We start from the raw sequence: 144179 nt of genomic DNA on the forward strand, positions 1-144179 counted from the left end.
ACCTGAGTTTTGTTTCCCAATCATTGCCCTGTGTTGATGTACTCTTTTCTTTTCTTTTGTCCTCTGTTCCTTTGGTTTTTCCCTCAGTTAGCTCTAGTGTTAATATCCTACCTCAGCCTTTTCGCCTCTGCATAGTCCTGCATTTGTGCAAGTTTAAGAACCTTGGGTAAATCATAAAACCACTTCTGGGGCTTCGGATCTCAAACTCCAACTGTACCGACTGTATGTAAAAGGCCTTGGAAACAGGTCAAAAGAAACACACTTTCCAACTCCACAAACGAGACCCGATTACAGAAAGACTTTGTCTCACAGTTTATTTGTAATCAGTGAGCAATAGCAAGACTACTGAAGAGGCTACGAATGAAGTCAAAGTTGAAGTAATGGCTTAGAACAATCTTACTTGCAGGGCTTCACATAAGTGAGCCACTGGGAAATCAAATGAGACTACCACACTGCAGCTCTGTTTATTTTTCCAGCACCGTATTGCCTCTCCTGGGCAAAGTAAAAAAAAATAGACACCACCGGGACCTTCTCTTCCTCGGGGAGATCATACACCCACCGGAGGGAAACTGTTTTCCTCCCAGCTTTGGCCCTTCACAACAGAAAGACAAAACAACACGCTGGTGGGCTCCTGCCAACTCTTGCAGCTGTACCATCCTCCCAAAAGGCATAATTTCCTTCCAAAGGCCTTTCCTCTTCCCGTTTTGTGGAATTCCACCATGTTGTTTTCTTTTTTTTTTACCTCTTGTTTATTAGATGAGCAGCGATACAATCACAGGAGGCCTACGGAAAATATTTTTGGTTCCTAAATTGGAAGCAGACCTCAGTCACTTTTCCTCTCCTCTGTGACCGGGCATTGAGTCATAATTGAACCTGTGTTTATCATAGCCTATCACGCTGAGATCAGAACAACTCTGTTACAAGGGGCGGCTTCATCAAAGCAAGAAAAGCTCGCTTAGTCACTGATGAACAATCACAAAGAAAGTGGAAAGAGAAAACAAGACTTGTCTGACCATCTGCTACAGATAAACAAAAAAGATCTTTGTGTTTGCTTCAAAGGAAATATGGAGGTTGGCCTGTAAATAATCTATACATCACTGTGAGGTCACAGTTTCCAACTTTGTGTAGTTTGATAAACTCTGTGAAATGACCTGAATTATCTGTTGGCTTAGACATAAAAATGTCATAGGAAATACATGAATTTACAGCATTAATTGAAAGTTTCATATCATTTATCAAACTTTAGCTTTCTTGAACATTTTGCACATTTCCCATCAACCACTCTACAAGACGTGGTTAAATTTACCCCAGCTTTCCAAGGGAGGGTTCAGATCTCAGGTTGTCCCAGCTCTTAAATGCATTAGAAATTTATGTCTCAGTAACACAGTAGCAACAGCCTGACAACCACTTTTTGTTTTGGTGTTCCCTGTTTGGTTTTAGGAGATTGCTGATAGTCATTGTGAAGTTAGTTGCTAAGCCCCAGCCTTGCAGCCCTAAAAGCCATTCAGTGACTCCAGGTAATCATTAGTTATTAGGGAACAATGTCTATTCCCTGATTGGTTAGTGAGTGGTTGCTCGCTATTGCTAGATGAAATTGGTTGCAAAGAGGTGCTGCCCCAAAAAACTCCTTGTGGTCGCTTTGGTTGCTGGCAGATTTCTGTGGAAGATACCAACTTGTCTGCAAACACTTGCCAACTACTTCCTGAACAGTTGCGAAAATGTGAAGATTGTGCCACGAACTGGGAATGGAGACCGTTTGCTTACAAAGCCAAAGGTTGCACCTTTTCAAAACATGTTGGTTTCTGTGGTAAGGCACAACTTCTGTTCACTGTTTCCAGTTAGTGTCACACTTTTTCAGGTTTCACTGCTGCTTGGGGGTTAGTTAGCAAGCGTTTGCAAAATCATCATAATCTTTCATGCGAATCCAGAAGACTGCGGCAATCAAGCAACGACCAAAGCAATCATAACCACAATTTCTGTTGCAGCACCCTCTGTCTGACTTCCAGGAACCATACATATTTTTTCCCAGCGACCGGAGGCGTTACCTTCGTCACAAAAGTTTAGTGTGTTAGCATGCTAACATGCGTTTTTACCACATGGAAGTGTTAAAAACCGCAGTTTGTGTAGTTCCTAAAAATGTCCACAGCCAGGTAAAAAAAAAAAGGGTTTGGGGTAGTTTTTCCATTATAAAAACTGTACAGTGGGTGATTTTAAAAGATAACTCATCTGTTTGGATATAGATAAGGTTTAAAGTTGGCATTTTATTATAGTATTCTGTTACTCAGCACCAGTTAGCAGATGTGTGTGTCTTGCATTTGTTAGGCCTGCTGCTTGCAATTCAAACTTGCTAGTATTAGTGGATGACTTTCCAGCAAAGGCCGACTTAAACATCTATTCTATGTAGAAACAACCTCAGCATTCATCTGCCTGTGGCTCGGATTTTGTAGTCGTACCACCAGTTTCCAACTCAGAAATCAGGGCAAGTCCTCAACTTTTTACTGGGTTAGCTCTCTATCCTATTAAAATATGCTTACATCGGACCATGACTGGTCCAAACTCTAACAGTGAGGTGGCTGTGTTCCTATTTTTCTTTCTTATTGGTTCATCCTCAAGAGACTAACTCAGGAAATACTGTTTCAGTCTGAAGTGTCTGCCAGTAATGATGATTCACTCTCATTTCCATCTGTTTCACATCATAAAAACATCCCAGGGAGTATCTTTTTTTTAAAGGTGAATGCCTATGCTGCCCCTTTGCAGGGATTAGCTGTGCCTTGCTCCATAAGGTCGAGCCTCACCGATTGGTAAACTGAAAGAAGATAGCAACCTATTATTCATCCACAGTATTCGCACCCCTTGCTCCCTCGCACTGCTCACTGTCCTGATTTATCATCTACAGCCATGGGAAAGGTCAAAGGTGACTGTCTACTTCCTGTAGCTACATGAATTGATGAGATGCTTAAGTATGTCCTACATTAAACTTGTGCTGTGGTGTTGTAACATTGAGAAGGGCAGGAGACAAAATGGGAGCAGGAAGCACACCCCAGGACAATGGTATCATGCATCCTGCATCTGCTGTTTGAGCACATTAACTTACTTTGAGGCCCCTCCAAGAAGATTGTTTTTGAGAGTTCAGGTGGATTCAGTTTGGGGTTTGGATGTTTGTTTTACAAGCAGGACAAAATGTTGGGCTTTAGGCTGTGAGAGAAACAGGGAGTCGGGCCAAATTTCACATTTATTGTCCAGATGCTGACGAGTTCAGGCCTAAAGCTGGCTGGCACTACAATAGGATTATGTTTTTTTCTCTCAGAACATAACCTGGATCTGTTACTAATGGTCATTATGAGTGTGGTGTTTGCCCAAAAACAGCTGCATCCAAAGTTGCCAAAAAAAGCTGAGTTATAGCACCAAAACCAGAGGCAAAAAACAGGGAAACATCAGTAATTCATGAGTGGCAACATTAAATATGATTTTCTAATATGAGGTGTAAATAACTGTGTAAAGCCTTCCTATGTCGGCCCCGAGAAACATAATCTGCAGCTATGGTGAATAAATGGCAAGAAGTGCAGTCAAATAAACTCAAGCCTGAGGAATGCTGCTCGGGCCCCAGTGATAAATCACAGGCATTTTTAAGGAAACTCCTACCCAACCCTTTACGCCCATAATCTTTCCTACTGAGGTCTCCAACAATGAAAACAACAACTATTGTTGAGAACAATGCAATCAGACCACCAAGCACACTGCTGCATTTTGTGGTCTTAGTCATTTGCTCCGGGTCAGTGCATGTAATAAGGTCAGCCGTAGGGATTGTTTAGTTTCGCGGATGTTTCATCAGACATACTTTAGGTTTCATCAGCACTTTAAGATTAATGGGATTAATAGGAAAACCGTGTTTGTAACAATTCGCTCATTATGTGGAACAGTATCCAGGCCTTACATGATATAATCAAGACAAGTATACAAATGGAGGAACTGCAGGTTTCAACATTACTGATGGCTTTGTAACAGCTCACTTCTGTCTCCTAAAATTTATGTTTGCGTGGTGAAAATACTTTGCACATGACATTTGTTGGACACTGCAGAGGCGATGGACAGGCTGCCAGATAAGGTCAGGCAGTAGTCTCCGAGGACTGTGATGTTTACAGATGACGCTGCGATCTATAGTGAGAGTATAAAGGAAGTCGACGAGGGGTAGTGAAGCTGGATGAGGTTAAACGCCTGGGGTCAAATCTCGGGGATGATTTGTGACAGAAAGATAGTAGTAAAAGTGAAAAGGAATGTTTAAAAGTTGGTGGTGAGACCTGTTTTGTGTGTGGTTCGTAGACAGTGGCGCTGGAAAAAAAGCATCTGGAGGTGGCAGAGCTGAAGATGCTCGTTTCCTTGGGGATGGCCAGGATGGAGAGAGGATATGCTGGACAATGAGCAAAGAACGGCAGCCAAGAGGAAAAGAGGAAGATCACTAAAGGAGGTTCATGGATGTAGTAAAGGGGGACATGCAGAGGGTTGATGTGGGAGAGGAAGATGCTAGGGACAGAGTGAGATGGAGGCAGATGATCTACTGTGGCTGAAAGAGAAACTGAAAGAAGAAGAAGGAAGAAAGACTCTGGAGGAGGATGCTGGGGTGGATGGTGGGTGTACAAAGTTTGAGTCCCATTTGTGGTTAGAATTAAACAGCAAAAGCGTTACATATAAAAAAAAGTGGTGGTTTGAACACCATGTTAAGATGTCACATTCACATCAACAACCTGTAATTACTCAATTTTGCAAGAATATTTTTTAAAAATTCTCATTTTGAATTTCATGTCGAGCATAACGGTTTATGTACTTTTCTTATTTTTTTGCTTGAATAAAATTCCGCCTGCACAACAGTTTGAGGCCTCCATTGTCGTTGTTCTTGTTTCATAATGCAGGATTTTAAAAAATTGCAGACTGCAGGCAGGCTATCTGAGCACTCAGGCTCACAGATTTGCCGCTTGAAATAACCAATATCTAGATGACAAACTTAATAAATATCATCTAGGAAAACCTTGAGATCTTCCAGGTAATCAGCTCGAGGGACATATGGAGGATATGGACATCCAAGTTCAGAGAAGATGAATAAAAATGGATGTATTGAGGGATAGTTTATGGAAAAAAGGGCTGCTGTCATAAATAATAAGATACAAATCAATAAATTAGGATAACTACACTCTTAGGAGGTAGTTTTCCTATCAAACCTTTACTTTTACTGCCAGTGCTGTCTTGCTGAGATAAAATGTTCCATGTTACTTGGCCACGTGCACTAATCCTCCAACATATGGTAGAGATGATGGCTTTTCAGCTGTGCATTCATATCAAGCTGGATGACCTGCATGTATAATATTTATATTTATTATTGAGTATTTTGAGGCGGCACAGTGATCAGCACTGTTGCCTCACAGTACATTAATGAAATGAGGCATTTCCCTCTGGGTATTCCGACTTCCTCGATGGTCCAAAGGCATCAGGTGAACTGATGATGGTATGATAAATAGACTGACTCTGTGTTAGCCCAGCTCGAGGTGACACCACCTCAGCCATCTCTGAAATAGATGCACTTCCTCTGTTATCATCAGTTCATCTGAAACAAGCTCAGACCCGACCTCACTGGACGGTTTGTTTTTGGGTGCTGGGACACACAGACAGTCCACGCTGTGATTTCCACTACAAAGCCACGTCTGTTTTCAGTGTAATGTTGCCTCAGGGCCTGAAGATCACAACCTTTTCATACTGTTTTTCTGACCTTTTTCCTTGTGTACTGAGACTTCCCCGAGTCTTTTAATAATATTATGTTCCGTTATCAGTGAAATCCCCGAATCCTTTCTAATTTTTCTAAAAAATAACATTGTTCATAATTTGTTAAACTACCTGCCCACTCAGGCTTTCACAGTATGATGAACCTCTCACGTCTCTAATCTTCAGAAAGACTAAGCCTCTCTCCCACTTATGCTACTGGTCTGATGCCAATTAACCCAATCTGATGGGAGATCCTGTAATGAGTGTAGCCAATGTAGTAACTTAAAAAAAACAAAAAAAAAACGTGTTCCTGACATCAAGATAAAACTTCAAAGTATTTCAGGATTTCAAGTCTTATTTAAACCAAGAAGCTTAAAACAACTTTATGCTCATGTTTCTAAACACAGAGATGTTCCCTGAAGCAGTTTCTCAGTCAGGTGAGTAAGCAGAGCAGCGTAAACCGTTTTTTCCTGTGGGACTCTGGCACCACTCACCCAGCAGGGAGGCAGGATGGAGGGACGCTAAGTCAGCACGCTCCTAAACAGAGCCACATGTCTGCAGGTTGAGGCCAGCCAATCAGACACTGCAGGGTGGATCAGAGCCCTCGAGAACCCACTGGATCATTTACACCATGAGGAGGGAGAAAGCACCAGTGCAAGGCTGGGCTCTACAAGGGAGTGTGCGGTTAGGCTTTTACAAGTGACAAACTTAAATAAACAGGAAACCTGGCTCACATGGCCATCACGATGCAGTAAATAGGTTTTTATATTTGCCTGCAGGAGCAACTATAAATCCTGGAAACATTTTTGGGACTGCCGTAGCTGTTTACAGGCCAAAAGCGAGAGGATGCATGATGGTTATGTACGGCCAAACAGGGCTCGTGTCACTCTATAAAAACCGGTTTGCAAATGTGTTGCAGTTCAAGAGGTGGGGAATGTGTAAATGAAAAAAAGGACTCTTGTCAAACTGTCACTGTGTGCAAGAAAAAAGATGCGAATGTTCCCAATTTTAACGTCTGGCAGTCACACTGAGAATGACACAGCTGCCCGGTATAAAATGTGTACTGCTCCGTTTACTGAAACATCTGTAGAGGAAAAACTGGTTATTGCTAAGCAGCAGTCTGCAGCAGTCACTCAGCACATTCAGGTTACAGGTCAAAGGTAAGAAAGAAAAGTATGTGGAGGATATTTCTCTTTGCCTTTCCAAGCAAAGCAGTTCAACATGACAGAAAGTGCATGTGTAATTCTTTCGTTTTGTTTTGCCAAGCGGGGAAATCCCCAAATTACCGTTTCAATAAAGCCTTGTCACAAAAGCCGTCTGGTTCTGAAGAACTGGTGAACTAGTGTGTTTTTATTGGCCACCAATTCTTAGTCATTGCATGTAGAGGTCATCCAGCTGACTGCATGTCCTGATAACCTTCATTATACTTCCCTCAGAAGAGATCGGGTGGGGGTGGAGGGGTGGGCGTATTAGAGTCCTCCAGCTTTAACTGAAGAATTCTATTAAAAAGTAGAATATTTAGACAGAAAACTGCCTATAAAGAAACGTGCTTTCAAAGTGTGAATAAAAAGCAGTAGAAATCCTGATCTGTTAGAGCAGGGGTGTCCAACTCCAGGCCTCGAGGGCCGGTATCCTGCAGGTTTTAGATGTGTCCTCGATCCCACACAGCTGATTTAAATGGCTAAATTACCTCCTCAACATGTCTTGAAGTTCTCCAGAGGCCTGGTAATGAACTAATCATGTGATTCGGGTGTGTTGACCCAGGGTGAGATCTAAAACCTGCAGGACACCGGCCCTCGAGGCCTGGAGTTGGAGACCCCTGTGTTAGAGCATTAGACTGAGCAGTGTTTTTTTTCTATCCAGGTTTGCTTTTACTGCTACGGTAGTGCGTTTGGGATCATTGTCAGGCTGAAAAACGGCCAATCAGATACATTCCACATGGATTTGCAGGGAAAATCAAAATCTTATGGTAATTTTCAGCTGCCCCACACCATGACAGAGGCTCCACTGTGTTTTACAGACGGGTACTGTTGTAATACGGCTGCAGGTACCTCTCCTCTGACCCTCCTCTGTACATACTGACCATTTCAAATTTGGATTCATCGCTCCGCAAGAACTGTTTGCACTGATTTTTAGTCCAGTTCTTAGCAAATCAATGTAATTTGACATACCTCAACCTTTTCTCCCCATTTCCCTTCTTTAAGAATGGCTTTTCTTATACTGAGGCTATTTAAGGACATGATGCACACCATGCTTTTTGCCCTTTGGGAATCACCTTGTTGTTGCAAAAATACTTTAAAAATGTAAAACCCTGTCTGAAAAAAAAATAAAAATGGGAAATTGTGTTTTTTTTGAGTTCCTTGTGTGCCTTCCTGTGCTTTAATGACTCATAGATCAGTGATTAGAAAAAAAAAATTTCCTCTGAAAAAGGTCACAAACAAGGCCTGGACTAAAAATGAGTGAAAAGCAGCCAATGTCCAAAAAACCATTCAGGAAGTTTGGCTTGGACCCAGAATCTAAAGAAATGAGGGCTGTGAAGACTTTTGCACAGTACTGTATGGTAAAAAAATTAACAGTGTGTGAGTAGGTATGTAATAAGCTCCCTTTTTAAGTTCTTTTTCAGCTTTTTACCTGCTCAGCTCTCTAAAGATTCACTTTATTGCTCTTAAATGTGTGAAATAACAGAACAGAAATAACAGAAACCCTCATTCACCCCATCCTTGCAAGTTTGGGAAATTGTCTTCATTAAATAGCAGTAAAAACAGGCTTTTCTAAAACACACGGAGGCCTCCCGCCAGACACAGACGTGCGTTTGCAGCCTAATCGCATCTTGATCGCTTCGGGTCGTCTTCTGTTTTGCTGTCAAACACCTATTTATCCCTCACAAGCAGCGATGTGAAGATTATAGGCGTTTAACGTAAAAAGAAAGAAAGACCAAAAAAAAAAAAAAGAAAAGAAAAAAAAGCAGGTGTCTGTGCCGCTTTTTCATTACAGCAAAAGCTCCCTCTGAACAGGAATTTCACAAGAAACAGGGGGTAGCTTTTCTCTCAAAGCTTCACATATTCCAGTGTAGTAAGAAAAGAAACCTGAATGTGCAGGGTGCCGATGTGCTGGTGGTTTTGTGGCGTGAGGTCAAGTTCATCATCATGTTTTTCCAAAACGACTGAAGAGAAAATGAAAATGGATAAACCTCATCAGACAAACATTATTCAAAGCAGAGGATTTTCTCCCTGTCAAGGATGGACGGGGTTTTTGTTGTTTGAAACTCTTTGTTTTCAAACAATTGGACCGAGACAAACACAACCGGCTGTTCTCAGCTGATTTATTGTGCAGATTAAATGTTTTTTTGTTTTTTTCTCATCTAGTCAGACAGTTTGAAAAGGTAGAAAAGAAATGCATACTTATTGAAATTCTCACTGCAACTTTTCGGACTCTGGAATACATCTTACAAAAAAAGTACATTGCTCAATTTGCTTCTTTTCCTTTTTTTTTTTAAGCACCCCAAAATTACACTGAGCAGCAACTCTTATGTTGGACATTATTGGTCCTCCAGGACTCTTTTTGTGGTTCTGCTTCATGTTCCTCACAGAAGAAAAAAAATATATATATATCAATCTGCTCCAGCTCTGTTCCCTCCTCTGAAAACCCTGTAAAGTGTCGGAGAGTTACAAAATGAGTTGAGAGAAAATACAATCCGTCTGACGCCAAAAGCTGTCCGTTTATGAGTCGCCGCCCAGGAACGGCGTGAGCTGCTTTTTCCACTGCGAGGACGGCGTTCCTCGGAGAAGCCCCGGTCTAAATTAAGTTCCAAGAATTTTATATTTCTGAAAGCTTCCAAACGTCTGGGGCTGTTTGGGTCTGCAGATCTGATCGAGTTCCCTCTTTTGTGTGAATTATCAAAGCCCCTTTCAGACATGCGCTCCTTTCCAATCATCCGATTTCATGTCTAAAACAAAAAAAAGCACCCGGGCCACTTTTCTATAAAACACTACGTGAGATTATGACTGCAGGTTGTTAGGACTATGACAAACTTTTGGATTTTATATCGCCAACTATGCTCCTAATTTGAAATAAAACAAAGATGTTGTGATTTGTTTTCAACATTATGAGCAAAGGTTTTGGGAATTTCTGCAGAAGGAAAATCACCTCAAATAGAATTTCTTGGGGGGTGAAAACAAGTCAAACTGGTTCTTGATGAGACATCGAATTAGTGGTAAAGTTGTAATAGCTGCAAAAGAGGCCGTGAGGAACATAACAATAAAGGTTTCATTTAAAAAGATGGCTGGAGGCAGTGATGTCACACGCATCATGTCTAAAAAGGGCTTTTGCGTCTGGTGTTTAAGGCATTTTCAATATCTTTTCTGCTGCTACTCATCTCTGTGACCCCCTCAGAAGTTGCAGGTCCTTTGGGTTGACTTTAAATGCAGTGTACTTGCTCAGCTGTACGTTTATGAAATGATATTTAAATGTCTTAGAAAGTAATCACCATACTGTAACATCGTATGCTGGGAGAAACTGCTTTCCAGCTCTCTGAAGCCGGACTAGAACTAATCCTTTCACCTCGCCCAACTTCTGGTGATAAAAACCACGTGTGCCATCAGCTGCGTGGACGAAAAGAGCCTAACGAACTAATACTTTACACAAAATGAAACACTAACTAAAGTCCACTGCGTCCGAGGCCTCGAACAAATCGTGAGTCTGCTTTTCCCAAAGTGAAAATGTGCACTGCACCCGTCAGGGTCTCTTAGCATGGAGTGACTACGGCTGGTCGGGGGGGCTGGCGGCGGCGGCCTCATCGTTGCTGCTGTCCACCTCCTGCTCCATGGGGCTGTCCTCCTCCAGCTGCTGGCTGGTGTAGTTGGTGATCTCCAGGAAGCCGCTGGGCTCCACTACCACATTAGACTGGCTGGAGTCTGGCAGGATGGAATACTGAGGAATCACCTGCGTGTATGAGAAAGATCAGGCTCAGAGTAGGTGAAAATAGTCCCTATCTGACTTTTTTTCCCCCACTCTAGACTCTGTGTCCAATCAAATCAAAGAAAGAGGAGCTAAAGCTAAAGAAATGCGGAGCTGCAGTGGAGTATACGATAAATGAGTCCCAGAATAAACTATGGAGCTAGAAATAAGTAACCAAATGTAAATTACATCAATACTGGGCATATAGGTTTGCATATACAGTGGTCGTTTTCCCTTTTCCTGTTCTGGGGGAATCACTCTATTTTCCGACATTTGAGACCGTGAGTGCCTTCTTCTGGGCTTTATCATCAGGTAGTGATGCTTTAAGATGGTATTTTCCATCCTTGTTGACATTTTTTTTAGCTTTAACTTAAAGAAACAAAACAGGACTTTCAGGGAAATCCACCTGTTCACCTTTGTTTCTGAGAATTAGACGAGAAGATCGATACAACTCAGAGAAACTGTTTAGGCTTCAAAGACAAAAACCTTTTCTGTTTTACAGTTTCATACAAAGGATACACACATGGTGATAGTAAAGTTGGGGAACAGTGAATTACATATTCTTCAGTGGCCAGGTCAGTTACCTGATGGCAGCCTAACAGAGCTGAAGACAGCTGCAGTAAAAACCTGACAGAGCATTTCAAGATATAAAAAACAATCCTGGACGTTTTTCCATTTTTTGAGCCTCTGAAAATCAGAGACTGTGTCAGGGAAATCAGGGAAAATTGCAGTTAATGCAAAATCTTTTAAATTAAAGCTGAAAGTCTGCACTTCTGCTGCATATTGGTTTGTTTGTACATCACCTCAGCTGATTTTAAAATCACAGGCAAAACCACAAAACTGTCAGTCCAAATACTTATAGACCAAACTTCTTCACTCTTTCCCCCTTGGACGCTTCGGTAACCCTCGTTTCAGCCCTGCTTTTAGAACCAATTGACCGACTCTGCATGAGAGGTTAGTGAGGGTGTTCCACGTCTTCACTGACGTATACTGAGGCGTCAAAACTCGCCTTTGAGAGTACTGAGAGCTCGTCAAATGTTGCCCTTGTAGGGGAAAGTGTTAAGAAAAATGTTTGCTTAGCGTGAGATAAAAACACAGGACCAGCTGCTCCATTAGACGAGCATTTGCAAATAAAATCTGTTGGCATGAAAACCTGATTTAAATAAGACGTTTAGCATGGGTGTGTTTGTTTGTGATGAGTTCATCTAAACTAAATAAATAAATAAATAAAGCGCTGTCTTTTTTGAATCTCTTTAATAGTTGCACATGTTGCCTAAAGAAGGATCAGAGGATGGCGTTTATGGTTGTGGTGAAAAATGTTTCAGTTTTGGCTGAAAATCAGTTGTTTAGTTAACCAAGGACTTTTTAAAGTTTATAAAGTATCTGTGATTATCATTATGCACCGTCCATTAAAAAAAACACGTGTGCATAATGTGCATTATGCTTTGATAACGTGGCCATATCATGTGTTCTTTGTGCAAAAACGTTTATCTGCTGTGTGATTTATCTCCTCAGTAACATACAATACAAAACGTACCTCGATGACTTCCAGGTCTTCCTTGCTCCTCTGCGCTGCGAGGCCCTGCAGGCAGCTGAACTGCTGCGGCTTCGAGTGGGAGTGATGCATGGCGGCCCCGGAGCTGCTGATGAACTGGCCCGAGTCCAGTGTGCCGGACATGGCCTGGACCTCCAAAGCTTTCCCCAGAGGGCCGCAATCACTGGAGGAATCCACCACCATGGGCTCTGTGCTCGGATCGATCTCCGCCTCCATCATGGAGATCTTTAGGATGTCCGACACTGAGGGCTTGTCTCCAGAAGGCCCGGAGCTGGACTCTGGGATCAGTTTGGCGGCAGCCTCCCCGCTGCTGAAGACGGGCGACGAGTGGTGGGAACTGCCAAAGGTAATCTTGGTGACGGTGGCACTCTGCGTGATGATTGGCTGCTGCAGTGACAAATTAGAAGTACTCGTTATTACTGAAGTATTACAGCTGACCTGAGCAGGAGGAGAGACAGTAACCACAGCAGGTCCTGATAAGAAGATCATAATGAACTGAAATGATAATCAACGGCATGTTTGCAGGCTCTGTATGTGCTACAGCTCAGCCAAAGACAAGATAAGTGTTCATATTTAAAAGTCAGATAGTAGGAAAGCTTGCTGTGTGGCTCACAAGCTCCAAATATACAGACACCAAGCTCTTGCTTCAGTCCAACTGTGACAAATGAGCTGATTTGTTATTTGTTCTCGCCACCAATCGGCCTTTGGTTGCTGTGACAGATAACAGAGAGAAGCAGCAGCTGCAGCCAGCATTAGCACAGCCATAATTTAATTTCCCCTTGTTTATCGGTGTGTCACATGAGGGGAAAACAAACAAAACAAGACAAGAGGTTCATTCCATTTGGCATGAACGAAGGGAAATCCCAGCAATGAAACATGCACTGCTTTTATTAGATGCTGAGAATTACTTGGGAATGCTGTGGATTCCCTTCTGTAGACTCAGGGAAGCTTTTAAGAACAATAATCCAAGTTGGAATTTTGAACATGTCTAGAGGAACGGTGTCAAACTCATTTTAATTCACGGGCCAAAACCATGAGCCAAAAGTTAAATACACCCTTTACCACATTTAACTTCATAATGTGTCATTTTAATAACTACTTAGAAATGAACAGGAAGTTTACACATTATATAAACAGCACGTTCCCTTTCTTTACTATATTCACACCTCCACATTAACATCTCCTGATCAGAAAACCACACGTCGAGTTTTCATTAATAATGAAAGTATGTCACATTGTTTAGTGATGTTCAGCATTTAAATTACCTCAGTTTGAACTTTGAATCCACTTCTATTCTTGTGTTGGATTACAACCACAGCATGCAATTAAAAAAGAGAAAGGTGGCTTTGAGGGCTTCATTCTGGGCCCTGACCCACATGTTTGCCATCGGTGCTCTACAGTGATGTTATTAAAATACTGCTCACTGTATTTAATAGATGTACAGCAGTTATTTAATGCACTGAGCAGCAAAATGCAGCTGATCTCTTTTGATAAACATAAAGTGTCACTCAAATTGATATCGCCCCCCTGGGAGAGTGGGAGATAAAAAGGGGAGGCTGGGTGTAGGCCTCTCCCTTTTATCTCCTAGTCATGGGACTGGATGTATGTTTGTGGTCGTGGATCGGGACAGAAGTGAAAATCCAATCACGTGTCACCCTCGACAGGTTTTATCAGGTGACTTAACAGGAAGTCATCAAAAGACAGGAATTTCTGAGGAGGAGAAGCTGTGGGCATCAGCTGCCTCTGGAAATTTACTCCTGGTGAGCAGGTGTAAAATCCACTTACCTGGCTGGAGGCGGTTTTGTCGGTGCTGACGGGGTGGTGCGCCTGCAGCGGAGGAGGGTGGGACATTGAGGTGTGCAGGGGCCGGTGGTGGGACGTGGGGGCCTGCTGGAGCTTCGGGAGCTGTGGCGTCAACATGGGCTTGGTTGGCGTGCTCGGAGTGGTGGCCTTGGCCCCGGCTGGGGTCGGTGCGCTCACAGGTCTGTCTTTAGGACTCTGTGTTAAGGTTTGGGGTTTGGGCTGACTCTGCTCTCGTAGCTTGGGGATTTTCTTAGTCAGAGGAGGAGTAGAAGGGAAGGCGGTGGAGGAAGAGGAAGGCTGGCTGATCTGAGGTTTGCTCTGCAGCTGCGGCGGCGGTGGCGTCTGTTGGGTGGACGTGGAGGTGGAGGTGGAAGGGTGCCGGCTCTGCTCGGCCTCGGCCTGGCTCACAGGCGGCGGCTGAGCACTTGCAGAGTGGGCGGGTTGCTTGGTGGGTTCTGAAGCTGGTTGGGTGGAGCGGTAGAACAAGCCTGTCTGGGGGTCCAAAGTGTCTCCTTCCAACTCACCCGCCTCTAATACAGCCTCAGGTTTACCATGACTGTCAGAGGGCTGGAAAAAAGACACATACATGACGCTGTTAACTATCAGCAGGACAAAAATACGACAAAGAATTTTATGGAGAAAAGACTGTACAAAAACGATGGACGTAGCCATTGATCATCCAATTGATTTGTGAATTTTTTTTTTTTTTCCCATCTTGACTTTTTGAAACAAGATCCACCATTGAAGTGCGGCTCTGACTGAGAAACGAGGGGCACTGCGCACTGATCCGATAGTGACCTGTCAATCAAAAGGTAGACCCGCCCTAAAGCATTCCCCGTTGTATCATTCCTCTCGAGGCTAATGAGAACCATCATTTACGAAATTCATTCATGTTGCATTCAAAAAGCCTTGAAAGTATCGACTGAGCCCATAAACTAATCCGGAAAATGTTTTCCGAGGTCTTGGATGAAGTGACAAGTAGGGGTGTTATTTTCCACACACAAACCGGAGGAGTCGCCCCCTACTGGTCTTTAGAAAGAATATAAGTTTTCAGATGCACTTCTGCATTTACTTCGCTTTTAAAAACCGTTTACAGTCATGTGAAAAAGAGTTCTCACAGGAGTCTGTGCAGTTCTGTGAAAAAATTAAGAACAACTTAACCACGTCCAAAGGATTTCAGAGGTAGGGAGTTAGATGTCCAGCGACATCCAGCAGGAAAGATAGGATTTTTTTTATAAGATAAGATGAACAATTTTGGAATATGTCAATTGACTAACAGAGCATGTTTTTGGCTTACAGTGTTTTCTGAAAACCGTAAGTAATGACCAAAAGACGATACTAATATTAATGAGTGTTTTTAAATTTTAGGCACAAGAATATTGATAAAACATTAATTTGTGCGTGAAATGTTCATATACAAGGTTTATGCATAGATGGGTCAATGTCCTGTGGACAGACAAGAGTGATGTGGAGATGTTTGGCCATAATCCACAGCAACGTGTTTGGAGAAAACCAGACGCACATCAGCACAAACACAGCATACCAACTGTCAGCTAGGTGGAGGATGGGTTATTGATTTGGGTTTGTTTCGCAGCCACAGGACCGGGGCACCTTGCAGTCACTGAGTAAGGTATGCATGAAGCCATCTGTTTGACACTTCAAGCTTGGGCCACAATTAGATCATGTAACAGGACCGTGATTCCAAGCACAGCAGTAAATCTACAAGACAAAGTCCAGACCTCAATCTGATTGTAAAGCTGTGGCAGGACCTTAAGAGAGCTGTGCACAACTGAATGATCAATGAACTGAAGCAACTTTGTAAAGAAGAGTGGGCCAAATTTCTCCACAACAATGTGAGACAAAGTAACACACTGATAGAAGTCGTACAGAAAACAACAACTCATGTTATTGCTGCTAAAGGTGGACTTACAAGCTACTGAATCACATGGCTTAATTAGATTTTCACAGGAAGTCCATAAAGGGGATGTTTATTTAATTTAAAGGTTCTCTGTGCAACATAAAAAAAAACCCCCCCATCAAACGCAACGGTTTGTTTTTATACTTTTTCAAAGCTGAAGATGCTGCACTTTGTGGCAACTTGCTCTCAGTTTCTGTCCTCTGATATCAAACAATTGTTAAAAAAAACAAACAAACATGGAAACCAAGACAATAACTGCAATATAAATAAGAAAAAAAAACTGCACTGCCATGCTTTCACAAAGAACAAGAGAAAAATTCCCAGGAAGCATTTTGCCTCCGGTGGTAATCCACCAAACCAGATGAAAGGTTTGCATTGAAACTACTACTTTCACGCAGAGAAACTGTTCCTATGAAAGCAGTTTACACCAGTTTTCTGTGGATCACAGAGGAGCTCACATATATTTTTAGAACAAATGACACAAGGTTTGACCCGTTTCTCTGCAACACATTTATACATTTATGTTTATTTTGTACCCTTAAGACCAAAGTCCAACCCTCACCACGTGTGACGCTGGAGCCGCAGAGGAGACAGCAGCAGGTTTGGTTACCACAGCAACTGTGCTTGTTTTATATGGCTTCCCCAGCTGCTGACTGGAGGACATAACCACCTCTTCATCCTGCGAGGGCACTCCCACTCTGGTGGCTTTTCCTGCAGTGAAATTAGTCATGCTGTCAGATGATGAGGTATTAAAAGTAGTAGTAGGATTCACACACACACTTCAGCTTCCGTCACTAAATGACCTAAAAAGGAGAACCATGTTTCACAAGCTGCCCACTGCGAGGTTTTAGTTTGAACTGCATTTCATTCCACTGAAATCATGACTGGCACTGAAAACAGGAACTGCAAAGTGCTGAATATGAAGCATGATGGAGAGGACTACCTCCTGCGACGTATTCAGCGCTGGGTTCAGCCTCTGAGGTAGAGGGTTTGGGGGATTCAGGGCTGGGCTTCTTCTCCTGGGCCAACTGGATGGGCACAGCCATCTGGCTAAGGTCGATGGTGTGCTGCCTGGGTTTGGATTCTCCCTTTTCCTTCACTGTCAAGACGAACAACAGTAAAATTCAGCATCATTTACCAATTCAGTCATGTTTACAGCTCATATTCACTGTTAACTTCATCTGGTTATTTCCAACCTGTCCTCGACTTTAGGCCCGAGCGAGGGCTAGCAGACAGAAACTGTTCCTATAAATGTGCACTTAAAGTTTCAGGGTTTTTTGGTACCATGCCTGTACACGCCGGGTTTAGAGCACCAACTTTCTCTCTGAGCAATCACTTTAGTTTTAAATCCAGCTGAAATCTCAGCACAATTCTTGTTTTTGACACTTGAACGGGAAGTTCTGTTTGCCTGCATAATCCAGATTTCAGTGGTGCAGACCAGCTGCTTGACTTATTTGGCTCGAGCGTCTCAGTACATAGCATAGTTTAGTAGCACTAAAGCAGATAAAGCAAGTGTTAGCTTGACTAACTGTAGGCTACATTTAGACTTGCTGACAGAGCTGCTAAGGACCACAAAATACAGCCTACACTCAAACTGACACTTTTAAAATTGGTTAAAACACATTTTGCCGCATAACTTCATAACAGCAGCGTGTTTAACATCTGTGTCTGCAGCATGTGGTGATTCTCCCCTTCACTCTTAACCTGGAAGAAGTGAGCAGCGAGTGGGTGAAAGTTTCAGCGCACTGGTTACCTGTTTGCAATGTCACAGGTGGAGAAACTTATAACTGCTCATAAAGCTGGGAGGCGGTCTTGTTTCCGTAGAAATGCAAAAACCCCCCCAAAAAACCCCAAAAAACCCAATGATAACAATGTAAATAGCATGTTCATGATACGGTGCACCTTCGAGGTCTGGTGTACCATTTGCCACGAGAAGCTATTTGTTATCACAGATATAATTTGTGTTTTGATTGTTGAATCCAAGCTAGCACGGAGGCGTGGACAGGAAACAGGCTACAGAAAGTCGCTGAACCGCAAACAGGCAGCTTGTAAAACAGGTTAAGTTGACTGTGTGGAAACCCTGTTATAGAAGAGTAATCAAAACACAATAGTTTCTTTACTCAGTGGTGTGCAACTTTTTTTGCTGACTATCTCAAAACCGTGGAGGCTCCATGAATGTGCATTTCACTTAAAGCGTTTCAAAAGTAAGTAAAGGTTGACTGCCACATCGGTTTTGGAACAGCTGGAACAAATTAAAACCGTTTCTTATAATAAGGAAGATCTGCTTTCCTGGCAGAATCAGGGGAAAACAACAACAAAATAATTACGGTAAAAATCTGTTTTTGTAGCGAATCACTCGAGCTCTTTACTCCTCACGTCTCAGGTTTGTTTTGTAACAGGGAAGTTTTTTGTTTTTTTTTCAAACACACTTCTTAATTAAAAGTCCATAAAACACCTTTAATGTGCATACAGACAAAAAAGAAAAAAAAAAAAAAGGCAAATTGGGGGATTATACCCCTGAGCTGCTGGATGGATGGAAGGCTTTTAATTTGAAACACATGTGCAGGAAGTGTTGAGTTACACTGTCTGCTCTTAAAAAAAAAAAAAAAAATCCAAACAAACTGCAAAGTAAAACCAGAATTGGGATAAATGAATATGTGAGACCAATATTAACAATGAATTGAGCACCAGAGCGACGAGTACGGCAGTTTTTGGACCGCTGTGCTGCAGAAATATATTCTATAAACTCAGATATGATGCTATGACCTAAAACAGATGCCTTTTACCCTCCGAGGTCTAAAAGACACCCCATCCCCCCCCCAAAAAACAAAAGACATCATCCAAACACAGGGTTAGGTTAGATTAAGGTTACTTCTTTGCCGATAATTTGGACCTCATTTCGTTAATGTGATCTCATTTTAAAAACATAAAAAAAGCTCGTTGTCTCCAGTTCATGACAGCTTTATAAAAATTTATGTATTTTGAGTATTAACGCTCTAAAGAGTTTTACAGACAACACTGGGTATTACCTTCATTATGGATCAGGTTTTGCGCACTAAACAGCAATTAGCTCTTTGGGAATTTTCACTCACAGCCAGATAAATGCTATCGGCTGCTCCGCGGTGCCGCTCATGTGAGTATTTAAATATTTAAAAAAAAAAAATTCCCACCTTCAAATATTCCATGGGAAACCTTTACCTTTGCATTTGCTTACATCAGTCCTGTTCCACAGGTTTGCCATCTGATGAGCTCACTATCTAAGCAATGCCTCGAGCACGAAATGCATAATTACTGTCGGCCTGCAGCTCTTCGTGCTTCAGCAGTTTCAGGAATGTTGTGAAAATTTGTTTGACACTTGAGGCGAGCACCACCTGTGCTTGTATTTCTGATGAAGCTGAAGCATTCGAGCTGTTTTTTCGAGCTCCTTTCAACTCTGCTGAATCAGCATGTGCACGGGTGGTAAACCCCCACCTCTCCTCTCCTCTTCCTGTGACACCTGCAGCTTTTTCTGTGACGTGATGGCTCACCTGATGTCTGCTGAAGTTCAAGAAGAGCTTTTATGGTGGAAGTGGCCGACTGGGATTCCCCGCCAGATACCTCCTGGTAGATGATGGTGGGGCTGGACTCCACGGCTACTTCCTGCTCAGTCCAATCCTGCTCTCTGGAGGACACCACGTGCACTACAGGCTGCGCTTCTGAGGAGCGGACAGTTTTTGTTCTTTTAAACCAGCGATTACCACAGAATAAATACACATCACATTTCAGTCAACAATCCCGAGGCAAACACCACAGAAGCAGGAGTTTATCTCCTATCTTTGTGTCATGGGAAAAGTAAAGGGAGGCATACCTTGAGCGCTGCCCTGGGAAGCCTCGCTGACTAAGGCGCTGGCCTCCGCGAGGCTGGCAGCATCATCCTTTGCGGCCCCGTCCTGGCCCGGGGTCTGACCCTGACTCAGTTCGGCGGAGCGGGTCACCTGCTGCAGCGTCTCAGTGACCAGCTGCCGGGTCTGCTCGCTCACCACCGCCGTCTGGAAGACCGGCTTCGGTTTGATGAGAACCTGCAGGAAACCAGAGGAGCATACAGTGTCCTGAAAGCTGTTGACTGATGTGTGCTCCTCATTATACGTGATAAGGAATTATAGTCCTAATGAGTGGAAACACAAGCCTGAAAGCAAGCGCTGGCCTCCCGTAGCCTCTGACCTCCTGTTGTGGCAGGTCAGATGTTTCACTATCCATTCAGACTTCCACTACTTTACTTCTTTCTTCCCTTCTCTCTCTTCCTCCACGCAGCCGGTCACAACGAGTTTTTCAATGTTAAGATTTTATAATCTTTTCATTCACTTTTTTATATCAATAACACATCAAAGGTAAAACCAGAATGTCAACACACATCTGTATTCATCTGCACTAAACAGCCTCTTTATCACCTGGCTTGTTATCACTTCTTCTTTTCACTTTATTGTAACACAAGAGCACTTTCGATGCCCATTTTTGGCATCGTGACACCTGTGACTTCTTGGCCGCTGTTGTGTGGGATGTGTTCTGCTTTGCACTGAGCCTTACTGGGATGTAACTGCCTCCATCGCCCTAATCCAAAGCTTTTACGCAGTCCAACATGCGGCCCTGCTGCCTCTTGCTTTTTTTTTTTTTTTTTTTTTTTTTTTTTTTTTTAAGTAAGACAACATTCAATGAGACGGGATGTTTTGCTTCCACAAGCGTCTCTAGCTTGCTTGGCACCATCCTCGCACAACATCAGTGAGCTTCACCTGACCGAACCTTTTCTTTATATGTTACACTGTAATAACTTTCACTATTTGGCATCTGTTTGAACAGACTCACCTTCTGCTGAACTTTTATCAATGATTTATTATGATATAGAATTTGCCTCTCTATGGGAAATGGAAAATTAGCTTAAGTACACAGTGACTCAGTGGTTCCTCAATAGTGTGCCTAATCAGTAGGATTCAGGAACCACAGGCCTATGTTGCAAATCTGCTGCGTCACATTTGTGTAAAGAAACGCAAGATCTGACGTGTTAGGCGTTGTTCCTACGACGTCATTATTAACGCTTTTCGTGTATTCTTATTACAAAAGGCTCTGTTATGTCATAGCTTTGCATGTTCCAGGAAGAATACTACTTCCCTTTAATATGGCCTCAAAATAATGCACAACTAATGCGATAACGTACGCAAAGCAGTTGTGTCATGTAGGAGACCGCAGACGAGACAGCCTTGAGTTATTTTTGAAAAGGTAGATTCCTGAAAACTACAACTAGACTAATTGAAATAAAATAAGTCAAACCCTAGTTTCGGTTTTGCTTTTAGACGGGACATAAATTCCAATCTCCCAGGTGAAACGAACCCACTAATCCACCACAACCTGTTACACTGATTCTAATCTTTGCATCATGGCGTTTACATTTTCCCCTTAACGCTCGCCCTGGAACCACATCATCATACGTGAGCACCAGATGCATCACACGCGCACAACATCTACCAGGGATAGCGCTCCTGGAAGGATCCTGTCATTTATATTCTCTCATTAAAAGGGAGACTCCTTTGCAGTTTTATTATAAAACTAAACACAGAGGACAGGATTTCCTTGAACCGGTGAAGAGAACCAGAGACGGATTGGCGTGAGAATAAAACTGGCCACCTTTAACATAGTTTACTGTGTGCACAAATGGAGAAACACAACTGTGTGGGTGCAGCTCTCACTGCTTATGTGCAGACACACTGTTGCTGCTGCCAGGAAGTGCTTCCTTCCCTCTTAATGGTAACAAGATATGGCTACACCAGCGAGTGCACCATTGGTCAAGCCATCCTCATCTTTACAGTTCTTCTAAGGCTTCTCGGTTGTTGTTACTCGTGTAACCCTAGTTAAGGATAACAATAATGACATGTATAAAGATATCATTGATTCTTTTTTAAATTTTTTATACTTCAGATTTATTCGTGTTGTGTAGTCCAATGGCGAGTAAAATGTTGCAAAATATGTGCACCATCTAAAGAGTCTGTTCTGAATGACAATTAAGTGGCTATTTTATTGTAGTGGGCTAATAACAGCCTGCATTGCCAGCTTAATGTTTGTGGGATTCCCCTCAAGAAAAGAGAAATTATAAAAACTTTTTTCTTGCAAATAAACAATAACATAAAATATCTGATGGCGAGGCCTGATAAAAAAATTTAACAAAAAACCCAGAGAGCTCTTAAATGTCCCGTAAGGCTAATTTGTCATTAGTGACACAATAAAGTTCACTTCATAAATAAAGCACAGCTTTGCCTCGAGTCAGACGGCTTATCGGAGGCAGCAAGTTGCTTCTTATCAAACATGTTACAGCGGAGTTAGTCGGAAGACATTATTTAGACTACGAGTTTCTTACTCATGAACGCTGACATTAGCTGAGTCATTTTTCCGTCTGCTTCAGCGGCTGCTGAGTAACTAGGTCATAAACGTCGAAACTGACTGCTTGAGAAAAACACTTTAAATATTACAGAAACTGGAAACAAACTTTGGTAAACAGGTGTCATGTTCGTCACTGGAAAAGAGAAAAGAGAGGCTGGTATTTAAGCCAGTTAAGAAAATGTGGCAATTAGTGGTTTCACTCCAACTGCACAGCAGATTAGCACTGTGGGTGTTTAACTCGGTGACTACAGTACTCATTACTCACTGACCACAGTTTCCCCTTGATGACTAAAAACGAACCTTGAATTCTGAATTTAGACCTTTTTTTTGAGAAGTCTGATATTGAAACAATGACAAAGTATTTGTGAATCAACTTGAAAAAGAAAAAGAAAAAAAAATCTGCAGAACTTGTGATTTATGTTTTTGTTATTAGAGAGATATTTTTAGAGTTGGCTAAGACGGTGCGGCTGACAGCTCGTGTTTTCATTAACCCTTCACTTTAACTTTGTGTGTTTGCAGCACAAACCGACCTGGAAACTAGTATAGTGGGACTTACCCTCTCAGAATATTTCTGACAATTTTATCTTGAATTCAAATTCCCCCAAAAGGTTTAGAAATATCAGGCGGAGGCTGCAGGCTTTGGTCTGAACATCTTTTTTGTGGGCGTTTCTTCTTAAATTACTATATATGCTTTCGCTAGTCATTTAACATCTGTCAGAAATCTAAGAATTTCTCCAGAAGTTTGCAAAAATAGGCAAAATAAAACCCCCCCAGGAACTGAAAGAGGTCAACAGCAGTAGCTGATTTTAAAGCTGTGGACTTTGAACTGCAGCTTCTGCTAAGAGAGGACACAAAAAACAAATTAGAGCTCAGGGGATACTAATAGCGTGCAAAAAGTCCACTGACCACAATACCTGTATCACCTCACTCTGCAGTTCCCCTCTGGTGAGCTTTAGCCTCTTTCAGCTCACTGTTTTGGCTTTTACAACCTCCAGTTTGAATTCAGGCTCAGCTAAAGTCACATTACACACAGATTCAACAAGTTTCTTCACGGGACAGCATCACACGGTTTCTGCACATCCATGGTGCGAATCTCCTGCTGCACCAGATCCCAAAGGTTCTCTAGTGGAGTGAAATCTGGTTAGGGCTGGGTATCGTCACTGATTTCTAGAATCGATTCGTTTCCGATTCAATTCGATTCGATTCAATTAAATTCAATTTGAATCTGGGAAATTTTGACAGTCAGAAATATTATAATTCAGATCAGTACATTTACATATTTTTGTATCTATAAAAAGGAAGCTGACACACGCAAGACTTTATCAAAGGTGTGAGCGTCACAGCAGATGCCTTTGTGTCAAAGTAGCTGAAGATAAAACACAGAAAAACACGAAGGTGGTTTTCCTGGCCTGGGATTTTATAAAAATATTCTGCAGTAGATCAAAAACGAAAGAAAACCATTAATCAACATATGAACGTTACCTCTGACGTTACAGCGGTTTTATTAGAGACACGGCTAAGCGTTTTGCATTTTGCATAATTTTAAAAAGTTTAAATTTGTTCAGTATTGAACGGCAGAAATTAGGTTTTCTTTTCGGAAGTATGTAAAACGAAAAAAAAAAAAAAAAAAAAAACAGCGGCCGACAGCGCTGTAAACAAGACTTGTGCGTAACAAGCCAGCGAATAATGCAGAAAAAAGATTTTTAGACGGGAAACTGTTCTTGAAGTACAGAGAGAGAGAGAGAGAGAGAGAGAGAGAGCTGTGCATGAAGTGTGATTTTATCATGGTGGAAGCAAAACAGTAAAAGTCAGAGATAGATAGAAAGTGGGACTGATCCAGGCTTTCATGTTATTTGTGTATTGCCCAATAAATTCTGACCCTACAATCCAAATTGCAGCAGAAATTGAGACCAGGCAATGTTTTTCCAGTTGTGTACTGTCCAATTTTGTTGAGCCTGTGCAAACTGTAACCTGAGTTTTCTGTTCTCAGATGTCAGGTGATCTTCTGCTGCTATAGCCCATCTGCCCTTCTGCATACCTTGTTGGTATGCAATAACAAATGATTATTTGAGTGACTGTTGCCTTCCTATCACCCTGAAGCAGTCTGGCCATTCTACACAGATCTCTGACATCAACAAGGCACGGCCACCGACAAGATATTTTCTCCTTTTCCGTGAGAATCCAAGTAGATCAGGAGTTTATGGAATGCTCAGACGAGCCCATCTGGCACTGACAATCATGTCACTTAAAACACCTGTCTTCCTCAGTCTGATGCTCGATTTAAACCACATCCCTACATGCTGAGTTGCTGCCGTGTGACTGGCTGATTAGATATATCCATTAAAAAGCAGTAGCATAAGTGTACCTATTAAAGTGGCCCGTGAGTATGTTCTTGGGGGAAAAAAAAGTAATGCAACATCGAAAAGTTTTTAATTACTGGGGGGGAAAAAAACCCAATCAGTGGACACAATTTTTTGGTCGAATCTTTCAACTGATGCATCTACCTCCCTGTTTCTCTGTGTGTGCTTGATGTCCAGATAGCTGTCCCTTTTGATAACACAATCAACTTAAGGGCGATAATATGTCAGTGTTGTGGTTACAGCTCGTTGCTGTGCTCGGACAATTGGCTAATGCAGGTATAATACAGCAGGCCAGAAACATGATCATGTCACAATGCAGTCTGCAGCAGATCAAATAACTACCAGAGCATTCAGCTCTCTGTGATAAGGGGAAGTTGAGGGAGGAACAGGAAAGGTAAGTGTTAAAGCTCCTGCTATACATCTGCCTATAGAACAAGGGGACTTTTCCCCCTTCTGCTTAAGTAGCTGTACATTTATTTTAAATAACCACATCTCACTTCTCTGGAAACATCCAGTACAGGTGACTGACCTACTGAGCTCCATGAAAAGCACTCTTCTCCTTCTTGAGCAGATCTGTTCCCATTTTCAGAGGAAGAAACCCATACCCATTACTCTTAAGATAAACACGGCTCTTCCTGCACTTATATCACATGACCCTTGCGGTTACTTGTGAGTCAAAAGGTCACATGATTATCCACCCGATGTTTGTCATGTGATAACCGCAGTGGGTTGCGGTCAACCAGTTTGTAATGATGATATTTACATTTTATTAACCCTGTTGTAAAGACAAATACAGTGAAAAAAACAACGTGTCTCACCTGCGTCTTTCCCTGCTGGCCGTAAACGATCTTGGTCGGGATGATTTTGGTGGCGGTGGCCTGGGACCCGGCGCTCATGCCTTTGGGCTGGGTGACGATCATTTTGGTGATGGGTCTGGAGGCGGTGATGATTGCAGGTTTGGTCCCCTGAACTGCCTGAAGGCCCTTTTCCCCCTGCAGCATACGCAGCACGCTCATTAGAATTCTTTTTAGCCAACTTCGAATTTAAAAACAAAGCAAAACCAAAAAACGAATAAAACTGAATAAAAGGAAAAGAAGCACGAATTGCAAGAAACCTAATTTAAAACATAAATTTGTGGGAACCCATACTCACTGACCAAATCCGGTGGGAACTATAGACTTCCAACCTTTTTTTTCCCCCTGTTTCCACTTATTTCACCACTGAGTCAATCCCCATAGACTCCCACATTACAATTCCCAACTTTAAAGATCAAACTGTTTACAGTCACGCACAAAAATATGGTTTTTGGTCTCTATAGCTAGGTTCCCCCTTCATAATAACTGTACAGGGGTTGAAATTTCTTTTAGAACTCATGCACTTGGATAAGGTTTAGCGTTAGCAGCGCAGCCATAGGCAGCTCTTCAAACACTGAACTGAACCTCCCGACTGTTTGGTGCCTGTTGATTTTTTGCAGTTTTCTGAAAAACAACATGACCTGCTATGAGTACAGCCAATACAAAAAGTTTGTACTTCAGACTTGACGACTGAAATTCAAATTTTTCCCATGACAGATTTGTCCATCTATGTGTTGCAGCCATTCAACCATTGCTAGCGTTAGTTAACGTTACACATGGGTAACTTCAAAAGACCAACAAGGCAGCAGCCAAAAGGCGAGGAACCACCATCTTTCATATACAGTCTATATAAAACAGCGGTCCCCAACCTTTTCTACACCATGGACGGGTTTAATGTCAGACAATATTTTCACGGACCGGCTTTTAACGTGTTGCGGATAAATACAACAAAATAAAATGATATGAGCAAGACAAAAACTGTGGTATTTTGTAAATATAATAATAAACGCAAATTCACTGTGTAATTGTGTAACTTTATTAGCAGCGTCCTCCGGAAATGCCCCAACAACATTGAGAGTAACATCCTCCTCTCTAGCCCTTAATACTCTCTGGTCGCTATGGTAACACGTAAATATTTCTTTCAAAATAAGACACATAACTACAACACGGGAAAAGACCCAGGGAAATCAAGTTAACGATTAAAACCCTGAAAACCATAAACTTCACATCCAAGCCTCAACTCTCGTGGACCGGTACCGGCCCGTGGCCCGGGGTTTGGGGACCGCTGATATGAAACATCTGAAATAATTATAATGGTCATTACATTTTCAGAAATATTGACCTCTAACCTTCACCTTGAGGTTGAGGTCACAGAAATTCAAACTCATCAGCCATTTTTAGGCGATACACCTATGGTACTGTTTTGAAAATCCTACTTTGCCTTGTTCTCGAGTTATCCAGGACAATGACCAAAGTGGCAAAAGATGGTTTAGTTTCTGAAGATCCCCATTAGCTGCAGAAACGCAGCAGCTATTCTTCCCGTGGTTGCAGATCTTTGCATTTTGACAATGCATCATAAGACACACACATATACCATATAACTGACACGTTTACTCACATTCTTCATAAACTATTTAGGTAGAGCAAAAGCAAGCTAGCTTAGCTCCAATGTCTGAATCTGAAGTGGGAGTCTGGTGACTTAAAGCAAAGAACTGGGCTTGTAAATCTGAGAGGTGAAAGTGAAAGTAGCAGTGAGCTGGTGGGCCCTGGGATCAGACTGTGGTCAGCTGTCAGGTGTAAATATACGAATGTGATGAGGGATTTCCTGAAAATTCCCCTGAATTAATAAAGTTAAATGTGTCAAAGACGCTGTAAATAATGAGGTAAAAACACAGCAGGCTTAATATTTTGAAAGCAAACACAAACTAATTACAGCCGGGAAGTCCGCATGATTTCCCCAATAACCAGTTCTGCACTACACCTTATATGTTGGTTACACAAGCATTTTATATTATTGATATTAAAATTTATATTATGTTAAATTAAGCTCTAGACAGACAGTATAAAAAAAGGTTAACTGCTCCTATGAGTGTAGCGCACGTGTGAGAATGCTATCACGCTGATCAACTGACCCCAGCATTTAACAGCGTGGTGACCACATTCTTGCCGGGCAGTCCCTGGATGGTCGCTCCTTTGCCCGTGGTTTTCTGCACCACAATGACGTTGGGCTTGGAGGTCATGGGGATGGTGGTGATCTTAGTCGTCGTGCCTGCAGCGAACGAGAACTGATCAGAAACTTGCACTGAACGTAGATAGGCTCTGGACCTCAGTCTGACTCACCGGACACGATGTTGCTGCTGATGATCTTTCCCCCCAGAGTGGCCAGAGACTTGGGCACCACGGTGATGATGCTGCCGCTGGTGGTCTTGACGTAAGTGGTCCCGCCACTGGAGGCTGATATTCTGGCCCCGATGTTGGGACTAACAGTGGGTCTCGTGTAGGTGGTCTGGGTAGCTACACGAAGAAATACAGAATTACTGTTCTCCAACTTAAAGATATCGACAGGAGCGTCTCCATCAAGGATTAAATTAAGCTGCCACATTTCCGGTGAGATATTTAACTCCATTTAAATACTCTATGATTAAATCTGAATGAGAAAGAGTGACAGCTGTCATTACCAGCAACAGTTTTACTCTGGTCACAAAGACGACCTTTAAGTTACACGCAATCTCTCCCTTCCTGGAACAGATGTTGAGTTTTTGATCCCCTCGCCCCCACTCACCTGTGGGCTGAGTGACCAGCTTTGTGGTCATGATGGCTCCGTTGCTACTGACAACCATGATGGGAGAAGAGCTGCTGCTGGACAAAGCCGCCGAAGGCTTGGGCAGGATTTTGCTGGGCTGCACCTGCTGAGTGATGATCTTCACCCCTGCACACAAACCACACATTAACAAACGCGGCAGTGTGGTTGTATCACGATATTCACTTTCTAAACAGATTCACTGTCGTCCTTTGTTTCTTTTCAAACAGCTGTGCGTCATATGAAAGAAAATGGTTAACCACCAGCAAAAAAAAAAAAAAAAAAAAAAAGATATGAGCTTATTTTGTGAAATAGATATGACACAGGTATTGCAAACAGCACGTGGTTAAAATGAAATAAAATGACAGAACTGAAACACAAACAAACAATAAAGGCTCGTCATGGTTACCGGACTCTTGTTTGATCTGAATGGTGGGCTTGGCTCCCGGTGAGGAGGTGGTGGTCTGGGTGTGACCGATGCTGGACGCTCCTAAAGACGAGCTCTGCTGCAGCTGTTTGGGTGACTGTTGTTTGGGGAACTGGGCCAGGATCTGAGTGGGTGAGGCCACCAGTGTCTTAGGTGAAGGAAGTCTGGCTGTAGAGACCTTCACTCCAGCTGAAGCTCCACCTGCAACCGACAACATTGACGGTAAGATTCAAAACCTAACAGGTGACGTCCCAGAGGAGGTTCCTCCCCCTCTCCCTCATGTCTAATGTTATGTTTGCAAAACTAGAAGATTGAACATTTAAGAGAGATTATCTGGTTAAAATCATATTAAAACACACGACCTTAAATCTTTTTACACTAATGAGTCAAAATCATTTTAATCAGTAAAGTATCATTAATATTATTTTGATGTGTTTTCACAAAAAACTATTTTACAAAGGTTAACTTGATACTACTTTGTCATGTCTATCCACTAAAACTAATACTGCCTTTTTCCCTCTCTTGAGCAACTAAGCTGTTGATAACATGACAGTTTTGAGTCTTTATGGCATGACATTAACATTGACATTAAGCAATTAAGGCCAGAGACACCATGAAAGGTGGACGACACTCGAAGAATTCAATTGGAGAATTTGCCAACAGCGAGGATGGTGGTAAAAATAACTTTTGGTGCAAGGTCGAAACTTTTTAAGGAGTTTTTAAAATCAGATTTTGTAGATCTATATATGCAGTTTGAAAGTCCTGGTGACCGCTTTTAAATAATGTTTCTGAATGGCAAAACTTGCTTCTAGAAGATGATAGATCGCATCTTGGGGTGGCTGTAGCTCAGGTGGCAGAGCAGGTCAGCCACTAACCAGAAGGTTGGTGGTTCGATCCCAGGCTGCTCCAGTCTGCATGCCAAATATCCTTGGGCAAGATACTAACCCCATGTTGCTCTCCGATGCATCCATCAGAGTATGAATGTGTATGAATGTTAGACAATTAGCACTTAACCTTAGAAGTGATTGGGTGAATGAATTAGCTGTATAAAGCGCTTTGAGTGCTCGGACAGAGTAGAAAAGCGCTATATAAGAACCAGTCCATTTACCATTATATAACCAACTCCAGACCTCAAGGTCCGGTGTCCTGCAGGTTTTAGATATCACCCTGGGTCAGCACACCGAAATCCAATGATTAGTTCATTGCCAGGCCTCTGGAGAACTTCAAGACGTTGAGGAGGTAATTTAGCCATTTAAATCAGCTGTGATGGATCAAGGACACAACTAAAACCTGCAGGACACCGGCCGACACTGGTTTGGACACCACTGATATAACCGATCCAGTGATTTCAGCTCGTACTGGAAAGATAAGGTACGTCCCTAACAAGTAATAGTAGTACTCTACTGCGAGAGTAGTAAATGAACAGAAATGAAATTATAAAGTCATAAACTGAGTCATCAAGAAAAAAAAAAAAAAAAGCTCAGTCTCCCAAGTAGGAGTTTTACTGCTTTACCCTAATATTTGACATATTTATTCACTCAAATGTATTTTTATAAATTTAATTAGCTGAAATGTTAAGTTGTTATTCTCTGCTGCCCCCAAGTGGACAAAACAGTTAATAATATAGCTTTAAATTCATGTGTTGTATCATACAATCCAACCTACAAAGCGCTGGAGTTTAAAGGCACAGAGCCATGGAAAACTGCACAGTACAACCAAACTGAATAATTATCATTGAGAATAATTGGTGTTTTTTTTGATTCACTAACTAACTAATTTATTTTGAGCCCTGCTGTTGTCATGGCACCTTTGGGAGCACACATGTTTTTGTTTTGTCTGAAGATGGACCTGGCAGAAAAACTGAGCACAGAGGAGGAACCTACACGGTGTGACCGTCGACATGACCACTGACGGTGTGGAGGAGACCACTGTGGTCACAGCGATGGTGTTGGGGTTCGTGGAAGTGCTGGAGCTGGCAGGAAAAACCACCGTCTGCTTTTGTGTGGGTGTGGTCAGCACAGAGGTGGACCCCAGCTTGGACACAGCGGTGGCGTTGTTGTGGGCGTGGGACTTGGACAGGATGTTGGGCACGAAATTGGAACTCGGGGAAGTCGTCACGATGATCACCTGTTGAAACACGAGACGTTTAAACTCAGAAGCAGCGTCTAGAGAGACGAGCCGAGGTAGGGTTCCACTGTCACCTTCTGCGTGGTGTTGCTGGTTGTCTGGATGGTGGGCTTGGTGAAGGTGATCTTGACGGGGGACAGGTGAGGCGGTAAGGAGTTGGCGATGCTCTGCATGATGCTGCTCATCTTGGGGCTGCCGCTCACAGGCACCGTGATGTTCTTGGATACTGGCGGGGTCACCTTGGTAACTTCTTTCAGCATCACCGGAGACGAGCTGGATGAGTTTGTGCGCCTTCGCTTGCGAGGCTTCTCGTCCTCATCAGAACAACTAACACCTGAAAGGTGAAATCAGCGGGAAAAATTAAGGATAATTGAGATCACTGAGTAGGGATACACTTAATTGCTGATAATCAAGAAGTACTGACTACGATCAAGACGAGATGACTGAGATTAAACATCAATCAGTCAGCAGAATGGTATTCAATCTATTTCACTAACTGTACTTGGCTTGTGACAGAAAAGTAACATTAAGCCAAAAATAAAAGAAAGTTTATGAGGTAAAAATTATGAATTAACATCTACCTGTAAAAATACTAATCTGCAAATTTCTACACAGTTCTGTGACTCATTCATTCATAAATCATAACCTTTTAATTACATCTTTAGTTCTAATGATGTACAGATGCTCTGTCTTCCTGTGCCTCATTCCCTTGCTACGTTCTCCTGTCACACATTGTTTCTACCAGCTGTTTAATCGGCAGCAGATGCTGGTGGGATTGTCAAACCCGAGCCAACATGTCCTAACAGACACCATGTTTAGGAAACTCAGATCTCACATTCCCAGCCAGTTTAGTCTGGAGTGTGAGGAGAGTATGTGAATCACTGGTGCTAAGAAAGACTGAGCTTGTGTGATACAGCAGTTTAAAATCACCTTGTAACAAATAGACAAGCATCGCAGTGCCCCCTTTAGGTTGAGCAGTAGATTTTTAAAATATGCAAACAGAGTGATTTGTACAAAACACAGTCTCTCCTCCTTATCTTCAATTCTAAACTCTATTATAAAAACATAACATGAAAGCTGAAGAAGAGTAAATCCCACTCCAAGGTTAAAGAACGCATCAATAAAATGACATTTATTTCAAAGTTATTTACTCAAAGACATCGGCATTCATTTAAATGAGAAACTGTTTCTGGAGGGCTGGAAATTTCTTTCAAGTCTGAACACGTTCACAAGCAAAAGAAGTGATTTTCAGTGCAGCACCTCTCTGCCATCAGTTACAAAAAAAAAAAAAAAAAAAAAAAAAAAACACTAGAGAAAAAAGGTCATTATTTACATAGCACCAACTCACAACAACAGTTGTCTCATTTGGGTTTTATAGTGTAAGGTCAAGACTGTACAAAGGTAAAGAGAGAACACCAGTGAGCCAGCACTTGGCGACAGTGGGGAGGAAGAACTTTCTTTTTAAAAAGTGACTTTTGGTAGAAAGAGACTCGGGGAAGTTACGGGGAAACCGAGGAGAAGAAAAAGAGGCCAGATCACCAAAGAGGTGAGAAAAAAAAAAGTTCAGTGCATCATGGGAAATCCCCCAGCAGCCTGAGCCTACAGCAGCATAACTAAGGTTAACTAAGATTAAGCCCAATCTTAAAAGTAGAGAGACTGTCTGCCTACTGAATCCAAACTGGGATCTGCTTCCATGAGGTCTGCTCTCAAATATGTCAAACTAATCTTTTAAGGGACTATGTTTGTGAGTGTGAGGTTTGAAAGTTAATACCGAGTTAAAATTAGGCACAAAATCAGCAAAAATCTTCAGACTCATGTTACGGTTCAGTCTTCCCAACATCTCACACCCATCATTTGCCTCTTCCACTGAGCTCTTATAAACCGTCTAACAGAGAAGAAAAAAACAAACTTACACCCAGCAAGTCGGCATATGAATACAAACACAGACAAACCAGAAGGTTTAGGTGACGACTGTGACAGAGAAACTGAGGGATCGCTGGGATCCTGCTGATATGTTAGCCAGGCTTTCTTTAACTGAGCATCTGAGCTGGTTTAAATAACGCATAACGGTTTTATAATTGATACGTGCCAGGTCCTTTCTCTTTTCCCTCCCATCTCCTTTTTCCTATTTTATTTTTTTTGTCAAGCACCCTGGTATAACCTTGGTGTTTTAGTGTGCTTTATACATAAAGTTTATTATATGTAAATAAAGGATGAGAGTTTTGGTAAATTATGTTATTTAACGACATGATCATTAGCTGTGCAGTTGCTGCCTGGTTAGAGCAGGCTAGTCTGGTGAAAGCTTTATTGTTTAAATATTGCTGAGGAAAAGAGTGAAACTGCTATTTTATACATTAATGATACAACCATGGTTATGTGTGCAACTTAAGTATTTTTGTGCTTTTTTCTTATTTAGCCCCTTTAACAAATACAAGTATAAGAAGGACACAGATGTGGAGAAATGTTACATGCCTATTAAAAATGTGTGTGTCTTTGTATTAAGCTATGACTTGGACTAAATGAGAAGTCTTCAAAGAAATGAGAATAACTTCAGTTTGATTACTTTTCTAATAATAATAATAATGCCTCCTCTCTGAAAATTCTATTTAATTTTATTTATATAGCACCAAATCACAACAGTCGCCACAAGTTATGTTGCTATTTATTATTTCCCTTTCATGTTGTTTCCGTCCAAAGTGAGAGAAAAGTTGATACGATGTTGCTGACACTCACTTTTCACATACACAGTGCTGCCGCTGGGCAGCACCACCACGTTGGATGAAGGGCTGGGTGGCCGTGGAGATTTCACTGTCGCTCCTATAGGGCCGCTGGTCGCCGTGGCGCTGGTGGAGGTGCAGGTGGTGCTCGTGTAGGAGTAGCACACCACGACTACAGGGAGGAAATGAAACACATCATTCACTGCCCAAAGTGTTTGAAAACAGCCAGAGTCTGATGCAAAGTGAATGTTTCTGGCTTTACCCTCTTTGTTCCCCGTTTCAGCTGGCAGCAGGAGGGAGGCGTTCTGATTGGCCGTGGCGCTGGCCACAGCGTTAGCGGTGACTGTAAAGGCCGTCTGGGGAACCAGCCTCGGCATCAAAGGAACAAGCCTCCGCCCTTCAATGGACCACTCAGAGGAGCTGTTTGGACCCGACATGCTGAAAAAGAAAAAGAACGGAAATCTGATTAGAGGACGGCACGAGAGGAAACGTTATAAGTCCTCAAAGTTACTCGGGCTCAGACTCAGGGTACAACAAAGGCCTGTTTAAAACCAAAAGCTTTTATTTCCACATGCTTTCACTCCACACCTCACAGTTTGACAAGCACTGGAGCAGAGGTTGGTTAAATAAATAGCCAAATAGCTCATTGTTGCTAAAGTGAATGAGGAAAAGACTAATGAAAACTTTGAGAAAAAACTGAACTTACTGATAAGCGATGGTGGTGAGGCGCTCATCGTTGACAGCCCTGCGGACCTCTGCGCGATGCCGCTCGGTAGAGATGCTGTGAGGGCGAGGGTAAAAAAGAAAGGCTGGTTTTAAATAAACCAAACTCTGCAAACAAAAATGAAAGAAACAATTTAAAAACAACAAAAATTACCCGAGGATTTTAGTGAGCTCGCCCAGCAGATCCTTCTTGTCCTTTGTCAGGTCTCCTTGGGCTCTCAGAGCGCTGATGACCCCAGCGTATGCCTCCAGCTCTGCGACACACAAACATCAGTCTGTAAATGTTGCAGGTCTTTTGCACATGAAAGAGATTCAATCAGAGCCACTGATAACATTGCATTATGGTGCTTTTTTTTCCTCTTTATATTGCACTGCTTTGAGCTCACCCAGTTTCCGCAGAATTCTTTTGCACTCATCCCTGCCCAGGTCAAGGATGGTGGGCCACACCACCGGCATGGTACCAGCTAGCACTGGTTTCTCAAGCTGAATCATTGGCTGAGAAGACAGTGAGCAAGAAGGCAAGTTAGGACTAGATTTCCCATTTACCACAGTGCTTCATGGTTAAGCTCACCAGGCCCCGAGCACTGTTTTTTCAAGAGCTTCAGTGAAGTGTCATTCCATGGAGGCAAGCTGGACTCATCACAAAATAACAAGCAGAGTTTTTCCTGAATAGAAAACATGTCAGCACAAAGAGTTTTACGACCAGGACTGCCAAAATAAAACTGTTAGAACTATTTTTTATACAGAATTTAATTTACTCAAGCACAAATATATTTATGTTTATCGAATGGCCAAAAATAACAGGGAAACGCAAAGACTTCTAATAATTAAGGTAACACAGATTCTGTTTTATATGAACCATATAAAATAGGCCAAATCCTGATGAGGTCTCTGACGTAAACAAAGTGGACAGTCATTAAATGTGGAAATGAACCCCTTCTCTTTTGTTTCCCTTACATGTAGCGACATCTAAAAATCAATATGGGACGGATACCACAAATTCTTAACAAAATAAATAACAATATTATAACAGTGACAACACAATGATTTGGAAATGGTCTCCAATCTACACGGTACCTTTTTCTAGTCTTTCTCACTACTCCAAACCACTGTTAGCCGTACATCAATTCGGTGCTTTATTATTATTCAGTATTAAGCACTTTATCTACCTCACCAACTGCTCTAATCTGTAAGTCTTACTACACTGCTCTTCACTGTCTGGTGTTCATTTGTCCTGCTACCTCTGCTCTTTGCTTAAATTTAATATAGGACTTTCAATATCCGGTCACAGGAGTATATAAGAGTTTGGAACTACATTTCTTTATTTCATTACATTTTAAGTTAAAGGTTATATTTTTTTTAAATTGCAATCACTCTTCTGCATGCTTTTTAAACTTCTGAACATGTTTCATGTATGTGCCTTTTATTATGTGTATGCCCACTAAAACTGGATATATATTACATATATATATCTTTCTTAGATACATGGCCACCAATTAGACAACCTTTTTGTATTAATTACAAATGCTATAATCTTAACAAATGGATCGCTTTGCAGATGAAGTAGAAGGAAAAACCATCATGTTGTAATTTGCATTTCTAAAACAAATACCTGCACAATTCTGAACATGCAAAACAGTCTGCAGTTAGCCAGTCTGCAACCAGCGATTGCATTTGACTCATTTAAAGCATGCATTGCCACATCAAGACAGCTGTCAGTGGAAACACATCTTCAGCTATTAGACAGACGTAGTTTAGTATCACATCTTTGGTTGGTTCATTTTACTCTAGGGCAAAAAAGCTGAATGAAGATGCTCCAGAAAGTGTGCTTTCTGCCGGGGACTGTGTACGCCTCTTCCGGCTAGATTGCCCCAGACCAGCCCGCACAGATGTCAGTAAGAGCTGAACAGTTAACAGTCGGTGTTCCGCCCATCACCGGGCCTCTCAACCAATAAACACTGCCAACAAAATACATAAAAATTCTTGTTTGGTTTAATCTAACTCAATCCTATTGCAGACTTTACATGCCGAAGAGCACTGAAGGTGCTAACACTTAGCAAAGGAAAGCGGTTTTCTCTCTGGGTCAGGCATTATGCTGTAAACAATGAAAAATGTTGCTGCTACATTTTCTGGGTCAATTTCTGTTAGTACGCCGCAAAACAACGGTGCATACCGCCTTCATCAAACTGCCCCGCGATGCTTCCAGTGCGATGCAAATATGTCCAATAACCTCACGATACATACTAACATGTCCCCGGAATGAAGTACCAGTAGATGAGCATCATATTTAGTCATGTTGATGACAAAAACCTTTGCAGTGGATGCTGTTAGCTTAGCTTAGCAACCTAGCTGTTTCTATGAGCCAAACGTCTCACCGTCCGGTAGCAGTACGACTTCAAGGCCTTCGGAAAGCCGCCATCCCCATAAACATGGCCGACCACAAGACATTTAGATAGTTTACCACATCGTGAAGGAGATCTCTAGTGAAAGTGCCAAAGAAAACGTGAGCTAAGGTGCTAAAACAGCTGATCTGCCTAAATATGTGACAATGTTTATGTTGTCTGTTAAGTATCTGTGGTTGGCCTGTGGACGGATGCCCTTCTTCTTCGTGTAACAATCTTTGTTGCTGCTTCTTCTGTACCAGTGCACCGGTGCCCCCTACAGGCGTTTGAAGTCCGCCAAGACAGTTGATCAGAAAGTTTACAATGAACCACACGGTCAAATAAAGATCTGTAGTCTGACTTAAAAAACAAAACAAAACCATAATATATAGTGCAATATCGTCAACTAAGACAAAAAAAAAAAAAAAAATCAAAGCAGGGTCAGAACCAAAACCACTGTAAAAGACTTATATCAACTTGGCACCACCTGTTTAAACTTGCACATTCAGATTAACAGTAATACATATAGTAATATATTAATATTCTATTGATATTAAGTATGCTCATGTCAGAAAACTTTTCTGTGGAATAGCTGCAGACCTGCATACATCGACTGACTCCGGCACTTTGTGGTCCATCTACCTCTTTTGTATTATGTGCATGTGCTACTTTGTGGTTTGCTTAATGGTTATTTCTTTTTTTAAAATAACAATCTTAAGGCATGCTTGTGTAACATTTATTTAATCATACATAAAAGTATGTATGTAGTTTCAACCTTGTTGCGCCACACAGGAGTGGCTCAGTGACTTATCCCAATCTTAGTCTAATTTATTTCCAATGACATTAAAGATTTCTGTTCTATTCTATACTATATTTTTAAATGTCACTTGTTGTCACGTGTTGCTTTGTCAATTCGTAGCCAAATATTGTAATATGATAATACTTTATGCACGGAACAGTTATTGTTCTGGGAACTAAATAAATCTGAATTGAAGTAGCAGCAAAAACTCGAGAACAAATAAAAATAGAAACCATTTAGATAATGCAAAACTAGTATCTCTAGTATTAACGATAAATTGATCCATTTACATTTGTCAAACTCATTTATATTGTGGGTCACACAGCCCAGTTTAATCTTAAGTAGTGTGGACCAGTGGCCCTTCTCTGTCAGTGCAAAGACGTTTATACATATTTATAGAAATATAGTTTTATATATGTACATATGCAGAACGCTTTGAGTGTATGGATTATTAAAGCCAGGAGGTCCATAAAGTAAAATGATTCATCAGCTAACACATTAAAGCAGCTTAAGTATCAGGCAGACCTGTTAGTTATTTAAAGGCATAATATTAAATGAGAAAACTCTCAGTGCACTATATTTCAGTATATGCTGAGGAAATTAAGAAAAGAGGAAATTATGTCTGCACCTCCGGAGCACCTTCTTAATGTGCTCCAAGCCACGCTGAAATAAAACCGACGTCCATGTATGGCATAAAATACACGTTTAACAAAGCAGCAGTTTAAATAGATGAAACAAGGTAGTGAAAGGCTTTTCTACATAATATCTGCAAAACCCGATCCTTTACTGCACTAACTGTGCATGGGTAATGTGTATCTGTGTGTAATCAGATTAACTTAAGAGTGTGCTGCACAGAAAATGATTCACTGTCAGATAAGGTAAAACAAAAAAACACCATATTCGTTATGAAGCGTACAGTTTAGAGAACTCCGAGGGGCTCCTAAACGCATCGTGATGGAAGGTGTGTTTTTCCTCCTCTTTTCACTTCTTTTTTGGGGAGGGGGCACAAAGCATTTCCTCTTTCCCAAATGCATCACACAGCAGAGCAACGACCGCGACTCTTCGCACAAATTAGCGATAAGATCGGCAGCGGGATGCCCCAGAAAGCGCAAACCGTCCACACAACAGTGAACAACACCGGGACGTCGCGCAAATAAGAGGGGGGGAAAAAGTTCATTTTGGATTCAGCAGCCAAAGTTTGACGTAATTCTCCCCCGGACACCAGGAATAGTCTGGAGTGTCATCATGGAAGTATTTCCTAAGGAAAAACAAGAGATTCTCTCTCTCTCTCTGAACTTGAAGGTAATCTGAGAATGTGAAAGCTGGGGGGAAAACCTTTTTCAGGCTGTTTTCTCTGAGGTTTTTTCCAGATGTCCATCTCCTGATGCAGATAGCGGCTGCTTTCTGAAAGAAGCGAATTTCATTTCATCACTTCTGCTGGAGTTTAAACAGCTGGATCGTCCCATAGATACATAAAAACACACATCCTGTGTCTCCGAGGAGCTTTACTATTGATTTTTTAAACCTTCATGCTGGATGTAAAGACTCGGCAGCGTTTCGGGGACGTGCATGGACGCGTAGGAGACGAAATGAAGAAGCAGTTTTAGTACAGAAGAGTCGGGGGTTATGATGGTAATGTTGTTTGGGTGAAGTCTTCGGAAACTCACAAGGGAAGCCCAATGAGTGGCACACAGTCAACACTCGCTGACAAGTAAGTTCACCACTCTCTCTCACACTCTCATTCTCTGCGTGTCTTTATGTGTTGCTTAATTTTGGCTTACGTGCTGACGAATGGGTTTTCGGGTCAGTTTTGTGAATGGAAAGACACCTTAATGCATCACACCAGATTCCATTTAAAAAAAACACCTAATTTTAAAATATATTCCCGGCTGGAAAACATAAACAACATATAATCGGATTGGGTTATTTGTATTTTAGTTTCGTATTTATTTATTTTTTTCGTTAATTCGGCATTTTAATGATTCAGTATTTCTTTTAATGCTTATGCTTATTTTATTTTAATGCGTATTTTAAATGTAAATTAAAAGCTGGATTTTTATACACTTAAAGTTGTTTCATCTACTACTTGGACTGCCGAACAAAGCACACGGCTTTGATAAACACTTAAGCAACTTTAATAATCTCACACCAACGTTATCCAGGTAATAACGACAAGGAAAATCAAAATTTACAGTTTTCTCAATGGAGTTCGTGAACATGTCCATTGTAAAACTAATTGGCTACAGAACTGAGCAGGGTTTTCCCCTGTTTGACTCCAGAATATGATTGTCAGAGTTGAACCAGAAGAGGGATATTTCGCGGTGCTGCTATGTTTTCAATTAGTTGTCTCTACTATATTGCCTAATTTGACAGTTTCCTGAGTATTTTTGTTTTGTGTACTCTTGAAAGGGGTCCATTAGTACTTGTTCAGTGAGTCAGCATGTTTTCTAGGATACACAGAGGAATCACCACCAGTCACTGGACCTTGGATATCTCCAAATACTTGACTAAAGTCACATGACTTCAATACAGGCAGGGAGTTTCACTGACAGGCTGTAGCAAAGGGAAGCAGGTATAATGTATTAACCCCCACCCTTATTAATCACTGATAACAGCCTCAAATAAAGAATCAATCATTATTTTATGTTTTCATGTTGTTCAGTGTCTTCCTTCTCTGAGGTAGAAACATTACAAACAGAAACAGAAACATTACAGGCTGACTTTGACTCACATTCAATCCCATATAAGCTATTTCTGTATTTTTTTTTTTCTTACACTTTGCAGTCAGGAGTTTTCTTTGAGGAAACCGTTGAATAAAAGCACACATGACTGCCTTGGAGAGTCAAACAAAGTCATTTGATTTCTCGACCTTCAGCCTGCAGGAAGGACCCAGTCATTCGACTGCTTTGCTGGTTTTTAAGACAACGAGTCTCTTCTGTGTTCATATCTGCTTAATGATCATACAATCTTAATGATTCTTAATAGGCCCTAGAAGAGAAAGCCTGCCATAATATGACTCATAAATCATACAGACTGAGTCATGTAACTCAGTCTGTATTTGAAACTAGGACTCTCCTGTATAACTACGTTAACACACCACAGCCCTGGCAGCTGTAGGTGCCCAAATATTACAACAATTTTAAAGGATTTTTGAAAAATGAGAAGATTAACATTGACACAGGTGTTCTTTTTTTTAATTAAACTAAGGTGCTGGTTAGCCTAGTTTAGCACAGTAGCTAAAAGTAGCAGGAAATTGCTTGTTCTGGTCTTGCTTGGGCACAAAGGTACCAAACGTGCTAATGTCACTGTTAAAATAATGTAGAGAAATGGTTAGTTATGCATTTTAGTTGTGTGTAAATTTATTTAGAGAGATGCAAGATGTTTATTTGTTGGAGATCTTGATGAATGAGCGATATTTAGAGGTCTCTGTAGGCCAGCGGTGGGGGAACTCCAGGCCTCAAGGGCCAATGTCCTGCAGGTTTTAGACGTGTCCTTGATCCCACACAGCTAATTTTAATGGCTAATTTACCTCCTCAACATGTCCTGAAGTTCTCCAGAGGCCTGGAGTTCCCCACCCCTGCTGTAGGCCTTTTTGATTTGGAGGAACCCAGGCTAGCTTGTTGACATCACTGAACCGTTGGTGAGCGGTCACTGGAGTTTGCGGGCTGTCATCAGGTGAAATCAGTCAGGAAGAGGGTGTTGAACCAAAAACCTTCAAGTGATTGGTTTGGTTAGTAGCTCACTGGTCCAGCTGCTTGTAGTTTGCATCAAAGTCTTGTCCCCAGATATTTGCTATTTACTCTCAGTGCTGTAGTGAAACTTCAGAAAGTGCCACACAAACTGGAAATGAACAACGTTGATGGTTGCCACGGGAACACCGATGAGCCCCGAGGCCTGCATGACTGGGGTCTTACACACAGCTATAGAAGATTGAGTGATTATCAATCTTCTTAGGTCACTCTGGAAGAAACTACTTAAGAACGTGTCCAGAAATGTTGTCTAAAACCACCACAATGATGTTTATCCGTTTAAAAAACAAATCAAGTTCAAGATTGGTGGAACTATAACCACAAAATGCAGTTTTATCAGTACTGTTACATTTCAATAAATTCTGAGCTTCACTGAGATCCTTTAGATATAAGCTGCTTAGTTCATGATGAAAAGAGAATATGAGGTCATTGTTTATTACATTTTTAAACTAGTTAGCAGCTTATTGCAGAGATGATGATGATGTGCTGCAGAGATCTGCACGTGATGTAGTTGTAATTATTTTGCATCAGCTTTATGATGATAGCAGTGTAAACTAACATGTTTTCTTTTCTTGGATAACGTTTTGGCACACATTGAGCACCATATAAGCCAATAATGATAAATCTAAATATGAGCCAGTGTTACTTTATTAAATTGGTTGACCAAAATACTGATTGGGTCTAATATGGAAATATCCATGCACCATATTTTAAATAACTGTTATGTACTACATGAAGGGAAAAAACTCATCAACTTTAACAACAGCACCATAAAATAATAGTAATTTTAAATTTTGATTAGGAACACATGGAAAAAGTGCAGACCTCATCCACAGGGATGAATAAATTCCCTGGATCTAGAAGGATATCTCATTTGTTGAAAACATAAGAACGATGTTTCCTCGTTTTCTTATTTAAATTTAATATGTTACAACTTTTATTTCTCCTCGGCTGTCATGTTTGATAGTGATCTCAGGACTGCACTAAACCATCACATTGGAAGTAGTGATGGGTGGTGTGTACAAAGGTTGGGGGACGTAATCAATTCAAACTTGTGGTCAACACTTACAGGGATTTCCTCATTTAAGGGAAAGGGTTAGCCATGCTTCTCTTTGAAGGACACATGCCCATCTGCTCAGTACTCCACTCATCACAGACCTGTTGTTGCTCAGGCTCGTGTGGCTGAACACCACATGTCCCTCTAAGAATTTGGACCTGGACACCACCATCTCGAGTAACTAGTTAGCATGCCTTTCATTATAACCAGACAAATCGCTCTACCACCGACTAGCTGTCCACCACCACCACCACCACCACCACCCAGTGCAGTGATTAGCAACAGCGTTCCTGGTTTGAACCTGCGGAGCAGCTTCAGTGTGGAGTTTACATGTTCTCCCTGTACCTGCATGGATTCTCTCCTCCCACAGTCCAAAGCCCTGTTAGGCTAATTTGTGTATCTAAATTGGGCAAAGGTGTGAATGTTTGCCTGTCTCTACAAGACCTGGCCTGATTGCATCACTCTTCCCGGCTCATGACAGCTGAGATGGACTTGGATAAGCGTTAAAGAAAATGGATGGGTAGCCTAACAAACAAAGAAACCCAACCAATTACATAACCTTCTTGGCAGAGGTAATGGATGAAAAATATTGTATTGATTAACGAATAAGCCCTGACAGTATCATTTCCTCTGCAGTACTTGGACAGCTTCATCTAATGATCTCACGCGCTCTCTCTGCCCCATCTTTATGGAAGAGCTACAACTCGAAACATGACACTGATCGTGTCTTTGTCTATATTAATTATTTACCAGTCTCTAACCGTAGAAATGGTAGTGCGCTGTGTATTTGAGGTCTTTGTTATCTGTGTTTTCATGAAATTCTTGCAGATTAGACGGCTTTGAATGGGACTGCTGCCATCAGATGTTTGCTCGATGTCGTGCATCCCTCGTGTAATGACAAAGTGTCTGTTTGTCCCTCGCATACACACCTCTTTGTTGATCTAATTTGTTTTATTATATAAACAATACATGCACATTACTACATTACTGAAATGGCTTGTCATTGCCTGGTAACAAATGTGCCAACTCCAGCAGTGGTTGGGTCACGGCCTGGGGGCTGTCCAAGTGTTTCTCAGCAAGAAGAATTCAGCCCCCCCTTTGCAAGGTTTCTGGTAACATTTGCGATATTTTACGGTCTGGATGGGACACGTTCTCCCATCTGCCTCGCCTCGCAGAAGAAACCAAAACCATCCTCTTTCCTGAGGTTAATGAGTCTTGCTGGGCTTCAGGCGCAGGCACAGCTTCCTGCAGGTTGGACAGAAGCGGTAAGCTTTTAGACCTACAAAGGAATTGTTTATTACAGCTGGGATGGATCGGAAATATGGCTAAAAATAAGTCGGCAGAGGAAATAAACTCAGACAAACAGGTTAGACAGATTAATTAAAAAAAGAAAAGAAAAGAAAAACAGTGAAATAATGTCTTTTGTAAACAGTGTTCACAGTTTGTAGATGCGCTTCCTTGTTCAAATTTGATCTATCCTGCTTGTCATACGTGTGCATGTGCAATGAGGCGTCATCACTTTTAGTTTTATCTCCACATGGTTTAAACAGTTTGGATAATCTGGTGGTTTGTTTATCAGACTGCTGCTGGATATACTGAGGTCAGTCGGTTTTGTGGAGAATGATATTGATAGAATTTAGAGGACTGTTTGTAAAATGTAAAGATGCAGTTCATGTTTTTTTACTTTAACAAAAAACTGAACGTTGAGGAGAAAAATGGTAGCAACAGTGTTCTTCATGGTGTAACCATGCGGGATTGTCTTCATTTACCTGGATAAATGGAGACAATCCCGCATGGATAAGGTCGATCTCATACCTCTACCTGGGCTCTGATGCTAGTGAACGTTAGTTGCTGGTACAAACCTGAAGATTTAATGAAAAGAACATCAAAAGCTAAGAACATGCAAAGGCATGTAAATCTGTCCCACTGACGTCCTGTAGAGCAATGGTTTCCACTGGTTTATCCTGGGATTCAGTGATTAGTCAAATATACACCTGCACATAGGTTTATGAGTTCTTGGTTAGCAGTTTATAAAAATCCTTTAGGAAAAAAAAACTTCTATTAAAGATAATCCCCGTCTGTTGACGCACGGCGGATTGTGGGATTATGAGGGCGAGACGCATTAAAAGCCCCTGATGACAGTGAGGAGGTTAATAAGGGAGAAATGTATTAGTTTCATGATAGGGACAAGTCACAACTAACCACCGGTGTGGATGACACACCGCCTAATGAAGAGCATACAAAAAACCTTAGACAGCATTGTGAAAGCTACTCGTCTCATGGCTTCAGCTGTCAACAGCTCAGCCCAGGAACGTCATCTGCTGCGAGAAGTTGGTGTCAAGATCTAACATCTCGTCTCACTCAGATGTGGTCTGCTAAATAAATAAATAAATAAAGCACTGTGTCTGAGTCAGGGCTGGCTGCTCGCTGAACTGCACAAAAGCGTTTGGTAGGTATAGGCTAGTGGAGTTCCTGACACTCAGATAATTGTCACAGAATTTCCTCAAGCATTAATAAAGTGTTCTGATTCTGATTCTGACGATGAGCTTGAGCTGTAAAAATTGCCTCCACAGAAGTGATGACAGTTCAGATGACATACAGTCTATTTTCCACAGATATGATTACAGATACTCCTCAAAACTTTGGCTTTATCTTTGATGCACTTAAAAGTTGGAAAAAGACTCTGGAAAAGCAGAGGCGAGATCAGGGAAGCGGTAGGATGCAGGAAGGAGGAGGTCAGCCTGCATATTGTCTTTGTTGGAAGCTTATTTCAGTGCAGTTTCTAAATGCTCCCCGCCCCTGTACTGTAAACCTGTCAGAGATGTTTTTTCTTTTCGCTTTTTTGTGAGTTTAAGTGATGCTGGTGTCGAGAATGAGTTATAAACCCAAAAGCTTCAGGCGGTGGAACAGCTGTGTTGCTCTTTGTCAAACCGTTTTGCTGATCTATGGGTCCCCCCCCCGCCTCACTGCCCTTTACCACCAGGGCCCAGACAGGAAGTGGTGACATCATTGCTAAACAATGTCCATCAGGCCCTTCCTGACTGAAACTCTGCTGGCGACACATCAGTGCAGGCTGACTACCAGCCGGACAGTGATCACTACATTTACAGTGCAAGAGCTTGCTAATGGTAACTGGAAAACCGCTGTGTTTCCCTGACTGTAAGTTGACCTGAGATAGGATACTATATTAATGCAAGTTAAACAAATATAATATCCACAGGGAAGGTAAAAAAGAGGCTATTTTAAAAATATATTTATAGGATCTTGTAGGACAAATAAGCCAACATTAAAAGGGTTAATGACACAGTTACACCATGGTGTTATCAGGTTGAACCCCTTTATGCCTTTAGAACAGCTTAATTCTTCATGGCATAGATTCAGCAAGGTGCTGGAAACATTCCTCTGAGATTGTGATCCATATTGACATGATGGCATCACACGGTTGCTGCACATCCGTGATGTTAATCTCCTGCTCCACCAGATCCCAAAGATGCCGTTTGAGTCCAGTGAACTCATTGTCATGTTCAAGAGAGCAGTTTGAGATCATTTGTGCTATCCTGCTGGAAAAAGTCATCAGAAGAAACTGATGGAGTAGGCAACAGTATCCTAGTCTTCCATTGTCCAATTTCTGGTAGCCCTGGTGAATTATAGCCCTGTTTTTTCTACTTAGCTGACAGGAGTAGTACCCGGTGTGGTCTTCTGCTGCTGCAGCTCATCTACTTTAAGATCGTGCATTCAGTGATGCATACTTTGGTTTTAATGAGCTGCCTTCCTAACAGGCAGAGTGATCTGGCCATTATCCTCTGAACTCTGACATCAACAAGGCATTTTTACCAGGGGACGTGCTGCTCACTGGCACATTTTCTCTTTTTTAGACCATTAGAGATGGCATTGTGGGAACCAGCCCAGTAGATGAGCAATTTCTGAAATACTTGGACAGTGCAGCAGTTAACTTCATGTTGTTCTTAATGCATGCAAGCACCAAAATTGGCACATATACCGTGTCCGAACAGGAATAAACACACATTTTAGCACGTGTATCCATGTAAATACATTTATTTGACCTTTTATAGTAAATGTGGCTGAAACACACAGCTTATTTCTCACTGCTGAGTTTATTATGGTCCACATGATCAGTTTCTCCTGAATGGTCTTGACTTAATGTACCCTGAGATTATACAATAATTTTAGGACAAACTCTAATGGCATACAGCTAAAAATTATATGTGCCTTAACCTTTTCACGTATAATTAATGTGTTAATGTGTTTTATTTTATCCAGCTAGGGTCTGGAAAAAGGAACAAAAAGTCACCTTTCTGAAGCTCGGTTTGAAATTCAGCAGGTCTTCCTGACCAAGTCCACATGCCCAGATACACTGAGTTGCTGCCACGTGATTGGCTGATTAAATATTTGCTTTGCTGAGCAATTCAACAGGTGTACCTAATCAGTAATCAGTGAGTGTACTCTCCCAGTTTTTTAATGTGATCATGATTTGTGAGGCCAAAATGTCATATAAATCATGTGACAACAAAAATGTCAAAAACCATTGCTATTCTCTACAAAACAAAGCATGTCCTGAACAAAAAATCATTATACACGCTTGTTCTCTGTTGCTTCCATATATGACTTATTGTCTGGAGATATGGGGTAATGCATATAAAACAAATACTCTTCCTATTTTCAAGTTACAAAAAAGAGCTATAAGAATTATAAATCAATCAAACTATATAGAACCAACTAACATTTTGTTTATTAATCTGAATACCCTAAAATTTTATGATTTAGTCGAATATAAAATGGCACAGATAATGTATAAAGCACAAAATAACTTGCTTTGCCGCAGTATTCAGAAGCTGTTCAAAGTCAGAGAGAGTCAATATGACTTAAGGGGAACAGATGTCTTTAAAAACAACAAGATAAGGACAAACATAAAGCAGAGATGTGTTTCTGTTAGAGGAGTTAACCTGTGGAATCGTTATGACAGTGATTTAAAAAGGTGTAGTTCATTTTCCTTGTTTAAAAACATGTTTAAAAATAGAGTATTAGAAAAATCTATTAATCAAGAATGAAAAGAGCAAAAATAATAATTCTGAAACTCTTGATTGTTTTGCTTTGATGTAGTTATCTAAGGTGGAAAGTTTGTTTGTTTGTTTGTTTGTTTGTTTGTTTGTTTGTTTGTTTGTTTTTGCTTTGCTTTGTTTTATTCTTTGCTTCGAGCCCTGTGTACAGGAGCTGCATGCAAAAGATTTTTTGTTAAAAGGGTTGGCGTAATAAGCAAATGCTTCAGCCAATACCTTTTGATTAGCCTTGTCTCATGATTTTTTGCTTTGTGGTAATCTTTATTCTGTATTCTATATTCACTGAGATATTTGAATGCTAATCAATCAAATCAAATCAAATCAAATCAAATGTACCTTTCTGTGATACCTGTGAAAATAATTTAAGTCTTTATTATTTAAATTATACATACACTACAGATTTAGTCCTTATAGCTGAATCTCATTGTGAAGTCTAACCTTGTAAAAGCAGTTAGTGCTGGGTGAGTCTGTTTAATATTAAAACATTCATTTGAGGATGACTGGTTAATGTTTAACAGCCCTTGTCGAGCGTTTTGATTAGATCACTGCTGGAAGTTCACAAGCTTCTATTGAATTTGGATGTTTGTGGAGGGAGCCAATAATGTCACATAGAAATGCAGAGTGATTTATTAATGGAGCAGGCATGATAATATTCATTTTGGAAAGAGTTGTTGTTTTACTTATGGAGAATTGATCTTACTAATGATCTTCGTCTGTCCATTTGTCCTTTTCCCCCCAAGGCAGCGTTCATGTGAAGGTGGTCCTTTCTGTTTAGTCCAGGATCCTTGAAATAGAGGGATGGGAGGGGGGGGATCAAATGAGTGATAGAGAAAAATAAAATTAGAAAGGCCATAACGTATCTGGGATTCCACCCTGAACTAGTGACACTGGTGTGATAGAAATAGGGCCATCTATGAGCTTGGCAGAGGGTGCATAGTTCCTTCAGTGTGTTGGACACTTTATTTTATTTTGACGTCATCTCTCCTGTTGCTAAATATCAACTTTTTCACTGGGAAGTAGTGAGTTTGGAGCTGGGTTTGGTCTTTTTATAGGCTTTGTTGAAATAAATAAATTATTAATAACTATTGCTAACTTTATCGTTCAACAAAAAACAGTGACAGCCCAAACCAACCTAAGGATCTCACTTTATATGAGACAGAGAAGCTCAGAGGGATATCAGCTGTGCCATCAGCAGATGTGGGCTGGCACTGATGAGCTGACATGACAGAGCTTGACTTTGTATTCTGCATGAATGCTGTACTCAGTTTTTTTTTTTTTTAAATATATATATATAGTCATGTGAAAGACATTTTCTCAAGACTCTATGCACATTTCAGATTCCACAGACCTCAGTTAGCATGTGAAATGTTTGAGTTCATGACAGTACAGTTAGAAAAAGACTGAACTAGTATGATTAGTTTGGAAGTTTTTCCAGGAGAAAGCCTCTTCTCTCTAAAAAAGAAGATACCAACATAACAGGTTTAGGTTTGCAAAGATCCATCTCAAGCACAGGACTTGTGGAACAATATCCTTTGGAAGATAAGACCAAAGTGAAGATGTTTGTGCTGATAAGCTGTGTTTGATGTTGGCCAGACATGGCCCTCTTCGTTATGCATTATGTCTCAACATCTCACACCAGCTGTGAAGCACGGTGGTGGAGGAGGCATGATTTGGGCACCTTGCAGTTACTGGGCTGAGCATGAACTCCTCTGAATGCCAAAGTTTTGTAGAGTGAAGTGTGAGCGCTGTTTGCTGAAATTGAGTCTTGTAACACCGTGTAAGCATGTTTACAACAGAATGACTGAAAAAGAAAAGAATCAATTTGTTGCAGTGGTGCAAAGTCCAGACTTCAGCCTGACTGAAATGCTTTAGCGAGCTGTGGATAAATAAATACCCCAAATCTTAAAGTGATATCAAGAAGAGTCACGATGAAGTCCTATAAAAAACAATTACATCAAGTTATTGCTGCTGAAGGTGTTTCTAGAAGCTACTGAATCATGGGATTTATAAAGTCCTGTGCAAACTTTCTTCACCAAAGCCTCAGAGCTGGTGCAGCTTTGATACTCGCACATCTCTGTATTCCAACAAACAAACTACAGTACCAGAAATGTCCAGTCAGTCCCACAATAAGAGCGGGGTTTTAGTTATTCACCTTAAAATCAACTTTTTAACCTATTCCTGCATTCTTTATATTCTTTTAGGACATTTAATTTGGGTTACAGAGAGCAAAATTAAAGCATAAATGATTTTGCATTTTAGTGTAGCCTGCTGCTTTCATAATAAACAGTGAGCGCTACTATATTTGGAGTTGTAGCTTCGTACTCATTGGCGTTCCAGTTCTCCAGCTCTCTGGAGCTAAGTCCTTTGCTGCTGTTATCATCCCAGAGGAATTGTCTGGTATTTTTGGCATCTGAGGCCCGAGTAGATTGTTGCATGTTTTTTTTTTTTTTGTTTTTTTTTTTGTCCTCTTTTGATAACTGTGCAGTAAGCAAGCAAAGAGAGTCTGAGCTGCGACCATGTATTCCAGCCCAATGAGACTAAAACAGTTGATTTTAATGATCCCTTTTTTTCTAAGGTTCCAGGAAACGTTTCACATGGACATGAACTTTTTTCCTCCTTGTAGGACAACAAAAGGAGGCACATCGATTGTTAGGACTGAAACATGTCCCATCACTTTGTTTCAAAGACTGTCCAGCATGGTCAGATTCATCGAAGAGGTCGTCTAGTGTGATTTAGATTACATGGATCACTTTTTCAGGACAAACAGTGCTATCAGGATATACGTGCTGCACTGTAAAAACATTATAAATCTCTGAAGTCTTGAAAGGAAGAAAAGTAATCTCTGAGCACTTAGTTTAGCTGATATTTAATGACTTGGATATCATGTTGATGGCTTAGGCGTCACAGTTTAAAGTGGGTGTGTGATTTTTGGGCTGAACATTCGGTAGAGGTGCAGTTAAAGGCGTTTTAAAACTGGTTTAATAACATCTGTGGCTACGGAAAAGCCACCATTAACTCTTTAAAGATTTTAATAGGCAGACATAAAACACGTCGAGGTTCCCCATCTGTCTCTTAACAGCTTTTTTTCACTGAATTTAGGAATGTTTTTTTCTGGTGGCAATTTCTGAAAATGGCCCTGGCATTCAGAGTTTAATTAACTCTCCAGAGGGAAGCCATATCATTGCTGGCAACTCGGGGAGCTGTCATGGCACTTAGCGGCTTTCCTGCTGGATTCTGAGTAGAGCCCGGCTGATTTCTATTTCTGACATTGTTGACTAACTGGCGTTTAAGTAGGCGAGTAGCAGCAGGGTGCTGCTAATCAAAGCCACTTTATTATCAGTGATCAACAGCAAGTATGAGCAGATAAGTTTACCTGTCTGGACCATACAGGCATGTGTTAACACAATGTCAACAATATCTCCCCAGATTTGACTTCAGACCTCAGTTGGCATATTAAATATTAAAGTTAATGATAGTGAAATTGGGAAAAACACTGAACAAGTATGGATTGCATTGAAGGGTTGCCAGGAGAGAGCCTCGCCTCTCTAAAACAAACACGACAGCACATTTTAGGTTTGAAAAGTTGCATCTGAACAAACCACAAGACTTCTGTAACGATGTCCTTAGTACGGAGAGACCAAAGTGGAGATGTTTTGACATAATGCACAGCTCCATGTTTGGCTGACACCAAACACAGCACAAACGTCTCATACAGACTGTGAAGGACGGTAGTTGTGGGGTGATTATTTAAAGGACCTGAGCACCTTGCAGTCACTGAGCCAACCTAAAACTTCTCTGTTTACCAAAATATTCTAGAGTCAAACATGAGGCCGGACAGTTAAAGCTTGGTCCAAACTGGGTCATGCAGCACCGATCCCAAGCACATCTTAAAAACTACAGCAGAACAGCTGAAGAAGAAAATAATCAAGGTGTTGCAATGACAGGGTCAAAGTCCAGATTGAGATGTTGTGAAATGTGAGGAGATGTTAGGAGAGCTGTGCATAAGTGAATTCCCTCAAACCTCAGTGAACTGATGCAACGTTACAAAGAAGAGTCGCCTGAAATTCCCCTAGATCCATGTGAAAGGGCGATAAACTCAAACAGAAACTGATTACTTTAAGTTATTGCTGCTAAAGGTGGTGTGTGCTTTCTTTTTCACTCAACTGTATGTCAGCGACTTGCAGTTTTGAGTTTTTATGCATGCTCATAAACCTTTTATTTTATTGTCAGAGTGTAATAACGCTGCGTGTTCTTGTGGAAGAACAGTGAAACGTGTTTTCAGGCGTCAGAAATGTTTTCACCTGATCCCGGGGCCCAAACTGCACGAATGTGGTGTACACATCACGAGCTGAGAGCTGAATTCCTCCCTCTTCTCATACACTTACTTACTGCCACCCCATGAGCAGGACTTGGTCTGCCCTTTTCTCACCATGTCCTATCAGCTGCTAATCTCTTCCAACCACAGCAAGGAGGAGGTTCAGATCTCAAGGTTAAAACCATAATAGTCTCCTGTTCAGCGTAACCCACAGTTATCTCTTTTTGTCTGTAATTGTGAGGATCCACTGCATGTTTAGTCTGGTTCGTTTTCCAGGAGCCCGGCATACCGGAAAATATTCCTACGTCTTTGTCGTATGGTATCCCAGCATTTAACTAGTTTCTTTCCTTTTTTTTTGCCATAAGGAGAGTTTACACAGGATTGTTCACTTTGGGAGCTTTAGTTGAAATTTCCTAAGCCCAGTCTTCTGTCTTTCCTCAAAGACACCTCCTTCCTCCTCCTCCTTCCCGCCTCCCTCCTCTGCTTCTTTCTCAGCCCTCTCCCACATTCAGGAAACTCAGGCCGAGCCAAAAACCCTGGTCCCTGTTTCCGGGAATGTGTCCCACAAAGCCACAGTATAGTAAGTTGGCTCTGACGTGGGAGCCATTGTTAAAAGCCCAGGGCCCCCATTGTCCGAGGGAGGAACAGCAGCACAAACAAAACCCCCTCTTCTGGAACGAGTAGGGAGGGCTGCAGGGGGGGACGAGCTGAGGGAGCCTCAGCTATTAATAAATGAACTGCCACCTTCACGTCCAGCTCCAGTGGGGGATATGCTTATAAAATCCAAGAAAGTGGGAGTACATGGAGCTTAGTGAGTTGTTTTATTGGCAAATTATTCTAAATTAGACATCAGCAAGTCTGTAGTTCCACTTAGGGATGGACTAAGTGGAACTACAGTTGTTTTGTCAAGTCAGAATTTTTAAGCCACTTTAGAGACGGATCCCTGATAATCGGTACCAAGTTACCTCAAAAAGTCAACTCAGTAGCTTGTTAGTATAATTATTCCCTCAGGATAATCAGATAATTGCTTTAAAAATGCAAATAATTGGAGGTAAAAAATAAAAAGAAATAACAGGTAGCTAAAATGCAAATAAGTGCCTTCATGTTGTTGAAATGTAAAGTTAAAGTAAAGTAATTATAACTACAGAGAATAGTAAAAAATGTGATTCAAGCTTTAAACATGTTTATTTCTGCTCTGGTTGGGCATTTTAACATTGGAGTCTACGGGGGATTCACTCACTTTTGAGCCAGCCTCATGTGGCCACTAGGGGAGTTACAGATTTTGGCATCTGTTTAGGATGAAGGGAAATGACTCAAGATGGCTTTATTTTGCCAAGATAATGAAACGCTACACATTTATTAAAACAGATATCTGTTAGAAGGATCTTTACAAGGCGGACAGAAACATTTAAACATCAATCAAAACATCTGCCCGGCTCTGCTGCTCCCACACTGCTTCCTGTAAAATATTTAAATGCATATTTTGAATATGCAGATACCCATAAAAACTAAATGAATGAATGCCATGATGAGCAGCCTAACATTTTATATATATTTATGTATTTCATGTAAGAATGAAGAGGGCAACATCAGGATTTCATTTGGAAGGAAATTCGGAAAACGACTTTATTAAATGTATATCAGCTTTATTAACTGCAGCTAAACTTTGACTTTTAAGGTTTGATGTTTTGTCTCTTTAGGACTCCGAGCATTCTCAACAGGGAGCCCACAGACTGGAAGCCAAAGAATGAGAAACCCTCTCCTTCCCTCAAAAATGAGTTCGACCCTACAGGTAACAGACACGGATTTCTTTATTTTCTTGGATTGTACATATCCATCATAAAGGCTCAATGAATGATAATGGATCGATTCTTAACTCGTGCAGGTGCAGAAATGAATTGTTTTGCATCACTGGAAAGAAAGCGGGGAAAGTGCTGTGGTGTTAACTTCAAATTAAGTTTAAATATCTTTCTGCTTTCAATAATTGGACAGACAAAAAAATCAGATTATAGCGAGGTCTTTGCTCAGGGAAATAGCACAATAGTACATAGACAAAGAGTTCCAGCTTCATCAGTGATGCAGCTAGCTTTCTTTTCTACACTTGTACTATTGAAGTGTTTTTCTAAGGTTGAACTTTTGCATCCAATTTGCTTAAAACTTTAAAACAGAAATTGTCCACTAGAGTATTTATCACAGAGGCTGGCGAGGGAGCGAATAGAGATGGTGTGGGTGTAGGCTGCGCTCAGAAAGAAGTTGTGAAGGTGGTTGCCTGGGTTGCCGGGTTGACATTAATCCTTTCTGCCCTTTTGTTCACCCTGGAGTCTTGAGGCTCCTCATGGAGTCCAAAAGACAACCAATTATCCACTCAACTCTCTCTGATAGTTCTTTGAAGTGGGAGTAACCAGACAGGCAGATTGCACTAAACTTCCTCAGTGGCTGCAGGAAGAACATCAAGTTTTCCTGATCTAGCAGATGTTCTTTGCAGATTTCATGTTGCTGGTGAGGTTGATTTGTAGGATTTTATTATAGATGCAGCTTGGTTTGCAAAAGGAGTCACTGACTTCAGAGGATTGCAAAGATTGGTCAGATTAAAATGAGTATTACTAGCTGTGCTCCTGGCATGAGTTGATGGGCATTTCTGTGCCATTTATGCGACATTTAGTTCAATGTCTAATCAGGACGCTTAAAAAACAAAACATGGGTAAGACCAATGGGTGAGATTAAAGTTCTAGTCTACCTCATGCACTCCACAAATCACTTACCTTTATTTAACATTAAAAACAAAGTAATCAGAGTAATATTTATTCTACTCTGTTTGTAGCAGTTCTCATTTAAATATATTTTTGATGCATATTTGGGACAATACAAGTTAGGTTTTATATACTTTGGCATTTTTGTAATCACACATAACACTGATCTCATTGTGAAATTACATCAATGTCTTTATATATTTAATTAATTCACACTTTATAATAAAATCATGGTTGGTCTAGCACTGTACCGTTTTACCTGATCAAGTATAGTGTATATAGTTAAAGAAGTCTGTGCATCTTTCATGTTAACAGGAATGAGGAACGAGGGGGATCACAGAGGGTAACCACACTGGAAGTGCAGCATTTTAGTTACAGGCATTAGGTTGTTGCATTCAACCTTTAGATCAGGGCTGTCAAACAGTAGAAGTCCAGCATAAACTCCAATCCGTTCACCTGAATGGCTTTGAAAAATGTGAAGGAGGATAAATTTTGGACTATTAAATATATTTTTACAAGTTTTACAGCTTTTCCTGCTGATAGAGACCGCTCCTGTGGCCATTCATACTACACCAAAGTAAATAAGTACTGGCTCTACAGTATAGAAGAGAAACTATTTGCTTTATACTTACAGTACAGTCTGTGCAATGAAACCAAAACATTTTCTGTAATTTTATACATTTTGTTCTTGGAGTTTAATTCCAGCGAGTCGTGCTAACAGATTTGTTTATTTACTACAACAACATGTCTTTATCATAGAGAAACACTGTACTGGTAGTGTTGAAATCACACTTCCTTTTCTTATATTAAGAAGTGTCAGTGATTAAATGTGTAGTTAAACTCCTTTTTAGTGACAGAAAGTACAGTTTCACTTCTTCTGCCCACTTAAGATCAAAATGAGGTACATGTGGCCCACGATGTGAAATGAGTTTAACGTCTCTGCTTTAGATAGGGAGTGAGTTTAACCCTTTCATGCATGAATTATTACAACCTCAATCAGGGTTTTTTTTTTTTAAGTAGTTTTATTCATCTTTAGGCATAAAAAAAAAAAGATTTTTGAACTTCATTTTTTAAACATTTACTTTTCAAAGGTTTTTACATGTCCACTTAGGTGGACAACATACGCTTTGACTTATGAATTTGACAAATGAATAAATAATATACACTGTGTGTTGTGTTCATGTGCAAGTATACCATCAACACTGACACAAATACAAGAAAACAGCCTTTGAATAGCTGTCCACTGCAGTGACCACTATGCATGAAAGGGTTAAGAAGATTATTGTTGTTATTATTATTATTATTGTTGTTGTTATTATTATTATTATTGTTATTATCATCATCATTATTTCTATCTGTGTGATTCCTCCCATCAGGTTTAAGCACTGTGCTGGTGTGGCTTTGGCCCAGAATGATGTGCTACTGTAGTTTTAAGCTTTAGAATAAAGTTTAAGGCCTATTTGCATACAGATATCTACACAGATATTGTTATCTGTGTAGATATCTAAACAAAAAAACAGAAAAATTCATCTTAAGTGCTGAGGTTTGGTATATGTTTATATAAAATTGACTGAAATCTGCAGAATAAAGATAACTTCAGAGGTAAGTGAAGGAAGATTTGATAGAGCACCTAAAACTGACCCTTGTGGGACACCATATTTTTAAAAAGTATAGTTGTCATATAACTTCAGATCTAAATGTGTTCCAGGTTATTATTTGATGAGATTATGTCTTCAAAGAACAATCAATACCATCACTAAGCTTTAAAACAATAAAGATGTGGTCATGTATTAAAATCTGTGTAAAAATCAGCTTTTTCCAGACATAACAACACATTACAAGTTTTACTTTAGCAATATAAAGTTATAAGTAGAGATGTTTTCTCTAATAATAAAACCAGGCAGTGATGTTAAAACAACAAACAGGCAACCAATAACTAAGCCAGTATCAACCTTTAGTTCTGCTGCTCTGTGGTATCTATTTTGATTTTCACAACTTTTTTTTTAACATTATTTCAATGAACTCTCTCTAAGAGACAAGAGAGGACAAATCACGATCTTTTAGCAGTGAGTCAGCAAAGACGGCAGGAGACTGTTTAAGAAACTATTTTCATTTTAGTCTTGTAATTTGTCACTTCCTGTGTCAATGCTTGTTTTTCTTCTTCCTCCCCCGCAGTACCAGATCGAGGTTTATAGTGCAAAAGAATGAGATTAAACTTAATATATTACTGCTCTCAGTAATTTTGACTGGCGGTAGTATGTAATGTTGGTATCAACCACATCCCATAACAACAGCAGTGTGACGCTTTTATCTTTGTAACACAAACAAAATGCCACGAAACAAAGTCGTCCACAGTTTCTTTTTGGTTTTTTGACCACTTTTGGTGCCATGCGTGTGTGACATGAAGTGTGTGTGTGTGTGTGTGTGTGTGCGTGTGCGTGTGTGCGTGTGTGTTGGCAAACGACAGGTCTGGTCCAGCGCTGTGTGATAATCCAGAGAGATGAAAATGGCTTTGGGCTGACAGTAAGTGGAGACAACCCTGTGTTTGTGCAGCTGGTCAAAGAAGGTAAGACTCTCTCTCTCTTTCTTACTTCTTACACACACACACACACACACACACACACACACACACACACACACACACACACACACACACACACACACACACACACACACACACACACACACTCACACTCTTCATCAGACCCTGTCCTGTCTTTTGCATTATAGATGGAGCTGCAATGCGAGCTGGTGTGCAGACAGGAGATAGGATCATTAAGGTTAGCTTCCTCATTTATTCTCTTCTTGCTTCTGGGATCAGCAAATGGACCTTAATGAGTCCAAAATACAAGAGCACATTAGCACTACTTTTTCCTTTGTTTTGAAAATTTTCTTTTTATTTAGTTCCCCAAAATAAAGATTCAAATCCACTTCTTATTTCTTAGGAAATCTGTATTTATTGTACACAATGGGATGGGTATCAGGCATGTTTTCAGAGTGGTACTTCTGCTCCAATGTATTATCTGTACACTAAAACCTCGCAGATAATGACAAAGGGATTAGGACTGTGTAGCCAGTTGAATGCAGGATGTTTTTGTCCTACTGTTTCTTGACTTTGGCACACACATTTTCAATGTTTTCTCAGGGAGACATTGATAGTGTGCAATTTAAAATGCGCCACAAATAGTTTAGTTAGGACTAAAAAAGTTTCATAAGTGGTGATGTGCATGTGCAATACTGATCTGTGCATTTATTGGAATGATGGAGGCAGTAAGAGCAGTCGCAAGATGACCCAAAAGAAAAGAAAAATCAGGAACTGCATCAGAAGAGAAGCTGTGATGGAGGTGGGTTGCACAAAGGCTTGCAGATGTGCAGCAATTCTTGGACAGGCTGCTGCCTTATTCACTGAGGGTTGCCACAGTTTGTAGCTCCACATGCTTGATTTGGCGGATTTTTACACCAGATGCCCTTCATGATGCAACCCCAAAGGGATTTTTGTGTTCTCCAATGGTCATGGGAATTTGCATAATTATGATTAAGGAACTGACCTCACAGCCCATTGTTCCTTCAGTGGGCTGGTTTCAGTCATTATGCAAATGTACTGTTTGGGGTTTGGGGGAAACCTGCAGTCAGCTGAGACTGAAGAAGTCACTTGGATGAGTGACGAAACGTTTCTCCCACAAAACGCTACGTCCAGATGAACAGATTCAACTTTTGGAGGTTCTCCAGGGGTTATTAGGGAAGATAAAGTAGCATAATTGGCACTCCCTATATGTGATTTGCTAATTTGATGTGTATAAGGGTGTCAGTTGAGCCATTAGGTGAGGTGGGCTGGCATTTAGATCAGCTGAGCTGCTGGGTTTGTGGCTGAATTTCACTTTGTACCTTCCTGAACTGTTGCTGTGCTCGATTTTCAACAATAGAGAAACGACAGCTACACAGAACAGTTTCATGCCTCATCGCTCTTTCGCCGCCGCACAGCTGGGCAGTCACAATGTAACGTGGTAATGACTGGACTGATGACTTTAGAAAGTTAAAAAGAATCTATAAATTATTTGCACTGTAATAAAATATCAGAAAACCAACATGAAGTTCACAGTGTGGCCTGTTCATGTTCTAAGTCCTGCTCTATCCATTTTCTTCCATCCCAGCTGTTATGTGTTTTTACTTTTCTTAGAAATATTATAAAAACAGGTACTCACAACAGCTCACATACTTTCTCCATACCCATCTGCTTTTTACTGGTCTATCAAAATAAAGGCTATAAAATGCCTGAAAAGTACTATAAAAGCAACAGAGTTAATAATAAAGTGATCAGCTAACCAAATGTTTTTCAGCCACTCCAGCTTTGTGTCACAAAGCTTCTTCCCTGTTATGAATGCATGCATACATTTCTTGTGGCTCATTTTAAACATGTTCAATAATAACAAATGAGCCACTAAAAGCATGGTGAAGTCAGTGGGATGGACTGATGTCCACAGATAATTTTGATGTTGTCATGGGGTTTGTTTAGAATAACAGAAAGACAGAATGATGCCACATAGAAACAGTGACTACCACGAATGACATAAACAAAACAGTATAATTGTGGGTTTTAGGCTTTAAGGAACATATGTTGGTCAGTTGTAGAAATTCTTTGCTAATGCTTTTTGTCTTTGGACAGGTTAACGGGACCTTAGTTACACATTCAAACCACCTAGAAGTTGTAAAGTTGATAAGATGTGAGTATGCGCTGATTATTTACATCCTTAGTTTGCTGCATCACATCTGTTGTGTTGTTTGTGATTTACAAGGCTCATTAAGAAGATATAATTAAGTCAACATAAACATTAGTTGAGTTGTTTTAATCCTAAACTACATTTGAGCAAAGAGATCTTAAGTGACTTATCAGAAATGATGAGATGTGTCAGCTAACATCGTATTATTATATATAGACTCAAAGCCAAAACACTGCCTTTATAAGTTATTGCAGCATAAGTGCAACAGTTAGCAGTTCAAACAGCACATTATCTCATGACATAACATATAAGCATACTTGTTCTGCAGATTGCTTATTGTTCCTCTAACGGTCTGACACATTGGGTTGTCTAACCTGGTTCTGATGGCTTTTATATTCTTCCCTCCCTTCACCCTCCCTTCATTCCTTTCCCATGACTCCTCTCTGGCAGCGGGCTCCTATGTAGCCCTGACAGTGCTGGGGAGGCCTCCAGGGCTTCCTCAGATCCCCCTGGAAGAGGAGAAGGAAGGGAACGAGGAAGGAGGAGACACTCTCTCAGCACCCCACTCACCTGCACTGTCAGGTGGGGAGCAAGGCAGCTTCTTGACCAGCAGCACACCCTGTAGCCCTCAGGACAACACCACATCCTCCTCTCTGTCTGATGGGGTAAGAAGGAGGAGAATCCTGCTGTAAGCTGTGTAAGCAGCGTCACATTTAAAAAGTGTGTGGATGAATGCAAAAGCGAGGATTTCTGCAAGTATGTCTAAGAGGGTGTATAAACTTCCATTAGCACAATAAGTGAACAACGCTATATATATTTTTGAGATGTAAACACACACAGCAAAAACACTCAGCTGCTATTTCACTAATGAAATCACTGTTAACCTGTTATTGCAGGTCTTGTTGAAGGCAGGACTTTAGTAAACTGTATCAGATGATGGAAAAACCACAGTACTCCTAGAGGAAAATTAGCTTTGTTCTGCAGTAAAGTATCACCCAATATGGTCACTGTAAACATTTTATGGGCCTTGACAAGTGAACGTAATGTTCCAGCCGCTAGATCGATCCATCAGGCTATAAAGTTGTTTTTAAGTGCACTAACTTACATTCTGAATGAGTAACTTGGCACAAATGATCCTCCAGAGGTTGTTCAGTTTAAATTATTACCAGAACAAAAATATGTAATGAAATAACACACGTACTTGAAAAGATAATAAGAATAATGCAATTTGTTATTATTTAAAGTAATTATAATACACGGTGAATTAAAAAAAAAAAAAAAAAGTGAATGAAGGAGCTTTATACTCAGATTAATGCCTCCTTCTCCTACAGCAGTAAAGTGAAACCTCAGTCCTCTGACACAATGTTATTTTTAACTGTGACAGGGTTCGTGATAAGCTTATCTGACTGGTACAACCCATGCAGCTCATTATTTTTAATTAGCCTCATCGTTCCGGTCCATTTCAACCAACTTTTTACTGAAACTGCTGCAGGATATCAGCAGTGTGTCCACCGTGTAACATCGAACGAGTCAAACTTTTTCTGCAGGCTGCATATGATTTAGGGATTGTTGAAACTCTGGACTTTGGCTTTCAATTTGGAAGTTATTTACTCAAATGCATGATGAAGCAGGATGCTGCCATTGTTTGAGGTCTGAGTCTAAGCATAATCGACAAATCACTTATGTGAGACGGTCCTCAAACTTTGACAGCATTACGTGCTCAATTATTATGTTTAAGTAACATTTTCCCCTGTCAGATTTTCTGCCTAGTGCACTTTAAAAATAAGTAATCACATCTTAGTCGTACTTCTGCTGAATAAAACCAAATGAAATGGTTCAATTTTCCTTATAAAAGACCAGTATGTAACCAACCGTTGCACTTAAGATTTAATTTAATATCAATAAAACACCTTTAACTTTCCACTAATTCTATGACATTGGGTTTCTCTGAACTGAGAGCAATCTGTGAATTCTTCTAAATGTTTCCAAGCATCAACTTTCCATCATCCTACTGTCAGAAGGTTGTGGTAAAAAATCCATCCACATCTAAAATACTCTGGAAAAATTATAAAATAATTTTGCACCCATGATATTCTGTGACTAGTTGGAGGTCCAAGGTCACTAAATGATCTTTAGTCTGTATGATCTTAGCCATTTGTGTCTGATAAGAGTCTGAACGAATTCATGCTTACAGTTCCAGGTCCATAAGTATTTGCACAATGACATGTTTCCTGTAGTTTTGCCCTTGTGCACCACCACAGTGACTTTTCAATCAAATGATCAAAATGTGATTGAAGTTCAAATTTTCAGCTTTAATTTAAAGTCTTTAACAAAAATGATGGTTTAACTGTTCAGGAATTACATCAATTTTTATACAGGCTCAAAAATAATTGAACACAGGAACATAATTTGAAATGTGAGCATTGTTTTTATTACTTGAATAAGAATCATGTGCGGCCGATGACTGCCTGAAATCTAGAACCCATGGACATCACTAAATGCTGTGTGTCCTCCTCAGTGCTACCCTGGTAGGTCTTTATTGCAGCCACCTTCAGTTTCTGCTTGTTTGTGGGTCTCTGTGCCTTCAGTTTTCTGCATGGTCTTTTGGGTTGAGGGCATGTGACTAACTTGGCCTTTGAAGAATATCCTTTTCTTTGCTTGAGAAACTCTTGGATTGCATTTGCAGTTTGCATTGGATCATTATCCATTTAAAATGTGAAGTTCTGTCCAATCAGTTTTGTAGGATTTGGCTGAATTTGAGCAGAGAGAGTACAGCCGCATATACAGCAGAATTCATCCTGCTGCTTCTATCAGCAGTCACATCATCAAGAAACACTAGCAGTCTGGTGTCAATGGCAGCCATATGCCATAATGCCGCCTCCGCCATGTTTCACTGTTAATGTGATATACTTTAGATCTCTTTCTCCATGCTCTTCTCTTCCCATCGTTCTGGGTTATCTTGGTTTCGTTTGTCCCAATATTGTTTTTTCCAGATCTGTGCAGGCTGTTTGAAATGTTTTCTGTAAAAGTCTAATCTGGCCTTCCTGTTCTTGAGTATAATCAGCGGTTTGCACTTTGTTATAAGCGCTGCGTGTTTACACTCATGAAGCCATCTCTTGATTGTAGACTTTAACAATGATATGTCTGCCTCCTCCTCGAGAGTGTTCTGGACTTGGTTAGATGTGAGGGGATTTTTCTTTCTGTTGCTGCTGCCAGTACATTCCTTCTTTTTAAGAATGTACCAGAATGCTGATCTGGCAAGTTTTCTGTCTCTTTGATAGGTTTATTTTGGGTTTTCAGCCTCCTTTGCTTGCATCGACATCTTCCACTAAATAGCTGTAAAATGCAAGTTCAGCTGAATTTGTCACTGAATAAAAGAACATGAAACTGCTTGCCAATCAGTTGTCCAATTACTTCTGAGCCTCTGAAAATGGGGGACTGTGTATAAAAATGGCTGTAATTTCTAAACAGTTAATGCAATACATTTGTCAAAACCCCTTGAATTTATAACTGAATGTTTGTACTTTAATCATGTCTTGATTGTTTGATTTTTTTTTTTTTTTTTTAAATCTCCTGAGGTGGTGTGGAGAGGCAAAATTAAACAAACAAAAAACAAAAGATGGTGTCATTATCCAAAAAAGGAATATATATACATGTATGTATATGTTTGTCTGAATTTCAGGAAGGAGCCACGGCTTCCTGGAATGGTGAGATTGAGGATGGAGACGGTGGGTCTCCTCTGAAGGAACAGACCTCACCCACACCGTGTGACAATGGCCCCCTGATCAATAACAACTCAGTGAGTACACCAACACATCAGAGCATTTAATATCGTGCCAGTTAGTAATGACGGTGTAGGCTGGTCATGTATGAGTTGATAAACAGATGTCAGAGGTGTTCTCGGTTCGGCTTTCGAACTTTTAATAATTGTTACTTTTTTCAGTTTTATTCCGTCATTAATTTAAATTTTAAAGCTGATAAAATATAAAAGTTCTTGATAAACTTGAGTGAACATTAAGATTTTATATATTATAAGAGCCCTCTTTTCTCTGGCGTAAAGTTAAATCAACACTTTTAGGTAGTTTCTGACCGTTTATAGATTTAAAAAAAGAAAAATTATTAAAGTCACACTTTTCATTTTTACCTCTGAGTTTTTGAGCTGCTGCTGCTGACCAAGGATTGTTGTTAATAATCTATTGTAGCAGTAACCACCATCTAATGTTAAACACATCACAAAGCCTCGCTGCTTACACAGACTGCTTTGTAATAACAGTCTTTTTATCACAGCTTCTAAAAATAGGAATTAAGTAGTGCTTTCCACTCTCAGGAATTTCCCAGTATTCAGCACCAGACTAAACAATCAATTTGGTTTAAGTGTTTTGTGTGTCATGTGTGTGTTAATGTGCATGTATCTGTGTCTGCATTAGGTTCACAGCAGCCCTCTCTCTGACACTGTGGGCTACAGAGGGACTCCCTGTCAGAGCCCAGACATTAGTCGGAGGGATGGCCTCAACATCTGCACATCGCCAGAGGCTGAGGATGCCGCTGACACAGTAAGATGCGCACGCAGATTTGATTTGATGTAAATTTGACATCAAACATGTTTAGTTTCACATGAATAAAACTAGACAAGCAATGACAATAAGGGTCACCCAACCTGTGGGTTCAGCACTTGTAGTAATGGCTGAATAACTATTAGTGACATTGGCAGACACAGAGTTAACCCTTTCTTAGTTTTAAGTAAGGGATTAAACCAACAATCCCTTAGTGTCACATTATTGTCACAAACCCAGAGAATGTACGTAAAAAATAGACTCCACCCACTCATTTTGGAATCCCCAAATGTGAGCGTTAGCTTTTAAGCACCTCCCATAAGTTAGCCAGAAGAGCTAGAAGTTAGTATTTCTCCGTCATCACAATATTCTATCAGTGTTATTAGCAATGTCTTGCATGTTTGGTTAGCAAACTGCATGAGTAGAAAGTATAGGAGTATAATGCAGAGACTCTCATCCCCTTTTTTCCCAGCTGCCATGTTGGAACCTTGGCAGGTGTATGGTCATTTATAACCACAAATGGCAGTATTTATACTAAAGTCTGGAGTGCTTGTAAGCTTGGTTAGCAAGTTGCACACACAAAGGGTACACATGGCTGTGAGTTTCAGTTCTTTGCTAGCAGGTGCTAGCAGAAAGCTAGGTAAAGTAGCTTTCTGCTACTAGCATCTTTGTTAGCATACCTTAAAATCAAAGCAGCCATGCCCAAACTTGAAGCAAAATCTAAACCAGTGATTTAAAGGAGTCACCCAGCATATGGTTGATACACAAGGGACAGCTCTTCATTGTGACCAAATTTCTTTTCGTGTTAGTCATGTTTTAAATGCTATTAAGTTGATGCTTTTAATACTGGACTGACTGCTTTTGGAGGCAACCAAAAATGCAGTTTATTTCTACATGAGCTTTATTTAGTCATTATGAAATGACTCAACTGAAGTGGATTTACCATAGGAAGCTATACTTTGATCTCTGTCTCCACGGCTGAAGTTCTAGATGTGCATGCTCTTTATTGGTTCAGCTGAGAGGGTTGCTAATGTGCTTGCTCTGCAAAAACTGCAAAAGTGTCATGCAATTTGGGCAACTTAATGGAGGACGTTTGCAGTACTTTAAAACATTTTTTGCCTTAAATACATTTTATTGGAAATTTTACATCTTAAAGTTGGTTCAGAGAGAAACGGGGGAAGGGGAAAAACAGAAAGAAGGTTAAATAGAATTTTAAGGCGAGCTAAGGGCAAAATGGTGAACCAAAGAATATTAGGAAAAAATTGAATCACTAATTACTTAAAAACAAGTCTCAACCCTAACTCCTTATCAGCAGGAAAAAAATAAAAAACAATAGATAAGAGTGAATGAAGCTAAATGCTCTGGTAAATGGATTCCTGGCAAGAAGTCAAGAGCAACAGTAAGGACATAGAACAGGAGGGAGGAAAAGCCAGTCATTTGGTTCTGGACGCATGCCTGAAATAAAAACCAGTCAGTTGAGAAAAGAGAGACAAAGGTTGCCCTTATAAGTTGTCCAAGGGGAAAGTGTTAAAAATATTTCTTGGGTTAAAGTTAAGGTTAGGGTTCCTACATATGAAGAAGAAATTATTCCTTTGTCATGTGAACCTCTTTGTTTGACCCTGCATTTTATCTCAATTATATCACACAGCACCCCAATACCCATTACAGTGGTGGTAGCCCTCCTTACCTCGTAAACCCTCAGATTATTGGAGCAGAAGACGACTACTTTGAATCCTCACAAGAACAGGTATCTGGCAAAATGTCTCCGATTTTTGGGTCACATGATCATCATCAGATCTAATAAATGGATGCCTTTCCTCAGATCAATGGCGAGTGTACCTGTTTCCAGAGTATTGAGTCGCTGAAGTCTCGGCCGGCACACCTCGCAGTTTTCCTCCACCATGTGGTCTCACAGTTTGACCCTGCACCTCTGGTATAGCCACAAACACAGTACAAATCAGTGTGTGGTAATGCCTTTGCTGCCAATATAGTCTGAATCATGAGGTTTGATACCAATATAAGGTCACTGTAGACTGAAAATTAAAAGCATACATGGGTATATAGCAAGCATATGCGTATACTGTTTCCTAAAGTAGTAGCAAGGCATTTTAATTGTATTTAAACTTCATTTTACCAAACTTTCCGTGGACTTGTTCTTAGTCATTTTCTATTTTCACACTGTGTTGATGATTCACAACCACATACTCTATATATAAAATGGGAATAACATCTGTGACAAAACATTGGTGATCGCAACCCCAAGTCCAGCCGCTCCTACTGAAGATGTAAATCTTAAAAACAACTGTAACCATGGACTGTTGGTATGATAAATACACATTCAGTTCTATCGTGAGTCTTTACAGAAGCAGGAAAGTGAACTGACTAAAAATAAACTACAAAGAGCCTTGTTCATCATAACAAAGGAACATGTCAGACAGTGCAACAGTGTGGCTCATTAATGTGTTTTTCAAAGTTTATCGACAACAATGGAGCTGGCTATTTAGCAGTATAAAGAGGCAACAGTTGGTAGAAGAATGCTTTTGTTGTTTTATGTCTTAAAAGCATAAAACATGTGAATGCAATTTACACAGACATTATAGAAAAAGTAATAAATTTTGCAGAAATCTGTTAACTATTGAGCTGCGAAACTATTGGCAAGATGGAAAATCTTGCTGACTGATGTAATATAAGAGAAACGATTTCTTTGATTATACGAGTTCAGTATGAGCATAATTTAGTGTTTTAAGGGTGTTGGTCAGTACAGAACGCATTAAAGCAGTCTCCGTATCATGTATGAATATAAAACTCAGGAACCTAAATAAGGGTTGCTAAGTTCTACTTTGTCATAAATGAAAGTGGGCCAAGGATTGAGCCCTGTGGAACACCACTGTTGACATAAAGAGACCTTTTTCTCACGATGTTGCATTTTGTTCATGGTTTGAAGGAGTAATGCAGTTCATGATATAAGAAGCTATGCAAATATGGATTAATAGACCTTAACAGAAAGGACTAACTGTCTTTTCCCCCGATGGTTAGCTGTGTTACCTCTACGCTGATATGTACAAGCAAACCAACTCCAAAGAAAGTCGACGCTTCTTTATTGAATTCCACACGCTATTCATGGATCGAACTGCAGTAAGTTGGTCTATTAGGTACTTTCTCAGTCAGTGTCTGTTCTTTGTGACAATTTTTCTGTTGTGTTTAAAAATAAAATTGTGCCCAGTGTGTTGATGTGGTTCTTAACTCTCCTTCTGTTGTCTTATCTAGAATCTTAAAGTGCCGGTGCCAGAGACCGTTTCTGCTGAGCTAGGTAAGGCATAGAGGATTCCTCTAAAATATCATATTTCATGATTTTAAACTTCACACATAGTGTACATGTGGCTTAGCAAAATTAAAATCTGAACTCTGCTTTTTTTTGTGCCGGACTTTGGAAGTAGAAGATGTAGTCAGAAGACAATAAGCTTAATGAATTACACTGTCCACCTCTGCTGCTTGGGGCCTAATAAGCAAACTGATGCTTGAAGCAGTTGGACAAAGAGTTTATTATACACAAAAACTAAGACCACAAAATTATTATTATTTTCAGGAACAGTGTTTGTGTGTGTGAGTGAGAGAGATTAAGAAACTCCAAGTTCATGCAAATTCATGAAACCTTGAGAAATGAAAAAGTTTCACTGACCATGAGCGTGCTTGACTGGTAAATATACTGTTATTACTTATGTAGTGTGTAAGATATTCATTGTATCTGGTGTGTGCCGCACGGGTAGCAGTCTAAGCAGAGACATCCAGACTGGCTTTTCCGCATCCACTTCTTCCAGCTCTGTCAGAGGGGTACCGAGGTATTCCCATGACAGCTGAGACATGTAATCTCTCCAGGGTGTCTTGGGCCAGAACACCTTACCTAGGAGGCATCTAGGGTGCAGATGCCCAGCCCACCTCTAATATTTCCATTTGTTGTGGAGGAATAGCAGCTCTACTGAGCCACTCCTGAATGACGGAGCTCCTCACCCTGTCTTTGAGACGGAGCCCAGTCACCCTTCAGGGGCTCATTTATTCACTGTGCCCACAGCTTGTGGCTGTAGGTGAGGGTAGGAACTTAGATCGACCTCTCAGTTCCCTCTTCACAACAAGAAACTGTTTAACATCCTCATCACTACTGACATTGCACTGATCTGTGTGTCAATCTCACACTCCCCTCACCCGTCATAAATAAATTATGTTTGAAAGCTTCAGAGAAAATAAATCAATTCTAATAACTTGGGGTATTTGGCAGTATTAGCTACCGTTCTGTTATCATCGATTGCATAAATTATAAAAAAAAAAAATTTTTTCATTTAATTTGTGAATTAGATGCTTTGGGGTTGAATATTTTCTCTGTGTGTGTGTGTGTGTGTGTGTGTGTGTGTGTGTGTGTGTGTGTGTGTGTGTGTGTGTGTGTGTGTGTGTGTGTGTGTGTGTGTGTGTGTGTGTGTGTGTGTGTGTGTGTGTGTGTGTGTGTGTGTGTGTGTGTGTGTGTGTGTGTGTGTGTGTGTGTGTGTGTGTGTGTCAGAGAAGCGAAGGCTGGACTTGATCCCAGACAGCCTGTGTAAACAGTACATTCAGACGTTACAGGACGCGCTGTTACCAGACCTGCACAGGAACCTGGAAGACTTCAGGTAGCTGTCACTCAGCTGTTAAATTTATTCGTATAATAAATGTTGAACCTGAATATTTTCCTGGCAGATATCTGATACATGTCTATGTAAAGTAATATTTCTCTACATTGTGTACATGTGCTCTGTGTCTCGGTGTGCAGACAGAAGCGCAGCATGGGTCTGACGCTGGCCGAAGACGAGCTCTGTAAGTTGGACTCTGAGCCAGGAAGAGACCAGCAGGCCTTGGAGAAGGAATGCTCCTGTGCTGAACACATCCTCTTCAAGATAGAGGATATCCTGTGAGTCTCTGAGCCACAAAGACACCTAGATGTGTATTTTTAACCGCTATGTTCCTTTTTGATTGTATTCTTAAAAAAACACCCACACAGATGTGCATCATGTGATTTTGTGTGTGTGTGTGTGTGTGTGGGATTTTGCAGGTTGACATCACAGAACTCAGAAGAGGAGAAGTGGTAAGAGGAGGGAGTTTTATATTTTATATCATCAGGCAGCTGCAGGATACTCAGTGTGAATGATTTTGGGGAAGTTTTATAGTTTCTGTTCTGTTATGATATTTATAAATCATTGTCCCATCTGTGACTAAATGTTAAGACAAAATATCTCAAACAAAGACAGTGTGAGCAGTGTTTTATATATTTGAACATTAACTTCATTCATTAACTTCCCCTGAATGATCTTGTTGGACGTTCTTAAAAAATAAAGGGTGGGTGGGGAAAAGAAATCTTGCTCATGGGAAAGAATAAGACAGTCATAAAGCTCTGATACACCACGCAAGACGCAAATGCCTGATCTCTTGCCCCCAGTGGTGACATCTTGTACTGCACCCATCACACCACAGCTTTACAGTGCAACACACTATAAAACCGTTGTTTTTTCCAGTCATCAGTGTTGAAAAAAATCAAAGACGTGTGTTTTTACTGCTCAGGTGTAAAAGGCTGGCAAGATATTGTTGTCCCCCCTGCAGGCAGGTGGCGTGGACACGTAAGCTTGTGAACGAGGCAACGTAGGAGTTTGAAATTGATACTATAGATCCACTGGCCCACCAGTATTTCTTTTTTTTGTTTATTGCAATAATATGATGGATATTTCTTTCTTTGTAAGAGATGGTCTGTCTGAATGAACGTCCGTCTGTTATTAATACTGTGATCATTAAGAGCTGCTGCATAGATCAGAGAATCAGCAGCACGTGTTCTGTGTTACACTGCTACACTTTGTGTGTCTCTTATTGCAGGCAAACAATGCAGTATGTGATTCTCACCTACATGAAGCACCTCGGAGTGAAAGTGAAGGAGCATCGAGGCCTCGAACATAAACGTGCTCGCATCACTTTCCTCCCTAGGATTAAGGTGCAACCTCCTGACACACACACACACACACACACACACACACACACACACACACACACACACACACACACACACACACACACACACACACACACACACTAACCTATACATAATAATGCAATCATTATAGAATTCCAGTAATGAATAAGTCGTTAAAAACATGGTTCAATGGATGGATCTATTGGAAGTCACTGACTCATCATTTTTCACTTATCATCAATGTTGTTTATTAGCCTTAAAAACCTTGAGATTTACTTTGCTGTCTTTAAAAAAAGTAGTTCCTAGATAGACATATTTTTTATGGGGTTTTTTTGTTGTTGAAGTCTGAGAAGCGGATGAGAGGAAGGTGAAAAAGCTCAAAAATCCAGAGCCAGAATGATAAACTTTGTCTGGCCGGTCACTTTTAGATTCAGCTTTTTAGATCCAATTAAAAGTTAAAAAACACTCGAAAGTCCTCTGCAGTAGGTCTTTTTTTGAGTTTACTGCAGTGCAGTTTATTAATCTTCCACAACTAAGAGCAGAGTCAAATAAACAAAGGCAACGTCAGGGTGTCAGACCTTAAGCACATGCAGCACAGAGACAAAGAGAAAGCTAGGAGCCACTTACTCCTCCTGTCTGTGCTAATTAGCCTTTCCAGTGCATTTAGCATGTTTACTCCACAACACCTCTCAACCGGGTGACTCCCAGTATGTTCAGCTTGCTTCCCAGTGTGTTCTGCCCACTGAGTGTATGAGAACCTCCCTTCAAGGCTGTGCTGGGACAGGCATACAACATCGAGGCACAGCTTCCCTGAGGTCACACAGAGTTCAGCTTTGAAGCACGGGGTTACACAGTCCTCACTCACGCTAACAGTAGTTTTTCCACACAGGTGACATGTGACTGACATTTAAGTAAACTTCTGAACTGAGAATCATTTACTCTAATGTGTAACTTATAATTATTTCCATCAGTTTCCCAACATCCGCCCCCCTCGGCGTCCGAGCAGAGTGGACCCCACCCCAGGTGAGAAGGACAAAAAAAAATACTTTAACCGTCAGGTATTTGCTGGCTCATTGCGTAAAGAGGTGTATCTGTGTATATTTGAGGGTGTACATAACATAACGTTATCAATGTAGTGTGTGATACTTCATGCTCATGGTTTTCTGCACAGTCGTGAAAGCTGTGGACCAGATCAAGCAGCGTCCGCCAAAGCTTCCTCAGTCGCCCCTTGGCATCTCTGAACCATCAGACCTGTCCACCACAAGTCCTGGACGGATCCGCGATGGATCAGATACCCAATTTTTGCCTGCCACCACCCTTCCTACGCACAGCTCCCCCACCACTCAGGTCTCAGAAGCAGGCGGACAAGAGTCAGAATCCAGTAAGATATTCCAGTTTTTGTTCGTTATCAGAGTTTGATAATTTTTTTTTATTTAATTGCCCCAATCTTCCATTACATGCGGGATGAACACAGCGTCACTCAGACACTATTTCTAGTTTCAGTAACATGTACTAAATATCCCTACCGAATAAGGATACTGTTGAATTTGTTAAATTAAAGCTCCATTTGAGTCTTAATTGTCTCATGTATTTTACTCTCCTTCTCTCCTTTATTCTACAGATGTCTCTCCGTTCTGCATCCAGCCCAGACCAGGCGACAGTGTGCAGTCTGCTGACAACCACGACGGCGTCTCCGGTCCAACCGGCACTCAGTTCGACTTCAGCCCCACCACAGTGGAGCAGCGGGATGAAGATCAGGAGGCCTTCAGGTAGTTGAAGTTGGGGATGCAGCTTCAAGTCTGTTTTTAAAAACATTTTTGGGCTGTGTGCCACTGCAAAGGAAATTTCTGGATTTAAAGGAAGTAACAGCAAACTAATGTACAATTTGAAAGCAAAGAAAGAAAACCAAATTCAATTCAATTTTATTTATACAGCATCAAATCACAACAGCAGTCACCTCAAGATGCTTTATATTGTAAGGTAGACGCTACAATAATACATACAGAGAAAAACCCAACAATTACATGACTCCCCTATGAGCAAGCACTTTGGTGACAGTGGGAAGGAAAAAATTCCCTTTTAACAGGAAGAAACCTCCAGCAGAACCAGGCTCAGGGAGGGCGACCCTCAGCCGCAACCAAATAAAAGTTGTATCCATTTTCAAAGAGTTTTTTGCATATATTGCATATAAATAACCAAAGAGTTGTTATTAATTTTAGTGAAGTCCCGCCACGTGAAACACATTATGCCACACTAACTGTGTTCCCTTTAGATCTCAATCAGTGCTCCAGGCTCATCAGAGGTATTTTGTAGCTATTAGTAGTACTGTTAATAGTACTACAGACAGCTCTTATCTGGGAATCTGCAAATTCACTATTATATTAAAAAAAAATAAAAGCTAAAAATCTACATATTTGGGGTTTGTTTGTTTTCACTTTACTGTCATGGTTGTCATGGGACAAACCATCTATTAGAAAGGCGGGCTGGGAATTTTTTTTAAATATCCTAATGATAAATATACTGATACTTTTTCAATAGTTTATTGTGTTAAATAAAAATTTAAATGCAGTAACTGTTTCCCTTTCTAATGCCACATTTATCTTTATAATAGCCAGTCTCTCTTTGTCTCTTTAGGATGGAGGTACAGGGTGACATCCAGAGTGAAGATGACCAAGGCGGAGAGGCTGAGTGTGAAGAAGATCCTCTGATCTGGCAGGTACTGGTCCCTCGAGGCGTCCTGATGAGCTTAACGCAACAAGAGATCAACCGGCAGGAAGTCATCAATGGTGAGTCGCCAATATTTCACATTTTTCCAAAATGATAAAAAAAAAAAAGAAATCTGCATTTATCTACATTTATGCGTTTGTCTGTTCGCTCTTTAGAGCTGTTCTACACTGAGCGTGCCCACTTGAGGATGCTGAAGGTGCTGGACTGTGTTTTCTGCCAGAGGCTGAACAGGGACGGCATCCTTCCACCAGAAGACATAAAGCACATCTTTATCAACCTGGAGGAAATCATTCAGCTTCATGGTAACAATCAGTTAGCTGCATGGTAACACATTTCACACATGACTGAGTAGGGGCGTGGCTGTAATTGTGTTAATGAGAGACGTACTGTTTCCTTCATCTACGGCGGATTTTCATATATTCTAATTGATTGATTTTTGGATTTTGGTCATTTCATGGTCCACTGAAAAATCATTACAGGGTAGTGACTGGAAGTTACTGGATATTACAATACAAGTAAAAGTTTATAATCTTATAAAAAACACTTACAGCACACATATTGTCCTTGTCACGCTGCCAATGGGCCAGATCCTGTAAACAAACCCTGAAAATTTCACAGTGACACACACAAATATAAAGCTGGCGTCATAGTAAATGACTCTCCATGGTCCCTTGTAGGTTAAACGGTGTGCTGACATAGTCATGACACGTCATTAGTGTTCACAGCCATGCCTTTTCCCTTTTAAGCCCTTAACAAGAACTGATTCAGGAAAACAGTCACAGGGAGAGGAGATGGTCCAGAGTGGGAGCTATAACAAGAGGGTCACGTGGTTTTAAATTTCAATCCCAATCCCCCAAAAATAAAAACTGAATGGAACGATTACACAGATTTTGTTCACAATAGAGCACAGAAAACGTATCAGATTCTTAAAGTGAGACGTTTGACTACTTTATAAAAAATATTAGCTCGTTTTTAGTTGATGGTAGCAATAAGTCTCAAAAAACTCAGTACAGGGCCGTGTTTACTGCTGTGTCACATCCCCTCTTCTTTTAACAACTGAGGAGACCTGCTGCAGACTTTTTGTTTGGACTTTGGTGAGTTTGCACTAAGGAACTGAAACTTCTTTTCACTACTTACTTACCTTTCCAGCTGTTTGTCCCTGTCCCTGGTTTGTGTTGCTGCCATCAAATTCAAAATGAGCTTTTTTAAAATTATTTTTTATAAAATACTAAAAAGTCTCAGTTTTAAGATTTTGTATGTTCTCTGTGTTTTAGTGTGAATAAAAGATGAGTTTATGAGATTTGCAAATCGCTGCATTCTGTTTTTATTTACTTTTTATGCAGCGTTCCAACTTTTTTGGAATTGGGGTAAAAACTTTAGTTTTAGAAATATGTGAGTCATCACCAAACTAGCTGGTGAGTATTTTTGGATGTTTTTAAAAAAATAAATAAATCTTCTCGCTGTGCTCCAGTCTCTATAACAGAACAAATGACTGCAATCAGGAAGAGGAACGAGACGTCAGTGATCGGTCAGATCGGAGATGATCTCCTGGGATGGGTAAGGCTAGCTTCAAGTATCTGTGAGAGAGGACAGGGTTTATTAGTATTTTTAGTCATATTTCACCTTTTGCCCAGACTAGATAAATGGTAAAGAGGTCTTCACAATCCCCACATTACATTATCTTAAAGACTTTTGAGGTCCATATGTCTTTTCCCACAGCACCACCATCAGGTCAAAATCAAAATTTGGGCAACAATTTGGTTTTAGTAAATAAATGCCAGCAAACCTAAAACATTCCTATCAGCCTCAGCCTTTGTGTTTAGTCTTGATAGTGAAATATTATCCTGCTAACACGACAAAGGTACGTGTTCCAGTACCAGTGGTTGAGGCAGAAGAACGCTGTTAGTTTAGTGTCTACCTCATCACTCCCCTCTAATATGTTATGTGTAGAAACCTAGAAATGGTCAGTTAATGTCCGAGCAGACCTACAGGTGGATCCTGTGATGGTGGAGGTGTCATAAGGCAGAGGCAATCAGTGCAAGTTCTTTGCCTGAATTATCTGGCAGGCTTTGCTTCTTTATTTATACCTAAAAGCATCAATGTGTAAGTAGATGCCTTCTGCTGGCATGGCTGCAGGTTCTCTGTTTTGTTTTTAAAAATATTTTCAGAGTTGTTTCAGTAGAAATCATCAAGTACATCATGCACTCTTAGCACGTAAGCTGGAAATATTTAAGCATTTTATGCTTTCTCTGTGCACTCGCATCCAGTTCAGTGGGGAGGAAGAGCAAAAGTTAAAGAGAGCAGTGGCAACCTTCTGCAGTAACCAGCCGTCTGCACTGGAGCTCATCAAGACGAGGCAGAAGAAAGACCAGAAATTCAACCTGTTCATGCAGGTGAGTGCAAGACTTCCACTGCAGTCTACCACCAGGAGGAAGGTGACTTTGGATGAGACCGATATTGGCAGGCAGAAGAACATTCGATTAAGTTTTAATTAGTGTGCCAGTTCACAACAATTGTAAGCTGGAGACCTTGTATCATTATAGAAAAAAATCCAATGATCCGACATTCTCCAATGAGCTCCCTTTATAGCAGGAAGAGACCCGAACAAGGCTCGGGAGTGCAGATACCGCCCCTCACGACCTGCTGTGGGTGTAGGGAAAGTGTAGGAGCTAAGGCTCTAGATCAGTTACATGAGGCTCAGAAGCCAAAGATACTTCTAGAGATTTGACCCAAATTGTATCTGTCTATTCAAAAATCTAAGGAGTTTGGAAAGAAAAGCAACTGGATTTTTTAAAGTTTCTTGAAGACATTTCTCTCATCCAAGAAGTTTCTTCAGTTCTAAGACCAAACAGTGGAGAGTCCACTACTGATCATGTGCCTCAGCTCAAGGTGTGAAAAAGGGTGTGAGTCAAAAAAGTTAAAGAAGTCCAGTGGTTTTCTTTCTGAACTCCTTAGATAACTTTGCCCTGGATGACTGAGAACCTACACAGAGACACAGGATGAGTAAGTATCCATCTCCGTATGGAGAATGGATAAGAACAGTGGCACAGTTGGCTGTATATGAGACCCTTACATTCAGTTTATTGGAGATGCTTCATGACTACATGCTTACTTAGGACCCTTGTACCAGGTGGCTTTTTGCAGCTTAAAGAACTTTTAAGTTACCCAGTAAATGTAACATAAGGATAGAACGTCTTGATGCATTCTCAATCATCCAGGAAAGTAAATCTCCAAAAGTTGATTCTGTTCATCTGCACGTAGCGTTTTGTGGGAGAAACGTTACGTCACTCATCCAAGTGACTTCTTCAGTCTCAGCTGACTGCAGGTTTCCCAATCTTATAAACAGTACATTTGCATAATGACTGCAACCAGCCCACTGAAGGAACAATGGACTGGGAGGTCAGTTCCTTAATCATAATTATGCAAATTCCCATGACCATTGATCAACAATCACTGACCTAAACCCACTGATCAAAGAACACTGATCAATGGCCATGAGTACCATTCACAGAGAGTTGGGGAATGGCTGCAATCACAGCATTGTAAGATGGCGAAAGATGTACCCTTAGGCCCCCTCCTCGATTCAGAGATGGTCTTTCCCTTTTCACGTAAATGGCCTCCTTGACTCTCAGCTCAAACCAGCGTTCCTCCCTGTCCAAGATGTGTACATCCTCATCATTGAAAGAGTGTCCACTGGCCTGTAGGTGTAAATAAACTGCAGAGTCCTGGCCTGACGAGGTAGCTCTTCTGTGTTGTGCCATCCGCTTCGCTAGAGGTTGTTTGGTTTCCCCGATGTATAAATCCTGGCAATCCTCCTGGCACTTAACAGCGTACACTATGTTGCTCTGTTTGTGTCGGGGGACCCGATCCTTGGGGTGGACCAATTTTTGGCGCAGCGTGTTTTGGGGTTTAAAAGCCACAGAGACCCGGTGTTTAGAAAAAATGCGTCTCAGCTGCTCCGATACTCCTGACACATATGGGATCACTACAGGTTTTCGCCTGGGCAGCGGTTGTTCTTTTCTCCTGGATCGACTGGAGCTTTCTTTAGGTGCCTTCCCAGCTTTGACAAAAGTCCAGGTGGGATGTGTTGGTCCACCGAGTTAATGTGATCCGTGAAATGTAGTGGGTTTTGGTCAGTGGTTGTTGATCAATGGTCATGAGAATTTGCATAATTATAATTAAGGAACTGACCTCACAGCCCATTGTTCCTTCAGTGGGCTAGTTTCAGTCATTATGCAAATGTACTGTTTATAAGATTGGGGAAACCTGCAGTCAGCTGAGACTGAAGAAGTCACTTGGATGAGTGACGAAACGTTTCTCCCACAAAACGCTACGTCCAGATGAACAGAATCAACTTTTGGAGATAAGGATAGAAGTGACAATACACACTTAATAATTAGGTTGGTTGGTGCAATGGGACACCCCCCCCCCCTTTTTTTTCTTTTATTTTTTATCTAAATTTTAGGTCTTTGATTAAATCTGTTGTATTATTATTTGTTAAAGATTTCATCCATCTTTTGTCTGTTCTTTTGTTTCTATTTTGTCTAACAAATGTCTGCATTTTGGGAGTTAAAGTAGAACATTGCAGTATCCCATAAGCTCGAATATTTCAGATTTTTTTTATTGTCTCATATAATATCTGTTACAGAGGTTTTTTGTTGTTGACCTTCCTCATTCCTTGCTCTTCTCTTCCTTGTTGTCATTCTTCAGGAAGCTCAGAGCAACCGTTTGTGTCGCAGGCTGCAGCTCAAAGACATCATCCCTGTAGAAATGCAGAGAGTGACCAAATACCCGCTCCTGCTGGATAACATTGCCAAGTACACAGGTATAAATAAGATTTTATACATTTTAGTACAGATTCTGAAAACCGATTATCTTTTTCATTGAGGGGGAACAATTGATTTTAGTTTAATCATCAAGAACTGTTGGCTATGTTGGTTTTTTGTTCTTGTAGAGGACATTGAAGAAAGGAAAAAGGTGAAGAGAGCTGGAGACTGTTGTAAAAAGATCCTCAACCATGTCAACCAAGCTGTGAAAGAGGCTGAAAACAAACAGGTACACACATTAGAATCATTTATTTAATCATTCTATTTAGAGAAATGTGCAGATTCATACAGGCTGAGATTAGGAAGTGTATTTTATGAGTTGTGTTGTATCTTAACAGCGGCTCGAGGAGTATCAGAGAAGGTTAGAATTCTCGTCTCTGAAACAGAGTGAAAACCCTGTGATCCTGGAGCTGAAGGTAACAAACTTGTGTTTTAATCCCTGTTTACCTCCTGATATTTACTCTGTATTGTTTATGAAGTTCTGCCATGTGTTGTGCTTGCAGAATCTGGACCTCACCAAGAGGAAGATGGTTCATGAGGGTCCTCTCTCCTGGAAAGTCAATAAGGAAAAGACAATTGGTGTGTACACATCAGTATATGACAATAAGATTAAAAAGACTATAATATCAGACATTTTTGTAGATAAAATATTTTTTCAGGTTTATTTTTGCATCCAAAATGAGACAAAACTTGTCAGATACACATACAGTTTTATATCACTAGTGTTTTCCTTTCAGAACTGTACACACTCCTCTTGGAGGATATCATGGTCTTGCTGCAGAAACAGGATGAGCGCCTGGTCCTAAAGTTTCATGGCAAAAACACGGCCAGTGTTGTCGACACCAAGCACACCTTCAGCCCCATCATCAAACTCAACACGGTCTTGGTTCGACCTGTCGCAACTGGTAAGAACCGCAGACAAGTGGAAATGCTTTCAGGTTCAACCACACTGAGCATCTCCATAGTGCGGTGGTTTACTCCTAACAAGCAAAGCATCCCTGGTTGAAGGAGTCACAGATCCCATTAGGGGTTGTATCAGGAAGGGTGTCAGGAGACAGGAAAGCTTGGAAAAAAAGACCAGAGGAAGACATTCAGTATATCCCGCAGTGTGGATTCAAACAATACAATAGGTCGCCTGGTCTCTCCAGTGAGCTAAACCAGCATTTAGCTCAACATTTAGCTTAGCTTAGTTTAGCATTTAACTAAACCAGTATTTAGCTCACTGAAATAAGTTTAGAACCTTTTTTTACACCCATAAAAACACAGAGATAGTGTTATGTTCTCAATTGTGTCGAAGATGCCGAAGATTTTGGTTGGCATGCCAACTTTCCTCAGCCATTGTAGGAATTACAGTTTTACTGTGAGATCCTCACTGAGAACTTAGCATGCTAACCTTAGCTTTTAACTTAACTTCACAAGTTTCTTTGTCTTTTCATGTCAGTAACATTAGTTTCTGTATATTTTTCTATGTACACCATCTATTTTGAATGCAAATGTCGCTTTTGTGTCATGTGGACCAATCCTTGTTTGAAATTTTCTCTTCATCAGACAACAAGTCTTTCTTCGTTCTGTCCATGTCCGAAAACGGGGCTCAGATCTACGAGCTGACGGCTCAGACGGTGTCTGATCAGAGAATGTGAGTGTCGCACCAAAACAATGCTCTTGCGGCTTCATCTCATCACTTTTAGTCTGTTTCATCCAGCTGTGTCACCTCTGTTGCTCCAGGTGGCAACATCTGATCACACAGTGTGCGGACGCCATGAAGGCCAAACCCCACAGGAGGGACACGCCTCCACCTCAGTCTGAGTGAGTCCGCTAATGCTGCAGACATTGTCACTGGTATTGTTGTTTGAGTTTTGTGTTGTTTTTGTGGGTTTTTTTTAATTCACTGTTTACAATGTAAATGTGTTTCAGTGCGGAGCGGGATGCTATTAATATAATCAACAATGGGATGCCTAAACTGAGCAAAGATGAGACGCAGAGTGTCCATTCTGCAGGTATCTATATGTGTTTGTCAGTACCAAAAGTACTGATGGATAGATGAATCTATGGCTTTTTTAAATGATATATTAAATCATAGATGTCAAATTAATTTTACATCATGGGTCACATGCAGCCCACTGAACCAGCGAAACTCCACCGATGTTTAACTACAAACACAAGTTCAATTTCAACAATGCACCTCAGTCTTTGTACGTAATAAAAAAGTGCTGCTGTAGTAAATGAATGAAATCTGTCAGCACAAATCAATAAATGTGAAAAATTATAGAAAAAATCCTATAAATCTTTTACCCCCATGTGTACCCTGTTGTTGTTCATGGTTTTCTTTCTAATGCTTCATCACATTTTTAATTTAAATCCCAGATATCAGCATCTCCGATAAAGAGGCCGCCTCTACTTCAGACATTCAAGATCCACCGGAGAGTCTGAACCCCTTCGATGGGTTGAGATCAGAAGATGAAGAAGAGGAGCTGCCAATGACAGACAGGCAGGAGGAAGAGGAGCAGAATGGAGAGGTGGATGAAGCGGAGCTAGAGGCTTTCCTGGATGGGCAGCTGGCGGAGAGACTGCTGCAGGAAGGTTCGCGGCTTGGCATTGCCCTTGAAAATGAAGAAGCGCACAATGCTTTTGTCATGCCTTGCTCCAAAGCTGAAGAAGCTCTAAAGACACGTAAGTCCTGATTACCTGTCGGTAGCAGTAAGCACTGTGGATAGTTTTGACCCTGAAATTTTTGTTTTACCATTAAGCTCAGGTTAATTCAAATAAATTCAGTTTTATTCATATAGCCCAGACAATCAAAGAATCCTCTTTGAGCAAACACTTGGCAACAGTAGGAAGGAAAAAGTTTCCTTCAACAGGAAGAAACATCCAGCAGAACCAGTGTTTAATGTTAAAGAGAATATGCTGACATTCACATCAGGGAAATAACCGCTGATGTCTGTTTCAGTGGCGATGCTGAAGCAGGCAGTCTTCACACACATGTTAAGCAGAGAAGCAGAGGAGGAAACGGAGGAGAGCAAGCCGAGTGGAGCCCGTGGGAGTCAGTCGAGTCCTTCTTTGCCTGAGAGCCCAGAGGGGCCCTCTGCTACCTGTGATGGGAGCCAGGTGTCTGAAAGTTTACAGAAAGAAGACCTGCAGCCTCCACCTGAGGCTGCTGAACGTAATGGTACTGCTGTACTCTAGTAATAAGAATTAATGACCAAAATGTACTTGCGTAACTATCTCACCATCTCCTGATCTGCATCTCCACCCAGGTGGCTTTGTGGTCCTGGATTTCCCCGGCTCTGAGGAAAGCAGCACTGATGATGATGTCGGAGTTGGAAGTGATGTTGGGATCGACATGAGGAAACTGCTGTCTTCTTCCTCGCAGATGGGAGGCGGAGGCCCCAACCTCAGTCGGCAGCTCATGACCCACCTGCGCCTCCTACAGGCCGATCTGCAGTATCTTAAGGTACCTTAGTATCTGAGGGCTGCTTTCTGTATTCGCAAAACCTAAACATGGTGGGATGTCTCGCCTTCAGTGAGTCAGCTTTGTGATGTTAAATCTACTGGAGAGTGTTGCCCTACCACACCAGATCTCTGTTTTCTCTACCAGCTGTTTGTAGCCAGGGGATGATTTTCATATATTTGCACTAAAAAGCACAAAATGACCATGTGATAGCAATGCTGTTGTGTTTTTAATGTCTCTTTTTACTTGAACAGCAATATTAGGGCCAAATGTTTAATGCAGTAAGTAAGCAGTTTTGGGGTCATTGCTCAGAAAAGTAATATATTACTCATTAGATGTTCAGCAGCTGCCTAACAAGCAGACACAAACGTTATAAGGTTAAAAAAAACTACTGATCCAAGCCCAGATGCAGGTTTGTTTTTAAAAGATTTTAAATTTGGTACATAAATAAGGAAAAACCTTAGTCCTGCTTACTCTTCGACTAAACTAGACTTTATTTTTTCATAAATCAGAGCCTGAAAAATAAATGGTCTGGAGGATGGTTTGCATTTGGATGTACTTCTTCTAATGAAGTCATGTTCTCTGTTTGTATTAAGATTATGCAAAAATATATTTACCTCCTCACATCTTCAGTTATATATTTTTTTTCTACCCTCTAACATAGTGTACTTTTTTTGTATTTATATTTTTCTCCCAGACATTTTTGTAGTTTTTTAAAGTGGTCCTTCCTTCAGTCCTTAGGCACTTTGTTATCTTGTGTTAACTCAGACTGTGTGTGTTAGCTCGTAACACAGTCTGACAGGGATAAAATAGCATTTTTAGCATCAATAAGGTGATTCCCACAGAGCCATCAGTCAAACTTGGCATTTTAGCATGGTGTGAAGGATGAAAAGAAGAAGTGTCAGGCCTAAAAACAACAACAACAACAAAAACAATCTACAGTAAATGAAGAGTATCTGAAATTCAAATCATTAACTGGCATCTGAGTATCTTTTACATAACACAAGAAAAACATCTGGATTTTCCCCCAGGTAATGTAATTTAAATGTGTTTTTAATTTGTAATTAACATATGTATCTTCTCCTAAATTCTTAAAAACTTCGACGCGAAATGTAACTGAATGAACAATATAATCATCGTATTATTATAAGTGTCTCAGATAACCACTGGTATGAACTGGACCATACCTCTGGTCTGTTAATAAGAGATGAGGATCAAGGAAAATAGTTTTTACAGCTTTAAGACCGTAAAGCTGAGAGTCATATCTATTTAATAATTGTTACAGTTTTTGTGAGTTTTTGAGACGTCATTGTAAGTGTGATTTCCTCCCCCCCCCAAAAAAAAAGAAAAATCTAAACAAGTTGCACAATATTAATTACTTAATTACATTTTTAGTAACACATTTAAAAATGCAGAATATAGCAAATATCATCCAAATTAAATCTCATATGTGCAAATTAATATTACATATTTTTTTATTGTCAGGTGATTCAAACTATTGATTTTAAATAAAAATGTAGTTTTCTGGGAATTATTGAATGGTTAGTGCTTTAAAGGGTTACTCTAACACCAGTGTGTGTTTACAGCTGCTTTAATATTTACAGGTAAAATGTCTCTCTGCAATCACCATCTCTGCATTAAGAGAACATTTTTTTTCTAAATTCCTGTTTTGACTCCTGCATTTAAGCCCATTTTGTCAGTTTGGCTGTATCTGTGTCTGACCTGTGGGCCACAGTCAGTTGTGCTGTAATGATGATCTGCTTCCAGGACATAGAGCTGAAGTACAACGAACTGCGACAAACGCACGGCGACGCAGCCACAGACTCCGATGACAACAACGGTGTGTTTTTAATTCTCTCGGTCATCTCACTTTCATCAGCTTCGCGCTCGCTTTAATGTTTTGTATTTCAAACTCTCTTTCTGGTATTTTTTCAGATGGGATTCAGTGACAAAAGGCTTCCTGCTCTCTCGGCTGTCAGAGCCAAGTTTCATGTCGCTGCGTGCTCACCTTCCTCCACCTTTTACCACTAAAGGATTAATGTCTGATCTCCTACTTCAAAGGACTGGGTCATCGTCGCAGTCTGAATTACTCCACTATAAACTCTTTCACAAAGCAGGAGCAGAAGAGACATATCACCGAGTTATTCATGGACACTTTTTACTATAATTATAATAATCACTGACTGCATAAATTATCTGAAACACTGGATATAATGAATGGAAAAAGGCTAAGCCGACCATCTGACGTCACAGATGTTCAGCAGAGAAGAAGTGAGACATTATGACTGTGACCAGTACTGAAGGAAGATTTTCCTCTTCAAATCTCAGTGTAAAAACCTGCAATAGAAAATAACCTCTACATTATAGATAGAGTCGATATACAAGTGCTCAATAAAATGCCAAAATGGAAGGCTAAAACACTCATTCCAACCATAAAATTTACCCAGGTGGGATTTAATGCTGTTTTTAGCCAAGCTTTGCATTTAATGTTAAGCAGGTGACGGTCTGCTTTGGATCAAATATCTAACAAAAACTCTGAAGCTCACAAATTTACACCCTGTATATTTTTTCAATTACAAGCACAAATATAGTAAGGCGGTTTAATGCTGTGATTTCTATACAAAGACTCATAGACGTGTCAGTTTCAAATGTGTATTCCACCGGTGGTTTCTGGAGGGTTGCAGAGAGGTATGTGGTGCTGCAGCAAAAAAATGCTCCTTGCAAACCCTTTGATCGCTAGCAGATTCTATTGGTTGTCCATAGCTTGCATGAAAGATGTCAACTTATCTTAAAAAGCATTCGACAACTACTTGCTTAGCAGTAAAAACCAGAAACTTTAAAGTTGACTTGTGAGTTTTCAAGTTGTTTGCAGACAAAACAGCCTCTTTCGTGCAAACTACAGGCAGCTGTGGCAGTCTATTGGCCAAAGCAATCACACCAGTCACTTTGTTCCCCAGTGACGAGTGGTTGTCTGGGTATTTTCTATTTTAATTTTAAATTCTAAGACCTTAACAAATCAGTGGGCTTTAGAGTTTGCGATAGGTGTTTTTTTCCTCCCTGCTTTTCAGTCTTAGCTAAGCTCAGCTAAGCTAGCACACTTGACCGGTCTGGACTTTACGCACAGTATATGATGCTTGTATTTGCCGCATTAACACAATTTCAGGAAGACCAAGATGATTCTCATTATTCTGATTTCGGAGCATCAGAAAAGCTAAATACGAATTTGTTGTAAATTTGCTTTTATTGTGTTACATACTGTATGTGTAGGTTGTTAACAAGTGACACCAGATGGAAACAAAACAGTGTGACGTTCCTTTTAGCTCAGTTGATCAAATTAGTGCTAATACTGAACTTTATGTGGGTTTAACTTTGACTTTGCAGCTGCGATGCTCTCAGTTTATGAGATAAATTGGAGGATTTAGAAGTTTTAATTTCTCACTGACTGTGGGATACATTCTATAGTTAAGATTTGATTCATTAACATGAACGTCTCATTTTAAGTAAGAAAAAAAGGAAAAGTGAAAATCCCAGTTTCTTATGATGGCAGGTTGATTTAGCGTTTTATCTCAAGAAAACTAAAAGGTAATTTATTGAGATAATAAGATGGTCTATCCCAGAAGCATTTTGTTTTCCTGTTATTATGTGAAGATTATAGGAAAACCCAATAGCTCTTACCTACCTTGACTACTTATGAATTGCAGAATTACTAAAGTGGCATGTGCTGCTTCAGCTGGGCTAATCCTAATAATTAGAGGACAACAGGGACCTTTTTTAACGGACTGGCACAGAGTGACCAAGAACAAGGTTTGGTGAATCCAACTGGAATCTAAAAATTCAATTAAAATTAAATACATTGAGAAGAAGTGGCATAGAAAACAGTAGGTACACTTTTCAAGCATATTCACAGTCCTGTGCCTTAATACAGTATTACTAACATTATAGTAGAATTACATGCATGTGTGCAAGAGTTTAAAATATTTTTTGCATTACAGCTGTTCCAGAGTCATGTAAGAAGTATCCAGACTTGAGTTTAAAATAAATCCTACAAAAGAAGTAGGCAATTAAACAAGAAATAAAAAAGTTTCTGCATAAAAGTAAAAGTACTCCTTATGTAATATGACCTTTCTTTGAGTCTAATACATGATACTGTATTGCTGGATCATAATTCATTATGTTTATATACAGTGGTGTGAAAAAGTGTTTCCCTTCTTCCTGATTTCTGAGTGTTTGGCATATTTCTGACAGTTAAATGTTTCTGATCATCGAACAAATGTTAATGTTAGACAAAGATAACATGAGTAAATACAAAATGCAGTTTTTAAATGATGGTGTCAGTGATTAAGGGAGAAAAGTTATCCAAACCTGCCTGGTCCTGTGTGGAAAATTAGCTGAGTTCAGTTTCACCAAACAGGCCTGATTACTGGCAGACCTGTCTGACAAAGTGACGCAGGCTAAAAGATCTCAAAAAGCAACACACCATGCTACAATCTAAAGAAACAGCTAAGTAGCAAAGTCACTGACATCTATCAGTCTGGAAAGGGATACGAAATCCATTTCTAAGGCTTTGGGACTCCAGTGAACCACGGTGGGAGCCATTAGTGACCGGCCGACCAAAATTAGCACATCAACGAATCATCCAGGAGGTCTCAAAAGAACCCAGAACAACATTAAAGAACCGCAGGCTTCACATATCTAAGTTAAAGTCAGAGGTCATGATTCAACAATAAGAAAGAAACTGGGCAAAAATGGCATGCATGGGAGAGTTCAAGATGAAAACCAAAAAGAACACAAAGGGTTCTGCAGCAGGACAATGATCCAAAACACACCAGCAAGTCCACCTCTGAAACAAAAGGAAGACTGGAGTGGCCCAGTCCAAGTCCTGACCTGAATCCGACTGAGATGCTGAGGAGGTGGTTTCATGCTGGGAAATCCTCTCAATAAATGGGTGAAAAACAAGAATTCTGGGCCAAAATTCCTCTACAGCTCTGTAAAAGACTCATTGCCAGTTACTGCAAACGCTTGATTGCAGTTGTTGCTGCTATGGGTGGCCCAACCAGTTATTAGGTTTAGGGTATTCACTTTTTCACACAGAGCTATGTAGGTTTGGTTTTCTCTCCTAATAATAAACAACTTCATTTAGAAAGTGAACTTTGTGTTTAGTTGTTATCTTTGTCTTATATATAAATTTGTTTGATGATCTGAAATATTTAAGTGTGGCAAACATACAAAAAACAGGAAATCAGAACGGGGGATAGCCATTTTTTTTACATCACTGTAAGGCATTAGTGTGTATGTCACTTTAATTTTGCAACTGGTGATAATTTAATTATTTACTGCTGTGTAACAGTACAGTAATTGAATTGAACCCCTCCTCCTATCCATGCTCTCATCCAGTAACGCTGAACATTGTAAGATTTGCAGTGTAACTGAGCTGTGCGATGACACCAGGAAGTAACAATAACTTCTTTGAGGTGGGGAAGGGCAGTGCCACCCCGTACCAATCTTGAATACGCCCATGTAGGAAAGATCTGAACAGAAATAATAACATAACTAAATAAATAACTTGTTCATCTCACTAGAAAACAAGTTTAATTGCCTCAAGATAAATTACTAGATAAATTGATTTGTTCTCACAAGATGAAAAATTGCGTTAAAAAATCTTTTTAATTATGTGCATGTCCGTTATCATCATCTGTATTCCTCTAATTACTATACGCTTGCCAGTTACCATTGCCTCTGTATGATTTTGGATAGAAATGCAATGCTGTATAGCAGCTGACTTAAACAGTCACAGAATTTAAACAACCTGAAGCACTTAAATGTAGCAAAAAACAAACAAAACAAAAAACTAATGTCCCCAGTCTGCAGTCCATCAGTTTTATCTTTCTATCAAATAAACAATAAATCAAAAAACAAACAAAAATCACTCAAAAATAAAATGCAGATGGACAAAAAACTCTGAAAATAATGATTCAGATGGTTGATTGATGTTGTTGATTGTAGGTTTCCCAGTTGTTTTGTCCAACCTGTGTTTAATCTGTAAAAATACGTTCACGCGGCATCTGCACCTCACTTTTAAGGTTGGACTGAAAATATATTCACCGGCCACAAGACTGCGCCGTGGCTCCAGTTTGTGGATAAATATGTTCAGGCAAAAACGATGACTGCTTTGGACTGTGTTCAGGGTAAAGGCGTATATTGTACAATGACTGCATGTCAGTAATTTTGTTCGTGCTTTTACTTGCACCTTTTTGTTTCACACCATGCTATCATGTAATGCTTTAACACAACCTGCTCAAAAAGAGGAGAATTAATCCATTTTATAAATGTTATTTTAAATGTTATATTTTTTGTTACATTGTTATTAACTCTGTTAACATGTTTATGACACAAGAAGCTCCTTTTTTGTGAAAATTAAGGAAAAGATGAATGGGAATTTTTGTTTACTTTTAGTTCATCTTGATGGGGAAGCGAGATAACAGACTTGGCTTAAAAAATGAGCTAAACTTTGCCCTGAAAAGTGAAGCGAATGCTCAAGTGCCTTAAACTTGTTTTTGTCCTACTGGCCAGCAGGGGGCAGTACATCTGGTTACAAAAAGAAGTCCGGTTGTACAGAAGTCTATGTGAAAATGACCCTACTGCTGATTGACTGAGTAAACAGTTTTCATGTGCATCAATGGAACATGATGTTTAGTTTGTATTCCCTATTACGATAATAAATCAGGGTTTAGGATGCACCAGTCTTGTGATTGACAGGTTGCTATGGTATCGGGATACAGTTTGACTGGTTTCTCAATCAGATCCACTCTATAGACATACAAGAGGAGTATAACATCAGTTTGTAAGGACCCATTATGAAACCTCTGATTTTAAATTATGGGTCTAATCATCTGGTGTTTTTAGAGCTAGAAGGAAGGAGCAGTGGAGTGTAACCTGTCAGTTAATGCTAGCCTACTTAACGTGGGACTCTACAGGATTTGACCAATTTAAATGCATCAATATAGATGCCGTCTTTGATTAAGTCTTGTAAAGTACAGTTTCACCTCTTCATGCTGCTAAGAGCGAATAAGTGCCGAAAACAGTTCATCGAATGTCTACTTAAGACAAGCTCTGGAGGCAGCTTCCCATATTAAAATGCCCAACTTAGTAACTTAATGGCATTTAAATGCATGTTTTTATCCTGATAGAAAAGAAAACTAAAAACAAAACACGCTTGACCTGTGTAGATAGTTTTCACACGTGCTCTGACTTATGAAACTTAACAATTTTTATGGTTTTGGTGCATCTTTATTAAATGTATGTAGTATATAATATGGCCTTCCTCTATACCAGAGAAGGAAATATAATATACTACATTCATATACAAGCTTGTGCTTCAGTTTTAGTGAATGAGATTTACTATTACTATTTCTAGTCTAGTATATAGTCAACTACAGCGGCCTAGCAAAACTAAAGAAAAATATTTTTTTTAAAAACACAACAGACATTAAATAAAACACAATGGAGATGGAAAAAAAGACAAAATGCTCACAAAAAAGTCCTTAAAAAAACAAAAAGGAAAACACTAACATGATGGAACAGCAGTGGAAACGACAAACTAACAGAAAACATCTAATAGCAAACATGTATCTACAGTACTGAATGAAACTTGATTAAAACACACTTTATATTGCATGTTTTTCTTCCCAAAATGTACTGCATCAGATCTATATTTTATAAAGGTTCTCCCAAGGAACAAAGCTCAAACAAAGATGTTTCAAACTCATTTAGACTAAATTAAAGGGAAAAAATGTGAATGCTACAATGAGGTGACTTTGTTATGCTGTTGAGCCTGGTTTCAGTGCAGTTGTCCCATTAGAAGAGATTCTGAGTGATCCAAAGGGAAGTGGGTCAAAGAACTGTTTGATGATTAGAAAACTGAGCTGTTAATTATATATGCTCTTTGCAGCCATCAGATCTCAACCTAACTGAACACCTTAAAACACTTATTAAAACTTTATGAAAAAACTTTATCAGTCTTATACAGGTGCTGTCCCTGAAAAGTCCTTAGGATGTGTGAAAGTAACAAAAAAGGAGACAAGATGTCAGAATTACCAATTAAATTAGTATTTTTTTAATTAAATAATTCAACAAAATAAAAACACAATACAACCTAGATGTTGGTCACTAAGCAGTAATTCAGAAAAGCTACATGATCAGTGCCCTCCTTTAGCTGAACTCTACATCCAGGAACATTTCCAAAGCACGCGTGGTAGTTAAAAAACAACAAAGTGTTTGACACATTTTGTAAAAATGCAAAATAGCTGAGATGTCCTACAAACCACTCGCATATGTCACGCAGCGGGATAATTTGCTACTTTTTCCAAATGGCAAGTAACAATAACTCCATTATGAAAAGGTGTAAAAATCTCTGAGCAAACAACAATCAGAAACAGACTTGATGAGGGTGGACCGACGTGCTTGAGTGGGCCCTGTGCTCACTGACTGGCACTGTGGACCCTGACTGGCATTTGCCGTAGATTTGGCAGGTCCATCACTGGCGCTCTGTGCATATGAACATTATACTGCCTGTAACATCTGTCTGCACAGCCAGTTTGGTGGTAGGTCAGTGAAGGTCTGTGGCGGTATAGCTGTGCATCTCCAAACAACAATGCCCTGCCTCATGTGGCCATGGTTTGCAGGCAGTTCCTGAAGGATAAAGGAATTGATACCACTGAAAAGGCCCCTACACTCGCCTGACATAAATCCAACAGATCACCTCGGGGTCATTATGTTGTGGTCCATCTGATGCCGCCAGGTTGCACCTCAGACGTTCCAGGAGCTCAGTGATGCCCTGATATGGGAGGAGATCTCCCAGGACACCATCCGTCGTCTCATTAGGAGCATGCATACAAGCAAAAAGGACTAGCCTACTGTGTAATTTCTTGATTGTGGGGGTGTCTTTGAATTCAGTCCTCTATAGGTTCATTCTTTTCATTTCCATTTAATTTCCAAGTGTCATCCTTTCATTTCAAAAGTTATCTATATCAGTATAGATATCCAGCATGACTATTTTCCCCACTGAGATTTGATGTGTTTTCTGATTACACATGTGCTTCTCCCACTATAACATGTTTATATGATAGAGACAGGTGCCCCACCAAGCTGCCCCCGAAGCAAGACTGTTCTGTGCTGGTAATATTTTAGTGACAGGCAGATAAAACTGTTTTGATTCCGAAAGAATATTTGTTTTGTACCTGTAAATAGTTGTTTCTGAAACACATGAAGGTCTGATAGTGACTGATACACAGTGACTGATAGTATTTGTTTACCATATTATTTACAGGTATTTGATCCATATCAGGCTGCAGAAAAGCTGGTGCCAATCCCTGGACAGATGCAGGACTGGACAGATCCTGTTGCATCTCAGGGCCAGCATAGAGACAGACAACAGTTCACACTCTTACATGATCCAACACTGACTTGTTTTCCTGAACAAGTTTGCTCTTAGAGTTAACTCTACTCTGTGAGAATGAATCTTAAGCTGCTTCTGCTAGGCTGTGCTGAGAATCATTAAAGTGATGGTTGGGACTTCCAGTAAATGAATCAATGAATCAATCAATTAAAACAACTTTAGTATAGATTTCAAAATCTTATTTTGTTTTCACATGTACCTATTTTCAGTTATATCAATTTTAATTGCAGGAAATTAAATAGGCATATAATTCTTTTCTTTCGCCATATTTTTCAAGTAGCCTATTTTTTAGTGGCCCCCATATGGCCACCCCTATGATAAAAATCTGGAGGCACCCCTGTATAGAGTCCCACAGTGTAGCTATCATGGAGTTTCTCCTCGGATGATTTCTGTAGTAATACTCCAGGACATTCTGTGCTATGAATGTTTTGTTCCATCACTATAAATTTGCTGGTACTTTTTGGGTAAGGTGCAAAAACATCAGACATTTAGACTACTAACTGTTGCTAATACAACTTAAACCTTTTTCTATGAAGCAGCCCATGGCATTTTAAAACAAGGTTAGAGCGTGCTCATGATACGCATACATAACTTTTCTCTTTGATTTGGGGACTCATAATATACATCATATTAAAAATATTTAGTAATCTTTTATTATTCTCATGCTGTACATAGCACCTTTAGAGCTTTTGAAGCCCTTAAACAGAACATTAGCTTTTCATTCACTCTTGTCTGAATGTCCACCCACCTTTTGTCTGTCCATGTCTTTGAGTTTGTGGTTCTCTATCCACCTTTTATACTTAGCCTTGCTTTTCTTGTAGCCAAATCTGGCTATGTCAACCATGAACACCCACGCCAGCCCATACATAACCACTCCACCAAGCTTCATTATCAGTGAAGTCCTAGGAGAGGTGAGCTCGCAGTAAAACATCACCGTGCCGACTCCCACGCGAACAGTGGCAAACAGTAAAATAAAAAGCAGGTCCACCGCGTCGCCCAGCAGGCTGTCGTACAGGCCCACCTGGCGGAGGAACCAGCGGGTCTGCAGCAGGGGATTGGTGATCTCGCTGCCAAAGATGACCCCGCAGGTTTCACAGCCTGAGACTCCCATCAGTAAAGCCAGCAGGATGCCTGCAATACTGGCAGCATGATGTGCAAGCATGACGGGGCCCTCCGTGTGGTAGCATACACACCAACCCATGTCGAAGAAGAAGTAGCCGAGGCACACAGCCAGGGCGAAGCTCTGGAGCTCTGTGTTTTCTGTACCTGGTGGATGGATAAGAAGAAGGTCATCTGTATTTAGTATTTTCTTTATTGGTCAGAGAAACCACCTCAACTAGCTGAAGGCCAATAGGTTAGCAAACACTTGGAGCTGCACATATATAAGAGACAAAGAGTAGCATTAGCATTCATTTAAAGTCATGAATGTGTCCACCTAAAAGGAAAAAATGTTCAATATTCACTTTGATTAAATTTTTTTTAGCTTTGTTTTCATTTCCATCAACTCCTAAGAAACACATGTGATTGTTTAGCTGCTAAATGATCCACTATGTTCACAAGATAGCTGCTAACTTTGTCTGCTTGCTTGCAAAACCAACACAATTAACCAAAAAGACCCCTCCAAAAATGCTGCATCCTTATTTCCTTCATTTATTGCTGGTTTCCTTGCATGCTCAGCTCCACCACAGGGAAGGTGAAGTGGTTGGTGGTTTTATCTTAGATTCCTAATAACAGAATAAATGCTGTATGATAAAGATATTTGCATGCTATGCTGTGTGATACATGCACATGAAAAAATTCTTTAATGCAAATTTAGTGCTTGGAGAAATAACGTGAAGGTGTTTAAAGCATACCGTGCATCTCTGTATACTGCACACTTAAAGGCAAACTGTAAAAAGCTGGTTTATAATGAAGTCGCCTATAAAACTGAGATTATTACTTTAGAGATGCTTCAGTGGAAGGAGTCCTTATATTTAAAGCTGTATCAAGAGAGCTTGGGTTTGGAGGCTCAATACTTATGAGAATGAAATCATAGTTTGAATTGTGCTCATTTGGATAAGTCAGGGTTTTTTGGTTAGCAGTATTTTTGAGTGGATCCTGTTTAGCTGACCTCTTTTTATGGGCCCACGTATGTCTTAAAATAACCTACTTACATTTGTTTGTGGTTTTGATATATTTCTTTGTCTTTTTCGGTACCATAAAACCCACTTTTTGGAAAATTACACCTGTACCTGTAGGTTTTTGACTGCTTGGTTCTTTACTGTCTTCATCTTTTGGATGTTCCCTTTAAGGGCCACCACAGAGAATCATCTGCCTCCATCTTACCCAGTCCCTAGCTTCTGTTGCACCAGAAGTTCTGTTGTGCTTTTCCTCTTAACCTCCTGCCTGGTACCTCCATCTTCAGCATCCTTTGCCCTACCACATGTACCATCCTGGTACAGCTATTTTTATGTACTTTTATTTTAATTTATTATACCGACTTAAATTCAATCATAATCATTTGTACATTTTTTGAAAAACTGTCTTTAATTCACAAACAAATTAAAACTCTGTGCTTATATTGATTCATTCATGGACTAATTACATTAATCCTTTCACTCGGTGATTAATTAACCGACTTATTGGTTCATTTAATGCAAACTGTGGATGTGTTTCACCTCCATTACCCACCAAACTGATTTGTACTTTACTTTTCATTAAATTTTAAAATATGCTGAACATCAGCACCATGCTGCTGATCCTGTTAACTCTCAGTGAGGACAGTAGACGGCTATAATTAGCACCATTCTGAATTTACATCACACCATGACCAGAAAGAGAGCATAATTAAATTAAATTAAATTAAATTAAATTAAATTAAATTAAATTAAATTAAATTAAATTAAATTACTAACTATACTTTGTAACTGCATTGGTAACATGTTTATTGATCCACTGACCTGCATGTGTGAAGGGCCAGGGTCCGTCTACGAAAACAACGTAGGCTGTGAGCAGCACTATGAGGACGCCGTGGGACAACGTGACCAGGCGACAGTTCCACTCGGGTCCCCGCTGAGTGAAGGTGCAGACGAACAAGAAGTAGAGACACAGCCAGCCAATCAGGCTGCAGATGACCTCCAGCATCGGCATGGCTGTGTGTTTGGGAAGAACAGACACATCTGAGGTCTTTTACATGAGACTGCATTTAAGAACAAGTCACCAAAAGTGTAAAGCATTGATTTTATATTTGAACATATTTACATACAATATTAGGTTAACCATAGATGGATACTGGGTCCATGTAGAGTTAATGGGTTATTTACTCTAATGAAAACAAGCTAATTTGAAACAGTGATGATATAATAAGCTCAAATTTGACTTTAAAGTGTGACACGCTTACTGTCTAAAACAAATTATTTCAGTTTCTTTAAAGCGTCACTTTTTTAAAACACTTGTGGGCACCAAGCAGCAAAGGCATACCTGCTGACTAATGACAACACAGCTAAACATGGGTGCCATGATATAAAATGTCAGTCTGTGCATTAATAAAAATACTGAAATTTCCTCATATCTGCGGCTACATTACAGTGTGCTGTAAACTCTGTGTTAACCAATCAGTAACAAGCAGGTTTTAAAGGAGCTAGATTTGGAAACAAAACCAACCTTAATATAAAATGATTTTATGCAATAATGCACCTGTGGCTGCTGGGTATTGTTGACCAAAGTACGTGTCCATACTCTGAAATAGAACAGTCATGCCGTGGTTTACCTTAACTCCTCCTCCTCTCAGTCGTCCTCACGTTCAGGATGCTTGTAGATATGGACTCCATCACTGAGGTAGCCTCAGCCTCCATCACTGTTTACGCTCCATAAAGCCTCCATCAAAGTGCTGTCAGCTCAGCATTGTTTTTAATGGACACATGTTCACTCGGCCAAGATGACAGATATGCCATGTGCAGGCTACTATGGACAGTTAGTGGATCCTGTTTCCCTTCCCCCTGGAAGTCAGACTTGATCCTCTTAAAGGATTACAGCCTCCACTTCTCTGCACATACCTGCTTTTGGACAGGGCGGGTGATACAAGGCTGCAGAGCAGCACATGCATCATAGTAAAGTAACACAAAACTGAAGTTAGGACCAGTCCTCTTTGAGCTCTGGACTGGTTTTGTGACTTTTAAAAGCTGTTTTGTCCAATTAATCCTGCTGATTTCACTGGTCTTTAATTGTAAAATGTCTTTTGTTTGTCTTTTAATTTAGCTCCCATATGTCAGTTTCCCACCATACTATGCCCCACTGTTTACCCACTTTAAATCCATCACTCAACATTTTTAAGTCTTACCTGTTTGGGATGCTGCCTGTGCTCTAAAAGTAAAATGAAGCTTAAAAAAGGTGAAAATGTTGCAAATCTGGTTTTACGTGAACTGGAATTAAAAAGAAGACATGCACAGGGTTAACTGGTGATTCTAAACTTCCTGGGGGAATGTGAGTGTGAATGGCAAGACGGGTTAAGCGACTGAACTGTTTAGTGGATGCTCGGATGGGTGGATGGTAGAATTGTACAATTATGTGAACAGCAGTATTTCAGATACAGCTCCACCTGCATAAAACAAAAAAACTGTCACAGCCTCTCCTTACTTTACAGCTCCTCCTATGACACCTGGACTATTTTTAGTAGAAATGAACTGCACATAGTAAAGTTTTACTTTGAAGTTAAGTGAGCCTATCCAATTTCTTCTTCTTCTTCTTCTTCTTCTTCTTCCGCCTAAAATCTCGTCTCACAGCTTTGAGAAAACTCCCACATATGTTACATCATTTCGTGCGGCCCATTCGGGAATAGTGTGATGTGACTTTTGGTAGCGATTTGTCAAGGTTTTTGTGAAATTCCCAAAATACTTCAGAATTTTTCCCCATTCAAAAAGATCACCAACCCAGGCCACTTTGGAGCCCACTTTTCAATACAGATCTTTGTGCTTTCGTTTTTTTCCCCAGTTGTTTTGAGCAAGAGTTTTTTTAGGTGTTCTTCAGGCATTTTCTGGCTGCATTTCTACTCCCTGTAAAGTTGTTTCTCTATATGTATCTCGATGTGCACTGGTCTGTTTTTATTAATTTTTGCCATCCTGTGCATTTTATCAGCACTTTAAACTGCCTTCCACATAAATAGGACACTGATTGAAAATAAAGACTCTTGTATGATGCCAGACATAAAAACAGAATGGGGATAATTTAGAGGAGGCAGACTGATATGTGTGATACTGCAGGATTAGAGGCCAAAATCTGTGATGTAATGAGCAGATGACACACCAGACCTCGTTGCTGATGTGGACATTGCAGACTCTGTCCATACTGTGTTGACATAACAGCAGATGCCACAATATGTCCTTCTGTAAAATGGTTAATTTCATGGACATATTGATGATTAAGTCACTAATGCTTGTATTTTAAAATTAGTGGTAAATAAAACTGCACTCAGGGTAGTTAGAAAACCCTCCAAACATTTCAGAAGAGGGGAGTGTGCGCTCTGAGGGCAGGTGGTTGATGCAGGTGGGTGAGTTACATATAGAAAATTTTCACAGCAGCACCGAGGCCAGAAGTTTTCACATGTGACCCTCCAGGCATTTCATTCACCTCCGCTACGGCAGGTTAATACCCTGTGAGGCGAAGGTCGGGTGCTCACCTGACAGCTCTGCAGCATTAACCCACTTCCAGATCAGCTCTAATCTGACACCCGAGTAGATTATCGGCTAGGAAGGTAAAGCTATAACAGATATTATTACTCTATCACATTGTTATGCTACTTTCCTAACAGTGAACACATATACAGGTGCTGAATTAGCCAGGAAAGTGTAGACTGCCTGGACACAATTATAATACTATGTTGATGTAATTTGATTGGCACAAATGATATTGAACAACATAATATAAATATGATCCAGAGAAGCTAAGTATAGATTAGTACCAGTATAATTCAAAGGAATATGTTTTACATCTTCCAGCAGTCATTTTTTTATTACTTTATGGTCACTTTGCATTTCATAGTTGTTCTTCCCTCCTTTGATTGCATCATTTTCTCTCTTTGCAGTGATTTTGCTTGTGTTTTCTCTAACTTCTGTCATATCTGTGTGATTTCTATCATATTGTAATCTTTTGCATGTCTTTGGCCATTTTGCATCTCTTTTGAGTCTTTTCTTCCACTGCTCAAGTCTCATTGAAGTTGTTTTGTGTCTTTCCAGGCTGTTTGATATTGCTTACTTTGATTTGTGGAAACTTGATTGGCTTTCAAAGCACTTTTGACTTATACAAATCTATCTACTCCATTGTTAGGTTTTACAGCTTTAGTTATGTATTATTTTATAGTCAAAACAATAAATCTTCTAATAAATTATGCTGTTTTATTGTAGACATAGCTAGGCAGAGTTATATAAGTCATTCAGGTCATCTCCAGCTACAGCATTAAAATGATTTACACATATTTCCTGCCATTCATTAATCTGTTCACCTTCGCTGTAGAGCGCGTTTGGAGCTCCAGGGCAGCAGGCGGCGCTGTTGTTTTATTTTTAAAGGCGAACAGACGTGACGGAAGAGCGTCCTTCTGCATCCTGGGTTGGAGAAAGTTAACCTAAACAAACATGGAATAACGGCCCTGAAACATTTTCCTATAATTTCACCTGGAAGTCATCATTTCTGTAGAGCACGAGTGAGTTTCTCAGCATTATAAAATGCGGGTCTAACTGGAAGAGAAGGCAAATTTACCCCGGCTCAGTGGCTGCTGTTGGAAAGAACACGAGGTGAAACTCCCTTCAAATTTAACGTAATTTTAACTACCTTTCCGAAGCGTTAGATGTACAATCTGATAAGATTGATCATAAATGCCTTGTGCAAATCCTTATAATCCGTTTTTCAAATCGGGGTTGATTACGAAGACTTAGTATTAACTATTTTTAGTGTAATTTAACCCAAAATGGATGCTCACGAGTCCCTTAGTACGCCTGTTTTAATGTGGGATAGCTAACGTTAAATTGTTAACCGAGGCATAAATTACATTTAATCAAAGCTACTGTGGATCAGGTGCATGCCGAAGTTGCTGCTAGACTTTAGCCTTTTATATAAAAACTTAAAAGTCTCCTAGTATTGTGTGCGTAGTTTTGTAAAACCACAGAACGCCTAATTTGATAGAAAATGTAAATGAAATGTGGCAGTGTGGTTTTTTTTTCCCTACACATTAATATTGCATTTAAAAAAAAAAAATAATAGAACAAAAATATATTTTTATTGTTCTGTAAAGGCAATTAAAAAAGTCTGATATATTTAAATGGAAAAGTAAAGAATATTTTTATTTTGAATTAAAGAACAGTTAATGTGGCTTATCATTACAATATTAAATGTCAGTATAGTTGGGTTAAACAACCACATCAACTTCATCTTGAGTGTTTTCCCTGTTCCTGCTTTTTTCTACAGGATGGCTTTTCCCTGTGTGCGACTGTGTCCCCGCCACATGAGAGCAGGCCTTCAAGTCTGTTGGTATGCAACACTCAGCAAAGCATCCAGACCCCAGCAGAAGAGTGGCAGTGATCCGGTCTTCCAGTATGTTGGCCAGCACAAAAAGCCAACCCATAAAGTGTTTGTCTGGGGCTTCAGCTTCACTGGTGCACTTGGCATCCCTACCTTTGTAGTCCCAGACAGCGGCAGGAAAAAGCCCCGCAAATACCAGCTTACTCCTTACCGCTTGGAGACTGCAGAACAGGTAAAATATGCCGGCAGTATGAGAGTCTGAGTCTTATGGGTTGAGCTTTTAAAGATGTATAAGATAGTAATTGTTATTTAGGTGTAACTTCATAAAATATCAGTCAAATCAGGTAAACTGCTGCTGCCAGTCATACCTATGTCGACAAACCATTTTATATGTGTAAAGAGAGTTTTGTAAAGCTAAACTTGCTTTCTGCTGCTGCTGTTGCAGATCTCCTCTGCTGCCTGTGGTTACGGTTTCACTCTCATCGCGTCTCCAACCAAAGATGTGACCAAATTGTGGGGCATGGGCCTGAACAAAGATTCTCAGTTGGGCTTTCAGCGCACTCAGCACGACCGCCGTAAGACAGAAACTAAACTATTTATTTCTTTAAAGATAGTTTAAAGAACTTTGGATGTGAAAGAAGAATGGATATTGGACCCATCAGGTGATGGCGATGCTAGGCATTGTCTGTATAAATAAGATGGCCATCACTAGTTGGTACGTTACTGTTTAAAGCCTTTTTTGAAGTTTGTTTTTTGGGAAGAATAAATGTACAAGAGAATACATGTGAACTGTATAGCAAGGAGGGACATAGCTTCTGGGCCTGCAAACTAGAGCCAATGCCAGAGTCCCTTAAACCTGCGTTCTTTCTAATGGCCAGCAGGGGGCAACTACTGTCTGCAAAAAGAAGCGGAAAGAAGAGCAAAGAAGTACCCCAGAAATTAGGATAACTTTTACACAACTAAGGTCTGCAGTTAAGACAAATGCTGGAGGTTAGATGTTGGGGTTATACTGGGTCACATGATCCATATGCTTAGTAGACACTCTTCTAATGTGTTTGTGGTCTCAATCACTAGTTCCAAGACTTACTGAATAAAGCATGGTGTTCATTTTGTAAATTGTTTCCCATGAGAGTCACCAAAAACTTTCTGGCTTCAACAGTTTTGCTTCTCATTCACTGAAAGCTGCCAGAAATCAATTGAATGCTCCCACTGATTTCCAAAGAGAGGCTGTCTTGAGCAAGGGAGCTGGTATCTTGGGATCTTATGCATAATTGTGACAGGAACGTGGAGCTTGCGTTGGTATCGGACTGTTGTGGTAAAGGGTTAGCTCTACTTGAAAGGGAGACGTTCGATGTACCCGTCCATCTACGTCCCAACCCTCACCCATTATTTTAAGCAGCTGAAATGAGTTTCCTCCATTGGGTGGCTGGGCTCTTCAGTCATAGTTTGAGGAGCTCTGATGTTTGGAGGGATCCCTGAATAGAGCCGCTACTCCTGTGTGTTCATTAGGAAGCCTCATGGAGGCTTTCATTTGGAGGCTTTCTGGGCACATCAGTTGGGTGAAGACCCCCAACCTGCTGGTGCGATTGTATATCTCATCTGGTCTAGGAACACCTCAGAATCCCCAGAAGGGACTGGAAAGTGTGGATAGAGAGAAGGACGTCTAGAATACCCTGCTTAGCCTGTTGTCAGCTTGACTTCGGATAAGTGGAAGATAATAGTGCCAGCACCGGCAATAACCATACAAACACCTGCACAAGGCCCTAGTACATCGGTTTGCTAATGAAATCATGATATGCAAATATCCAGACAGTGTGAGGGGGTGCTTTTGCAGTTTGGCATTAAAATAAAATAAAAGTTGATCATTGCAGTGAAAGTAATGGGTAATAAAAGCTATCCTACCATGCCCTGTGATGAGAGCGCCAGCAAAGAGGAGGCTTTTTAAAGATTTCTTTGCTTCTGTTCTTCTACTCCTGCACCGGCGCTAATATATCGGGTCGATCTGAGTGGCGAATACTGCAGTAAGTGTCCACGCCCTCTTTAACAGTGATGTCACTGTTTTTACGTTATAAGACCATTGCAGTGACCATAATCGGCTCTCTAGGGTTACATTTGTCAGTCAAAGCTGCCAAGTGGCTGTAATGTGTAATTTGAAAAACTAAAGTGGTAACCTGCCATAAACTATATCCATCCTTTATGTTTCTATAAGGGTATGTATCTATCCCATATAGTCTATGGGATAGAGCTGAGGAGTGGTCTTCTTGTGTTAGCACGAGGATATGTTCGGAGTGTGTGTTTCTTCCATGTCTCGCATTCCATTTCACAGTGTTTCTCTAACAAGTTTATATTAATATTATTTAAGGAGTATCACTGCTTTTTGTTCATGTGTCGTCTCGCCCTGTTCGTGTAGATAAGAGCTACGACTACGTGTTGGAGCCGTCCCCGGTGGCCCTGCCTCTCGTCGAGCCTCTGCAGACCAGAGTGGTTCAGGTTGCATGTGGACGGGCTCACTCTCTGGTCCTCACTGACCAAGAGGGAGGTAAGAGACGCATGCTTCCCGCACCAGCCTAAATCCAAACACACAAAAAGCTGCGGAGCACGTCGTCCCCCTGTAGAAACCTTTCAGCCACCTGTCGCACCATGTGTCCTTTTACATCATCCACCCACCGCCAACCAAAAATGAATCATTATCAGGCAGCTGTTACAGCTCATGCAGAAAGCTCATTAAGGTCTTCTGGTACATTCAGTAAATTAGCAGACTGATGTTCCAACAAGCTAATTTGTGAAAAGGCTTTTCGCCACTTTTTGTTGCCAGCCAGAATCTTTTTTTTCTTTCTGTTTTTTAATTTAAATGGGCTTTTATTGTGTTTTGCTAAATTGCAGAGTGCTTTGTTGTGATGTTGTTTTAACTGGTCGTAATTTGCTGGTAGAAATTTACTCCCAAGATTTGTGAGGCTAGTTTCTGACAAAAGAAAGATGTGTCACGGCTAACACACAGTGCGATCTACTGCGGTGCATTGTTTTAAAGGGTACTGCAGCTGATATTTTAGATTTTTCTGATATGAGTATTTATGCAGTTATCTAAATTACTTGTATTTTAAGTGGCCACCAAGTGATAAAAACAGCATGTATGAAATCATCCTGCAGGTTATGTTTCTGCTGTCCTTGATATCGCCTGTATGACCAAAACATGGTGCACCCGTGTGCAGAGCATACAAAAGATTTTAAGGTGGCGTTTAATTCTGCAGCTGAAGTTAGCCAGACAGCTGTTCTGTTAAGCTCAAACTATCTTTTTTTAAACCTTAGTTTAAACAGCATAGCAGATTGTTGTTGCTGCTAAATGTAATCATAGTATTAAAGTCACTAATCTTACAGCTTTTCATGACATGTACTGCAGAGTCCATTAAAGCTTTTAAAAACAAAATGGCATTTATTACACTTTATCTAAAACACTTCGAGCTTCTCAGGTGTTTCTTATTTATTTGAGAATCAGTTTTTATTGAGGTAGAGTGGGACACATGCAATGTATTGTTATATAATATGATGTCTAAAATTAAAAAATGAGTAATTCATTTACACAAAAATGACAAAAATAGGATAATTGAAATGTTTTACAAATAAATTAAACAATTAAATTCAGTACAGTTTTATGTATATAGTGCCGAATCACATCAACAGTCACCTCACAAGGTGGTTTATGTTGTATAGTAAAGACACTACAATAATACAGAGAAAATCCCAACATTCAGTGTCCCTGTTTGAGCAAGCACTTGGTGACAGTGGGAAGGAAAAACTCCCTTTTAACAGGAAGAAGCCTCCGGTAGAACCAGGCTCAGGGAGGGGCGGCCGTCTGCCGTGACTGGTTGGGGGTGAGGGGAGGGAGACAGGACAAAAGATACACCGTGGAAGAGAGCCAGAGATGAATAATAACTGATTGAATTAAAGTAAACAGTAAGATGGCTCAGATAAACTGGTCTTAATCATTAATATGACTTTACACGACGCGTCCTCTCACCCTCACACTCCTCTCTCTGTTCTGTCCTTTTCTCTAGTTTTCAGTATGGGCAACAACGCCTATGGCCAGTGTGGGAGGCGGATAGTTGAAGATGAAGTCTACAGGTGTGTCTTTCTGCATTCTGCTGTTGGTGAAATACACCAACAATTTTCTGATGTGACAGAGAAACCAGCAGGTTTTGGTGATTTCATCTGGAGGCGCCTTCGGTCACTACTGATGCTTTTATTTTGGAAATCATATGAGACCACCTTTTCGGTTGAAGCCTATCCCAGGTGTCACAGGGCGAGACGCTGTGTTTATCCTGCACAGGTCTCCAGTCTATAGCAGGGCTAACACAGGAAGACAGACAATCATTCAGACTCACATTCACACCTACGGCTAATTTAGAATCAGCCACTAACAGAACATGCATGGAGGAACCACACAGGCCCGGGGAGGGCCTGTCGGCTCCCCACATTAACCTGATGGCTTTTTCTGCTATAGCTGTGACTTCTTCTTTAAATATAGTTTTCAAATGTATGTAGAAAACTGAAAATGTCACCTTGGGCTGTGACCCTTGCTTTGGAAATCACTGCTCTGTCTAACTATCGAAAACTCCCTTGGCTCTTTGCCTTGGTTACACATGCTGGCGGGAGGTTAAAGGAAGGCTGGCATGCTGCTGCGATCTCCTGGAGGCACTGCTATGCTTGGGTGATGAATCGGTTATTTCTCTTTCTCACGTTTCAACAGTGGCAGTCACATCATTCACAAGATAGAGGGCTTCAGCGGCAGGGTCATCCAGGTGAGTGCAGGCTGTGTCTGAGCAGTGATGACAGACGGTTTTTCTATGTCTCATTTCCCTCACTTTCCAAACCTTTGGTTGCTTCACATCCTGTCCAGATCTAGATTATTTTAAGCATGCTAACACCTGCCCAGTACGCGTATTAAAATGTAATTTGGTGCTGTTGCTACACTAATCACCTCCTCTCAGAAGTCCATTCATTAAATTAGTCTTTTTTTTTTCATGAGGTTGTTACTTGAATCTTATCTTTCCTGATGGATTAATTAAGCATTTGGCTTAATGTGACACCAACCACTGTGAAGTTAATGTGTGTTTTATTATTTTTTCCAGGTGGCGTGTGGGCAGGACCACAGCCTTTTCCTCACAGAGACGGGAAAGGTGTTCGCCTGTGGATGGGGTGCAGATGGACAGACGGGTCAGTGCGCGTCGCATGTGGTGACACTCGGCATCCACTAACCTTGAACACCTAAAAATACAAAGAGAAAAAAGTGATCTTTACTACAGTGGACATTTCTGTTTCAGTAGAGTTGCTTTTAACATATAACATTAACAGCGATGTGTTCATACACATACATTCAGGCTGAATAGCAGAAAAATGATGTTTTTAGTATATCAAAACAAAATTATTGCCAAGTTTCTCTTTTTCAAATTTCAAAATAATGTGTTGGCAAACAACCATACTGTGCTAAAGCTCCACAGACTGTATATAAAAAATGGATTTGATTTTGCCCATGTTGAAGCCTCTGTTTTAGCTTTTCTTGGGGGGGGACCGCTGCTGTGTTTCCAGTTAGTATCACTATCAAGAACAACTACATAAACTACATAATACATACTTTATACCACTGATAATGATACCAATGCTAGCTGGTATTCAGTTATCTGCTTTTCAGGCACTTCAGGTAAAACCTGCTGGAGCTAACTTCAATCTCTGATTGTTTTTGAAGGTTTAGAGTTAGAATTGGCTCCTGCCGTTTTGTTTCTAGGGAGCCAGAAAAGCCCTCAAACAGAATTAAGTTCACCAAAACTGAAGCATAGACTTACTGGATGATTTGTACCTAGCCAGCCTCTAGTAGCCATCAGAGGAACTGCACGTTGGCATTGATTTTAAGCCCTGGTTGCTGCTAAAAAAAAGGCTTTTATTTGTAAGAGTTTCACTTTTAATCATTTTCTGGAGACATTTGCTGACTGCAGTATCTCATATTCCAGGTCTGGGGCACCACAACATTAGTTCCAGTCCTGTGGAGGTGGGAGGAGATCTAGCCGGGGTGGAAGTGCAGCAGATCAGTACATATGGGGACTGCAGCCTGGCTGTTTCCAAAGATGGGCAGCTGTATGGATGGGGCAACTCTGAATACAGGCAGCTGGCCTTGGTCACACAGGCTACACAGGTGAGGAGAACTGATGGTGCCTGAACACGGCCCGCTCATGTGGCTGGTTGAAGCCTCTGCCTGAAGCCTCTGCCTGGTTCCATTTCCACCTGTCACTCATCTGTCCACACTGTCAGAGCCAAGCAGCTCACTTTACTGTAGCCACTATTTTTTTCTTTCTTTTTTACATTTTTTAGAACTGAATTGAAGAACAAATTTCAGAGAAATTTGTTGTTAAATGCTCATAAGATTGTGCCGACAAATAGTCCTAATATAATGCCATCCTGTTGAGCACTGTGGGTGATCAGGATTCATAAAGAGTCCAGTAAAAAGGAAAAAGTTCACAGTGTGATGAATTACATCCTGTAGACTTCAAATCAAAAAATCATCAGATGAAAGCCTAAAAAGTTCAACAGTGCCAGAAATGAAGTTATTAGATCCCCTAAACTATGAAAACATCGGCATAGAGGAGTCTGACTACACGAGACGGGCAGAGAGAACGATTGACGTGACTTTAATGTACAAACTGGTCTGTGATTTAAATCAAAGGGAGAGAAAAGGTTAGCTGAGTTGAGCATTGAGTTTACTAATTTTACCAGTCAGTTTTAAAGCAGCGTGTTAAATATGGAGAAAAAAGAGGAAAACCACAGAGAAGATTCATGGATGTAGTGAAGGAGGGCATGCAGAGAGTTGGTGTGACTGAAGGATGATGCGGGGATAGGGTGAGATGGAGGCAGGTGATTCGCTGTGGTGACCCCAGAAGCGAGCAGCTGAATGAAGAAAAGGAAAGATTACATGTGTGGGTCTGTCCCCACACTAAGATAAACCCATCAGGGTGGGGCTCTTTCTGGCTGTTCCAAGTTGAGCTTAAATCTAAAGATGATCATGATTTTGCCATCAGATGATGTTTTTTTAAAAAAAACTTGTAGAATTAAGCTTTATCTCCTTTTATCGCTACTAAAGACACATTTTTATAGATTTGTGTTCAGTTTTCTTGTGTGTTTTTTCTCTGTTAAAATTGCTTCATAGCTTTTTTTTTTCTTTTACTACTATTCACTCGCTGGGCCCACGTCCTCATTTGAGGTTTGACAGTGTTTTAGTAGATAAAGGTGAATGGCTTGGACATGAATTTAGCTGCAGTTTGGTGGAAGGCCTTGAATGGGCCTGGCAGATCCCCATTTACTAAAAATAAGTGAAGAAGTTAAAGAATTAAAAAGGGGAGGGAGGGTGAGGCACGTAAACAAGAACAAACACCTCGTAAAACTGGGGGAACCTATATATGTGGTCCCGCTCCTGAAATTCAGATACTTTTTCTCCATTAACTATGCTGACCATTAATTTTTACCTTTCATTTATTGAGTGTTCTCTTCTGCATGTCTTATCCTGATCTAATGTCTGGCTTTCTGTTTTGAATTTAGTAATCTGCTTTTGTTTGCTGTTAAAACACTTTGTAAACCTGCATTTTTAAAGATGCTGGACAAATAACTTTAAAACTTATACTTGTTGTGTCACAAAGACTGAATTAATGTGCATTAATGCGAAGCTAAGCAGTTAACGAACTACATTACATTACATTGCACTATGAAGCTGTTTTTCCATCAGCTGTTGAGCCCACCAGCTCTGAACTTTCCTAGATGTTCCCCAAAGAGCCTCAAGTGAGAATGCAACTTTCCGATGCAGTTAAATTGGACATTAAACATCCTTTAACTTGCCATCTTCTTAGTACACAGTCTGAGAGATGTCAGATTAATCCCATGTGAGAATACAGCAGGTTGTCTGGTGTATTACCGGCTGGAGAATGATTCTGAGTCCTCCCTCCTGCACATTTTACACATGAAGCACTCTTTTCTAAATCACAGGAAGTAATTTCAGTAGATAGAGGACTCTGACGCAGGCTGTCTTGTCTTCTGCCTGTAAGAAAGGTCAGCTTTAAGCACAGTCTCCACTTGATTCTCAAAGCGTCGTCCAAAGTTGAGTATTTATGTGTAAATGCTACCTTTACTGCATGCTACATTTTGAATGCAGAACTTTTGCCTCTAACCGAAACTGTTTTTAGTCCTTAGCACTAAAGTGCAGATGTCTAATCTCTTAGTAAATGATTTCAGGAACGTATTTTCAATCAGATTTATAAAATGAGCATGTTTGGACCAAAAGGAACTTGTAGAAGTTAACTTATTGCCTTTAATGACTTGTTCGTAATTCTTGGATGAGGCCAAGGCTTTGGAGGAAAAGACGGTAAGCGTGTTGCAGAGAGACCAAACTCAACGTTTACTCGATTATTCATATAGATATATCTATTATTCATTTTTCTTTTGTTTATTTTTCAGATGAACTCTCCTCGTCATCTTCCTCTGAAAGGCTGCGGAAAGGTGGTTCAGGCAGCATGTGGAGGCACACAGGTGGCCATTCTCAACGGTCAGTTCACACAATCAAACAGAAAAAATAACAAAAGCGGACGATTTGTGTTGGAAAAGTTTCCTTTACATTGTCTGGCTTGTAGGAATACAAATGCATTTTCTAATTTGAGTCTTCAGTTTGAGTGTAGAGCAGTCGCTCCACATGTGGCCTCTCGGTGGCATCGCTCATCACAGTTTTGGATGTCTGGCTTCCAGTTTGATTCCTATCATGTCTGGCTTGTTTGTTCATTTACCTTTTTGACGTGGTGGCAGACTGTGACTAACTGTTTCAGGTAAACATCAGTGTATCGTGCTAAAACTGAGCTTTTACTCATCCTTGGAGCGGTGGGTGGTTTGTTTCCGTCAATGTTGAGTCAACCGGCAGGCTAATTTCCAATAAATTCATCCTGACTGAGTGACACATTTCTGGTCCTATTTTTAGACATTTTTGGGGAAAAGTAGCTTCCTTCCACTTTTACTCGATCAGACTCGCACATGTTAGATATAACACTCTTCATTATTGGTGATTCTGAATGGAAAATTAAAGCTATATAAAACCTTCAGCTGTACATAAGTGATGATACTTTTACATGGGATAAGTATTGCATATGACCTCTAGTCAAATGCAATCATTGTGTAGGTTGTTTGTTTGTGCTGCCATTTTTTGCCTTACATATTAGTCCCAGTAAAGAGGTCCTATGATCGTATTAGCTGTTTAGTCCATTTTCCCATCTTCTATACTCTATTCCTGAATAAAAAAATCATGAGGCTGTGTTGAATATTAGGTTATAAAACTATAAAATCTTGAAACATTTTGGGTGAACATTCGGGGACAGATGACATGTACGTTTCATTTTGTCTCTTGGTGACGTTTAACATTTATCATGTGGCAGCTTTATAAAATGAAGGTTAGGGTTTATGTGAATATAGGCAGCCCTTATTTAAAAATGTTTAGTATCAGTGTCCACTGCTGCAATACTACTAATAATAACCAGCTTGCTGTCTTCATCAGTCATGTTTTTGGTTCGTTGCTGTTAAGAAGAATCTGTTGCTATCTGTTCCACTTCAGCCCTGCACACAGGACAGTAATCCTAACAGTGACCCGCTGTCGGTGGGATGTCAGTAAATTCAAATAAAGTGGATACGTTTAGAATAAATGACAAAAAACAGACATTGGGTGGTTGGATGTGTACTTCCTGGACTTTCTAGTCAAATAATATTTTTGCTATATAGAAAACAGTACTGGGTCAGCTACACATTATGTCTGCAGGAGCTCCTCGGCCATGGAGACCTATGCCATGAAGCTCTCGGTGACAGTTTTTGTGCTGATGTTAATGCCAGAGTTGGTTTGGACCTCTGCAACAAAGCGTTGGAGACTTTTATGCACTCTGCGCTTCAGCACTCAGTGACCTCGCTCTATAACTATGTTGCTAATTTGTGATAATGCCGCTTATGGACTGAGGACCAGGAGGGAAGAAACTCCAAAGACTGAACTGTAACAGTTACAGGACTACGCTTGAATTCAGAGAGCTCTTTAGAACGACCCGTTCTGTCAGATAGTTGTAAAAGAACAGGTCATAGTTTTGTCATATGTGTAGCTTTTTCTTCTTGTCGAGCTCTAAAGTCCAGCACTTGTGTGTCTTTCCAGACAAAGGAGAGATGTTTGTGTGGGGCTATGGTATCCTTGGAAAAGGCCCCAAACTGTCAGAGTCTTCGACCCCAGAGATGATTCCCCCGACACTGTTTGGACGGTCTGAGTTTAACCCCTCAGGTGTTGTCTCCAGGATCAGGTGTGGCCTCAGCCATTTTGCTGCAGTGACAGGTATGAGCACAGAAAAGACGCAGACACAAACTCTCCACGTCAAATCAGCATCACACCCTGACCTGCACAGTGATGCTTCTTTACAATATTCCTGCTTTATTGCTCAGATTTCTGCTTTTTTTTTGAGCCTGGATAAGAAATGGAAGAATAAAACTCGCAGTGCAGTCGTTGCAGTCTCAGGTGCTTAAAAAGAGGCGGACGTGCCCGCTGGGGGAACACGTTAGCGCTGAGTCAGGTGATGTAGTGTGTTTATGGCGCTGAAATGAAAAAGTGTGTCTCGTCTTGTTTTTGTCGCTGAAACACTGGACTGGAAACCTCTCTTTTGTCAGGTTTTATTAGTCCGAGGCTGAGGCTGTAACCAGCCAACGGCACTAAAACTTCAGACTGAGTTGTTCTCGTTTCCTAAAAGCATTCATTGTTTTGTGGAGTTTAGTGAGTACAAAGGTAACTTGATTGATTTAAAAAAAAATTATTGTAGGGAGGACCAGCTGCATGTGTGAAAAGAGACGTTAAGACTCCGGACGGAGCTGCGTGAAGCTGAATTAATAAATCTAATGAATCAAAGAGGTGAGGCCACCAGCCTGAGATTTCTGAATGCGCTGCACTGATCTGACCATTGTCAGCCTGACCTTTATGACTGCACTGCTGTGTCAAAAAGGTGCTCTCTTAATCCAGAAGGAAGTCTTTAACACCAGAAAAACAAGCACAGTGGCTCAGTGGTTAGCCGCTCCCTCAGAGCATAAAGGTCCTGTGTTTGATTCCACAGAGAAAAGCCCGGGGTGGTAGTTTGATCTTAAGTGTGTATATAAAAAAAACACTGTTAAAATGTAACATAAGGAGGGACTAACAGTAAGTAGGTCTCGATAAGTAATAACTTCTACCTACTCTCTTTTGGACATGAAACATTTTTTTTACCATCCACCTACCAAAACAAGCAGTATAACAATACAGCTCAGTGTTTCTACTTGGTAAAGCCATGCTACTGTAATCGAATAAACGCATCAGCACGACTCTTTAGGCTCACACTTTAGGAAATATATGAAGCACTGGGAGCTCATTAGCCAGACTTTGCCTCATAAGCACGGAAATTTTCCCTTAATTTACAGAAACAAAGCAGAAAAGCTTAAATAGTGAAGAAAAACAGGAAGATTTCTTTCTTTTTTCCTTTTAATTGAATACTGCCAATAAAAGATGATCATCTGTTACTGACTTTCTTTGGGGTATTAGAGGCTCAGATTAGATGCTAAGAACTAGAACTGGTAACTGCCTTTTAATTAATTCAGGACCTGTTACACTCTGAGTTCAGCTCTACCTTTTTATTCTTGTACAAATCTGAGTTCGTATTAATCCTTATCACTCTTGGTACTGTGCTTCAGTTCATCTTCTGGTTCAAACATTCTGATTGGCTGCCCTTTGCAGATGCGTTTGAAGAGCAGGTGGAAAGGGCCTGAACTGTGTAGCTGAGACGAGCACATTCAGGGTGTCCACGGTTCATTAGTTGAAGTTGAATATCAAAGATATGTTTGGGAGTTGTGCAAACCTCTTTCTCATCTGTGGATATTGTGCCATCGGTGGCTTGTGTGTAACCTTTTAATGTAGTTAAAGATACTATCTTGAAGCATTGGCAATGCAGATATTGTTGCCATTCGTGTTTATGTCTTGTTGCTGGGCTTTTGTTTTTTACTGGGAAGCAATGCAGGAATCTGCATCATCAACCATGTGCACAAAGCAGTGACGCATTTGTAGAACTATTAGTGCTCAAAAAAACCAAAGAGACTATTCCAACTAACACATCCTGTGACGAAGCAGCTTTTAATGAATCTGAACTGTCCTGTAGAAAACTGAATATTTATAGTATGTAAATTAAAACTGTTATCACATTATTGCTCCATGCTTCATCCTTCTAAACTGTGGTCACAGCTTTACTGATATTTATTTTATTATTATGTATTTATTTATTTATTTTTAAATGTTTGCTTTGCAGATCGGGGTGAGCTCTTCGTGTGGGGGAAGAATGTGAGGGGTTGTTTGGGCATCGGGAAGAAAGACGACCAGTACTTCCCGTGGCGGGTAAGACACTGATTCAGTATTAGTCATCCAAACGCAGAGAAAACCATGCAGCTGAGCGTCTATTTTTGTCCCACTTCTTCTTCCTTTGGATCAAAATAAATGCTTTTTCCATATACTTGTGTCATCTGTATTCTGGGGAAAATTTTGTGTGCTTTAAGTAGCGAAAAGTACGGTTGTCTGTGTGTGAAGGTGTTATAAAATATTCGCTACCTGTATGTGCCCTGTTGAGATTTTCAATTTAAGTCTGCAGACTTATATCAGCACGTCTCAAGACATTTTAACAGGATTTGGAGGTGTAGAGCTCACACTTCTTGTCAGTGTTGCACAGTGTGAAATCCTGGGTCATGTACAAAAGAAGGAACATAAATAAACCCTCTGCCCTCGCTGTATGTGCAGTAAAAGCACAGAAACTGCACGTCTTCTTTTCTTACTTCCTTCCATTTGATGTTGTTGTTGACTTCCCTCTTGTGGGTTATTTTTCCACCCCAGGTGACTGTACCAGGCCAAGTGGTGGATGTAGCGTGTGGCGTTGACCACATGGTGGCGCTGGCGAAGTCCCTCCTGTGAGCCTCCTGTCCTCGCCAGCGGTGGATGAAAGCCTGGATGTTTGGGCCGAGGCCTCCCGCTGACCCCCGGCTGCCCCGGAGAGCCGACTGGAGGCTCGGTCTGGAGCCGCGAAGCCAGCTGCTCTCCACAGGCGGTGGACCTGGTCACGCGCTGACGTCAGCGGAGGGCAGAGCGGATGATTGCACAGCAAACTTCCACTGACACTGCTCACTTTATTCTTTATTCTTAAGGTCATGTGGGAAAGACATCCAAGCCTCATTTTATCACAACTGGAGCTCAAACGAGTCGTCAGTTAATTGATTTTTCAGTGATTCTGTGAAGCTGTCAGGTGGGAATACTGAATCTTTCTGTGAAAATTTGCTGTTTTTAATAATACACTGAACATATTTGGCTTCTGGACAAAATGAGACATTGGATGTGGTGACTGTGGACTAAAAACTGAACTTTTATAGACTAAACAGCTCTTCTGCACACCAAGTGATTATAAAAATAAACTTTAGCTGCAGCTGTATTCCTATTATGTTGTCCCTGTCACTCGTGTTCTCACCAGCTTCGATGTGGTTCTAACTTTAATTTTCTCTCGCGTGTGACGCATTTGCTACCACACTGGAGAAACGAGAGAGGAAAAATGTGGCCGGAGAATTGCGCCATCGACAGACTCGTACGTTTTGGGTTTATTTCAAACATTATGCAGCAGCGTTTTAAATCTCTGCAGCACGATAAAATATTTGTAAAACACTGCAGCTGTTGAAAAACCAATGACAGCAAAACAATCCACAGAAATGATTATCTCCCTGCCAACTGCAAATAGAGGTGAAGGCACTCAGCCCGAGGGAGAAAACAGGTTTCGAGGAATCAATTTTACAACCCGAGCTCCCGTGTCATCGGTCGCGGCCGCACGTTCTGCATACGCGAGCAGCGAAAAGCTACAGAAACTACAATCGCGTCGCGCTGACAGGGTGAGAGGATGCTGATTGTAGGAGTGTTCAGGCTGAAAAGTGGCTGCTGATGGCTGTAAAATGAAATAAGAGGAACAATTTGCTTAGTTGTTTATGTCGTGTCTGCTTTTCCCGTGAAAATCACTGAATGGCAAAGAAGCGATTGGCTTTTTATATCCTAAATCAAAATGAATTCATTTTTAAATAAATTTACACATCAGTTTTTTGTTGATGTATTAGACTTAAAAAAAAAACCCCTTCATTTCTGGTAACTTCCATGCAAGTTTCTTCACAAAAACTCTTCATATTTTTTCTCATATATGAAATGTTACAGTGGTGGTTGCTCATAATAAAAGGCCAGAGTTTTAAATGATGCAGTCTGCATATGTATAGAGCATTCCTGGGAGCTGTTTTCCTATTCTTAGAGGTCGGGGAGAGGCAGGGTTGTCATGTGGTTTATGGTTTGACCCTTCTTGACCACTGGGGCCTTTCTGTGTAGAGTTTGCATGTTCTTCATGTCCTTGTGTGGGTTTCCTCTTGCAAACCAAACACATGCTTCTTAGGACAATTGGCGATTCTAAAATTGACCAAAGTGTGGACGTGAGAGCAAGCGGTTGTCTTTTTGTTAGCCCTGTCTTTGTGATGGGCTGGCAACCTGTTCAGGAAGCACCCCACAGTTTTATTTATATTTATATTAGTTTTTTATTTATATTGCGCCAAATCATAAATAATGGTCACCTCAAGGTGGTTTATATTGTAAGGTAAAGACCCTACAGTAATACAGAGGAAACTCCAACAATCATATGACTCCTCCCTATGAGCAAGCGCTTTGGCGACAGTGAGAAGGAAAAACTCCCTTTTAACAGGAAGAAACCTCCAGCAGAACCAGCCCTGGGGAACGGCAGCAATCCGCCACGACCAGTTGGGGACAATGGGAGGAAGACATACAGCTGATGCTGGGTAAATGATTCTGCATTAAAACCTATTTTGAGCCTACAGAGTGGCTGATGCTGCATTTATACTCTGGCTTGGTCTGGCTACATTGCTCTGCAATTTTGCTGCCTAAAGTTGGCAGACGAGTTCCTGTTTTTGAGTCTATCCATCCTTTTTGGACTGTACTGAATGGATGCAATGTGTGGTTACATTTTTAGGAAGGTGCACGTCAGATGAAGTATCAGTTACTGGTATCAGTTACGATAAGCCTAAATTAAAAGAAACAAATCCTGTTTGAGATTTGTGACACCAATGCACTGCATGTCCTCCTTCACTACATCCACAAATCTTCTCTGTCTTCCTCTTTTCCTCCTGCCTGGAAGTTTTATCATCAAGGTATTAGTCACAAATTGGATGCATTCACAACCTGCTCCTGAAACACACATACACTTTTCAACATGTATGCAGTCTCCCCCATTTAACAATTCAGCTATCATATAAACATGTAAGAGTCAGGATAATATTAAAGCTGAAACAGCTGCTTGTTTACTAATAAATGATAAATGCTCCCATGCTGCCTTCCTCCCTACCTCACCCCCAGCTGATCTTGGCCGATTGCTCCCCCTCTCTGAGCCTGTTTCTCTTTGAGGTTTCTTCCTGTTTAAAGGGAGTTTTTCCTTCCCACAGTCGCCAAGTCCTTGCTCACAGGGGATCTTATAATATAAAGGGCGCTGTTGTAGTTATTTGGGACTATATAAATAAAATTGAATTGAACACAGTTTAAAGTACTGTAATTCCAGCTAAAGGAGGCGGTGGTTAACTGGTCCACCTCCAGTTTAGACATTTGTATCAAGTTTGAATCTGCAGAGCTAATAGTTAAAAGGTGTAATTGCTGGAATGTTGACTAATTTAAAAATAAATCTATTACTTAAAACATGACAGCAATAAAACCCCAGACTCATATAAAGAATAACTATGACTGTGGCTGTATTTCCAACACATGTTCTAGACTAAATTTTGTGTTTAAAAATGTAATCAAAATAACTGGCAAACTGTAACTAATTTTAATCGTTGTGCAATCTTATCTGTTCACCTGACTATTAAAAGCACATCTTTGTTTTCTATGCAGTGAAACAAACTGCGGTTTAGAAAACGGATGAATTGGTAGGAAAGAAAGTTGTAAGAAATGAACCCATAAAATTAATTGTTACCTGATTTGATCCGACTCCTCTTACACGTGCTCTTGATTTTTAACCTCGACTCTAACTCGGGTTTCCTGATATCAACATGATGGACACTTTAATTCTCACAGAACACAGAGTATGGCTGAAGTCAGCCCGATGTGTACTGCTTTGCTTTGTTCTCTTTGCTGAGCTCTTGTATTCTGGGCCATTCATCATTATGACAACTTGACGGCCCTCTGAAGAGCTCGGAAATGTATCTACGCAAAATTACAGAGTGAGCATAAAACGTACGACCTGCGACCGTCTGCAGAGCAGGATTTGAGAACATGCAGGAGAAGCTTTGGTTTGCATGGCCGAGAGGAAAACTTCATTCACCACTTTTAATATCCCATTCAAATTATGAGACGAGTTGACCCATATCTGGCGTTTAGGAGGAGGCGTTATTTCACAGATGCACCTGTAGAACAGTGAGAAGGGTCCGCATGAATATAGTCACAGTTGGTGACAGCATAATGGAGATTAACTTGAAGGTCAATCCCAAACAAGTTTGCTTAGTCATGAACGATTTACCATGTGCAGCACCAACATCTGTGATGATGCTGAACCAAAATTATGCATGTAGTTTTCGTAGCTGTCATGGAGAAGGCTTTACCGATGCGAGCTCAGTTACCATTTTCCCATATCAGGTTTTTTGGTCACAGGAAGACGGTAGAGACACAGTTTTTGTGTCTGGTTCTTTACCTTCTGAAAGCTGCACTGTTCTGCATATGCCCTTCAACTCTAACCTCACCCTAACCAAATTTGAGGCTTCAAAAGACGCATGACACTGTATATAATGAACCACATCCAGTCTTATGCTTGATAACTAGATGCTGCAAACATCTCTGCAACTGAAAAAAGTACAGTGTGTGATTTGTTGGTCAATTTCACAGAGAAAATGTAAAAGAAATGTTGGGTTTTATTACCCAGAAGCCCTGTAAGGTGACACCCGTGTGTGTGTGTTGTGATTCAAGTGCCCCGTAGGAAAATGTGTGGTGGTTGTTGCCATTACAGCCTGGTCTAGATGAAGCACTGACTCACTGCTGTTAATGTGTCGCCCATAAAGTTTAGATTTGTCATTTCTGTGGGTGGAGATTTCCCACCATGCGACCTTGCAGCTCGGCACAATGAAAGTGATGCATTTCAATTAGCGGCACTGAGATGCCTCTCTGTTTGACTTATAGCTTGCAATTTTAATCTTTGTGAGTGGGAGCTGAGGAGCAAGCAAGAGTATCCACCGCACGTCAGTGAACTGCCGTGCTGAGCAGCGTGAGATTATGTAAGGTGTAAAATGATCATGATAAGTGGAAACACTAACACACTGTGTCTGCTCCTATAACCTCGCTCTGCAGAGAGGGTCTCTGCAGCTGGGTGAGCCCTCCTCCCCTTCTGTGTGCTGAAGTAGAGGAGAGGAGGTGGTGGTGGTGTGGGGCCCACCCGTGCAGAGCAACAAGGGCCTGGCTGTTCTCTGCTTTGTTTACTCAGGTCAGATAATACAGACAACTGTTATACCTGCAGTCTTCCCTGCTGTCAACCATTTTCTGCAGGCTGGAGTGGAGCGTGGGCATTGTGGAAGAAAAAGCCCAGTAAGGAAGACAGAGGCCGAGAGAAAGGTAGGGTGTGCACTAATGTGTTGTCTGTGTTTAAGTTCTAATTTAAATCATTCATCTATAGATCGTTCATCATAGCACCTGTGTGGGCCAGCATTAAGCTGAAAGAATGGAAGAGTGGGTTGAGAGGAGCGCAATGCACTTTTTAAAAAAAAATAGATTTCAGCCACAGACTGTATATATAAGATGGATGTAGGTTTCCAGGTCTGAAAAGTAAAACCAGTGAGGAAGCGCATTCTTTGAAATGGCCAATAGGGGGCTCCCATTGCAAAAAGAAGTCAATTTTTTATAGAAATCAGTGAGAAAACTGCCTTTGTTTTATAACTTTACTGACATTAATAAGTGTTTATAATGTTGATCCACCTGTAAATCATAAGCCTAAATAGTAGATCATTACAGTATGATGAGGATTTCCCTACACTGGCTCAGATTAGGCGGGAACACTTGAGCCGAGTGGGTTTATATCTTTGTTTTGTGTAGCTAAAGTCTGTCTCATGTGACCAGCAGCTAATGGCTCATGATGAGCTGATAACAGGTACTAGATGTAACCTTAAGACTGTACATAAAAGATGGAGATATTTGGCTTTGAATGGAATGTGTGCACCCTTTTTGCTTTTTGCGCTACATCATGTGTACAGCCTATGACACTGTGACCATTTGATAACCTGTAGGATTTGGCACCTTCGAGCTGCCTACACGTGCAAGCCTGTAAAATCTTGCCATTTTTCCCTTCTCCGTATATTCTCCACAAAAGTGGGAGTTTTCAGAGGAAACCTTCCGGTAATGGAATTTTCATCTACTACTACTCAAAATGGCACGTCTTGGTGTTTTGTTGTGATCTGTATCCTTTTCCTCTCTACATAGATGTATGGGTGTTGTGCTATCTGTACTAGACTGACTTTCCTGACATGAGAAATTAGTTATAGAAATGTGAAGTTAGAAGTGAGAATCCAAAGTGACTACATTTCATGCTCTGGGGGGCATAAATGTACAGGCATATTTCAGAGGAATCTGTCTTAACTTTCTTTTCTTTGTAAAAAGGAAAGTTTAACTTTTGAGAAAAAGGCTGAAGCATTGCCAAGAATATTAAAAAACCATCCCAGATTGTCTTCTCTGAAGACATTTTCTGAGATAGCAGATCATAAAGGAAGGATCATGGAGTTACAAAAACCATTATGACTCATAGTCTAGGATTATAATGATCTCCAGAGTTGCTGGAATAAATGTTCATTTTCAAATGCAAAATAACGCCGATCTTTATTTTTTTAAATATATATTTATTAAGCCTCAGAGTGCGTCACACCCCAGAGAGGGTTTGAAAATCGTCTTTTCACCAGTGGAAAACAAACCCCTGCTGGACCGCTGTCGTAATGATGCAACAAAGACTGTTGATGAAAATCTCGATAGCATCACTGCTGCTGTTTGCGCTTGGCAGGTCATTGTAGGCACACGACTGACGTCTTTCACTTCTGGTCTGCACGATGTTTGTTTTTCAGATTACACGCAGCAGTGCTGCATGTCGTAAATGCAAAAATAAAAGCTAGTGATTCTAGAAGCTACTGAATCATAGGAAGTACTTAGTTTTTCACACACTGCTTCTCATTTGGGCTTCGTTTTTCTTAATTGGTGTGATATGTCATGTGTTGTTGTATTTAACTAATCTTAAGACCTGCAAAGGACAATTTTTAATGTTTTTTTTTAATGTCCTGATATGCCCATTTATGCTTCTCTTTCAGAGAACAGAAGTTATAGTCATAACACATTGTTCCCTTTCAGTCTGGTCATTCTGTACAGCTCCTGCAGTAAGCGACATATACATGCTCCCCATAGAGCAGCCAGGCAGCGTGGCAAACCCAGGAGAAGGGATAGAATGAGCCACTGAAGGGGCTGTCGTGTCCAACAAAAACATGCAGTGATGACCAACTACATGCATCACTTATATCCCTCACAGGAACCCTTTTATAAGGGGTCCATGAGATTGCCATTCCCCTCGAGGAATATGCTCTGAAACCCTAAAGCAAATAAAAACTGTTGGTGCTCTATGCTAACTGGTGACCTGCAGCAATGATTCTCACCACTCACAGAAAGAGGGCACAAGCGTGCCACCGAGATGAGCAGGCAGTCAGCTAACTTGTAGCACTGTAGGTGAGGCACTATTAACCTCCCATGTGTCTGTGGAGAAAGACATCACCTGCCTGACCTGGTTTATGTGACCTGCAGACTGATGATTTGCAGTTGTTTCAATTTATATATTTTGTATTGATTTGCACAAGGAAATATGTACAGTCACACAGCTTGTTGGAGGCACTCTTATTGGAGCAGAACAATGACAAATGGCATGAACGTCTCAGATTGTCGTCAGAGCCTTTAATGCACCCAGACTTAGCAGCTGCAATGAAAGAGCATTTGTGTGTGCAGGGAGCTTGTGCTTGGGAAACTGTGTGGGAAAGTGCAGAAACTGCTGAACCAAACTTAGGCGGACTAAGGCTTCTTCTTTCTAGGTATCTGGGCCTGTATCCCTAAAGAATCTTTGTGCAAAAAGTGGCTCCTAGCAGCCAAATTCTAAGAAAATTCTCAGAGCCGTGACGTTTTCTTAGAATTTCCCCTAAAAGTGACACGACAATCCCAGTTAATATAAAAGCTATTCCTCAAGATTCCTAGCGCTTAAAAGGGCTCCTAAGGCGAGATCTGCTAAGAGCAGGGAAGAGGACTTTTAGTGGCTTAAGAGTTCCCCTAAGCAGCTGCACAAAATGGCCAACAGAAGAGGCAGGAGAGATACCTTTATGTTCGTTCACCAACTGGGCCAGCAACAAACCTTGCTCCTCAGTCCAGTTAAACTGCGAGTCCTTTTTTCTCCATTTTCTGTGTTTGTAGGATATTTGTTAACAAGCCTTTACAAATAGACCAGCCAGCAATCACAGACATTGATAAAAGCTGAGCCGTGTTACCCTCGTTAAGACCACACTGGGACTTGTAACGTTGTGATTTCTTCTTCATTAGGGACAGCCCCTTGAGATAGGCCATCTTGTTTTCAATGGGGTCCATATGGGAGTGAAAGTACAAAATATGCCAGCTAGGATATTGATATGAGCAAATAAGACACGAATCATTATTTGAACAGGGTGTAATGAGTTTAAGTTTTCACATATTTTAGATTCTAATGTTAGGCTATAACCCCTACAGCTTACTATTCATTTTCCAGATATTTTCTTGAATGTGAAATATTATTTACAATTACAGTCAGCATAAGATTAGAATGTATAATTATGTTTATTGATTTGAGGGTACATCCTTTGCTCATTCTCACCAAAAGCTCATTTCCATCAAACTTGTAGGATCAACCAATCACGGCTTTTGAAATGATGACTCATACCTAGCAACGGGGTCAACCACACCTCCTCACTAAGATAGGATTTTCCATCCATTCCTTGCTCAGAGTTCACTGAAAATGTTCTGGAATCACTTATAAGCTAAAACTCCTGGCAAGGAATTTTTAGGTTAAGTTAGGTGCTCTCTGAGAGGATTCTCAGAATCTTTAGGGATACGGGCCCTGGTCTCTCTGAAGGCCTGGAGCTGGACTTTAGTCCTGGTCAACTAGTGTAGAACTTGACTTGGAGGCTCTAATCTCAACAGCTGGAGCACACACTGGCAGAGATGGCACTGCTAGGTCCAGTTGGCTGCCTGGGGGAACCAACCAGTGACTGAAGCTCTGCCAGGCACGTCATCTGGTACATCTGTAGCCCAGTGACCGAGCTCATTGCATCTGCAGTTATCTGCCTGAGCCCTTTATCTCCAGCTAAGTTGCTGAAAATCTGCAGTGCTTGTCGGAAATGTTGAGTGGCCACCTACTCCATGGTTGTGGAATGACTCCACAGGCGGTGGGTTGTCTAAGTCAGCCTCCTCTGTACTGTCTATATGCTGTACAGTGACATGGATAGACAGTGGTTTTGCTACATGAAGCCGTTAGCTCAAAGACCAAATCTGGGAACATGGGCAGGTGGTTTTTGACCATTCTTCAGACTTGGTCCAAACTGGGATGCTAAACTTGGAGAGGTGTGTTGTGCTGTGCAAAAGCCATCTTTCCGGTGACCTTAACTGTGCTTTGGGCTTAGTCAGTGCTCTCCTAGTGTGGACAATCCCCAAGTAGATATGGCAGCCCTCATGCTGGTCCTTGTCATGCAAAGAGAAACTGCACCCCTGAGAGTTGAACGCACAATTGTATCTTCATTTGCTTCATTTTAGTACTGATTAAAATGCAAAGCAAAATAAATAAACAAATATTGCAATGAAGACGAAATTAGCACTTTGTCCCCTCTTGGCGTTAGCTACCACCACTCAGGTTGTGACTAATGCTAACAGGGCAGTTAAGCTGGCAGATAAGAGTCAACTGCCACCAGCCAGCCTGACTCAGAGGTGAAGAGTGCAAGACCTGAGGGATGACTCAGCATGTCATCACGGATCTTTAGCATGCTCAAGTGGAGATGTAATATCCATTAATTTAATTCATCCATGGCTGGTACACTTCCTACATTTTTGTGTTAATAAAATGTGGAAAAAATGTGTCTCATTCACAGCTAAACTGGAGCTCTGAAGGCAAGATTGGGAAGCGACGTCACTAGTTTATTGCTTCGAGTACACAGCCCCTTTGTCGTTAAGTAAATACAATAAAATGATACATGGGTGAAAAGTGAACACGCAAGCAGCTCAAAAAACAGCTAGTTTATTTTTTTCATTTATTTCCCCACCCCCCCACAAAAGAAGCTTCAAAATGAAAGGCTTTTTCTTTGAAATGCAATCAGAAGAAATAACACCTTCCTCATGTTTTAACACTGATAAATACAGATTATCTACTAATCAAATGTGATCAGAGGAGAGGCTGCAGATAGGTGGAAGGTGGTGTGAAGAGAAGAAAACAAAAAGGAAGAAAAACATCATCACCAACGGTTAATACCAACAGAAATCGTTCCATGTGGACAAGATCTACCTAAAGAAAAGAGCCCTCTCTGTGTTCACATCAGTACAGCAGGTCTGTGGGGGTGGGACCTGCATTAAAGTGCAGACTGGAGTAGGAGAGGGGCAGCTTCAAGACCAAAATGGACACCAGGGCTCGGAGTGTAACCTTCCTTCCCCTGTGTGAACCGTAGCTTATGTTAGCACACTTGCACTGACATTATTCTAGCACATGGAAGTGGCTCAGTAATTTATTACTAGTGTCGATGCAAATCTTTTCAGCGTTTCTCACTCCAATGCACACTGTGAGCAACACGGTCACTGGAAAGTGTCGGCGTAATTGCTCTCAAACATGAGTTTTTGGCAGTACAAGGTTGGAAAACGGGTTATTTTATTAGTATGATTGCCATCAAAAGTAACTATTTAGTAGTGAACGGTTTCTTTAAATGAGACAGATACTCGTGGAGGAACTTCTGTTATTTTTACCGTGTTCAGTGTTGTTGGTAGGGGCTTATTTGAAGTATTGACAGGGTGGAGCTAGTCGCTCCCTCCTTTTCCTCCTGCAGCCTCTACTTTCATACTTTGCATTGTAAAGTTAATGCATGGTGATGTGGATTATCTTTGTTTTTTTTTATCCATCAATAAAATCAATATCAGTTGGAGTTTCAGATATATTTTTGAGTAAGAGGAAGATTGTAAAGGTAATTTGAAATTTTATGTGCCTGGTATAGATCTGCACTGATTATTTTACTAAAGCTGGGCATACACTGTGCGATTTTTTTCAGTCGTGTTTTTCAGCTTGAAATATCAGGAGGATAAGTGGAAGAGAATAGCTGGATGGAGTTTTTAATCAACACTTTTCGGCCCTCATTCAGTTTTTATGTTTTAAATTAGATTAATTGACACAAGATGAACATAGAAAAATAACATGTATAACAATTTACAGCTAATTTAAAATCCTCACAAGACGGTACAGACGTAAATTTAATTTTGTGGCAAACTGAACCTAAATTTGGCACATAGTGGTTAGTGTGGTTGTAATGCTCACATGCTAGTGTTTCAGAGGTCTCATGAGGACCATGTTGACCATTTCAGGTAACAAATAGTGTGCAGAAGAGGCTGATGGGAATGTCTCAAAATAAGAGACGTTTTGAACTGATTGTGACGCTGTGGGAGAAGTTATTAAGAATTCGTCATCTGGGAACTTTGTTTTCTATATCATATCCAAAATCAAATAAGAAATCAACAACCTCTCACAAAAATGACGCCTATCAGCCAAATCGCTGAAAATAATCAAATCTACAGATCCTGATTGGCCCGTCGATCATATTGCTCACAGTGTGCATGGATGTAACTTAGTAAATGCACAAAAAAATGATTCACTTCATGTTTCGCCAGACTGATTTTAAGTCTGGGGGACTCCAATAGTCAGATCGATGATTAAAACACGTTCAACAATGACTAAAAAGCAAAAACAAGCGCCAACGCTGGCTGTCTCCTTCAATTGCACATGTGCAGTATTTTAGACAAAGGCATCGGTTTAGGCATTCAAACATCTTGGCACTGAGAAAAATGACCTGTGGAAAAACAAAGCAAACAAAAAAAAGGAGAATTTGATAACTATATATAATAATTATTTTGCTTTGAGAGTACATTCGTCATCTTTCCATGAGCGGAATTATGTAACTAATACAGTAGGGTGCTCAGGAGGGTCAGGGAGTGGGAAGAAGCAGCTTTAGAGAAGAAAAGAGACAGTTTGGTAAACTAATGCGAAAACTACCAGAGCGCGCAGGTGGAGGTGGAGGGGACTCGGGCACGAAGGAAGGCAAAGAGTAGTTGGGGGGTAAAGAAAATGGTCGAGTAACAAAGGCATCCCTAACACACTGTCACCCTCCTCTCTCCCTCCGTCCTTCCTTTCAGAGTTGACCCACAGTAGTCTGCTAGCAAGCTCTTGGCACTTTTTGGACATGATAAACGTTTAGACAAAATGACTTTGGAGATGGTAGTCGTCATCGCTTTCTCCAGCTTCCTTCACTGTGCAGCACTCTCAGTCCGCAGCGCGCCAATCACACTTTGGATGTTTTCTTCAGGAACCTGAAGAAGACGCAAAGTAGCTGATTAGAACCTTCTGATTGTGTTTTCAGATGTTTTTTGATGGCCTTAAAAACATCTGAAAAAGCTGAAACAGTTTTTCTCCAGCTGCTTAGTGCCTATGCTGATGCCATAAACTGTATATAAAAGATGGACATAGTTGCAACGATCAGTGCTTAGTGTGTTCTTAAAGCCTCAAGTTGAAGGTTTTCTGGAAGTGAAAAGCAAGAACTAAAAATCTTGACTTAAACTAGTGACTTAAGTCATTAAGAAAGAGTTAACTGGAGTCAAAGCCATTTTCCCAAAGACTTCTATACAAATCAGACAAGCGACCCCCTGCTGGCCACTGGAAAGAATGCAAGTTTAAAAACACCTTTGCACTGGCTTCACTCTTCAGACCCAGATGCTATGCATGTCCATCTTTTATATACAGTCTATCATGGTGTCATGAACTGGTTAGACTAACCAAACAGCCCAACAATTACAAACAAGTTGATTACAAACCAAACATATGCAGTAGAAACTGTTTCTTACCAGGGCATGGTCAAACTTGAAGGTGCTAATGTAGTAAGCTGGAATGTCAGCCGTCGCCAGCGGTTCTGATATTTGAGCCACGATGCCGCACTCATCTGCAGACCATTAAAGACACGTTCTTTAACCTCAACAGGCCCCACAACCACTCTACAACTCATTAAAGCATGTTGATAAATACAATACACATTAATCATGATAATACATTTATTATCCTGATTAGAGCAGCCAGGTCTGAGGTCTTCTTGTGAAATTCTGACTCTATTTCATTTTTTTTGTCTGCTAAGGCTTCACTTACCTGAGCATCAATAATCAGGCTAAGCTGTTATATGAAGGTGGTTATCAACTAACATAAGCCTCTAACCAACCAGAAAAATGAGCAGGTCTACTATCTTTACAAAGGAAAACTATAAAACAACACAGCTGCTGCAGACAAATCAGCAGTCTGAGTGTGTCTGGGAGGAAAACTATAGGATCAAAAGTGCAGTAATAATGTGCAAGAGCGTTAAGAGTTTTGGACAGTAATAATAAAATTTCATTTATTTTAAGCCAGAAAGGAAAGCCGACAAAAATACAAATAAATGCAAGTTCACAGACTTCTCAGTATCACAGCTTTATGCACAGGGGGCATCTGACAGATTATTACTACTCCATTAAATTTCAGGTGTGTGTGCAGTTTGCAGGTGCAGTTTTGTACTTTCACCTGCTGCCCCGGTGTTTAATGGTCTCACAGCAAAAAAGAAATAAATACGAAAAATATGATTCAAACGTAGGCTTAACCTACAAGTACAAATAGGTGTCTTGTTTTAGAATCATACATTAAGGGCAACAGGAAAGAGTTCCTGTAAATAGTCTTTTTTATTGTCTGTTTAGGGCTGGATAAAGACTTTAGATCTTCCAGGAATAGTGACACAGTTTTCAGTGGTGATTTCATACCTGTTAATCTCTTATCTCGGGTATAACCTGCAGTTAGTATGGCAATCTACCCTGGTAAAAAGCAAACCACCTTTTGAATGCTAAAGACTCTGTGTTAAACCCACAGTTACCTGGATAACTGCGCACTGGGATGGTTTTCAAACCAGTTCTGACAACGCTGATCTTGATACTTGAACATGTGCCGTGTTGGCGATCAGTCAATCTCTAGTAGCATGTGGCCTGCTTCTATCCATAACTACAGAAAACTCACCAAATCCTAAAGGTTGCCCTCCAATTCGAACCATTTTCCAAAGCTCACCAGAGGCGCTGGTAAAAAGTACATTGTTTGGAAACCTGGAAGAAAAAACCCAAGAACAATTAGATTAGCTTCAGTATTTATTAAAATACAATTGTACCACATAAAGGCTGGTTAAGTTACTCACTTATGCCACAAGTGTGGTCATACAATCTCTATATTTCTGAATTGTTACCAATAATAAGACATCATAAACACAGTATTAAATCATTCAGTTCCAGTTCCAGTATTTTATCAACTCTGTCATCTTTAAATGTTTTCCAAGAGTGGCTTTATTTGACTTTTATTTGCTTTACTTAACAAATTATGGCACCAGGCATAGATAGCAGATAAAGGTGCATCAGAAGAAGCCACTAGCCACTCAGCACAGTGCAAAAACAGGTAAAGTCTGTGCCTGCTGTGCACCCTGCTGCACTGAAGAAAAGAGCCATTGTAAGGCAGAGTAATTTGGGTGACCCATCCCTTTAAGGCAACACATTCGGTCTTACATAAAACGTAGGGACATTGCTGACCTACATGCTGCAGAAGCAAAATCTAAACTTAACAATTCAAGTCGACTCCAATTGTTATTTTACTTCCACATGGATTGAAGATGTTACTAACCAATATAATGCAGACCTTTTTTTATTAATTGGCAGCCTTTGATCAGATGCTAACACAGGAGAAACCATGTGGGACCTGCAGCTGCTCAAGTTCCTTGATGGCCCTCCTGCTTAATTAGTGTACACTGTTAGAAACTGGGGAGTAGATGAGTCAGACTGAAACCCACTGTGACCTATGTGCAATACACCCAATAGCTCTGCTTATTGCCTAGCAACAAACTAATCACCACCTCAAACTACAATCAGAAACGCACTCCCCTGCATGAATACAAGCTGTCCCTTTAGTGGCGATTAACAGACAACAACACCTTAAAAGAATAAGTGTAGTTAATTACAGCAGTGCACATGAAATGTTGAGTGGTGGGTGTTTTTCTTCTACCTTTGTGTTGTCTGTTCATCCATGACCAGAGAGATGTAGCCCTCGATCAGGGAGAAGGAGAAGAAGCGGATGTGGTTTGAGTCTTCACTGGATGCTCCAGACTCTTTTTGCCTGGCAAAAACAAAAACAGTACAGTTTTTGATTGGACCTGTGACACTTTGATTAATTTCCAGTTAGCTTTTTTTCTTTTGGCTACAACAAGCACGCACCGCTTTGCAGACTGTCAAGTGTGTGTCCTCTTACACAGGAGGGAAATAAAAAGGGTGTTAAAGGCCAGAGTGTGAATGGATGGCAAGGCAACTCAAAACGGTAGACATTCCTCAACCCTGTGTGTTGCCTAACAGCTTGAGTACTAGATTGGTTTCTGTTTGAAGAACTCAGGGTTTTCCTTTTTAAAAAAAGGAAAATTTTGAAGTCCATGCCTGCATGCCATCTTTCCCTTTAGTTCCCCAACAATGCTAACAGTGGGAGTTGATGAGGCCACAGAACTACTATCTGTTAAACAATGTACACACTGGAAGCGATTCGCTCGAATGTGTCGATCAGAGACCATAGGAAGTGTAAGACATTTGACATCTTCAAGCAACTACAGCTAGAGACATTAAGTGGGCGGGGCCCGTGATAAAGCCTGTGATAAAGGCCCTTCAGTCGAGCGACTGAAAGGACTACCAATGAGAGTGAAAAATACCATCGATTGGCATATAACCTGCTAGTAAATAAGTTAGAGGTCACCTAGGCAACAGGACCCTGGATTGTCCACAAGCAACTAGCAGCCAGCCTCAAAGTGCACGCAATGTGTACGCAACTTTCGTCATGTAAGGCAGCCAAGGAGTACATGTTCAAGTCAGCTTTGTTCTTTACTCATACTGACAGTAAGAGCAGCTGATGACGAAAAATCACTAAATGTCCAAAGTGTGGAATACCCAGTCTGGGTCAGTGAGGAGTTGCTGCCCCAAGTATGGGAATCTGAGTACCTCTCGATCTTGTGGTGTTCCAACTGAAGTTGGAAGTTAGTGTTTTCAAAGGGGGAGGAGGAGGAACAACACCTCCAGCTGGACTTTAACTTGGAATGGCTTTACCTACTTTCTAAGGAGGAAAACAAATCCTATATTTTCTTGCTTTTTGTTAAAACTTTATGGCATATTCCATTTGAAATCAGAAGCTAGAATTTCAACTTGAATGCCCTGTCAAGCTGGACTTTCAACTCAGAGAAGCCACACCAACACAGATTTAATAATCAGAGATGGTGGCAGTGCAACAACGTGGACCTGGACAAGTGGCAGTAATTAATTACAGCTTGTGTGACCCTTATGCAGAAAACAGCCAGCTCTACACTTACAAAGTCACCACATTAACTCACATTAAAAAATGTTTCCTTTTTTTTTCCCTTTTAGTTTATAGAGCTATTTCACAGCAGGTGTTTTGACTGTCAAAAGCCAGAAAATAAGAAAATGCCCATTGAAAGTGCTGTAATTTACATTTCTAAAGTATCCTAGTGAGCCATATCAGTGAATAAACACAAAACACCTTGGAAGGCCTTAAAATTGGCTCATTTAAGTGGAATGAAGCAGTCATTGTTAATGCCTGCTTTGACAGGACCACAAAGGGCTCTAATTAAAGTATTACTGCACACAACACATGTATAAAAAAAACAACCCTCAAATTATGCAGACTAACGCACAATGGATGGAATCATTTTACACTATTCTCTCATTATTGTGTGGGGTTAGTCTTACCCTCTGGTGCTGCACTTACATGAAGATGATTAATGTGTGAAACAGATAAAAGAAGGGTTCAAACTGATGCATCACAGGTCAACATATTCTGACACTGAGCCTCTTGTGTGGGCTGAGCTCCAGAACATTTTCCCAAAATGACACCATTTAGCATCTCCTAATTTTTTCTTCCTTGTCTAGGAAATGAAAGTGAAAATAGTCTTCTATTCTCGAGAAAATAAGCTTTCCTGAATTTTATACCCACTATACCCATATAATTCAAGGCAGAAAAGATAATTTTTCAGACTTGACACGGCTCCAGCAGAAGACATTAGATAACTTTAGATTAACTTAGATAATTAGATAACAAAAAAACTGAATACTACTTTCCACTGTGGCCAAACTTCTCTTAATGTGCTAAATTGCTGTTTTATCCCTTTTAGGTAACATCCTACATTTGATTAATAGACTATAAAGAGATGCTGTCCTCATGTTCTCAGTGATTGAGTGGAATCCTGACAAAACATGCAAAAGGCCTTCAGGGCCTTAATGAAGTAGTAAAATGTTTTACCCTCCAGAGTAAAACATGACGTCCATGAGCAGAGTGGCCACAGAGGGCAGTGTGTCTGGGTCCAGGCTGGTCACACAGAACATGTTGCTGGGACTGGATAAGGGGTGAATGATGGGACGGGGCACTGAAAAAGATAATACATGAGGGCTTAGGAGGCTTCTTAATAAAAGACTACATGGCAATACATTTTCTGAACATCCTTTTTCCATTCATCTGAGCAAGTTTAGACTTCCCTTGTCTGTGCTGGGTGAAAAATTGAGCTTGAAAACTGCATTTGCCAACATTAGGAAGGAGCTTTCAAGCTCAGCTTGTACACCAACAGGAACAAAACACTTAGAAATTGTTTGAACAGTGATAAAGACTGTGTGCTGTGTAATTGAAAGCACCACAATACACTTAAGTGGAGCTTGAGTGGAGATAATCCAACATCCGTTTCTACAATCATAAATAAACCTTTAAACATTAAGGTTAATTAGACACAATTTGATGTATATGTTTGCACATTTTATATTTAAACAGTGCTGAAAAAGGTTACGCATTTATAAAACTTAAAATGTTAGCATCTCACCTGTAATAAAAACAAATCCACAATAAACGATTATTATTTCAGTGCTGAGAAACAAGCATAATTACATTTTACCCCCATTTTATAGATTTTATATTCCATTTCCTGTAGTGGAAACATTTAAATTTTCTTTTAATCCGGGACTAGGCTTAAAGGGGGCCAGATTATATCACATGCATGCTGTTCCAGTCGTTGATGCTCATATTAAATACTGTAAATGTGGGCCACAAGGACAGGCTTCAGCGTACAGTAAACACTTAGCCACTGAGCCACTGAGAGTGGATCGTTAATATGGTGATCAGTGGGTGTGAGGACAGAAGCCCCACCCACCTGCTGTTTTAACATTCTGTGCATGAGGGGCAGCCAATCAGAAGAAAGTGGTCTCAAAGGGAGAAAGAACGGAGTCAAAATGGCTTGAATGAACCGAGGTTGTACAATATAAGGTTTGTTTTAAAGTAAAAATCATGCAGAGCTACTTTAATAGATTCCAAGAAAAAAAATGGAGCTGGAAATTAACATAATGGGTCCACTTTAATATCTGGGAAACAGCACAAATTAATATGCAGAGATTATTATGTTGAAGAAACAAGTCTGAAAACATCTTGTAAGTGCTTTGCAAAACACATTTCCGATCACAGAGATCTCAATATCAATATACTATCGTCCAATCGCATTGCAGATTGCATTTGTGCAGATGTAATCTCAAAACCACACAGTGGCGACAATTTGGCTTTTTAAAAATGGATCCGTGTTAATAAACAATGACCAGTAAACTGGACGTCTTGGCCCAAGTATTGGCCATGGACCCCCTCAAGTTTGCAGAAATATTAAAATGGCAGTCCACATTAAAGGCTATTAAAGGCAGGATGAAAGAATTAAGCTTGTCTCTAGACAGAAATATTCAATTATTTTGTTAACACTTACCGAGTTTTGGTTTCACAAAGCCATTGGTCACCCCCAGACTGTGAGCAGCAACAGTCTCCCCGTTGACCACTCGAAACAAAGTGAATTCGGAAGACAGAGTGTGCATGACCATCGGGAGGTCTCGCTCTCGAACCTGCGGACGGCAACATGAACGGGTTCAGAGGTCAAGAGTAAATGATGAATATGTAACAGGGAAGAAATGTCGGTGAATTTTCAGAGAAAGCATTTGATGGGAAATCCCACTCTTATTCTCCTAGCCCGAGCTTTTTTCTAATGAAATGCTTTCATTTATTTTCAGTGTGCCCACTCTCTTGCTCTGCCTAATCTACATTTGCTTTTAATGACTTCCTACAAAATGGCTTTTGATAATGAGCAGAAAATGGGATTGGGCTGTTCATATTCAGCCAGATTTATATGTTCTGAGGAGGAGCAGAGAAGACAGTAAAGCTGCATTCTTTACTTTAAACACAGCCTTTAGTTGTGAGTACTAGCATGGGCGGACAAAATGGAACATGGATCTTTGCCTCTTATGCCAACCATGCCGTCATTGTTGAAGGTTTGTTTACAGCCGCATGCAGCTAATCGACAGCTTCACCCTTAGGCCACCAGCGTACTGAGAGTACAATCCTGCATCATTAGAGCTGAGCAATATGTCAAAGCAGGTTTATTTGTTGAACTCTTTTCATAGACGAAGGTAAACATGTGCAACATAAAGCAAAGGAGCATACAACGGTTAGAATTAGAAAACAAAGCAAATTGAAACGCAAACAGACCAAGAAAGACATGAAAAGTGAGAAGTGGCCACGAGCCAGTGCATTTAAGATCATTATTGTTACAGTCTAATCAGATCATCGTGATATGACTCACTCAAAAGCATTTTGCATTTTTGGTCCTTGTGTAACTGCATTAAGAGCGGGGTTCACGAGCATGTGGCTTTGATATGTCTTGTGGAGAATTAGAAGATTAAGGTGAAAGGGTCAAGAAGACCTCGGGGAGCCAGAACTTTTCAGCAAATTTCAAGGAAATTAGTTTTCCAGATTTCTTTGAAACTAATTGCTGACAGCAGGGGTAGAGAAAAAGCCACCAAAATTATTATGGTAATGGAGCAATTAATATTTATATTTCTTTAACTTTGCTGTCTCTAATTAAAACTAAGCTGATCTCTGTTTAAGGTGGGAAGGGGTGGGGGGGTGGCGGCATGAATTTAATTGGCGTATTAGATGTCGCTCTTGTAATTGTTGCTCCTGAGAAGCTGATGTGTGTGGCAGATCTGAGCAGACTGACTCAGTCTGGATGCTTGTTGCTCTGTTGAAATGAGTGTATTCAACATTTGGGTCAGGCCTTACTGCTTTATGTAACACAAAAGATCATAGCAGTGAAAAAACAAAAAACATCTTAAGCTGGTTTGTCTTTTGGTCTGCTGAGGATTCAGTAATGCAATGCAACACAGAGTGAGATGAAGATGGGAGATGGCTTGTGGGTAGGGCTGCCACGATTAGTCGACTAGTCACGATTACGTCGACTATTAAAATCGTCGACGACTAATTTAATAGTCGACGCGTCGTTTGAAGCTTTGTACGCAGGAATAAGTAGTAGTATTTAAGAGTGTAATAACGGACTGAAACAGAAGATGGCAGCACTGCATGTACAAGGATGCCAGCTGCCGTTAAACCCGAAGAAGAAGAAACTGTGTCCCAGAATTCATAGCGTGCCCAGCGCAGTTGTCAACAATGGCGGCAGCTAGTTAGTTTTAATATTACTCTCATTATTCTTTCTGGGTCACAAAATAAACGTTTAACATATTTTCAGGTGAGAATGTAGCTGTGTAAACCTCAAATATCTGCTCAGTTTATCAAGACACCACATATTTTCAAAAGCGCTCCTACGTTTTCGGAGACGTCTGTTACCCACCAGCTCCATAGCGAGCCGGGTTTCTAGGCTCATTAGAGTCGGTGAGAACACCGGACTCCCGGCAAATCGTTTTCAAACTCACCGCCGTCTTTTGCTACTCAGGTTAAACATGATATAGAAATCACTTAGATAACTTAAAAATGATATTGTTTGGCTTTTTTTTTAGTATTTTATTTGTTCCTGAGTAAATTGGTTTGGGTGAGAAATAAAGTTATAGTTTTTGCACAGATGAATAAACGTCAAGCAGACAACTGATTATCAGAAGTGTGAGATGCTCGAGAATATACTCCGGTGTCCTGTTATATTTTAGATAGCAAGGAGCAGACGGCTGAGTTTATTAAACTTCACTGAAACAATCTGCAAATTTCATTAAAAGTGTAATAAACTATCATCTTGTCTTTATTTTTAGTTAGCACATACCTTAAACACTTCAAGCTGTAAGCTAATGATAGTTATATAAGAGCAGACGCATGCTGGTGCAATAAGCTGTACATTTTACATCCAATGGATGCATGATCTGATTAGTCGACTAATCGCAAAAATAATCGGTGACTAGTCGACTATCAAAATAATCGTTTGTGGCAGCCCTACTTGTGGGTGTGGATAACAAGGTCAGTGCGGGACATTTTCTTTCCCTCCTTTCATCTTATATACCAACAATTAGGACAGTGGGAAGGAGCCAGTGTCGAGACAGGAAGCATGCCCCGAGTATGATACCTTAAATTCCAGCAAGAGGCTGATCTGCTGATCCCCTTTATGTAACAGATTATCAACATCGACACAGGTTTTTTTTTTTTTCATTTTCATGAACATGCTGAAGCTGGTCAGCAGGCCTTGTTTTTCCACTAATGCAAGGCAATAAAAAAAGAAAGAAAAAAAAGACTCCCTGTAGCCAAAAAGGCATGAGAAAGGATTTCATCCTAAATCAAAAGAAGTGGGGCCGTGCAAGGTACACTATATCCAAGGTTATTGCTTTTTCATATCAGGCACTGTAGATGTAAACAACTGTGGTGCCAGGAGTTGCATAACAGACAAATAATGCAACACACCGAGCATGTTAAGAAGCAGATCAACTGTTGGCTCATAAAACACACACAATCATCTTTACTAAACAGAACTGAAAAAGAAACTGCACTTTCAGTTCACTCTGACAGACGAGGGGGGGAGGGAGCTGTGTGAGGTCAAGTAGTGTCATGATACCTGAAGCACAGTCTGGATTCATATCAATTAAAATGCATCCCAGTGGTTTCCACCGACCATGCAAGTAAGCACCGGAGAGGCAGCTCTCACTGCAGCAGGTGCTAGTGCCGTTTTTCTACTTATCGCCATTAAAATACCTGTGAGATCAGAGGATGGTACTAGAAACAGTTAACTTCTGATTCAGCTCAGCATGTGATGGAGTGATGGCCTGTTCAGTGTATACAGCTGTATATTGCCTCTCACCCACCGACTATATACAAAAGATGGGCTACCATGATGTCACCTATGGGTTTATAAAGTCCCACTTTAAAGTCTCAACTTGGATATTTTGGCATCACCATCTTGGTTCATGAGTTCAATTCAATTTATTAGGCGCCACGTCACAGCAAAACTCGGCTCAAGGCATTTTAAAATGTAAGGTAAACCTCTATACTACTGCAGAGAGAACCAAAACAATCAGACCACCCACTATTAACAGTCACTTGTTGACAGTGGGAAGGAAAAACTTCCTTTTAACAGGAAGAAACCTCCGGAAGAACCAGGCTCAGGAAGGGGAGGCTGCTGCGACAAGTGGGGAGTGAGAAGGAGGGAGATAGGACAAAAGATACTGTGGAAGAATGAAGGGAAGATCTAATAGTGAAACTGAAACTAGCCTCACCCCAAAAACATACCATTGTACTCTACATGAAACCATAGTGCAAAACTTGTTTCGAGGTCATAAATTGTTAAGGAACGTGCTTACTGATGCCATATATCAAGAGAGCAATAAGGTAATTTTCTATAATATCAGATCTTTGTGCAAAACGCCCCCTGCTGGTTATTAGAAAGGATATTTAAGGGGCTTCTGTGCGGACCTTACTCAGAGACTACACCCATTTTTTAATCCAGCCTATGGTATTGCTTGATGTCAACTGGGATGGCTCCAGCCCCTCGAGCCGTGTGTCGAGTCATTTTTTGAGAGCATCACATGGCTGTCGGGACCCACACCATTCACACACAGAACCTTGACATGAACAATATTCACACTCACCAGGATGAAGTCCGTCTGATACGTCGACAGCATGAAAACAGAAATGTTGTGGTCGGCCAGTGGTGCGATGACTGATTTAGCAATTTTGGTGACTCCTATGGGTTGTGAAGTGGATGTGTTGCTACCTCCTGACACCACGTTAAGGGCCACCCACGTGGCGTCGGCAACACTGATGTGCTCCGACTGGGGCAGCTCTGGAAATGAAATCAGAAACAGTTGGGAGTGGAGCTGGTACAGTTGTTTGGCTGTCACAAAATTAAATGGTTAAGATTTGAGACTGATTGTTTCATAGAGGCAGCAACACAGATGGATGGATTTAATCTTTACCAACAACCGCTTTGGAATAAAAAAAAAAAAACAAGCTGGGTATCAGTAGTTTTCATCTGCACTCATTTCTTTCTTTTTTTGATCTTTAATGTAGTCACTTTTGCATAATAAATACAGTTTTATTTCTGACTTATTAGGAATATGATACTTCTAACAGCTTTGAGGTAAGGTCACAGAGAAAAAGCATTAAATATTAGACCAGCTTTTCCCTTTCTGAGTCATTCGTGAGTCAGATTCGTGCCTTGATGACTCTCTTTGTCTTCTTGAGCCATCATAACTCTGAGTTTTAACGTTTATCATTATCCTGTCACTGGTACCTTTAGCTGTCTAATGACTTCAACACAGAGAAGCCAGGGTTGTGTTTACACCAGTGACTGGGATAAAATAATGAACCCTGCAGGTAAGAACCACAGACTGTGTAAATAAGACGTCAATGCACTAAAGCATATCATGGTTCATCCTCTATTTAACTCTGAATCTGCTCATAGTTGTTAAAGAAAACTTAAGACTACCACTATCTCGACACAAAGTGTTTAATGCAGTCATAGCACAAGTGAGAAGTAGGGTCATTTTCTCATGGAGAAAGAAGAGCTGGACTTCTTTCTAATGGCCATTAGGGGGCAACACATCTGGTAAAAAGAAGAGCTGGCTTTATTTTTTAAACCCAGAATCAATATAAATCTTTTAGAAATACTTTACTAATCCTAAAGGAAACAAGGCTAATAAAGCATAACTTTTAGTTGCTAGGCGAGTTCGGATTCAAGTAAAAAAGAGAACAGGGCTCACCTGGCAATGATACTCCCATGAGTGAAATGTCCAATTACTGTGAGGGACTGTGTAGAAAAATGGCTGTAATTTCTAAACTGTTATGTAATACTTTTTTTAAACCCCTCGAATTAAAGCTGAAAGTCTACACTTCAACCACATGCTGGTGGTTTGATTTAAAAGCTGCTGTGTTGGTGAAAAGAGGCAAAGTTACCAAAACTGCGTCCACGTCCAAATACCTATGTGCAAATATAATTTACAACATACAAAGTATAACCTACCCAAAACATGTGGACTGAACTGGGTTGTGCACTCATGGGCTAATTATGGACTAATTGTACATAATCAACATGCATACGGATATATAGTATACATCTTCTTGGGAGTTTCCAGTATGATTTAATTTCACAATGTAGTTCAGTTCAATATAAGACAATAACCCACAGAGCCAGCCACCAGTAGAAAATACCTGCACCAGTTACGCAACAAATAGCCTGTAGTCTCCAGGGTAACCAAGGAGGGTCACCCTGGAGAAGGGTGTGTAATGACACGGATTCACTCACTCAGCCAACACAGCGAGCGGCAGCTTGGCCTCACATCTATAATGACAAAGTGTGCTCAAACAGTGGCAGCTGAAGCCGCGCGTTGCTGGTGAGAATCATAGATTACACAATGCGACCTTCTCCTGCCGCCTGATCTCTGGTTGCCACAGTGACTTCAAAGATTAGTATCCACAAAGCAAGGCCCACCTTTAAAGCCTTCCTCGTCGACGATGATGGTGTAGTCCTCTGGAGTCTCTGTCAAACTGAAAAACTTGCATCTAAATTGGAGAGAAAAGAAAAGGGAGAGGAGATCAAACAGTGGAGAATATAAGTGGAAAGTTTAAAAATAATCTAAATAATGTTTCACTGTTTCTCCTTCTTAACACACTATAAAACACACACATCATGGAGAATTAACCTATAGACTGTTCAAAGACGATGGTAGTGCTTCAGGGTATAAAATAAGTGCAGGTATTAAAGAGCTATAGAAGTCAGTAAACACAGAAAAATCTGTCTCAAACTGAGCGTTTGGAACAATTTCATCAAAAATGTTTATGTGATTATTTGAAACTTTGACCATGTTTAATCTGACCATACACCATCATTACAAAAAATAAGGAAAAAAGGATATTAGGTCCCCTTTAAATAAACACCCACAAGGACCAATGCATGTCTTCATCATCTTCTGTTGAATATGAGGCTCATAAACCCAGTGATTAATAAAGTGCTGGGCAGCTTTACCCCTCTTCAACAGACAAAGGAAAATTTTGCTGTGACAGGAATCTCAGTGATCCAGAGATGTTTTTAAATGCACAAACATATACTGAGGCTATGAGCTCAAAACATTTATAACTGACAGAAATCCCATTTAGCTTAAAAACCTTATCTGTAAGCACGTTTTAGGCCATAGATATACATATACAACTTTGGTATAAGTGTTTGGAATTAAAATAATCTCATTCTAGCTTTGGTTTATCTGTCAAACAGTTTAATTCTCACTGTTAAAGAAACCAAAGTTTCACAAAGGCCAGTGTAGCTGTAGATTCACACAAACATTTACTGGAAATTATATAAATAATCTTTGGTCACTATGTGATTAAAAGAAGTGAATTTGCTGACTGACCACCTCTACACAGACCACAAGCCAGCTGACGTTTGTGTTTTGGACTTATAATTTACCTGACTTACTGCAACTTGCAATAACCTCATGAAAAACTTGCACAAGCATAATTTCATCACAACAACAGTGGAGACAAAGTCTTAAAAGCAAGTTGTGCCACTGAGCTGAGTCTTGATAATGATCTGAGTAGCTATTTTCCAAGAAATCCTCAGTCATATCTGATTTAAACAATTAAAATGTTTGGCTACTGCCTAAAAGCAGATTTGGAAAAACTTTTTCTCCCCCACACACACAGAACTCAGTGCCCTCAGGGTCAACGTCTCTGACTGATCCCACCAGAGCACTGGGCAAATGCCATGCTAATTCATATTATGGATGCAGCATGAAATGGACCAGCTTTTATTGTTTAACACTTTTCTAATCTTATTTGACCACTCAGAGTGCTCTTCACTATAAGCCACTTTTGCTTTTCACACATGCACTTAAGCACTTTATCCACTTTGCAGTCTCACCTACAGCAAAATTCCAATCATCAGTTAACAAAACATACATGTGTTTGGACAGTAAGAGGAAGTCAAAGAACCTGGAGAGACCTCACACAGCCTGGAACATGCAAACTCCACACAGGAAGCCTCCAGCCAACCAGGAGGTTTGATCTTGCTGTGAAGAAACAGTACTAACTGCTGCTCTACCAATCTCTGAGTAGATATGCACATAGTCAAACTGTTGTGAACTTGAGATTTGCACTTGTTTCAGTGCTCATATATTTCAGATTTGTCTGTTGATAAGCCCATCTGGGCAAGGGCGTTATAGAAAAATCCCACCTAGATTTCTATTTATTTGTATTTCGATTCTTTTTGACTGCCTTGTTTCTGCATCATCATGTGCCTTGCTGAGGTATGGTATATAGAAGTGACAGATTATTCGTTTATTACAATACAGGTTAATTTACAGCCTCACATCAGAATTAAACTGTTCATTACAACAGAAAGCTCTTAACCAGTCAAAAAATGAAATTTCAACAACTCAGCGTTCCTCATCAAATTTTGTTAAGAGGACACTTTTGAAAACCATTAGTCAGATCTGACCATATTTCAAGGTCACTTTTTCTCAAACCCTACTCTTGACATTCAGCTCATCGCATTTAAACTGTTCTCAGATGGTGAAGGATGTTAGAGACCATCTCAAAAGTGTGCCCCAAAGATTTTACAACAAAGGGAAAACGGTGCAGTAGGAAAAACACACAACGCTCCTCCGATAATCACATTCTTTACACACCAGCTACTGAAAGCTAACACTTCATATTGGCTGAAAGGTGTGAATAATGACAAGAGAATAACAGAAAGGCTCTCAGAAATGTTCTCAGAGGGAACAGCAGGATTTCCTCCTGGCATTAAATGAGCTGTCATCTGTCACTTTGACTTGCAGGGTGTTTTGCAGAGCGAGAACATTAGAATGATGTGCACTGAAGGCTTTTCTTGTGCCCGGGCTGGCAACACACCTAATCAATGACTTACTTCAGTCTTTGACATTGTTCCATCTAGATCAGCTGCACAGATTTACTGTGCTACTCCCGATTGTGGGGGTGATCTCTGAATATTCAGCCTTCATTACTCACATTCTGTGTGCCTGCAAGGAACTTCACAGGGAGCCTTTAAATGAGTTTATGCTGTCAACCACTGCACTGCAAATGTGTTTGTAAAAACTCAGGGCACATATTAATGGAATTACGTTGATATATGATCTGCATAAAGGTATATCCAACACAACAGTGTGACAGAATTTTATTTAGGAGTTGGAGAGGAATTTAAAGAATGTACAGAATAAGAGTTTAAATAAGCAGAACATCTCCATATCTTTACATCACCAATGTTCATATTTATTCTAATTTGGATCTAAAGTTTGTTTAGTCTTTGACAAGATATTTCCTTTTTTCTTAACTTAAGACAGTGGCTTCACTTACATTACAGAGTATATATAAAAGGTGGATGTAGCTGCAGAGATGTCAATCCAGACGTGTATTTCCTACATAATTAGTCTGTATTTGTGGTGAAAACTGAGACATGGGACTGGGGTGCATGAAACAAGACATGCCGATAAATGTAATATTTTTTACTACTAATAATAATGAATTCTCTACATAATGGAGGAACTATCAGTCAATGAGCACAAACTTCAAGGTCTTGAAGTGCAGTGTGAGACAGCAGTCCTGTTCCACAGCCTTGGTGAGCTCATCGTAGTGACACATGAACCACTTCTCCATCTGCTCCAGGTTCTGGTTAGAATGACCCTCCAGCACTCGCAGCCATCGTCACACCAGAACAAACATGCAAGCTGGAGTCCAAGACTGTGGAGTTGGAGTCTGCCCAGGCACAAGATTAGGGTCTCTGGGGATTGACTCAACAGTGATCTGAATAGCCCACCCAGAGGAAACAGGAGTGAGAACAGGCCAGAGATGGCTAATTAGCAGTGACTGAACTTTGAAAATCTGAACGAGGGGATTGTTTAATATAAAAACAGATAGCTTTGGTGATAAAAAAAAAAATTAAAAAAAAATGGCTAGGGTGGCTGGAAATATATCCGGGTGTTGGCTTGTATCTAGAATACAGTTCACTTTGTCTCAGCATCTTTTGAGGTGCTTACAAAGCACAATGAGGTCCACAATTTCAAGCATTTTGTGGCTTAAATACAGAAGTGGTGACACACTGTCCTTCCACGTATTTCTAAGCTACTAAAAGCAACTTTGATGAAGAACTGTGCTGGGGGCGTGTATGCCCGAGTCCTTAAAATGCAGGGATCAAACATGCTTGTTCACGGTATGAATCGCCTACTGTTAATCCAGCCTATGTGTGAGAAACACTGGACTCTGGACAAGGTAAGTCTGCCCTCCTTTATCATCCCAATTTGACTATCGCCATCCAATCTGTACCAGGGCCATAATATACAGCATAAGCATCATGCTGTATTCAGTAATAGTGGGAAGTAGTTATTGAGACCATAAACTCATCAGGAAAGAGTTTACTGAGGTCATGAATCAAGCAAAGTGTTGTCTTCTAGTAGACTTCTATACAGGTGATCTTTCGACAATCGATCTGCTGACCAGAAGAAAGAATGAATAGTTAATGCACTTCTGCATTGGTTCTACTCTTCCATCTTTTATATACAGTCTGTGGTTTATAGATATTTTTAAAAAACATTTATTGAACTCCTACCAATTAAAGACTTCAGACATTTGCCAGGGATGTGAACGGTGTGATAAGCATTCGTCCTTTTCACCAGCTATCTATTTTTTTTTTTTATTATGTTTGTTTAGCTCAGTGTTTGCAATCATTATATTGCTCTTCATTCAGAGGCAGGCTGTCAAATTTAGAAAGAGAAGACACCAATATCCCTACACATTTACATTCAGATGGAGGGCGAGCCCAGAAAGAATCATTTAACATGGTAAAATTATTCTTCCGGCTGCTTCGTGAAGGGGTTATTGCATCTCCTTATACCATCTCCTTATTCTGTCAGTGTCGTCTGATTGGAGTGTTCATAAGAAGCATTTTTAATCCTGCCTAAAACTAGAAAGACAGTATTGGCTCCATATAAACACAGAGACACTAAATCCAAAGACATGGCAGTCTATGAATCCTGCATAGAAATCTGTGGTAGAATCATGAAATGCTAAAGATGACAGCTGCCTTCTTCCTGCCTTTAAGAGCCAATCAACAGCTGTACCGGGAAACATATTAAGCAATCAAGTTGTTAGCGCGAGTACACAGTAATGGTTCACAACTGTCTCACCTGTGTGGTGACAGGTGTATCACTCTACTTGTTATCCTAGCAGCTTAAGAAAATGCACTTTTTTTGTCCTACTGTATCCTTTACATGACTCTGCATTTGTTCTTGTGGGATGAGCAGTCGATTGTGTTGGCACTCACTACACTGATTTTAAACTGTGTGCACGCAAGAAAGACTATAACTTGATACTATTTTGGCATATGCCAATATTCTTCCAGTGATACGCGGAAGAATACTTTCATATGATTACTCTACATCTGAAGATACTTTGCATTTCATTCTACTTACTTCGTCTCAAATATAGAAGCATCAAATTTCACTCTAAAGGAGAACCACAGGGCATTTCCATCAGCTGGCTGCACTGAGAGGTATGTTATGTAATCACCACATGCTGGCATCGAGTTTCTTTCTTAGGACTGCTAGGAGCATGCTTGAACGTTTCCAGGACTGCTAGTTTTTCCAGCTTCGGTCAAGTCATAAAATGTGATTAATTTCTAAATAAAGTCAATTTTGTAAATGTGAGCAAAAGTAGACAAGGCAAAGAAGTTGAGGTGGTCTATGGAAAAACTACAGGAAAAGATTAGATTAAAACTTTTTAGTTCTCAAATCTGGAAATCATTTAAGCATGCATGCATATTATGTTCAGTGGAAGAAGGAGGCACAGAAGAGAACTATGATAAGGATGAAAGAACACTGTTGTATTGGCTTATCAAAGAGGAGGCACGAAGGGGTGCCAAGGTTGCTGCTTCAACAACATTAGGTGGAGGATGGGAGAGTACAGAGAGGATTCATGGGGAAAGCAAAAGAAACAACTGCAAAAAGAAACAAATTGCAAAACCAGTGTCGTCTAACGGACACTCGTGTCCTACAGTCAAACAATGAATTTATGTAATCATTAATGGATGGCGGCCACATAAACCTCCAGCTTGAAATACAGTGCATGACTTAGGGATGTGCACAAATCACCAAGTACTGTGTACAAGTAAGGCTGAAAAGAGTAAGAGTCCTTTAAGCTATGATTACTCAATCAAATAAAATGAAACTTTAATATGTTCCTCTGTTTCTCTGCCTTCCAGCAGCATTCATGTAGGTTTCCCTCGTACACTGGGGAGGAAGTGAAGCATCTGGGGGCCTTTGTGAAGGAAATTTTGAGCACCCAGTGCATTTTCTTTACTGCATTAACTTAAAGTTTAAAATGTCTTTATTTAAATAAGGGGAAAAAACCCAACAACAACAGAAAAATCCAGCACCCTACTGGAAAAACATGTATTATGTGTCAAATTCAAATAAGTATAGTCAGCTTATCTCACTGAAAATTTTCACAGCTATGTCAACACACATACAAGCACAGTTTGAGCTTGTTGTTATTTGTGTTTATCTGGCTACAGATGTGAGTGTCAGAGAGTGAGTCCTCAGTCACATGGGCTTTGAGACTGGTTGTTGACCACTTGGCAACCACCAGTTGTTAGGGAAAAGATGTATTCCCCAACTTGTTGCGCGTTGTTGCTGTGAAATCGATTGCTAAAACCTTAATTAAACAACAGTTGGCAATAGTGTGATTGTGGTCGAGACAGAGATTGTTACCTTTCCCACAAAACATTCAGCGTTTGTATGAACTTTCGATGTTGTTGACTGAATTTATATTCACATTTTGGAAGTAAACAAGACCTTTTGCTGAAGAAAAGCACTCACACTTGTCAGTGGCATTCCTCTGGGTAATGTGATTATTTTTCTAAATAAGCCATCTGCTTTTTACACGATTTTACTGGGAGAGATAAATGCATGTGTTCTAAATATTAGTTTGTAAGTACTCCCTGCATCGTCTCTGAAATCTACACCCATGTTTGCAAGAGCAGATCTGTAATCTGAACTCATGCTTGTATTCACGGTGGCAGGGGGATTTCACAACAGACAAGTGCAAAACGCCAAGTTAAAACTGAATGGAAAAAAACAAACAAAACAAAGTTAAGTGAAGTTTCTTTCTTTACACCCAAACCAGCCATTTCTGCTGTACCACCAGAGAAAATGGACGAAGTGCATTATCACACCCACAGGCAGCACGCACACAGGAAATGCATGTAACACTCTGCACTTGTGAATACAGTGAGAGAACGGTTCTTTTACATATATCAATTTAGGTGGCTGGAAAATCTGATGAAAATGGAAGTGGACTAGCATTGCTTTTCTTTTTTTCTACTCTTACTGACCTCTCAAAGTCAAAGACATTCATGCAGCACTTCACACTATGATTTTAACTACCTCACATCCACGGCCAATTCAGAATCACATGCATGCCTTTGGATTGTGGGAAAAAGCCTGAGATAACCATGCAGGCAACCTCCAACCAGAAAGCTGACTAGGAGATCAAAACCTAGGACTTTGTTGCTGCGAGGAGACAGTCCCAACCACTGCACCACAGTGCCACCATTAACTGGACTGGGCCGAATGAGAATGTCTGATGAGCTTGTCTTATTTCAGATTCTGATTTAGAGCTTGTATAACTTTTGTAGCTCTTTTTAAAATTTGATTATTTTTTTCCCTTTCTAAATCAAATCAAAGTAGAACTGAGATAAGTGACAATAAAGTGCAAAATCACATGGATAATAACTCCTCTGGCTCTTGCTTTAACTGGAAATATCAAGACAACATGACAAACAACAGTTAGTTTAAAGAAAACAAACAAAAAGACAAAACCACAGGTGTCGTGTTTCCTGACACTGACACATAAGTTCTGCATTTCCTATTTTACCACACCAGTGTGTGGTGGAAACAATGATTACTAAACTAAAAGATCAAAACTATGACACTGCACTTAAAACAGCTGATTTTTAAAGTAACTAACACCTAAATACTCAAACTGGGGCTTTTGGGGAGCGTCGCATGGCTGTAATACTAATCTGTCCACACACAGTAAAGGCAGCGAGTCTCTGTTAGTTTATTTGGTAGGACTTTAGGCATTTCTGACCACATGACTAAGTAAAATCTGTGTCCAAAATCCTACAGGGATTTTTGTTTGTACAATTCTAACACTTTAAAGTCAACATAAGATTTTTTTGTCATTTCTTTAGGTAGTCTTCAGGAATAGTTCTCCAGGTTTCTTGAAACTCAAAGTCATCCAAAGCTCTTCTTTGGATGTTGGCTGTCTTTTTACCCATTTTTCTATAAAGATGATCTCACACTGCTTCAGTAATGTTGAGGTCTGGGCTCTGGGGAGGCCAATCCATGACTGATAGTGTCCAAATGTATTTTTCTATGTGTTTACTGCTCTGACAGTGTGTTTGGGATCATTGTCATGCTGAAAAATGAAGCCGTTGCCAATTGGACACTTTTCAGAAGGTATTACATGTTGGATCAAAATCCGATGTTATTTTTTTCATTCACAATTTTATCAGCTTTGAGAAAATCTCCAACACCACCGGCTGAAAAGCAGTCCAAAACCATGACAGTATCTCCACCATGTCTTACAAATGGCTGTAGGCACTCACTCTCTCTGCTGACCTGCATACATATCGATGAAGATTTAAACCAGCATTTTCAAATTTGGTTTGAAAATGGTCACTCCATGAGACCTCTCCATAAGGCATCTCACAGGTCCTGTGTCAGGTCTTTGCAACATGTTTTTCATATTTCTTAAGGACACGACCTTCAGATCATCATCATCAGTTCATCTGCTATAGATGAACAAAGCCGATATCCAAAGACAAACTTTGAAAGACCTTTCAGAAAGCCTGCAGAACTAGTGCACTAAACCGCTTAAAAAATTTAAGGAAGTCTGGCTTTATGGAAGCAAAACATAAAGAAAGGGGTGGCTCGAGACTTTTGCACAGTACTGTACGTAGATGTAATCAAAAATGAGACAAGTCCAACAGAGAGGGGCAGCTGGTGATGACATTATGTTATTGAGTCAAAGAGTAGTAACTATTTGACTGAACTGAGCGGTTGATTAGATTAAGCCACTCTTTGATGCAACTGTTCCAGCAAAAGTAGCAAACATTTTACAGCCTCAGCTTCCAAAAACACGAGGATTCAATTCCCCCTTTGTTTTGCATGTGAATGTAGTATTTGCTGAATTTTGGCTGATGGTTGGTGCATTCCTCTCTGCTCGTACAGACCAATCAACTATTAGATTAAACAAAAGCCTAATCTGCTGATAACGAGAACAACAGCCGCTGCTGTGCTCCTTAAGCTAATCTTAATTACATCAGGTAATAATCAGTAATCTGACTGTTATTATTATTATTATTATTTTGTTGTTTTTAATCAGTAACTTATCCTCAGTAAAGAGGGGGACGTGATTGCCAGCTCACTGCCACACTTGGACTGTCTTTCCCTCTTGTAAAATAGCCAGGAAGAAAACACACACACACACACACACACACACACACACACACACACACACACACACACACAGAGCCAAGAGTGTGAACTAATTTGCTTAGGCTTATTTTAACAGAGTGTTAAAAACTGCACAACAGAGCTATGGCAAGTGTACAGGCCT

At 40.5% G+C, this 144179-nt stretch overlaps 5 protein-coding genes across 7 annotated transcripts in view; 2 read left to right on the top strand and 3 right to left on the bottom strand.

The window, feature by feature from the left end:
• Window positions 1-9056: 9056 nt before the first annotated feature.
• On the bottom strand, window positions 9057-37013 carry emsy (EMSY transcriptional repressor, BRCA2 interacting). 2 transcript variants are annotated; one of them, XM_031750315.2, is made up of 20 exons: window positions 36772-37013; window positions 34783-34891; window positions 34551-34650; window positions 34380-34454; window positions 33936-34111; window positions 33690-33845; window positions 31031-31290; window positions 30713-30956; window positions 28812-29030; window positions 28385-28531; window positions 27943-28116; window positions 27735-27871; window positions 25567-25740; window positions 19831-20041; window positions 19511-19678; window positions 16927-17082; window positions 16546-16694; window positions 14048-14632; window positions 12245-12649; window positions 9057-10692 (listed from the first exon to the last, which is right to left on the bottom strand). In XM_031750315.2, exons 2-20 carry the CDS (start codon window positions 34886-34888, stop codon window positions 10510-10512), a joined length of 3825 nt encoding a protein of 1274 aa, XP_031606175.2. In that variant the 5' UTR covers window positions 34889-34891; window positions 36772-37013; the 3' UTR covers window positions 9057-10509. The 2 variants fall into 2 exon arrangements, with proteins under 2 accessions (XP_031606175.2, XP_031606176.2); XM_031750316.2 differs by lacking the exon at window positions 36772-37013 and adding an exon at window positions 34968-35046.
• Window positions 37014-38601: 1588 nt separating this feature from the next.
• Window positions 38602-87514, top strand: LOC116328509 (rho guanine nucleotide exchange factor 12-like). The gene is made up of 36 exons (XM_031750317.2): window positions 38602-39287; window positions 53476-53567; window positions 56993-57091; window positions 57256-57305; window positions 59189-59246; window positions 59694-59908; window positions 62926-63042; window positions 63671-63796; window positions 65445-65543; window positions 65619-65729; window positions 66833-66931; window positions 67064-67106; window positions 68346-68451; window positions 68592-68729; window positions 68871-68903; window positions 69683-69797; window positions 70748-70799; window positions 70948-71157; window positions 71398-71545; window positions 72411-72562; window positions 72659-72805; window positions 73975-74060; window positions 74771-74896; window positions 77214-77328; window positions 77458-77558; window positions 77668-77745; window positions 77833-77908; window positions 78067-78234; window positions 78878-78965; window positions 79055-79135; window positions 79244-79326; window positions 79694-79999; window positions 80277-80495; window positions 80584-80780; window positions 82545-82617; window positions 82713-87514. The coding sequence occupies exons 1-36, from the start codon at window positions 39256-39258 to the stop codon at window positions 82724-82726; spliced, it is 4053 nt and encodes a 1350-aa protein (XP_031606177.2). The 5' UTR covers window positions 38602-39255; the 3' UTR covers window positions 82727-87514.
• Window positions 87515-90617: 3103 nt separating this feature from the next.
• On the bottom strand, window positions 90618-93360 carry LOC116328494 (TLC domain-containing protein 5-like). The gene is made up of 2 exons (XM_031750303.2): window positions 93171-93360; window positions 90618-91497 (listed from the first exon to the last, which is right to left on the bottom strand). The coding sequence occupies exons 1-2, from the start codon at window positions 93358-93360 to the stop codon at window positions 90950-90952; spliced, it is 738 nt and encodes a 245-aa protein (XP_031606163.1). The 3' UTR covers window positions 90618-90949.
• Window positions 93361-96755: 3395 nt separating this feature from the next.
• rcc1l (RCC1 like) lies at window positions 96756-111254 on the top strand. Its single transcript, XM_031750360.2, has 12 exons — window positions 96756-96995; window positions 97666-97951; window positions 98165-98294; window positions 100130-100258; window positions 101772-101838; window positions 102464-102515; window positions 102846-102930; window positions 103722-103903; window positions 106210-106297; window positions 107927-108100; window positions 110085-110170; window positions 110660-111254. Exons 2-12 carry the CDS (start codon window positions 97667-97669, stop codon window positions 110735-110737), a joined length of 1356 nt encoding a protein of 451 aa, XP_031606220.1. The 5' UTR covers window positions 96756-96995; window position 97666; the 3' UTR covers window positions 110738-111254.
• Window positions 111255-120131: 8877 nt separating this feature from the next.
• castor2 (cytosolic arginine sensor for mTORC1 subunit 2) overlaps window positions 120132-144179 on the bottom strand; it is a 24873-nt gene continuing 825 nt past the window's right edge. For both annotated transcript variants that reach the window (XM_031750319.2, XM_031750318.2), the window contains 8 exons: window positions 134983-135053; window positions 133142-133335; window positions 129001-129133; window positions 127512-127635; window positions 125226-125336; window positions 124200-124282; window positions 123017-123111; window positions 120132-122485 (listed from right to left, as the gene is read on the bottom strand). In XM_031750319.2, coding sequence (XP_031606179.1) covers window positions 122423-122485; window positions 123017-123111; window positions 124200-124282; window positions 125226-125336; window positions 127512-127635; window positions 129001-129133; window positions 133142-133335; window positions 134983-135053 — 874 coding nt within the window. In that variant the 3' untranslated portion in view covers window positions 120132-122422. The remainder of the gene's footprint in view (window positions 122486-123016; window positions 123112-124199; window positions 124283-125225; window positions 125337-127511; window positions 127636-129000; window positions 129134-133141; window positions 133336-134982; window positions 135054-144179) is intronic.

The sequence above is a fragment of the Oreochromis aureus genome, linkage group 10 (assembly GCF_013358895.1).
Source record: "Oreochromis aureus strain Israel breed Guangdong linkage group 10, ZZ_aureus, whole genome shotgun sequence".
In the NCBI taxonomy this organism is placed as follows: domain Eukaryota; kingdom Metazoa; phylum Chordata; class Actinopteri; order Cichliformes; family Cichlidae; genus Oreochromis; species Oreochromis aureus.

What these genes read in the sequence shown, in the direction of transcription:
- rcc1l (XM_031750360.2), top strand. Translation starts at nt 97,667, where the DNA reads ATGGCTTTTCCCTGTGTGCGACTGTGTCCCCGCCACATGAGAGCAGGC. An exon ending in GGGTGCAGATGGACAGACGG is followed by an intron (nt 102,931 to 103,721) that starts GTCAGTGCGCGT and finishes CTCATATTCCAG; the next exon opens with GTCTGGGGCACCACAACATT. An exon ending in CCATTTTGCTGCAGTGACAG is followed by an intron (nt 108,101 to 110,084) that starts GTATGAGCACAG and finishes TTTGCTTTGCAG; the next exon opens with ATCGGGGTGAGCTCTTCGTG.
- emsy (XM_031750315.2), bottom strand. Translation starts at nt 34,888, where the DNA reads ATGATTCAGCTTGAGAAACCAGTGCTAGCTGGTACCATGCCGGTGGTG. An exon ending in TGAAACGGGGAACAAAGAGG is followed by an intron (nt 33,846 to 33,935) that starts GTAAAGCCAGAA and finishes TCCTCCCTGTAG; the next exon opens with TCGTGGTGTGCTACTCCTAC. An exon ending in GCTGGTCACTCAGCCCACAG is followed by an intron (nt 28,117 to 28,384) that starts GTGAGTGGGGGC and finishes TTCTTCGTGTAG; the next exon opens with CTACCCAGACCACCTACACG.
- LOC116328494 (XM_031750303.2), bottom strand. Translation starts at nt 93,360, where the DNA reads ATGCCGATGCTGGAGGTCATCTGCAGCCTGATTGGCTGGCTGTGTCTC. An exon ending in CTGGCCCTTCACACATGCAG is followed by an intron (nt 91,498 to 93,170) that starts GTCAGTGGATCA and finishes TCCATCCACCAG; the next exon opens with GTACAGAAAACACAGAGCTC.
- LOC116328509 (XM_031750317.2), top strand. Translation starts at nt 39,256, where the DNA reads ATGAGTGGCACACAGTCAACACTCGCTGACAA. An exon ending in AGTTTGACCCTGCACCTCTG is followed by an intron (nt 65,730 to 66,832) that starts GTATAGCCACAA and finishes CCCGATGGTTAG; the next exon opens with CTGTGTTACCTCTACGCTGA. An exon ending in AAGAGGCTGAAAACAAACAG is followed by an intron (nt 77,559 to 77,667) that starts GTACACACATTA and finishes GTATCTTAACAG; the next exon opens with CGGCTCGAGGAGTATCAGAG.